Source organism: Pristis pectinata, chromosome 8, assembly GCF_009764475.1.
Source record: "Pristis pectinata isolate sPriPec2 chromosome 8, sPriPec2.1.pri, whole genome shotgun sequence".
Lineage (NCBI taxonomy): Eukaryota > Metazoa > Chordata > Chondrichthyes > Rhinopristiformes > Pristidae > Pristis > Pristis pectinata.
Window position 1 is genome coordinate 85,339,342 of NC_067412.1, and position 144,179 is coordinate 85,483,520.

The following is a 144,179-nucleotide window of genomic DNA, read 5'->3' on the forward strand; positions in this document are numbered from 1 at the left end:
CTCTTTAAACAATGCTGGTTCATGCTTTTTCACTCCATGTTCAATGGCATGAGGTAAGGACATGGCATAGGCTGGACCATAACGTTATTGGACTCAAAACAACTGCTGGCTAATATCATGACTGGAGACTGCCCTGTTCTTTGGATGTGCACATACAGTATGCTTTTCCGTTTAGAAGGTTAGATATCTTTATTAGTCACATGTACATCGAAACACACAGTGAAATGCATCTTTTGTGTAGATTGTTCTGGGGGCAGCCCGCAAGTGTTGCCACACTCCCAGCGCCAACATAGCATGCCCACAACTTCCTAACCTGTACGTCTTTGGAATGTGGGAGGAAACCGGAGCACCCGGAGGAAACCCACTCAGACACGGGGAGAACGTACAAACTCCTTACAGACAGCGGCCGGAATTGAACCGGGGTCGCTGACGCTGTAATAGTGTTACGCTAACTGCTACACCACTTTACAAATACAACAACAGTTTGGAAACTTCAGGGGCTTCATAATGCCCCAAAAAATGATGCTACTGAAATCTTAGCTCCATTATCCTTTTTTTCATTTGTCAATGTAATAGTCTTTAGCTTAAATGTAGCATTCTCATTTCTGAGAAGGTGGGTGCAGGGTTCAAACCCTACCATAAATATTAAAGCAGAGCAGTTACTGTACAGTATGTGTTGACATCAATGAATTTTGTATGCACGTAAAATCCATTAGATTGACCACCTAATCAACTGGTATAAAGATAATTAGAGCATTAAAGGAGTATTGATATTAGAACCTGGCAGAATGTTTATTTGTATGATAATCCTTTCAATAACTTACATTGCTCTAGAAGGAAAAGATGTGAACATTCAAAAAGCAACCAATCAATATGACATAATAGACCTTTAAGTATGATGTATAATCATCAAGATTTTAGCTGCACAATTTTGTTTATGTATATAAAAGGAGAGGTGGTGCATTTCAAATCAACTTGGCTCAGTAAGTATTTTGCCTCAGAGATTGAAGCCAACATTTTGACTCAGCTCAAAGCTCGACCTGACCTTGAAAATATCTGGCTCTTCCACCATTAGTGATGACATCATCAAAAAGTCAAAGGCATGTTCCTGGCAGTGGAGTCACAGCTTGCTTCTATGAAAACAAGTTAATGACTTGAGTGTTACCACTGAATGTCATGTTATTTCTTTATTTAATCTGCATGCATTAGTTTAAAGTTGGTAGTATAAGAATTCACTGGTTTATAGTGAATTGCTGAAAAACAAGTAGTCTTAATTTGATAACATTTAGTTTAATTTGAAACTATTTCTAGTATGAGACATTACAGTAGAATGTATGTTATCTCTATTAATTTTGTATATTTTAAAGTGATAATTCTAGAAATTAGTTTTAGACTTTTTCAAAATTTATATGAAAAGCTACATACTGGTAGAAAATGCAGAGATGTTCTAATAAATTGTGCCATAGAAAAACAGGACAACTTTGCTGCCTGCAGTTAATGCCTTGGCTTATTCCCAACTCTGGGCATTTTGTCAGGAAAATGACAGTCTATAAAAGCCATACATTTCCCTAAAAGGTGTGGCTTCGAATATCTCCTAACAAGCAGCTCAATAATAATAAAACAAAACACTCCAAGAAAGCTATTTTGACATCTACTTTAAAGACCATTGGATATAAAAGATTATGCAAGAAAAATCAACCCCTTATTGTTTCACTAGGTTAACATGCATTGAATATAGTTTCAGGGGACAAAGAGTCCTACTTTCTTGGATTTTTCTCGTTCTCTGCTGAATAGTGCATTCTACCCATAACAACAGTTGTGTGCTTCAGAGACTTAGATTATAGAGGAGCATAATCAATAAGGAATCCCTGCCTCTGATTGTTAATCTGTGTAATTGTGGTAAGGCGCATGTACATAGGTAATAGATGACAACAACAACAAATTTAGCTTAGATACCCTCAAATACCGAAAGACCGTTGAATTTATTGACTAACTTAGAATGGTTGGAGGTTGAGATTGGCCCCCATACCTTGTGAGGACAATCTACCTGTAATATGTGGTGCCAGTGTAATCTGATAGGCAAGATGCTGGTGGGTAACAGATCTCAGGACTGTACTATCTTCTCACATTCAACTTTTCAGTGAAGGCGTGCTTTTTGCTTGAGGTTCCTGATTACTGGTGGAACCTTTTATAATCTGCACCTGTTGAACCTTTACCTATTGCCCATATAAACATTTTTCCCTCATTGCTGCATCTTACCCCATACTTTAAGACTATGATCCCTGGTTCTGGATTCCCATTCCACCCCTGATAGAGGAACTATCCTCCCTGCATCCAGTCTGTTGACCCCTGTCAAAATGCTGTACTTTTGATGAGATCTCTTCTTCTTCTGAACTATAACGAATATAGGCCTAATCGCTCCAGTCTCTCCTCATATAATAATCCTGCTTCAAGGAATCAGTCAGGTGAACTTTTGTTGCATTACCTCTTTGATAAGCGACCAAGGTATAGAGACCAAAATGCACACAATGCTTCAAGTGTAGTCTCACCAATTCCCTGTATAACTGTAAGAAGAGATCCTTGGTCTTTTATCAAAACTTGCAAATGGCCAGCATATTATTTGCCTTTTTAATTATTAGCTACACTTGTATGCCTGCTTTTAGTCATTGGTATACAAGGGCACCCAGATCTTTTAGTACATCAACATTTCCCAATCTATTACCATTTGAATATTATTCTGCTTTTTTTCCCTACAAAAGTAGGTGACTTCACATTTATTCAAATTAACTTGCATTTGCTATCTGATTAATATTGAGATGCTACCATGCATTTTGTCTATTTGAACTGATTAATTTTCTTTTCTCAGTGAACCAAGAAACTTAATGATTCAACATTGCATTCTGCAAATATATTTGATTTGTATAATTAGCTCAAAGTGGTGAAAACATACTTGCACCCTTTATTGTGACAGGCAGGTGGCAATGATACCAAAATGATTGCCATTCACCATTATTGTTCTATGAAACTAACAGCACCCTTGAGATTCTTTTGCATAAAGCTTATGGTGGAAATTTCAATGATCCCAACACAGGTTGCAGTATTTGTAGTTTTCTCCACCAATAAAGTGAATTTAAATTAATCCTAGTTAAGTGAAACCTAAGTGACCATTTTTAATGGTGTATCAATCCATCATTATTCACTGACAAACTGGCCCTAAGAAGTCTAATTTTATGTATATGTATTTCAATTTGCTTGCATAAACAGTTTGAAATGTAAAGGATTATTTTAAAACTTAATTTATAATCCTCAGCTTCTCCATCATTACATTTGCATGTTTCAGTCTTTCTTTAGCCCTCTGTATGATGTTTAAAAAGTTAACAAAAGTTGCTTCTTGGTATGTTGTCTAAGATTTGTTTAATCCGATTACTGCTCAATTTGTTCACAAGTATAATGATTGCTGGGTGCCAAGCATCCTTTGGACCTAATATGGAACGAATTGGAAAAAGGTAAATTCACATGATTGGATCTCTGTGGGGAGCCTTTCTTAAGAGCAACCACAATCACCATCACTTTACAGCTGATCTTGACCACACAATAGCTCTTAAAGGATCTTGCAGAACAGAGTGGCCACTGTGAGTTGCACCTGGTATGTAGATGAGTGGTAGAATTTGGTGGAATGTAGAGAAAATAAAATAGGTTAGAGTAGGATTAGTGTAAAAATGTGTGTTTGATGGTCAGCGCGGACTTAGTTGACCAAAGACCCTGTTTCTGTGCTGTATCACTCCATGAATCTCAATGAATTCCTCTAAAGTCTGGCTTGTAATTTTTTTGAATATTTAATGCTCATTCTCCTGAGATTTGCTAAAGGATGTGATCTAAGAAAGCAGGGGTCTTCCACCTTCTCTCTCAATGTAAGGTACTGTCTAAAGAGTGCCATGTTCCTGATTCAGTCTGATATTGATTCTACCGTTGGCATGAAGTTGCAATGCAATTAGTATTCTTACTTCATGATAATTGACCCATCCACTTTAAGCATTGACAAATACTTTTCACTTTGGGAAAATATCTGGAAAAGCATAGAACTTTGACACAGAAGTATTGCAGAACAGTGTAAGTGCATTCATTGTATACCAGGACTGGAAGGTTCAAGTTGTAAAAAGAGGATAGATAGGCTGGAACTTGGAGGCTGAGGGGTGACATTACAGAAGTATATGACATCATGAGGGGCATAGGTAAAGTGAATGGTCACGGTCTTTTTCCCCAGGCTAAGGGAGTCTAAAACCAGAGATCATAGATTTCAGGTGAAAAAGGAAAGATTTAAAAGGGACCTGAGGGGAAATATTTTCACACAGAGAGTGGTGGGTGTATGGAACAAGCTGCCAGAGGAAGCTGTAGAGGCAAATACAATTACAATCTCGACAATGTCTGAAAGACATTTAGACACATGGATAGAAAAGGCTTAGAGGGATATGGGCCAAATGCAGGCAATAGGACTAGCTCAGATAGACATTTTGGTTGGCATGGACGAGTTGGGTTGAAGGCCCTCTTTCCACGCTGTGTAATTCTATGACTCCATGATCTTTACACCACTGAGAGGAAAAAAAAACCCTACATCACAGCATTGTTGAATACTGGGCAAATTAGAGGCTTCAGGTCTGGCCCACAGCAGTTTTGATTATATATCTTTAAGACCGGCCTGAATGAAAATCATTCCATTTTTACCCCTTTCTGTTTTTAACATTTCAGAAAGCTACAAAATACTGACTTGCTGCACTAAATTTACCATGTTAGGAAAGTGTTAGCAGATACTTTTAGATTGAACTTTTTATGGGTTCTCTTTACTACAAGGACAATATGTGCTGAAAAACCATTTTGGCCAGGGCTTTGGTGATATTACAAAAAAAACAGTTCATGAAAGAATGTTGCTTTTTGGAGATGATTCATAAGATATTATGAAAATTATTTTGTAAAAATACATTAAGTATTATAGTTGATAATTCCAGTATGGTAGGCCTGTGTTTCTTGAGACATACAATCTAGAGAACATGAGTTCAAATCCTACCATGTCACTTTGAGCATTTGAATTCAAATAATGGAAATAATTATTGGTTTTGTCCCAAAACCCAAATTCTCAGTAATATCCTTCATGGGAAGAAGCTTGTCATATTAAGGACACCTTCCACTTTGTCATGTTGCCATGCTACTTTGCTGGTTGAGAAAGAAAAAGAACAGGCAACCAAACTAACTGTCCAAGTGTGGTTCTACTAAAAGGGTAGCACCTGGCACATCCTATCTTAAATGGTGGTCAACTTTCAAGCAGCTAATAAGAAGAAATGGCTTAATGATTATCCCATTGTCAAAGGTGGTCATACATGACATATGAGGGCAAATGGCACACAGGAAGTGCTGATAAACTTAATTAGTTGTTTTAGTTTAGTTCAAGTATCATCCCAAGTTTATGCAATGTTTATAAGTTAACATTTTGAATCACTTTGTCTTTTTGATAAATCTACATTGTACTTAATAGCAATATGCCAATAGCAAATATGTATGATATGTATGACAAGTATGATAGAAAACCTTTGTTAATATGTCTCACCGGAAACTTGTTTCAAAAGTTCTAATGCATACAGTACAGAAATGTAGTGACATGAACAGAAAGTTGGCTGATGGACAGCAAACTCTTGTCTCCCATCTGGTCCTGCTGATAATCTCATTCAAATGGTGGTTCCTGGGTGCAGTGCAGTTTTGATTGAAGAAGGATTAAAACCTGTGAACTTTAACTGGATCTATTTTAGTTCTTGGTAGCTACAGATGATTTGCACTTGGACAAATGGAATATGATAAGATATCACATTTTGAACAAAAGTAGTGGATTGATAAACTATGAACTGAAAGAAGTTTCAGGAAAACATGGACAGTTTACCAAAAGGGAAGGTATAATGTAGAGCCATAGAGTCACAGTGTGACACAACATGGAAACAGGCCCTTCAGTCCAACTCATCTGTGCTGACCAAAATGCCCACCTGAGCTAGTCCCATTTGTCCACATTTGACCCATATCCCTCTAAACCTCCCCATCAATGTAGATGCAATTTAATACAGGGAAGTGTAATACAATTCACTTAATGAGGAAAATAAGAAAAAGAAAAATGCATTAAATAGAAGCTGGTGGAGCAAAATTGAGCAATGATTCAAGTAGACTCAATTCCCTAAAAATCTAACCATAGATTGATAAAACAAACAAAAAACACAGAAGCATGCAAGGATTGCAAGAAAACTGATGATAAAACTGCACTGCAATTGTTAAATCACAGTTAAATTTATCATTTTACAATCCCATCATAGAAAGAATATTCTACAGTGTAGATGTTTCAACATTTATACCAGGGATGCAAAACTATGCCTGTAAGATTAGCCTAGATTTGAAGCAGAGGAAACTAAGTGTTATTTATAGTCACAAATGTTTCTCAAGCTTAATTTCTCAGATTAAAGGATCAACAATTTAGTATTGCTACTGTAGAATTAGACTGGTTTGGATAGAACACATGACACAGAGAGGGACAATCTTCCCCAACTAGACCATACTGGTGTTTATGTTCCACCCATTCCACCTTTCCTCCTATTCCCCTATCAACATATTTCCTCCCCTTCGAAATGTTTACTCAGCCTTCCCTCCAAATATATCTAAACTATTCACCATAAACGTTCCTTGAGCAAGTGGGTTTCCCATTCTCACCATTGTTTGGATAAGGAACTTTCTTCTGAATTCCTTGTATGACTTTTTGGTGACTATCTGTAGTGTTTGCTCTCTCGCATAAGTGGCATCTACTCATGACTACTATCAAGACCTTTCATAATTCTGAGGGTCTTTAATGGATGTGTCCTCAATCTCAGCATCATGGCTTCAAACTTCTACATAAGGAAACTGAAAGGTGGTTACCAATAAATCAAATGTGAGGCACTGCAGCACAGTGGTTCGTTACTGGGCCAGGAGAGAGATACCAGGCTATGGATCTGGAGACACAAGTTCAAGTGTTCCCAAGGCAATTACGGAAATTAAATTCAAACAATTAAATAAAGTTTGGACTAAAAAAACTAATATCAGTAATGGTGAATATGAAAATACCAGATTGTCATAAACATTAATCTAGTTAACTAGTGACTTTCAGGGAGTGAAATTTGTCTCCTTACTCAGTCTGGCCTAAGTGTGACACCCAAACCCCAGGAATATGGTCCACTTTTAATTGCCTGAACTGGCACAGAAAACCTTTTCAGTGTTAGTTAGAAATGGGTGATAAATGGTGTACTAATTAATGATTCCCAGATCCAATTAGAAGCCGGAGTGAGCCATTTAGTTATTCATCCCTACTCCTTCATTCAAGAGGTGACGGTTAATCAGCTCAGGGCCATTTTCCTACACTAACCCAATATCTCTTGGTAGCTTTCTATTTTAAAATCTATCAATCTCTTCCTTGAATATGCTCAGTGACTGATCCTCCACACCCTCTTGGGTACAGAAGTTCAAAGATTCACAACCTAACAGGTGAAAAAATTTCTTCTCATGTCTGACCTGAATGGTCATCACCTTATTTTGAGACCGATTGAATGGGAATTTGAGTTGTGTTTACTGGTAGCACACTCAAATGTGTTGTTCATGATTAGCCTGAGCACAAAAGAGGCTCTCTAGCTTGCCTCCTCCATTTCTCAGCCTTTCCTTTCTCTCCCCTCTTATTGACGGTGAGAAGGGTTGCAGCCTTGGACAAGGAAAGCACTTTGTGTGTCAAGGTTCTGCAGCATGAGGCAGGTCAATTAGAGACCCACCCTCCTGAATAATGCAGTACTCCTTCAGGACGGTCCAAGCCATGAAAGCATGGCTTCAGCATGCCAATAATCTATGCTGTTGCCTCCTCTGTGACACAACGATTTTCATTGTGTTCTTGCCTTGGTCATTCAGCAGCCATACTTCAGTTAGCTGTGGTGAAGGCAACTGCTACAGAATGAAGACATTGTGACTGACACCTGTATACTGGGCAGGCACTTGCATGGTCAGTGCCATTGGCCACATGCCATCTGGACATTGTGAGAATGGAATTTCATTTGTTTCTATTTTTGGGACAAACAAACATTCAGTGCTTGCAAGGCCATGTTGTAGTGTGAAGGGTCATGGCTGTCACGTGACACCATTCAGCAGGGGTCGAAAGCGACACCACTGTCAATCAAGGTCTAGCTCCACCCACCCCTTAGTACACACTCTTGACCATTGGTTTCTGTACACACCTTTTGTACCTGGCCATAACCTATTGGACCTTTTGAATTACCTGGACTGGCTCCACCCAGCTCTCCAGCACCATAAAGAATGCCACATGTGCGTGGTTCTCTCTTTTGATTGCTACAGGAAAAAAACCACGCCGAAGGGACCATTGGTAAGAGTGTGCACTTCCATAGGGGTTAGGAGCATCCTGAGTAGATTATCGGTAGCGTAGAGCTGATGCTTGTCCAGAGTTAGGGTGTTTAGGCATCGTATTGTTTTTCCCCTGATCATTTGTAACCAGTTCACCGTGTGTGTGTGTGTGTGTGTGTGTGTGTGTGTGTGTGTGTGCACCTCACCCCCGTTGCGATTTCTCCCACGTTTCATGATCACCTGTGTGTATGTGTGCGAGTGTGCATCCATTCCCATTCATTCCGTTTCCGCATTTGTCTTTGTGATTAAATCATTTTTAAAACTCCAAAGACTGTGTCCAGAGTCCTCTACCTTTGAGACCTCAAAGAACTTTTTCTCACAACACATGTGGAGTAATGTTCACAAGAAAACCCATAATCCTACCAAAAACACGTGTTCACCCTGTTTACTAATTTCTGAGGTATACTTCAATCAGGATGTCTTCATAGATGCACCAGTGTCCAAACATTATTCCTCGCTGAGGATTACATAGGAAAAGTGTTCTAAGAACAATTTAGGCTCCTGCTGAAAGCTATGGTGGTCTCCTTCCTCCTTCTTCTAGCAGCTTAACTTGTTCTGCAAACCCTCTGCTCATTCTCCCAGACTTGGTGAATTTCAAGAGGATTGCCTTTTAAATCACTCTGGTCTAGCAGCAACTGGTTTTGTAGAGCCTTTGGAGTGAGGAAAGTCTATTTCCAGTTAGGCGTATTCATGCTAGACATCCATAGAAAGCGCCAAACACTTGTGGCATCAGACATACATCCAGGACTAGCAATTAACCATTAGTGTCGATGATCCCTTGGTCTCGACTGCAATAATGGGAAACGTGTATTGAGGTTAAGAGAGACCCCTTAATAATTGATACAATCTGTAAATTTGAACTTTCTTTATATACATTCGCATGGATGTCAGGTCTATCATTAGATATGGGCCATACATGGTAAGGAGGGAGAATTTTCTTCCCTAAAACACATCAGTGAATTAAATGGATCTTTGAGACAATCCAGTAGTGTCATGATCATGTTTATTGATATAAACTTTTTATTCTAGTTTTATATAACTTGAATTTGAATTACTCAACTGCCTTGGCGAGATTTGAACTTACAAGTTTGAACTTACCCAGGTGCCTGGATTTCTTGTCAAGTAAAGTGTAACGCTTTACAGTGCCAGCGACCTGGGTTCAAATCCGGCCACTGTCTGTAAGGAGTTTGTACGTTCTCCCTGTGTCTACGTGAGTTTCCTCTGGGTGCTCCGGTTTCCTCCCACATTCCAAAGATGTACAGGTTAGGAAGTTGTGGGCATGCTATGTTGGCACTGGAAGCATGGCAAGACTTGCAGGCTGACCCCAGAACACTACACAAAAAGATATAGTTCACTGTGTGTTTCAATGTACATGTGATTAATAAATATATCTTATCTTACATTTAACAGCTGTGCTTCCATACACCTGGTCCATTCAACATGGTGTCTGGCAGGATTCACCTGATATTTGTTCACATGCTCTTGGGTGTCATTTGGAGTTTTCAGGACACTCAAATGAACGAGCTTTAATGTTCCTAATTTCTCCCTGACATTCCCTTCCAAATTGATATTGCTAGAGCATACAGAAAAATGGGAATCTGCTATGAGGTGCTGCTTAAAATTGCATTTTAAAACATCTATAAATAATGCTGGAATCTATTTATCCAATTTCAGATGCTTAATTGAAGGATGCCGTGCTTGTGCATTACTGATTCAAGTGATCATTTGTGGTTTGTGTGATAATCATAATCTAGTCACCCCAAAGGTATACTGCTTGAAAAATCCAGTAATCTTTGTCATCTAAAATCAAGTTTCTACCATACATGAAGACCTTCCAAATGTTAATATTCTCAGAACACATATCTCAATCAGATCAGACAAACATATCAACCAACAAGTAGTAAAATCTAAGACTGCCCTGAAGCAAAAAGGGCCCCTTTACCATCACAGTAAACATTTACTCTTCAGATTTAATCTGATTCAAATAAAAATTATTTTGTTCTGTGGACTGACCTCTAATTCAAAAAGTTGCCAGAGAAAAGACACATTGTGGAAATAGTTTTAGTGTGCAGGTACAGTGCATTGAGTGGTCGAGTTCCAACACCTTGTTTACATTGCTTGGCTTTTGCCTATTGACCTACCCTGTATAGATATTCCCAATCAAAAAGTCTGTCCCCACAGATAACATTTTAATGACTAGAGTCTGAAAAAGACAGTTCTACTCTATTATATTTCAAATTAAGGCCAGGGAGGCTTAATGCATAATCATTGGGCACTACAACCTAAAATTATATGAGAGTGTCAAATCCAACCAGTCTCATTTTACTCTGCAAATTCAGCATTGTTGTTATTGGTTCTGTACCAATACTAAACTTGCAGGTTTAATCCACCCTCTGGCATTGCAGTATATTGTGTTGGTGGCTTTGCACATGGTGATTTAATAAAAAGATTAACCCGTAGCCCCAGGGAAAAAAAAGCTAAAACAAGTAGGTGGTACATTTAGACCACTATGTTAATTATCATTGAAGATAAAACTCCTTAATACACCATAAAGCAAATCATGTTTACATGTAATTAGCTGCAATACCATTGCAAAGTGGTAAAGTTGGATGTGCTTTGCCTGGAAAGATTTAAATTCAACAGAGCAATTTTCAACCAAACTGAAGAATTTATGGTAAATGGTTAGAGATAAAGCAGAAAATTGACTGAAAAGACGAGAAATGGTAACAAAAGGAGGAATAAAACTCCACTGTATGGGTCAACTCTCCAGTGACTAAATATGGCTACTATGCAAATATAAGTTAAATAACACAACACCCTGTGCAGACGTCTTGTTTGTTTATAGAAAATGTTATAAACTGAACACGATTTCCCAAAATACTTCTATGATTCATTGAATCTGAAATACAAGCTACCCAATGAGACTGTTTTATTATATCATTAAAAGACTCAGAGGGCATTATGTTACAATTACTGAATCTACAAATATTCTATAAATACAACTCAGACTTATTAATATGGAATGACTCTCGTCCCATTGGCATCAGGTAACTTAAAACTATTTGTAAAGCCGCTATGTTATCCAAGAATAAACACTAGCTTCGCAGAGCTCATATTCCATGTTGCTGGAATAGATGGGCAGGGCTAATTTGTAAAAAAAAGCTTGAATCCTTTGTCTTTGGGAAAATAGACGCATTCTGTGAACAGAAAAGTGTTTTTCAGTTTGGAAGGTCATGTCTAAGAAGCCTTGGCAAATCGTTGCAGTGCACTGTGTGGATGGCACACACTGGAGCCACGTTGCACCAGATGTAGAGGGAGAAAGTAGTTAACATGGTGATAGAACACCAATCAAATGGGTCACTCCAGGCAAGTGGAGAATAGTTCATCTTACGCCTGATGTGCCTTGTTAGACACAACTGACCTAATGCAAATACAAGAGACAAAGACATAGAACGTAGAACATTACAGCACAGTACAGGACCTTCGGTCCACAATGTTGTGCTGACATTTTATCCTGCTCTAAGATCTATCTAACCCTTCCCTCCCACATAGCCCTCCATGTCTCTATTATTCATGTGCCTATCTAAGGATCTCTTAAATGTCCCGAATGTATCTGCCTCCACAACCTCTGCCAGCAGTGCATTCCATGCACACCACCTTCTGTGTAAAAAACTTACCTCTGACATCCCCCTTATACCTTCCTCCAATCACCTTAAAATTATGTCCCCTTGTGTTAACCATCTTCACCCTGGGAAAAAATTCTCTGACTGTCCACTCGATCTATGCCTCTTATCATCTTGTACCCCTCTTTCAAGTCACCTCTCATCCTCCTTTGCTCCAAAGAGAAAAGCCCTAGCTCACTCAACCTATCCTCATAAGACATGCTCTCCAATCCAGGCAACATCCTGGTAAATCTCCTCTGCACGCTCTCTAAAGCTTCCACATCCTTCCTATAGTGAGGCCACCAGAACTGAACACAATACTCCAAGTGTGGCCTAATCATGGTTTTATAAAGTTGCAACATTACTTTGTGGCTATTGAACTCAATACCCCAACTAATGAAGGCCAACACACAATACGCCTTCATAGCAACCCTATCAACCTGCATGGCAACCTTGAGGGATCTATGAATGTGGACCCCAAGATCCCTCTGTTCCTCCACACTGCTAAGAGTCCTGCTAGTAACCTTGTATTTTGCCTTCAAATTCAGTTTTCCAAAGTGTATCATTTCACACTTTTCCAGGTTGAACTCCTCCTTGAACTGCCACTTCTCAGCCCAGCTCTGCATCCTATCAATGTCCTGCTGTAACCTACAGCAACTTTCTACATTATCCACATCACCACCAACCTTCTTGTCATCTGCAAACTTACTAACCCACCCTTCCACATCCTCATCCAAGTCATTTATAAAAATCACAAAGAGCATGGGTCCCAAAACAGATCCCGGCGGAACACCACTAGTCACCAACCTCCAGTCAGAATACGCTCCATCTACAACCACCCTCTGTCTTCTATGGGCGAGCCAATTCTGAATCCACGCAGCCAAGTTTCCCTGGATCCCATGCCTCCTGACTTTCTGAATAAGCCTTCCATAAGGAACCTTATCAAATGCCTTACTAAAATCCATGTACACCACATCCACTGCTCAACCTTCATCAATGTGCTTTGTCACATCCTCAAAGAATTCAATCAGGCCCGTGAGGCATGACATGCCCCTCACAAAGCCATGCTGACTGTCCCTAATCAGCCTATGCTTCTCCAAATGCCCATAAATCCTGTCTCTAAGAATCTTCTCCCATAATTTGCCCATCACTGAAGTAAGACTCACTGGCCTATAATTCCTAGGGTTGTCACTACTCCCTTTCTTGAACAAAGGAACAACATTTGCCACCCTCCAATCATCTGGCCCTACTCCTGTGGCCAGTGAGGACGCAAAGATCATTGCCAAAGGCACAGCAATCTCTTCGCTCCCTTCCCATAATAACTTTAGATATATCCCGTCTGGCCCCAATGACTTATCTATCCTAATGTTTTACAAAAGTTCCAGCACATCCTCCTTCCTCACGTTGACGTACCCTAGCTTGTTGTACACCATCCTCACAAACATCAAGATGACTCTCACTGGTGAATACTGAAGCAAAGTATTCATTAAGGACCTCCCCTACCTCTTCCGACTCCAGGCACATGTTTCCTCTTTTATCCCCGATTGGTCCTAACTTCACTCTAGTCATCCTCCTATTCTTCACGTACGTGTAGAATGCCTTGGGGTTTTCCTTAATCCTACTCACCAAGGCCTTCTCATGCCCCCTTCTAGCTCTCCTAAATCCATTCTTAAGCTCCCTCCTGGCTACCTTGTAATTCTCCAGAGCCCTGTCTGATCCTTGTTTTCTAAACTTTAGGTAAGCTTCTTTCTTCCTCTTGACAAGATATTCTACGTCTCTTGTCAACCACAGTTCCTTCACTCTACCATCCTTACCCTGCCTTAATTGGAGAAACCTATCCAGAACCCTATGCAAGTACTCCCTAAACAACCTCCACATTTCCATTGTGCACTTCCCCAAGAACATCTGTTCCCAATTTACACTCCCAAGTTCCTGCCTAATAGCATTATAATTCCCTCTCCCCCCAATTAAATACTTTCCCATATCGTCTGTGCCTATCTCTCTCTAAGGCTATGGTAAAGTTCAAGGAGTTATGGTCACTATCTCTAAAATGCTCTCCCACCAAGAAATCTGAAACCTGATCAGGCTCATTGCCTAGTGCCAGTTCCAGTATGGCCTCTCTTCCAGTTGAACTGTCCACATACTGTGTTAGGAATCCTTCCTGGACACACTGAACAAACTCTGCATCTTCTATCCCCTTTACACAAAGGAGATGCCAATCAATCTCCGACACCACCAAAACCAGCCTGCTAGTGGATAAGGTCAACACAGGCATTGCTGCAGATGGTTCAGAATAGGACTTGAATGGAGAAGTCTACAAAATAAGCAGATGGGAATCTAAAATGTTGGAAAGGTGTTGGGGAATCGAGAAGTGAGGCACTTACTGTAAAATACCCAGCCTCTGACCTATTATGTCTTGTTATGGGATCTGGACATTGCTCGCAAGCCTTGCATTTGTTATCCCTAATTTGTTTTGCAAAAATGGTAGCGAACAGTTTTCTTGAATCTATGATATGAAGGTACTCCCAGTATTTTTAGAAAGGTAGGGAGCTTCATGATTTAGTTCCAGCAATGTTGAAAGAACGGGTATATATTTGCAAGTCAGATTGCCCTTCTCCTTTAAATAATGAAGATTGCAAATATGAGAGGTGAGATAGAAGAGGCTTTGACATGTTGCTGCATAGCGTTTTGATATTACAGGTAGCATCCATGGTATACTACAGGTGAAGAGAGTAAATAGTAGACAGCATTGATAACCAAATACACTGCGTTGTCAGGGTTGGTGTCAAGCTTCTTGAGCGTTCTTGGAATTGAAATTAATTTGTCAAATGGAGAGTATTTCAACACACTTAATGCTTAGATAGTGGAAATGCTTTGAGAAATGAAGTGATTAGGCACTTACTGCAGTATATTCAGCCACCAATCTGCTCTTACAGCCTCAGAGTTTGTACGTTTCTCAGAATGTTAGCAACAAGGAGCAATCTTTGTTTTTCTCTTTTTTAAAAATGAATGCTACTTGTACGTATGTCTGTTACTTGTCACATAGCAGCCCATGCCTGAATCTTGTGCAACTCTTGACGTATTCATAAACAGCTGCTTCATTATATGAGCAGTTGCATATGATATTGAACATTGTGTCCCTCTTCTGACGTTTTGGAGGAAGGAAAATCGTTAATAAAGCAACTGAAGGAGGTTGGGCCTAGGACACAGCTTTAAAGAACATTTGCAGCAATATCCTGGGGTTGAGAAGATTGTCTTTCAGGAACCAGACTGATATGTGACTTGGAGAGAAACTTATAGGTGGTGTTTCTACCACAGGCTCTCATTTCTTTGTAAGAAATTTCCCGTCATTTCTGCACTAACTTCTAAAATATAAGTCATGGGATGATGGATAAACCTTTTTTGAAGATGTTGCTCAGCTTCAGAACATTTTCTAATTCAGCAAGTAGAAATGTTTTTGACAAAAGGTACATTGGAGACTATCTCCTACAAATTGGAATTTTTTTGGAGGTATTTTATTCTAAATATTTTTAACTTTTGAGTTTCAAACTGGTTTTTAGGAGCATTTTCTCCTAAGTTCTAAGTTCTCTTCCAATTTCAATTTCAATCACAAGTTCCAGCAACAAATCTATTTTGGTTACTGCTAGCGACACATGAACTCACATTATGCTTGCCTTGACAACTATTATTAAATTGTTATTAAACATTAACAGGCTAATAGAACAGTTACACAGATTTCAACAAGTTGTTAAGCTTTATTAATTCTTTGAGTTGTAAAAGATAATAATTAGGTTTTGTTCCCCAAACCTTTCCCCTTCTCTGCCTCCCTGATCTTCTCTACAATGTTCCTTAAAACATATCTCCTTCACCAAGTCTTTAGTCAGCTATTCTAATTTTTTTCTTTGTGTTTCATTGTCAATTTTTTTTTGATTGATAGTAGTTATTTTAAATGTGCTGGGATGTTTTATTATATTAGGGGCTCTGTAAATACAAATTGCTGTATTTGCTGCTGGACCCATTCTATGATATGCCTACCCCATTGCCTGTTATAACTTCAGTGGAACAGCTGCTATAATAAATGCCTTGATATTAATTGGGAGCCTGGTGAGAGTGGGGATGGGAATGAGGCCTTTCTGTACAGGTCCTACCCAGCTAACGAACGCCCAATTTATGTGCAGCCCGTACATTCGTTCGAGCTTGGGAGACCAACGGTATAGATTTGCCGGCTGCTGCGGGGCTGCAGGCATCTGCTGCCGTGTGAGGACTCAGCTTGCGGCCATATTTCTGACTTGTAAACTGTTTGGGTTATGAACAGTTCACAGGGATGGAACCCTGCTGTCATCTGGGGCGACCTGCAGTTGGAAAATCTGGAAGAGCAGGTTTCCATCTGGTTTTGTAGAATGTAATGATTGGACCTGATTTGGAATCCATTTCCTGGCCACAGCCAAGCAACCATATATAGTTGCTACCTGTAGCAGGAAAATAGAGGAGAGAGAGAAATAGGTCAGGAGTTAAACAGATGGAGGGAGTCCAAGGAGTGTCTAAAGTTTGAAGAACATTGATAATTTGCTTAGAGAAAGAAAGAGAAATCATGGAGGACAATATTGCACATGTTGTTGTGTAGAGGGGAGATGGAGAACCAGCCAGAAGATGTGGAACCAGCAGATAATATCAGGGGGGATCTGATCACTGGAGAGATTACTATGTCTCCATGGTAGGACGGAGGTGGTCAAGCAGTATTCATTCCACACAGCTGCCTGATTGCCCTTTAATTGCCACACTTCTAAAGAAACCTGGACAGACATTGTGAAAGATGGAATAAAATAGAGAATGCCAATAATACTCATTAGGTAAGGCAGCAACTGCGGAGAGAGAAACAAAGCTAACATTTCAGGTTGATGACCTTTCACCTGAACTCCTGAAAAGTCATTGACCTCAAACATTAACCCTGACTCTCTCTCTGCATTATTTTGTTAAATCTGGTACGAGGAAAGAATCAGAGTCGTATAGCCCCATCAAAATATTTAAAATGAGAAACACACCTCCTGTGAGTGGATTGATTGGCAGCAGCCCTCCACCCTCTTGTTAAGGTGGAAAGGTTGGACCAAGGCTCCACATTGGATGTGAGCTTCTTTTATACTTAAAGTGCCCACTCAGTTTTGGACATTAACTCACCCCCACAGTCCCCACCCACCACCCCCCCAACCCCCCCCCCAATGTTCCTAAGCAAGTTTCTACAGTCATTCCACAACATTTGTGATGGATGAGTGGAAGATCTTCCCAGAAATTTCCATGCACATACCCATTCGCCAAAATACCTATGAAGGAATAGTTTCCTTTTAATTTCCTCGAAGTCTAAGGAAGCCATTTAGTCCGAGCTTCTCTGAATAGTGGAAGCAGATGCAGCAATTTCAATGAAATAGACTGATATAAACTTTCAAAAATGTATCTGGAACCAAGCAATACGTCCATTAAACACATACCTGTTAAATGAGAACATAAAATATGACATCTACTAATACATTGCACTGTGTCAATTAAGTAAAGGAGATATTTTCTATTCATATGCTGTTGGCAGGATATAGTGTACTTGAAGCATAACGCAAAAACTTGTGGTTCCTGTTTATCATTCAAATATGTGGTCATAAAACAGAGAATTGAAGCAGTCTGAATTTCCAATAAATGCTCATGTGAATTGGCCTTTTTGCCAGAATGTGATATTGGGGAATTACCTCTAATAAATGTCTATATTTGATATTTGATTTCTCCCAGAACTGGATTGCCACTCCACAGCTTCTAACATTTTCCACTGTATAAATATCACGCACATTGTTTCTACACCCAAACTTGGGCCATTGTATTATAACTATATGCAAATAATGAGAATATGACTACTTAGATCTTAACAGTACAGGGTAATCAATTGCACAGACCCTGGCTCCTCATGAAAAGAATTTTAATCTACTTTGACTTTTTTGGCGTAAGTGTTTGTAAGCTTCAATGGCCTGTCACATCCAATCTCCAACCTCCACTCCAGATGCAGGACAAGCCCAACTAAGAACTTGGAAAAGACACCGACCCTGGAAAAGTGTCTGGGATCAGGAGTGTATAGTGACAGGTGGCACACCTGCCATACCAGAGATAGTGGGACACTTTGGCGTCAGTTATAAGATGTTGCTTTCAATTCCTATAGTCTCTTCTCTGGCAGCAGTTCTGATGAGGGCAGACAAATCAGTTGGAACTTCTGCTCTTAAAGATACTGGGATCCACAGAGGAGATGTCCCTCCTTCCAAGTCAAAAATCCCTCAGCAGTTGTATTCAATGCTCATGACTCCCCCATGAACAGGTTACAGGTTTTCCCACTGCTATCTTGATCATCAGTGTTCTTCATCAGTGAAGGAACTCTTGCAGCCAGTAGTAACCCTGCAATAAAATAACTTCCAAATATATATAAAGTGCAGAAAGTACTCCTTCAGGATCCATATCACAACTTCAACAGGACACAACCAAAATGCCACAACACTGGAAGCTGCAGCTATTTCATCAAAGTGATTGCACCTGAACCAGCTTGTTCTTTTAATTAAAAAATTGTAGAAGCATACTGTATTGAAGGAGATCATTTGGCCAATTATATACATGCCAGTCTTTTCACACAGTTCAGCTCTTAGTCCTTAACCTTACAGTTCACATGAGCCAGCTATTTCTAAAATGTAACAAACAAAATGCTGAAGGAGCTCAATGAGTCAGGCAGCATCTGTGGAGGGAAATGGACAGCTGACATTTCGGGTCGAGACCCTTCGTCTGGACCAGATGAAGGGTCTCGACCCAAAACATCGACTTTCCATTTCCCTCTACAGATGGTGCTTGACCCGTTGAGTTCCTCCAGCACTTTTGTTGCTCCAGATCCCAGCATCTGCAGTCTCTTGCGTCTCTACTTCTTAAAAGTGTTGAGGGGCTTCTGCCTTCACCATCCTCTCAGACAGAAGTTCAGATCCCACCATTCCTTGCTTAAGTAAACAAAATCCTCAAATCCCATTCAAAGCTTCTACTAATTAATTTAATCTACAGTGGTTTCATCTCTCTGCTACATGATATTTACAGCATGACTTAATATCTTGTCCATTTTTGCTTCAGCAATGTAGAGTCATATAGCATGGAAACAGGTTCTTCAGCCCACTGAATAAATGCTGATTATTGAGCAACCATTCATAATAATGTTACAGTAATTCCACTTTATTGTCCCCACATTCTCATCAGCTCCTCCCCGGATTCTAGCATTTACCTACACACTAGGAACAAGTTACAGTGGCTAATTAATCTACCAACCTACATGTCATTGGTATGTGGGAGGAAATCAGATCACCCAGAGGAAATCCATGCAGTCTCAGGGAGAACAGGCAAACTCCACACCGTCAGCACCAGAGGTTAGGATTGAATCTGGGTTACTGTATCTGTAAGGCAGCTGCTCTACTTTGTGCACCACTCTGCTGCCCTAATATGTAAGTTACCTGTTTAGAAATTCATACCACTAGGCATGTGCTTGGCTGATGATGTCTTAGGTTGCTCTGGTTCATGTTTGCAGTGAGTAACAGTAGCAATTTCTAGTGAAAAATGAAGCTTTGATGATGAAGTCTGTGTCCTTTGATTAGTCACAAAGAAGAACTGCAATTGTCTAATCACCTTTATTTCATTCTGTATACTTTCGAAGTGCTACACTTTAAACACAGAAACTCTCAACTGAAAACAGAAGTTTGAATGCTGACAGTTGAAACTAGGATTTTTTTAAGTAACTAACATTGAAGAGATAATTTTTAATAATAATTTTCAATTATTTTATTCTTTCCCATCTTCTCAAATGATTACATGACATTCCAAAAGTATGCTGTTCAAAAATCTTTACTGTAGTTGGTCTAGTAAAATTAATCATATCAAGTTATATGACATTTTTTATATAAAAGGCCTTAAGTCACAACTGGCAAAGAAGCCAGAATCTTTGAAGTTGACTCAAAATGATTTTATTGGCTTTAGCATCAAAATTCTGATCTAAGTTGTGAATTCCAAAGTTGCCAACAGCCAGCCACTAGTCAAATAATTTACCTTTGAATCCTGGTGTGAGTCAGGAACAAATATGTTGCGTATGGGAAATGGATTTCAGGAAAAACAATAGGCTTGAGTAATCACTCAGTTTTACTTTTCCATCAATTATTAAGGATAAAAGTATGATCCAGAAGGAAATGTAGTGGTATAATGGACCAAATAAATTCAACCTATTGTTGTAAGTCAGAGTGCAGTTGGAGAGGGTATCAGAGCAAAAGTCTTTTTTGCAGCTAATGATTTGTTTCATATCTCATCATACACATAGAAGGAAATTCAGCCCATTGAATCTATGCCAGCTCTCAGAGCAATCAATCCCATTTCCTCTTGTAACTTACCCTTCATCACATGCCCACAAACTGCCCCTATTCTCCAGATGCCACCTACATATAGGGTAATTAACAGTCACCATTTAGCCCACCGACCAATATATGCTTGGGATGGGAGAGGAAACAGAAACACTCAGGAGAAACCCACAGAGTCACAGGGAGAACATAAAAATACCACACATATAACTTCAGAGGTCAGGATCGAACCCAAGTCCCTGGATCTGTGATGAAGTGGCACTACTTGCTGTGACACTGCGCTGAGTACATGATGGAAGAAGGAATAGGAACTTGTGTTGCTGGCATTAAAAATTTTTAAATTTTATTTACAGCGTGGTAACAGGCCCTTCCAGCCCAACGAGTCCACGCCGCCCATTTTAAACCCAAATTAACCTACCCGTAAGTCTTTGCAATGTGGGAGGAAACCAGAGCACCCGGAGGAAACCCACGCAGACACGGGAGAACGTACAAACTCCTTGCAGACAGCGACGGGAATCGAACCCCAATCGCTGGCGCTGTAATAGCGTCGCGCTAATTGCTACGCTACTGTGAAAATGTGAGAGAGGAACATAAATAAATTGTCTGTTTGGGCTGAAAGGCTCGTTTCTGTTCTAATTTCCTTGTAATTCTGTGTAATTCCTGGAGCACTGAAGCTCGCTGTGACATGGGGGAGCCAAGAGAAACAAAGTCCTTGCTCATTCTTCACACTATTTAGTTCAGGAATTACCATGAAGATTTCATTGAGGTCACTTTACTTCTTTGCACAGAACTATTTTGGACGTAATCCTATAGGAAGTCCAGGAAAGAAGGATGACCCACAGATCTAAAATGATTCTTCCTTCCTTCCAAACAAAACATCTGTGGTCCACATGCAGATAAATGAATAGTAGTTTGGAGTATTTGGGCAAGCACTTCCCTTGACAGTCCTGTCCTGAACCCCATTTTCAGGCTTGGCTGCAAATGTTTTTATGACAGGCTCCTTGGGAATCATAAAATCAATCCTGTCTTGGAGCTGTTTCTGTGTTGTATCATTACCATCTGCAGCTGAAGCCCTGATTACATTCAGAAATAGGATTTTCACCGCATTTTTGAGCAAATTTGCACCAATAAGCAGCTAGCTTGGCTAAGTTCAAAAATGAGGTTGAGTGCAATTAATCAGCAGCCTTTGATTGGAATGAAGACACCATGTCAATTTCACACTTTCACTTCATTTCAATGATTTGAACAATCAGCTCTAAATATGCTGTTGACTGCCTGGCCACAATAGTAGGGGATCAACATTTTGCATTATTTTCCATTCCATTATAATAAGACTGTACTGCTCTTAACCAGCCTTAGAATTAGAGGAGAGACATAAAAATGAATCTGACTGGTGAAACATTGGAGAATGACACAATTTGGGAGAGATAATGGACTCCAAGGGTTTCAAGTGCTTGCACTAGAAGTTGTCATGGACAGGATGGAAAGTATGAGAGATGTTCAGTGAGAAACAAAGAACTGCAGATGCTGAAATCTAGATGAAAAACACGATGATGCTGGAGGAACTCAGCAGGCCAGGCAGCATCCGTGGAGAAAAGCAGGCGGTCAACGTTTCGGGTCAGGACCCTTCTTCAGTACCGAAGACAGGAAAAGGATGATCCCAATATATAGGAGGGAAAAGCAGAGCACTGATAGGTGGACAAAAGAGGGGGGGCGGAGTGGGCACAAGGTGGTAATAGGTAGATGCAGGTAAGAGATAGTGATAGGCAGGTGCGGGGGAGGAGGGCAGATCCACCGGGGGATGGGTCAAAGGTAAGAAGAGAGAGGAGAAGAAAGAGAGGCTAGGAAAGGGAAGAAGAGTAGAAGCGTGGTGGGGGGGGGGTGGAATTTGTGGGGAAGGGGGTGGGGATTACCTAAAGTGGGAGAATTCAATATTCATGCCATTAGGCTGCAAAGTTCCAAGACAGAAAATGAGGTGCTGTTCCTCCAGTTTGTGCTTGGAATTCTCCTGGCAGTGGAGGAGGCTGAGAACTGTCATATCAATGATAGTGTGGGAGGGGGAGTTGAAGTGACTGGCAATGAGGAGATGCAGGTTACGGTTATGGACAGAGTGCAGGTGTTCTGCGAAATGGTCACCTATTCTGCGTTTGGTCTCACCAATGTAGAGGAGGCCACACTTGGAGCACCGAATGCAGTAGATGATATTAAGAGAGGTGCAGGTGAATCTCTGTCTCACCTGAAAGGACTGTTTGGGTCCCTGGATGGAGGTGGTGTAGGGGCAGGTGTTGCACCTATGGTGGGGGAAGTGGAAAGTTCAGGGGTGTGAGCGGGAAGGGGGTGTGTGGGGAAGGAGTGAACGAGGGAGTCGTGGAGAGAGCGGTCCCTGCGAAAGGCAGAAAGGGGTGGGGAGGGGAAGATATGCTTGGTGGTAGAGTTCTGTTGCAGATGGCAGAAGTGATGGAGAACGATGTGTTGGATACGTAGGCTGGTGCGATGAAATGTGAGGACAAGGGAGACCCTATCCCTGTTGGGTCTGGGAGGGGTGGGGGTGAGAGCGGAGGTGCAGGAAATGGCAAAGATATGGGTATGAGTTCTCTTGACCACAGTCGGGGGGGGAAGCCCCTGTTAAAAAAGAAGCTGGACATCTCGGATGTCCTGGAGTGGAAAGCCTCATCATGGGAGCAGATGCGGCAGAGGCGGAGAAATTGAGAAAAAGGGATCGTGTCCTAACAAGAGACAGCTGTAATTGAGAGATGTTCAGTGTCTGCAATAGGTCATGAGGTCCTTCATACAGTTAAGGAGACACCAGAGACTATAGATGCTGGAATCTGGAGCAAAAAATAAACTACCGGAGGAACTCAATGGGTCAGACAGCATCTTTAGAGGGAAATGGACAGACGGCATTTCAGGGCAGTGCTTCTCACTTACTGGTTGCCAGTCATTCAACAATGATAGCCACATCATCCAGAAACATCATGCAACACCCACCCATACACTTTCTCTTCCAAAACAATGTGAAGCACAACTGAAGGCAATAAATTCATTTGTCCATCATCATTCACATTTTGTCTATTTGTTCTTAGCACTACTCAAGTTAACCAAAGGCCCTTAAAAAGGGTCATTTACTCCTCCTACAATTCTACGTTATTATACACTGATGCCTTTATCATCTCTTTCACCCAGCTCCTGCATCCCTTTTTCATTTAACCTCTTTCACCTTCCACCCTTCCACTCTTGTTTTCTGTGATCCCCTCCATCTCCCTTCCCAGCATCTATGAACTTGTTCTGTGACTAATTTTTTCCTAATTCTTAATGAAGGTCTTTTGACCTGAAATATTAGTTTTACTTCTTTGTCCATGAATGCTACCTTATTGGTGATTATTTACAGCATTTCTGCTTTATTTCAGATTTCTAACAGCCACAGCATTTTGTGTTTGGGTCCTTAGGAGGACCATTGGTTGCTGCTCCTAAAATAGTCCAAAGTACACGGAACTTTTTTTTGCTGGGGCAGGAAGAACCCGTGTGCCCCAACAAAAAAAACTATTGTTTACTTGTTTGTTGCTCCAAGTTCCAGCAGTCTCCCGTGTCTCCACTTTACAACACTGCAAATTCTCTTCAAGGTATTCTGACTTTGAAGAGTTTTTCCTTCTCTCTCCAATAGGAGTTCTCTTCTGCTCCCCTTCTGTGGTTTCTACTTGTCTCTGGCTCTTCGACCACATTCTTACCAAGACTTGTTTTAGGAGCCACATATCCTTCTCTCTCCACTCTCTATCCTGAATGCCAGGTTTCGACCCCAAATGTCAATTCTTTTCCCCCAACAGATGCTGCTCGACTCACTGAGTTCCTCCAGCAGATTGTTTGTTGCTCCAGATTCCAGCATCAGCAGTCTCTTGTGTCTACTGTTTACTCTGGCTGAGTCTGAGACCCCAATTTATGATTGTAACCCCTTCGCCAACCCTACCCTGCACCTCCAGCTGCTGGCTGAGACACCATGAGAAACTGGCCATCCTTCCACAACCAGAGAGCTGCAATAGGCACTCACCCACATATGGCATGCAATGTGGCTCAGGTCCCCTAGTGACTAGGTCCTCAGTAACAAGAGTGAATGGGTACCCTATTTTCACCACGCACCTGCCCATTGGACAACTGAAGTTAAAATCATCTGTATTCTAGCTTAAATTGAATAATTTAGCATATACAAGTTATATTAAAAGACATGTTATTGTTAGTGTTACTGGTGGTATCAAATGCCATCTTTGCATGCAGTTTTCCCCACCAGCTTTCTTGTTGGTCGAATTTAACTCATTTTACCTTTGAATGGTTTGAAAGAAGTGGTGATCCGGTTGAGAACACAAAGTTGTTTCATTGTTACCCTCCTATGGGCAAACTGAGTTGGTTTCCATGAAAAGCAGGCAACTGGGCTACTGTTAGTGGTGATCCCAAGTAGATCACTATAACAGACCCAAATCAGTAGCGCTCTCCCACTTCCCTGTTTCTTTCTCACATTCCTTCTGTGCCTCTCACTTTCTTTACCACCCTCATCCACACTCCACCTGTATCTGTCCACATTCCTTCTCATGTTCCACCTTTCTCTTATTTGTATCATTTCATATTTTTCTCTTCTGTTCTCTTATCCTCTCTTCCCTTTGTCCAGTTGTTTATCTGCTTCACTCTTTTTCATTCCCTTTTGCTATTCCTGTTTCTCTATCCCTCATTCTCCTTCTTTAGGTTTCTCTTTCATTACCTCACTTGCCATTCCTTCATCTGGTCCGAACTTTTTCCTTCCTCCCTCTCTTCCTCCGTCCCTTCCTTCCCCTCTTCCTTCCTCCCTCCCTTCCTTCCCCCCTTCCTTCCCCCCTTCCTCCCTCCCTTCCTTCCCCCCTTCCTTCCTCCCTCCCTTCCTTCCCCCCTTCCTCCCTCCCTTCCTTCCCCCCTTCCTCCCTCCCTTCCTTCCCCCCTTCCTTCCTCCCTTCCTTCCTTCTCCATTTAGGTAAGACAATTCCTCACTTTCTGATGTAAAGCCAAATGATTTCCTCTGGTTGTGTTGCATGCAGAATGAAGAGAAGCCTTTGCAATTAGTATATATTGTTGGATTGATTAGTGGTCTCTTGCAGCAATCCTCTATTGTTATTGTATTCATTTCCAATTATTAAAAACCAAATTGGGGAATGTGGCCTTTATTTTCTTTTGCATTTGTAGGATACAAAAGTTACTTCAGCTGACAAGCGCAGGTACCTACACTGCCCTCAAACTCACAATCAGAATGACCTTCATTCTCAGAAACCTTACCTCAGGATCCTTGCAGGCTGCTGAGCTAAGCCATATGTGATACTTAGCTATCTATTGATGCATTGGAGAAGTCAATCTAACTGGCAAGATGAGGAGCCTTTTTTTTTATAAAAATTACTTTTGTATTCACAAGTGGAAGGGGAATTTCACTGCCTTGCAGGGCTCTCAAAAGTGTAAGCATTCACAGAGAACACTTCTTGCCTTCTAGACATACACTTGACCTCTTGTGGCCATTGCACAAGGAGATTTCCTCCTGACACACTGTTCTTCAGAAGCAAATGTAAGGTTGTCTGCTCACTGCCACAGCCCAGGAAGATTCTGCCACTCCCTCACACCTTCTTAGATTGCACTTATTTCTTGCCAAAACACCTCAGTGACAGAAAGATTGCTGGCTGTATTGTGGTATGACCCTTCACAAGTAATTTACTGAAGTGAGAGCCATGGGGAAAGGTGCTACTAATGTGGAAAATTCAACCACCAATGCCTGCAACATGATGGTTACACAAGGGTGTTCATTGATGCTGTTTAAGAATGGGAGTTAATGAATTTCCCAATTTTTTTTAGCATTTTTATTCAAATGCTAGAAAAAGTGGAGACAAATTTCAAGGGCACTGGCACTTAGAGTTTAAACTTTGAACTTTCATAGCAAGATACTTATTCCAAAATCTAATGGGTGCTAACAGCTGGGCACCATTAAATATTTGATTGAAAAAAAATAGAAAACATTTTAAATTTAAATACTTAAAACCACAGCTATGTATTGTTAATAAAACAAAGAAAATGGCAATGGAGCAGCCAAAAAATAGTTACTTCAATAGTTGACTTTAAACTGTTGCCAGGGCTTAATTCAGCCTTAAATACAACAGTGAGTGAACTGGAAGCCAATTCATAGTGATGGTCAGTTTTCGTATTTGCACTTCAGAAATATGAAACATTATAATGCAGCACATCAAAGACTTGAATACACTCAAGCCTGATAATTTCTTTCTCAGATGTGGTAATGCAGAATAGTGGATGCATTCCTGGCATAATTATGTATCATACTTTTTCTTGTCCATATTAACTCTTCTCTATGATGGCATTTTCTCTCTGAAGAATAGGATTGTGCATATAATTTTGGTTGCATTAGGAGCTAACATTGAGTTAATATTTGAAGAGGGAGTAGTAAATATTCTGGTAGTTAACTTTATTCAGTTTTCCTCATTAACCTCTTTAGGGCTGTAATACATTCATCACAAATTGACTTTAATATTTAAAACCAATCCTTTAATAGCCCTAAAGATAACAGTATCATAAATTGACCTTATGATTTAAAACCAATCCTTTAATTGCCCTAAAGATAACAACATTATGTTCTAAACTACTCCAAAGAATGCAAATGCAATCTTCTCTTCAGTCTTGGCACTGACCATGGGCAAAGCTTACTTTAAATACTTAATTTTGTGTAAATAGCATTACAATAAATTTGCAAGTGAAATCTTATTGTTTGAACAGTGTATTCAGCCTGAGAATCTGAAATTGCTTCCTTAGAAACAAAAGAGGCAATATTAATCTAAATACAGGTGCAAAACTAAATGGATCAGATCAGTTGCCATTTTACAGTAAATGAAAAGCAAATACAGCACATTCTAGAAATCAAAAATAAAAAACAAAAATGCTGGAGATACTTAGCAGGTTAGGCAGCATCTGTGGAGATAGAAACAGGGTTAATATTCAAAGTCAATGACCATTCATCAGAACAGAAGTAGTAAGAAGACAAGCATATTTGCACTCTTCCTGACAAATCAGCCACAATAAACTAATTGGCACTAAAAGCAATTTTCTCCATCCTTTCATTTTGTTCTTTCCACCCCATCCCTTCTTTGCAATTTTAAACGAGCTTGCTTTCACTTTTTTTCTGGTTCTGATGAAGGGTTGTTGACCTGAAACATTAACTCTGTTTCTCTCTCTACAGATGCTGCCTGATCTGCCGAGTATCCCCACCACTTTATGTTTTTGTGCCTGTTTCAAAGTCTGCTCAATTTTATCTTCCATTTAAGAATCCTTCTAAGTTCAGACCAAACTAACCTTAGCTCTGGCATATCCAATTCACCAGCTGTTTTCTTGGAGATACACGTTTAAAATCTTTTGACTTTGATCAACAAGACAGCATGAAGATTAAATCTAGTGTTAGGATTAAACCCCATTAGGTCACAACTGGGACATTGATAGTATTTTTGCTTAGCAGATCCTCAGCCACAGAAAACAAGGACCCATCTGTTCTTAGTCGGCACCTTGCTGCCATAACTTTGGTGAGGTGGGGAGGTGCAGTGAGGAGGCAATTAAATTTCCTGGAATCAGCCTCATTAGCAATTTTCAGATTGGTTCCTAGTGGTAATACAGCAATGCCAGAAAACATTAACAAGTAACGATCTCACCCAGGCCTACTACAGAATTGGCAATGCTGCTGGGCACTCCCGAAGTTATTCTACTGTGTATCAGAACAGACCTAAGAGGAGAAATGAGCTGTGTGAATGTTGAATTCATCAACCAGAAATGAAACCTTTCAAGGATTGGAGCTCCAAGTCTCCAAGGCACCATTCCAAACAATTGAACTGGGCTAAAAGACCTATATTACCAGGAGTTCAGCTGCACATGTCCTCGTAGTCATCTCATGCTTAGGAAGGTAACAATTAGTCATTAGGTGAATGGATCCAGCCAGCTCAACATACTTATACTTTTGGAGTATTTTGATCACAAAAGATGACCGTGCTCAAAGCAATAGTTTTCATAAGCAAGAATTTGGGGACTGGCAGTGCATCAGAACACTTTTGCCAATAGATTACTGCAGTTCAAGACGTCTCACTGTGACATTCTCAGGGGTGATCAGAAATGGCCACTAAATGCTGGCCTTGCCCAAGCTGCCTACATAATAAAGAATGAATTATTTAAAAGTGGGAGTGTATTAATTGGTCCTTCATTGAAACTTAAATTAATTAGTTTCCAATGGGCGTAATCTAATTCATTAACTCCATAGGGTAGGTTAAATGGTAGACAGCATTCAATAATTTATTTTTACAAATGCCATATCCATTGAGTCTGGTGGACATTCTAATCTTCCCTTAACATTTTTATATGGATGGGTGGCCAGTGAGACACCAGGGACATTTTGGAAATATCTGGTGTTCACTCTGTTGCATATCATGTGTCATTTTAGATCCAGTAAGCATGAAAAGACGAGAGGACAGAAGTGCAGTGACCACAAGTTACCAAGCAGACATCCTTTCCTGCCTCAGATACTCATCAGCATTTAATGCCAGGTCCCTGGTACATCTGCTGGAGTAACATCACTGACAACTGGAAACACTTCTCAGCAGCTTTGAGCAGAGAGTAATGTCAACACCACTCCCCAGCACAAGTTTCATATCGGTATTGCCTGCCACCATACACCCTCCTTAAACTTGACGGCATCTAACTCCGTGGCCCTTGTCCTAACCTGCATCATCCTTGTGCTAGCTAACTCTTGGCTTGGCAGTGCCCTGATCTTAAAATGTTCATCTTGTTTTCACATACCTTCATTGTCCCCGCCCTTCATTTCTCTTTACCCTCCACTCCTGTCTCAAACAATGGTTTCCTTTGCCAAGGCCCTGAGCTCCAGAATTGCCTTGCTCCTTATGCCTATTGCTGTCTTCCAGAAACTCCTTAAAATTTGAAGTGTATGTAATGTAAGACGTATATCTATAATCACGTGTGCATGTACAGAATGATTGAAGGTCTGAATTAACCAATTCTAGCTTCTCTCTGTCCTTTCTCTGCATACTTACATTTTGGTTTTGGTATTGGTATTAGGTATTGGTTTATTATTGTCACTTGTACCGAGGTACAGTGAAAAGCTTGTCTTACAAACCAATCGTACAGGTCAATTTATTACACAATGCAGCTACATTGAGTCAGTACAGATTGCATTGATGTAGTACAGGTAAAAATAGTAACAGTACAGAGTAAAGTGTCACAGCTACGGAGAAAGTGCAGTGCAATAAGGTGCAAGCTCACAACAAGGCAGATCATGAGGTCATAGTCCATCTCATTATATAAGGGAACCGTTCAATAGTCTTATCACAGTGGGGTTGAAGCTGTCCTCAAGTCTGGTGGTACGTGCCCTCAGTCTCCTGTATCTTCTACCAGATGGAAGAGGAGAGAAGAGAGAATGTCCCGGGTGGGTGGGGTCTTTGATTATGCTGGCTGCTTCACCAAGACAATGAGAGGTAAAGACAGAGTCCAAGGAGGGGGGGCTGGTGTCTGTGATGCGCTGGGCTGTGTCCACAACTCTCGGCAGTTTCTTGCGGTCCTGGGCAGAGCAGTTGCCGTACCAAGCCATGATACATCCAGATAGGATGCTTTCTATGGTGCATCTGTAAAAGTTGGTGAGAGTCAAAGGGGACAAACCAAATTTCCTTAGCATCCTGAGGAAGTAGAGACGCTGGTGAGCTTTCCTGGCCGTGGCATCTACGTGATTTAACCAGGACAGGCTGTTAGTGATGTTGACTCCCAGGAACTTGAAGCTCTCAACCCTCTTGACCTCAGCACCATTGATGTAGACAGGTGCATGTACACCACCCCCTTTCCTGAAGTCAATGACCAGCTCTTTTGTTTTGTTGACATTGAGGGAAAGGTTGTTGTTATGACATCATTCCACTAAGCTCTCTATCTCCTTCCTCTACTCCGACTCAACGCTGTTTGAGATACGGCCTACAACTGTGGTATCATCTGCAAACTTGTAGATGGAGTTAGAGCAGAATCTGGCCACACAGTCATGAGTGTATAGGGAGAATAACCAGTGTTGAGAATAATCGTGCCGAATAGTCATTTGAAGTAAGGAGCGCATTCACATGCAATTACATCACAAAACCCAGCCTAATAAATTGACCTTTGTAAATGCTTGACACAATTCCATTAAAGAACTTTATAAATGCAAGTTTGCATTGTTGGTTTGAGGCCCTGTTGTCTAAAGAGTCTGATCAATACAGGTGATAAGAAGCTCTGGTTCTTTGGCCAGTTTCATTGTCCACTGCAACTTAACGTTGCAATTTGCATGGGAAGAAAGCTGATGTGCCCCACAGCACCACTGTCATTGTCTCCTTTCCAATTTCCACTTAGGCCTAAGAGGAATTATTAGTCAAAATTCTCTCAATAATGCCAGGTCAAAATCCTCATTGAAATCCCCAATAACATTGTTCTTTGATACTACCTGCTTCTTTAATCCAAAAGGAATCATGATCATTATTTCTCCTTGGGCATGAAACATTTAAAATAACTGCTGGGACGTGAGTGCAGCAACAATCTCTTGGAGTCAGGCTCCATTACTTTTTAATTCAGGATATGTGAGGCCTGGGGTGGGTAGGAAACTCTTGGGACTCTTCCCCTGCGATACATGGGCCACTTCAACACTCAGTCCTGATAACAAGATGGTCAAGCATCCAAATCCAGCAAGAATGACAGGGGAGAGCAGTGGAGTGGAAGGGTTGTGCACCCATCAGTCTGGCGATTCCCATGTGTTAAATCAGATTAAGTTTCAGAGCAGGAGGAGCTAACGGATGTCACCTCTTTCAGTAAATGCTGAGGGCAAACAAGGGTTGCCAGAGTCTGCAGCTTTACCAATTAACTCATAAATAATTGCCTGCTCCAAGTAATTACATGGCTCGTTTGCAAGATCATAAGTGCTACTGTTAAACCACAGCCTTGAAGGTATGCATCTGAAGTGGACTCACAGTTTAGGACCTGATATTATGAGCTTGGCAGATTAGTACTAGATGGGAAAGACCCCAATATTTCAATTACCTCTCACTCACCAAGCAGGGCAACACAACCACCTTAGGGCAGAGAAGCAAGGAAGTGTAGGAAGTTACCTACCTGCCATTCTATCATCTGATGCTACTTTATCCTGGTACAACTACTGTAAACATGCACCAACATTGTGCACCAACATTGTGGTCTTGCAGCATGCAAGACCACAATGTTACCTCTAAGGCAAGGTTCAGCATCACTGATTTAAAACCCTTCATTGTTGAAGATCATATCCACTATGAAGAAAAGTCCACTGTCTGCCTTCTTAACACCAACCAAAAACTCTCCACAGTAAAATCTGGCATCAGCCTGCGGTGAGAATGACAATTCTGAGCTCATTCATGCTGGCCTGCATTCAAATGCCTCTTTGGAGGTCATCTAGCCCAGATGTCCTGATCAGTTTATGGAGCCAGAGCCTCATGACCACACTGTCAAGCAGGAATATTGTGACATTAACCAGTCTTGCTTAATATTACCATTGCAATTTTGACCCATCAGAACAATTTAACAATATTCTACAGATAGCAACCAAGGAATTATCACTGCAGCATTGTTTCAGGAAAAAGTCCCTGTAGTAAAATGGCTTGGTTTCAAATTTGAATCAGATTTAGGTTGCCATACTTGGAATGACATGATTATGAATCAGGGTACAGACAGTACTTAGCTACAGTCTATCAGGAATTGCTCAGGAACACCACTCAGGCGGCAAATTGATAGAAGCAGATACTGTGAGTCCACTGTTAATCAAGAGCTTGTTCTCTTGCCAAATGTGTGCAACTGTCTACATCTTTTATTTAATTGCCACTCAACAGATTATGCAAAGGAGCCAAAATCTTAAACTGAAAGATAAAAATTAATGAATTGTCGACCACCAAAATTAAGTAACAGAAGGGCTCTAACAACTGTCCTCTGATTTCAGGCTGAAAACATAGTGCTTAAGCTCATATAAAGCCTGCTTCTGACTAAGCTGTTAACTTTAGCCATGAATCCTTCTTTTGTCCTTTCAGATCTGAGAGCTGCTAACCTTGATGCTGTGAGGTTGATGTCTCCTCTAATACCACTGATGCTTTTATGACTTGGCCAAGAGGAAACACATTTTAGTCCATGGCACAGAGTATGGTATTACTTTTCTTCTGGCTGCAAAAAACACCTGGCAACCTGGCTGGTAACTGGAGGGATTTATCACACACATGGCGCTTGGTAGATTCAGCCATTAGCAGCTTTCCAGCCACTCTGGGGATAGTCTCCTCTGTGCTGCAAAGGCTTGTCATTCACTCTGGCAATGAGGGAGAAATTACAGTTGTGCGGAGCAAACCTTTTATTCACTGTAGCAATATGATGGAGACCTCCCATACTGCAGTACTTTGGAGACTTCTTGTTTGCTACACCGACATACACATGCCAACCTGGAAAAGATTTCAAAGAGGTTGGCTTGGCTTCAAAGGGCTGTTGTTTGAATCAGCTCTGAATATAGTCCTTATGTTGTGGAAAGGCCATAGACACATAGAACAGTTAAAATAAAGGAGACCATTTGGCCCATCGTTTATATCTTCTACTAGAGCAAGCTCATCTGTCCTATTGCTCTACTCGTTTTCCATTTTCCTTCAAATGATCCTCTCAAGTACATATGTAGTTCCTTATCAAAGACATTAATTGATTCTATTTCCAGCATCCCTACAGGCAGTGAATTCCAGCTTGTAACTACTCTGAGTAAGAAAAGTTTTTCCACACATCCCTGTTTTGTCCAAAATTTTAAATCTGTGTTCATTTTTCGTTAATGGAATATCTTTCCTCTTTCTCCCCTATTTAAAGCAAATTTGATCTGCCAAATCTCCTCTAAACTTCCTCTGCACCTGGATCCAATGCTTGACCTGAAGTGTGAATTGGAATAGATGGAGTGACTTTCATGAACTCTCAAAGATGTATCATTAGGGCTCAACTCCTAGGAGAAGGCTATTAAACTGTGCTAGGTCCCAGTAACCAGCAAGCAGCCTAAGCTTCTAGTATGGTTCAGTAGGAATGGAGCCTCTGTTTACCTCCTACCTGGCCATTCACCAAAGGGTGTGGGCCACACACAGGACTTTACAAGGTTTCTGTGCCCGCAGTTGGGAGTCAATGTAGAGTCCTTGTGGGTAGGTCTGGCCTCACAACATCTAGACAACAGAAACAGATATAAAAACAGAAAATGCTGGAAAATCTCAGCAGGTCAGGCAGCATCCATGGAAAGAGAAACAGTTAGTGTTTCAGATCTGGGATGCTTCGTCAGATCTGAGAAAGAGAGAAACTACTCTCCCTGAGAGAAACAGCTGTTGGGCTTCCTGGGATTCTTCAAAGATGAAGCATCTTTTAAGCATATTTTCCAAGACATTAGATTGTATGGTGTTACTGGTCTCTGTGTCACGTGTGGAGTGAAGCATGATAACACTTGTATCAAAGTAATTTTGTTTCATTCCAGAAAGTTCACTGGGCATTACATGAGTCACACTTCCACATCTGGTAAAATTACCTCTTTAGACACGAACAACTGAAGTATACCTCTGTACTATTCCTTTTGGGACTTCTGGGGAAAATTGGTCCACATTGCCCTGGGAGATATTGTCACAGTGCACTTTGAGAACAACATGGCTTTTAACAGCAAAATGCCGGTCTGCAACCTAACTAAGGGAAGCCCTGCACTTACCTTTCATTCTTCAGTCCTGTTCCTACTCCCATGGTACCAATGACCCACCGACCACTTACCAATCTCCTCCCCAACCTCTTGATTAGCCTGGGCCCTGATAATAGCCACATGCATTGATCTCACTGCTGACCCTCCAAAATATCTCATGTTGATTCTCCAGTCCTTGAAAGGCCTTACCCCCACCCATAGATCTTTCTTAATACTCCAAACTCCATCTAATCTTCCAATCTGCCCACACACCCACAGCTTCCCTCCCGACACCGATCTCCTTCTAACCCTCTGATCTCTCATCACCACAGCTGATCCCCAACCACCTGACTCTCTGATCATTCCCCCGCTGAGGCTCCCAATATCAGCAGCCCCTGGCTACCTATCTAATCATTAACTCATCCACCTCCTCAACCCTCTCCCAAACCAGCTGCTTACCTGATCACTGACTTGACCTGACTCCCCTACACACACCTCATCCTGACTGAAAGATCTGCTCCCATTGGCCCCCTCTCTCCGCCCACCCAACCCCCTCAGACTCATCCCTAGGTTCAGATGCAATGACTCTGCAAGACCTGAGATCCAAGGTCCAAAGCAATCATGGGCACACCACTGCTATCATCATCCAGTGCATCAAAGAGGGCTCTGAACAAATTCTAGACCATTACAAACAATTCCAAAGTACTGAAGTTATTGACCAGGTCATCAAGGCCTGGAGTTTCTGATAATCCACAATAATTCACTAAGAGTTTTGTGAATTTATGTGGCAAACATTAAATAATGCACACTTTGCTGCTCAGATTAGAAGGAAATGAAAACTCCTAATACAGGAATTCTGAAAAAAAAACAGAAACTGCCAGAAGGAGAGCACTAGGAGAAGTGAGCCATGCATGGCAGTGTGTAGCACAGACCTCTGACAGGAGAGTGTGTTATGCAGGTCTCTCACAGCATTGTGTGTACTGTAGGTCTCACACTGCACTGTGTGAAATGCAGGTCTCCCAGAACACAGTGTGTTGTACAGGTCTCCCAAAGCATTCTGTCTAATGCAGGTCTTCCACAGCAGAGTGTGTATTGCAGTGAAGTGTTTAATGCAAGACATTCATGGCACAGTATGTCATGCAGGCTTTACACACTGTGATATAGGACACCTGCATTACATTGAGCAATGAGATGCCTGCATTACCCACTTCATTTTGAGATGTCTGCCCCACTGTGAGACTTGCATTACATTGTCTTGTGTAATGAAGTCCTCTCAGAATGCAATGTGAAATACAGGCACCCCACAGCACATTGTAGTGGAGGCCACTCATAGCATAGTGTGTACTGTAGGCCTGTTATAGCACAGTGTATGATGAAAAATTTGGTCTCTTTCAGCAGACCCTGATGCTTCCTCTCTATGTCTGTGGGTTTTGTGAGGTGGCTGATGAGGCTGATGTGGGATCCCTGGACTCCACGAGAGGTGGGCAGCGGGTGCGTGGTTGGCAGTGCCTGCAGGTGGATGGGATAGGTGATGGTGTGCTCCTTCATGATGAAGAACCTCGTGGTTCTCTGTGTCAGCCTGAATGCTCCTTCTTTCTGTTGAGCAGTCAGGGATTCAAACTTCACTTTTTTCATGGCAGCTTTGAGAACATTCCCAAAACACTGCATCTATCCTCTGAGTAATCTCTTGGTGCAATGAAGCTCAGAGATGAGTACCTGTTTTGGGACTCTGCTGTCAGGAATAGAGAAGACACAACCTGCCCATTGGAATTCTCCGAGTGTAATTAGAACCCTAATGCTGAGGATCTTGGCCTGGGAGAGGTTGACAACTTTAGTTTGCTTATCCTGCCAGTGGATTTGGAGAATTCTGCAGAGACAACACATTGTGAAGCAAAATCTTTATTTTCCACCACAAGTACTATATATAGCAGGGTCAGGAAAGCATTTGAGTTACTATAGCAGATTGAGGTTTCTCATTAACTATAGCAATTTGACATAGGCCTGTCATTCAGTGCAGCAGTATAAAACAAACGTCTTATTCACTATAGCAATGGAATACAAACCTCTCATTCACTACGGCACTGAATCATAGAATTTTACAGCACAGAAGCAGACCCTTTGGCTGAACAAGTCAGCCTTGGTTTTTTTTTCAAAACTGAGCCACCCAGCCCAATCTCAGTCTTCTGCCCACTTCTGTTCAATATTCCTCTTTTTAAAACATCTAATTCTCTTGTAAGAGAATTAATAGACTCTGATACAACAATTGTTTGTTGTACACTGATCTGCATTCCACTCACTTAGTAAGGAAATGTCTCCCACCTCTCCTTTAACACTTTAATGATTATTTTACTTCTGTTGCCCCTCATCACCCGGGCCGCTGAAAACGATCCATCAGCAATTATATCATCATTAATTCTTCCTAGTCGTGAAGAGCTCCATGACATCATTCTTTAACCTTCTCGGTCCTAGTGAAAATCACTAACTCCTGAGTTGCCAATTGCCCACATTAGGAAGGGAGAGCTCAGTGTTTTGATCTTCTCCTGCTCTGTTTACACTGCATGTCACAAGACAGCATTTCTGGCATAAGCTGCCTCCTGCTCCAATGAGTTCATTTTGTATCTCTTCTGTGATGGCAGAGGCACCACGCTGGGCAGAAGAGGCAAATCTACAAGATTTTTAGAGAGCATCTGTCACAACTACAGCAAAGGACTCTGCTTTGGGGGCAAGCATGGTGCAGAAAAATAAGCAACAGCTCTGGTGTCATATAGAGCTTTACAGCACAGAAACAGGCCCTTCAGCCCAACTCATCCATGCCAACCAAGTTACCTAACTGAGCTAGTCCCATTTGCCTGCACTGGGCTCATATCCCTCCAAACCTTTCCTATGCATGTAACTGTCCAAATGCCTTTTAAATGTTGTAATTGTACCCACTTCTACCACTTCCTCTGGCAGCTCGTTCCATATACTCACCACCCTCTGAGTGAAAAAGTTGCCCCTTAGGCACCTATTAAATATTTCCCTTTTCATTTTAAACCCATGTCATCTAGTTTTGGACTCTCCTACCCTGGAGAAAAGACTTTGGCTATTCACCTTATCTACGCCCCTCATGATTTTATAAACTTATATAAGGTCACCCCTCAGTCTCCGACACTCCAGGGAAAAAAGTCCTGGCCCATCCAGCCTCTCCTTATATCTCAAGCCCTCCAGTCCCAATAACATCCTCAGAAATCTTTTTCCACCCTCTCCAGTTTAATGACATCCTTCCTACAGCAGGGCGACCAGAATTGCATGCTGTAGTCCAAATGTGACCTCAGTGGTTAAACTTATTTGTAAATTTATTTGTAGTTAACCTTAGTGACACTGTATTTTCTGGATTTTGGGTTTAGAGTGAAGGCACTGAGGGAGTGTGGGAGTGGTTGGAAGCGGAGATTGTTAGTGGCGGTGCTGAGGGGATGGTGAATTTTAAATCATTCACAAAGTGGGTTTAGAAGTGAGAGATGGGTCAACTCAGTTAAAAGTAACAACACATTGAAAACCCAGGGCAAATGGCCAACTCCTGGATTTAACCTGAGTGGATCAGGCCATGAATGAAAATCCCATTGGCCAAGAAGGTCTGGGGGCTCCAGAAATAGAATCACAATTAGATTCATTATCACAGACATATGATGTGAAATTTTGTTGTTTTGCGGCAGCAGTACGATGCAAAGACATAAAAATCTATAAATTCCAATAATAAATAAATACTGCAAGAAAAAAAAGAATAATGCGGTTCATGGATCGTTCCGAAATCTGTGAAGGCGGAGAAGAAGAAGCTGTTCCTGAATTGTTGAGTGTGGGTCTTCAGGCTCCTGTACCTCCTCCCTGATGGTAGAAATGAGAAGAGGGCATGTCCTGGATGGTGAGGGTCCTTAATGGTGGATGCCACCCTCTTGCGTCACCACCTCTTGAAGACGTCCTCGATGGTGGGGAGGGTTGTAACCATGATGGAGCTGACTGAGGTTATAACCCTCTGCAGTCTCTTGAGATCCTGTGCATTGGAGGCTCCATAACAGACTGTGATGTAGCCAGTCAGGATGCTCTCCACTGTACATCAATAGAAATTTATAAGAGTCTTGATTTGTTTTCAGGAGGATGGTAGTCAATTGCTCAGAATTTTTTTTTTGGTAAGCTAACTGGGTCCTGTGTACTGGTTAGCACAACGTTATTTCATCATTAGTGACCTGGGTTCAATTCTGGCCGCTGTCTGTAAGGACTTTGTACGTTCTTCCCGTGACTGCATGGGTTTCCTCCTGGTGCTCCGGTTTCCTTCCACATTCCAAAAGCGTATGGGTTAGGAGTTGTGGGCATGCTATGTTGGCGCCAGAAGCGTGGCGACACTTATGGGCTGCCCCCAGAACATTCTACACAAAGATGCATTTCACTGTGTGTTTCAATGTACATGTGACTAATAAAGAAATCCTATCCATCTTATCATAATACCAATGCCCACTTAGATCTCCTGATCAAATTCATGAAAAATCCTTTTGTGATAAAGTCCTTATCCTTAGTCAAAAGTCAAAATCCTTAGTGACAAAGCATTCCGCACATAAAATCATGGCTAGATCAGGACCTGTGTGGTTTCTCTCAGGAGATATATGTGGAAGTCTGAGCTATCATGTCATTGCCACACTGATAGCTGGGATGTGAGCTAGACCTTCCATGGCAACCACTGTTGAGCTGCAGAAAAGGCAGCCTTATGCGTGAGGGAGATATGGGGTCTATGGTGATCTCCACATACTTGGGCACCACCTATACTGTATGATGATCTGTCCCGAGACACTATGATCAATGGCCAGTTATTGCAGCATGCAGCTCAGAAACAAATTTTATAAAGATCCTGCAACACTGATGAGAATTAAGTCATAGAGAAATGCAGCACAAAAACAGGCCCTTCAGCCCACCAATTCTGTACTGGCCATCAACCACCTGTTTAATCCTTTTTTTTGTTCTCCCCCACATTCTCATCGACTCCCCCTCTTGTGCCTACCACTCACCTACACTAGGGACAATATACACTGACCAATTAACCCACCAACCCACACGTCTTTGGGATGTGGGAGGAAGCCAGAGCACCTGGCAGAAGCCAACACGATCAGAGGGAGAATGTGCAAACCCCACACAGACTGAGGATGGGATTGAACCCAGGTCTCTTGCACTGTGAGGCAGTGGTTCTACAGCTGTGCCAGTGTGCTGTCCCAAATTTTGCATTTTCTATTTGGCTGACGTTTGAAGAAGGGGGGCTGGTAGATGCTTCGTGCAAGATCCTGACATGACGGTGCAGATCCTTCAATTGCTGCAAGACTCTCCTAGTTTTCCTGTGAATGATCAGCAAGGGTTGTCCCACAAAAGCTCCAACTTCTGCCGGCATCAGAGCGAACATGTACTTTTCTACCTGTGATAAGGTAAGATATCTTTATTAGTCACATGTACATTGAAACACACAGTGAAATGCGTCTTTCTGGAAACCCATGCAGACACGGGGAGAACATACAAACTGTCTGTAAGGAGTTTGTACGTTTTCCCTGTGTCTGTGTGGGTTTCCTCCATGTGCTACGGTTTCCTCCCACATTCCAAAGACATACAGTTTAGGAAGTTGTGGGCATGCTATGTTGGTGCCGGTAGCGTGGCAACACTTGCAGGCTGCCCACAGAACACTCTAGATGTCAATAGGTGCTTGACTGACTCTAGACAAGCGGCAGCTTTACTAAGGTGCATCCCACATGTAAGTGTCCAGTTTCCTGATGGGGACAACTTCAGCCAGAAATGGTCAGTAGTGTGATTTACCCCAATTAAAACTGCCTTCATGTACAATTCCCATGTAAAAATACATGCAGAAATGTGTCTAGTGTCTAGGCTAGTGTACACAGGTGTCTGATGCATCCTGAAACTCAGCAAAGAAAGCAAGGTAAGCACACAGTGGACAGTGGAACTGGGCAGATGAGAAAGAGGTGGCAGGACTGAATGATCTGGCCGCCAATCTGCTTCCTCAAGAGTCCTTTGGGAAAGGCTTTCTTCGCATTAATAGTATTGAAATTTGAGCTAACTTTGTAAACCCTGCTGTTCATTTTCCAAATTTTGGAAATGCTCACTTGCTCACTGCTTCCTCTGGCTCTCCACAGCTACATTGGCAGGGTGTTGCTAATGCATCAGCACTGTGGAACCAATGGACAATAAAGATAGACACATTAAGAGATTAAGGATTGGCAGCATGGACCTGTCAAGTTTCACTGTACTTGGTCTTCGTCGTCCATCTCTACCTGCACTTAGTCACAGTCAATGCAAGAAATAACCAATTATTACCAAAGATGGGGAAAGACGAAAGCTTAATGAGGGGGAAAAATTCATAGGGAAAGCAGCTGCAAATAGACAAAAAATAGGGGCAAGAAAATAATTATAGTGCACCAATATATTTTAAAACTAATCAAAAACATACTAAAAATTTTAATTTTTTGCTGGCATCTTATCTGTCCTTTCATTTATCACTTTCTTTTCTCGAAATAATTTTCTTTTTTGTATCTTTTCTGGAAGTCATTTGTATTTGCCTGGATTCATTGTTTAACATTTTCCTTGTAAGGCCCAAATGACTTTTAACTTCAAATTTAATCTACTTCTCTGTATTCATAGAACCTAAGTACTTGAAACATTACCTTCTTTTGTACGGGAATTGTATTTGATTGATACCCTTACGATCCCTGTAAATATTTCTGAAGACTGATCTACTATTGTATTTGGCAAGCTTTTTTTCCATTTAATCTGGAAAGATCTCAATATATTTTGCTGTCAGATTTTTTTTTCCATTTGATTACTACTGTGTTCAACTTTTCTTTTTCTTCTGCTATACAATTATGATTAAAGTTTTCCAGATGTTTCCCATCTTTCAGTCATTGGTTTTCTTCTTTGATTGCAACTAAGTCTTCCTGATTTGAGTTGCAATGTATCGACTAAAACGAATGCAAAAATATACCACTTCTTCACCACATTGCGTTTGTCCTAGCTATTTTGAATAATTAAAATCACTTACGTTTAATAATCTATTGTTAAAGCACATGTTTCCAAACTCTCTACAAATGTCATGCTTTTCAGTAAGCAAACTTTGATGCTTCAACCACATTCTAGTGAGTTCTTCTTCGAACTACTGAATCAGACAGAAATTTCTCATTTCCCTGTTGGATTTATTGGCAAATATTTTGTATTTATGGCTCCAGTTTTGGATTCAAGCACAGTTAGAAACGTTCTCTCTACATCTCTTTTAAACCCATCTATATTTTTGAGGACTTCTACATCTCATTGTCTCTAAATCTTCTCTTTGCTGAAGGAAATTAGTCCAAAATGCTCAATTTTTCTTGACAGTTCACATCTCTGATCGCATTCCTTTCAATTGTTTTGCACTTCGTGCCTGAGGATCCTGCATAAGTTTAACATAATTCTTGAATTGAATAACTTTGGAAGTAAATTTCAGTGCATTATTTGTATTTTTTTATTGCTTTGCTTACTTACTTTTAACGAAGCTTCAGTTGAGGTAAAATTTCATTTCTTTTCTTTCCAAAGTGTGCCACCTAACAATTAAATTAATTTGCGACTTACTTGTCTAGTTTTCACATTTCTCACATCTTCTTCTGTTGCATTACATTATTCCAGATCATGCTCGTAATGTGGTATTATCTTCAGTGCTATGTGACCCTTTGATCCTACATGTCCTATCTTCTCTCATGGCACAACCATATGGTGACTTATCAAAGTGGGAAAAGCAGAGCAGTGATAGGTGGACAGAAGAGGGGAGGTGGGGTGGGCACAATGTGGTGATAGGTAGATGCAGGTAAGAGATAGTGATAGGCAGATGTGGGGGAGGAGGGGAGAGCAGATCCATCGAGGGATGGATAAAAGGTAAGAAGAGAGAGAAAAAAAAGGGGAAGTAGAAAAAAGAGAGATAGGCTAAGAAAGGGAAGAAAAAAAGAGGTATGGTTGGGGGGGGGGTGTGGGGGGGAGGGCTGTGAGAATTACTTAAAGTGGGAGAATTTCATGTTCATGCCGTTAAGCTGCAAGGTTCCAAGATGGAAAATGAGGTGCTGTTCCTCCAGTTTGCATTTGGAATTTTCCTGGCAGTGGAGGAGGCCAAGGACTGACATATCTGTGCTTGTGTGGGAGGGGGAGTTGAAGTGACTGGCAACAGGGAGATGTAGATTGCGGTTATGAACAGAGCACAGGTGTTCTGTGAAATGGTCACCTAGTCTGCGTTTGGTCTCACCAACGTAGAGGAGAGCACTGAATGCAGTACAGAATGTGAGCACCCCTCCCACCCTGGGAATTTGCTACTGCCCCTGCCATAGGTGCAACACCTGCCCCTATACCACCTCCATCCAGGGACCCGAACAGTCCTTTCAGGTGAGACAGAGATTCACCTGCACCTCCCTTAATATCATCTACTCTCACCCCCACCTCTCCCAGACCCAACAGGGATAGGGTCCCCCTTGTCCTCACATTTCATCCCACCAGCCTACGTATCCAACACGTCATTCTCCGCCACTTCCACCATCTCCAATGGGACCCCACCACCAAGGATATCTTACTCTCCTCACCCTTTCTGCCTTTTTCAGGGACCTCTTCCTACGCAACTCCCTAGTTCACTCCTTCCCACTCACCCCACCCATCCTGCTCCCACCCCGGGAAATTTCCACTGCCCCCACCATAGGTACAACACCTGCCCCTACACCACCTCCATCACCTCCATCCAGGGTCCCAAACAGTCCTTTCAGGTGAGACAGAGATTCACCTGCACCTCCCTCAATATCACCTACCTAGGTAACCGTTTTGCAGAACACCTGCACTCTGTCAGTAACCATGATCTGCATCTCCCCACTGCCAGTCACTTCAACTCCCCCTCCCACACCATCACAGATATGTCAGTCCTCAGCATCCTCCACTGCCAGGAGAATTACAAGCGCAAACTGGAGAAACAGCATCTCATTTTCCATCTTGGAACCTTGCAGCTTAATGGCATGAACATTGAATTATAATCCCTACACCCCTTCTTCCCCACACACCCCCCACCCAACCATGCCTCTTCTTTTCTTCCCTTTCCTAGCCTATCTTTCTTTTTTCAACCACCCCTTTTTTCCTCTCTCTCCTTACCTTTAACCCATCCCCCGGTGGATCTGCTCTCCCCTCCTCCCCCGCACCTGCCTATCACTATCTCTTACCTGCATCTACCTATCACCACCCTGTGCCCACCCCGCCTCCCCTCTTTTGTCCACCTATCAGTGCTCTGCTTTTCCCTCCTATATATTGGGCTTCCCCCTTTTCCTATCTTCAGTCCTGAAGAAGGGTCCTGACCTGAAATGTTGACCGCCTGCTTTTCTCCATGGATGCTGCCTGGCCTGTTGAGTTCCTCCAGCATCATTGTGTTTCTCATTTGGATTCCAACACCTGCAGTCCTTTGTTTCTCAAGCGTAACTTTTTACTTGATTTAATTACGTTAGCTAAAATGTTTATAATTGTTTTTAAGTGGGTGTGCATGGTTTTCATCATCTTTTACTTTTTTAAATTTTTCATAGTTTTAATTTTTATAACACACTTTTATTTCTAAAAGATGCTAAGTGATTCCAAATTTCAATGACATTTACATTAGTGACAGCTTTGACATCCTAAATAGGGGTTGGGATATGTATCACAAGAAGAGGGATATTAGGCACAGCCTCAAAACACCAAAGGCACTGGGGCTGAGAGATGGGGAATAGTTATGATGGAAGAACTTCAGGAGAACCTGCTGGCCTTAAGATCAACACTTTTAATTCTAAGGCAGTGGACAAGATGAGGTCAGAAGACCTCAGCCTTCCAATTAAGCGCTGATTCAGTGTGAGTGACTGATATCACTTGTAGGCCTTGCTTATGCAAATAATTTTACATAGATAGATAGTCATAGAGCCGTACAACACAGAAACAGGCCCTTCAGCCCACAACATCCATATCAACCTTTATGTCCATAGATACTATCTCATTTGCCTGCATTAGGACTGTATCCTTCCATTCCTTGCCTATCTTAGTGTCTATCTAAATGCCTCTTAAATGCAATAATTGTATCTAATTCCACCACCTCCTCTGGCAACGTTCCAGATAGCAACCACAAGTGATATGAAACTTCGCATTGCTCACCACTTAATGTCACTATGGATGCCTGGCAACCTGCATATGTTAACAAGTCACATGCATGATGGATCAGAAGTAAATGTTTGGACAAAGGAAATGATCACACTAGGCATTTGGGCTTTAGACTAAATTCCTTTGCATAACACAGTAAAACATCACACTGCTTGAAAGAATTTCTAGCTTAATGTCATGCCAAAACTTTTGTAAAACCTTTTTGGGATTTTAACTACTGCAATTTTGACATTTTCCATTTTTGATTGGAGGATGGGAATTGCTTCATGATGGAAAGTTGCTACAAGCATGGGGAAGTAGTGCAACAATATGCAGGAAATGGACTGAAGGCATGAAATCCAATTTTTACTGACATCTCAAGCACGTTTCTCAGTATTATATACCGATAGCATTTCAGGCATGCAAGGTCACATTTGACCCTTCCCTCCTCGTAGGTGGAGTTCCACAAACTATATTATAAATTTCGCAAGATGCAGGATACAAGACAATAGAGAAAAATGGATTCTTGGCAGGAATACCATCAGGAGATTGCATCAAACCTTTTGCATCCTTCCAGAAAGTGCTACCTCATGGTATAATTTTCACCAATGTCTACTATAATAAGATAAATGGCGGCAAACTGCCCATGTAAACTGTATGGGGAACATTGCCTTTATTATAATACCTATGGAACCTTATCTCCAAATAGTTTTGCCAACTAGAGGGAATTTATACCTGAGTCATATCTAAAAATGCACTTCCATGTTAGTGTATGGATCCATTAGGATCAGCTGTGGTTCTGGGACATTGTCCAAGTGGTCATTTTTCTTCAGAGTTTCTAGATAATTTGGCTTCGTAGTTTATTGGGATTGTTCAACTCCTATCCTGTCCTTACCTGAGGTCTACTCATGGGATTCCAGAAGGTTTTCCTGAGTAATAAGCAGAAATATATTTTTTCTTTCTTGGCATAGAGTATAAAAGCCCTCTGTAACACTCTTGATGTTGCCCTAATGTAGATCTGCTCATTTAGCACAGATCATTTTTCTGGTTCATAATAGTAAATGGAACCAGACCACAAAACTCAGTTTGAATTCCTCCCATGAAAGTATTATTTATTCATTTGTATATAATATTGTCAAAGAGCCAATTTCATTGAGAGTATCATCTGTTTAATTTTGCTTGTGGTGAGGTGTCAAGTTGAATGCTGCTCTGCTAAACACATGACGGAGTGCATATATGGTAATATTCAGATTGAATGATTAATGTTTCTGGCTCAATCATAGCAAGCTGTCAAGTAACAATTTGTAGTTGGTTACCAGAAAGTAAAATATCTGCTGAAAATATCTCCACATAATTCATGCAAGTGAAAAATTTTCTATCCGCTGAGAGCAATATGTCTAATTTCACTCTTAGTTGGAAAACAGAAAATGCTTGAAATGGAAAGACCAGTCTGAATAAGTAAGACAGGAAAAAGACAAATGATTACTGTTAATAGAAGAAGCATGGTTACTTGTGTGGTGTCTTTTATATTCCCAAAATTCTCTTTATGGTCCACAGGCAATAAACTACTTTTGAAGTAACTCTCACTGATGTAGGTAAACAATTCACTCAATTTTCACACTGCAAATGTCTCACAATTTCCATTGAGATGAATGATCAGGTAATATGATATTGGTCAGATATGAATATTGAACAAGAATACTGAGAGATCTCCCTGTTTTTTGTTTGTGTTCTTTCTTCTGTTTCTGGCCAACTGTCCCATGGCCTGGATCTTTAAACATCTAAACTACTTCACCAGAGTTTGCAGTTAAAACATCAGCTTCAATTGAGCTGTTTTAACATGGTGCTGTGCAGGATTGACGTGCGGATGGGAGGTTAATGTTTTAGAAAACGTAATCACATCTGAAAGTTGGCTCTAACCCACCAACCTCCATATTTAACACAGGCACATTCGACTGTTTACTTGTAAGCCATTGGGAGAGATGTGTTAGCAATCCAACAATGCATCATTGTCTTCCTGAAAGCTACTGAGTCCAGTGAAGACCCAAGGCAAGAATGTGAGGCTCATTAAACATCTGGCAAGGCCATAAGACCTTATAATATAGGAGCAGAGTTAGGCCATTTGGCCCATTGAGTCTGCTCTGCCATTCAGTCATGGCTGACTTTTTTTCAAATCCATTCTCCTGCCTTCTCCCCATAACCCTTAACCTCCTTAGCAATCTAGAACCTATCAATCTCTGCCTTAAATACACCCAGTGACTTGGCCTCCACAGCCCTCTATGGAAACGAATTCCACAGATTCACCACCCTCGGCTGAAGAAATTCTTCCTCATCCCAGCTGTGTCTTCGGATCCTAGACTCTCCTGCTAATGGAAACATCCTCTCCATGCCCACTCTATCCAGGCCTTTCAGTATCCGGTAGGTTTCAATGAGATCCCCACCTCATCCTTCTGAACTCCATCGAGTCCAGGCCTGGGGACATAAATGTCCCTCATATGTTAAGCCTTTCTTTCCTGGGATCATTCTTGTGAACCTCCTCTGGATCCTCTCCAGGGCAGGCACACCTTTCCTTGGATACAGGGCCGAAAATTGCTCACAAGTAGTACAGTGATTACTTGGTGCCCCTTATTTAGAGTCTGTGACCTCATGGTATAGACACCCCAGTCCAGGGAAACATCAGCTTTGCATCTATATTGTCATGTCACTTAAGGCACTGTACTTTTTAATGAAGTCATCTCTTATTTTTCTAAACTCAAGAGACCCCAGGCCTAGACAGCTTAATCTCTCTTTTGTATAATAAATCTGTCATCCCAGTACCGATCTGATGAACATGGTCCTGAATGGGTTCATGGTTAAGGATGATTCCTGTCTTGGTTTTTCTTCATCTGATGTCCAGGATGCCCTCTGCTGTTACTATGCACATCATGACTCTGATGGAGAGAAAAAAAGAAATAAGTGCAAGACAAACAAGGGTCTTACGGAAGTGATCATATCCCATTTGCTTTTGAAATCAAGTCAACTTGGCTGAGTGCTCCTAACATGCGAATAGTTGGGAGATCTACAGTATATCCCCTCCAATTCCAATGGGCAGGTGACAAATCACCACTGAGTTCCAGTGCTTTTTTTCTCTGTAGTTGTTCAAGGTAAGATGTGTGGAAGGAGACCCTCTAGTTCTCCCTCTTTCCCTGGTTTTCTCCATGCTGTCTTCCTGCAATAGGGAGGAGATACTATGGCACATAATCAGCTAAATGATGCAGTACATTTGGTGAGGGTGACTGTCGGTGAGAGGCATGAAAATAGTTAAGAATCAGGATGGGGTGGCACAGAGGCACAGCCAGTAGCTCCAGCAACCTGGGTTTAATTCTGACCTCCATTGCTGTGTGTGTGGAGTTTACATGTTCTTCCTGTGACTGCATGGATTTCCTCCAGCTGCACTGGTTTCTTTCCGCTTCCCAAAGACATGAAGGGTGGTGGGTTAATTGGCCTCTGTAAATTGTTCCAAATGTATGGCTGAGTGGTAGGATCCAAGGATTGTGGGAAGAATAAAATGGGATTAGTATAGGATTAGAGTAAACAGGTTGCATGGACTCAGTGGGCTAAAGGGCCGATGTTTGTGCTGTATGACTTTCTGACTATGAGGTGCAGCAGGCAGTGTATTTGAGAAAATGTGTAGAAAAGCTAGAATCATTGTGGTGCAAAGTGAGAGCGTGTGACGGGTAATGTGATGCAGTGAGCTTGATGAGGCAGAATTCATGGTGTTGGGTGTTGCTTAAGGCAAGGTTTAGGTGTATGTGTGATTGTACTCACCTCTCCTGATCTCAGCAGTTGCATGGATAATGCTCCAGTTGCTGACCTCTTCAGACCATCTCTGGCCACCCCTTCTCTGTCGCAACAACAGGTTCCTTCCTCCCATTGCAGGAGAAGGGAATCTTTCAGCTACTCAATAGCTCCAGCAGTACATCAGAAACAGTCCTGACTTACTATGGCAGAGAAGGCGGCCATTCAGCCCATAACATCCAAGCCAGCTCCCACCTGAGCAATCCCATCATTCCCATTGGCCCTTCTTATTGTTCCTGTACTCGTGTAACTTATTCTCTCTTGCATGCCCATAAGTTCCCTTTTGGTTCCTTTGCCACTTATCTACAGTAAGGGGTAATTTGCAACAGCCATTTAATCTATCATAACCTCTTGGGCTATGGGAGGAAACTGGAGCATACAGCAGTAACCCACCCGAGTGAGGGGAGAACCTGCAAACTCCACACTGGCAGCACCCAAAATCAGGAACAGGCTCTGCCAATCTACCATCCTTGGTGGTGTCACTGAAGCAGGGTGCAACCTTCCAACTCCTGTGTATTGTCATCTCCAATAATGACCCGTTAAATAACGGAGGTGAGCTCCACTCATGCAGGTTCCCACTGAGGAGAAGGAGCAGGCCAGATGGCCCTTCAAACCTGTTCGACCATTCATCAAGATCAGGTTTGATCTTCTGCCTCAGCACCACTTTCCAACACTATCCCTGTATCTCTTGATTTCTTTAATGCCCAGAAATCTGTTGACCTTTGCTTTGAATGAACACAATGACTGAGCCACAACAGGTGTCTGTGGTAGACAATTCCAAAGGTTCACCAGCTTCTGAGTGAAGAAATCTCTTATCCTAGTCCTAAACAATCTACCTCTTATTCTCAAGTTATGCCCCCAGTCCTAGACTCATACTCAATATCAAATGAGTGATTGTATAAAAATGCCACAGAAAGATGGATTGAAATGATTTCCGAGATCCACCACCAGCCATCTCCACCAGCAGCTCACCCACCACTCCTCTCCTGACTCCCATTCCTCCCAACATATCTCAAAGCTAACATCCAGGCTATTGAAGTAATAATGGATGGAGACAAGCTCTTTGGCCATCACATCTGCACCATCAAGGACCCACCTACACTAAGTCAATTTCCCCTCTTGCTCCCCATCAACTTCCCCCCCCTCCCCACCAATTCTGCCACCATTTACATTCACTAGGAGCAAATCGCAGTAACCAGTGAGAGGAGTAGTAGTGAGCGGAAACTGGAGCACTCGGAGGAAACTCATGCAGGGAGGAGGTGTAAACTCCACAAAGACAGAACACAAGGTTGGGATCAAACCCAGGTCTTTATACCTGTGGGACAGCAGCTGTGCCATTCTTAGTATGCTGAAAGTTGCTGTTTAATTGACGGTTTCTGGTTCTAGATCCTGTTCCCACTATCTTCACCTCAAGGTGTTCAAGATTGGACCACAGTTAAAACTGCAGTTAGTTTCCATCCGTGCTTCGAATGAAGTACCCAGCCTATAATAAGGTCCATAACTATAACTTTGGCTAAAGAATTATTCACAACAGAAGCTGGCAGTTTAATGGCAGGCTGTTGGGTACGGCGCCTGGCTGATTTTAATTATCCACCAGCCCATTGGGCGATAGGAGTTACAATTCCTCTGTATGATTATCTGGGAAACATTGGTTATCAGGGATCACAATCTGTCAATGTTTAAAACTGCAGCAAAGGGGTTGCCACCTGCTGGGGTTTTGAAAGAATTACACGTATTACAAACGTACAAAAGCTTGTTTATAAGTACAAGAGCACAATCAAACTCAATAACTAATGACCACAAACTGCTTTTTTGTTCTTGCAACAAGATAAATGATGCAGAAAGAAATGGAGAAGTCAACCAACTTTTGTTGATGCCTTTCCAATGAAACATTCCTCTTCACTTTCCATAAAATCCTACTTTTTCCCTAAAAACGTCAGAGGATGTTATAATGTTACATAAATGCTCAGATTTAGGTGAAACTTTGAATCCAGAACAGCTGAATTCTGAATATAATGTAGCTGGAATATCAGAGTGCTCTGCTTCAAGAAGAATAATATGAATCTAAAGCTTTGGGCCCTTTACATTCACTGGGGAGCTCTGAACATTGAGATGAACCCAGAACCAACAAGCAGTGTCGGACGTTCCAACCTATCTCATGCTGTGCCTGGCCTTAGTGCCCTGCTTCTATTTGCCATTCCTTTGTAAAACTTTGCTGGGGTCTAGGGCGATCCTCTTGAGCTGCCAGATCCCAATAATTATACCAGGAGAAAAAAATTACTTGGCTCAATTATTTATGGAATTTCACAACATCACTCAAGATGAATGCGATTTCCTGAATAAAATGAACACATTGGGAATCCTGGATCTTAAGGGATTCATAAATGGAAATTCTTAGTGAAACTTCGTAAAATTTTTAAAACTTTAAAAAATTTTTAAGCATTTAGATTTGTAAACTGGAAACTCTTACGGAAACTTTGCAGAGCCACTCAAACTATACAAATTATGATCAAAATAACACCCATCTAAGTTTTTCCAAGACCTTGTGAATGGAAGGATTTGTGTTGCCTGTGATTTCTTCCATCTTTCAGAGGACGTCGGAACTGTGGCAAGTGGCAGGCACCGCAGTGTGCAACTTTTCATGTCATATGAAAGAAGAAATCAGAGGCCAAAGCTGCCCAGGATAACTTCCCTTCTTAAGAGGAATAATTTGCAGGGACAAGTTTGTATTCACTAAAACCCTACTCAAGCCATCTCAGCAAATTTCCTTAGGTTAGGCTAATTGTAAGTAATCAACAATTCCCAGCCCAGATAGGGGTCCCTGCAAGATATCAATAACTCGACCTGAATTCGCCCTAATAGTTGTGATTACATATACTGTTTGACTGCTGAACATAATATCAACAGAGCTGCTTTCTTTATTGCCATTCCCGAGATACTTGTCATGCTCAGAACTAATACGCAGTCTTAAAAGAGAAGATACATGCAGTGTTTTTAATGCAGCAACACTGCATAAAAATAACATAAAGACACTGCAATCTCCATTACAAAAACCACATACAACTGCACAGCTTGAAAACTGCAACTGCTTCTAAAAAGGCAGATTAACTGTGATCGGTGAGTGAAGCTAAATAGGCAGTAAAGAGAGAACTTTTCATCCCCAATCTCAGTTGAAACTCCAATTAGAATTACAGTTTTTTTTCTTTCTCCTCTCAAAAATTGCATCAAAGGTTTTCCTCTTTGGCACTGTTCTGTCACAAGTAGTGTAGTGGTTGCTTGGCCATCAAAAAAAATAAAATCCAAAATCAAAAGAAAGAATAGGAAAAATTTAATAGCCTTGAGTAATCTGATCAGCTGAGGCACATTATATCAATAAGATGAGCAAGGGGCAAATTCACAAACAGCTTGCTCTAATCGTGTTTTACAACGAATGAAGCCGCATACTAAACACTAAGTAAACAGTTGGCTCAAATTGTCTTTCAGCTGTTCTGGTAGAATCCTGCCATAACAAAAGAAAACATGAAGTACAAAATATTGCATGCACTAGAAGCCTGAAATTAAAACAGAAGATACTGGAAATTGTCAGCAGATCTGGCCACAATTGTAAGGAAAAGAACAAAGTTAACATCTCAGGTTAATTACCTTTCATTAGAACTGGGAAAGGTTTGAGGTAATAACAAATTTTAAGGAAGAGATGGAAGGAACAGAATGTAAGGAATGCAAGACAGGACAGCAGAAGGTATAAGCAATCAAATTAATGAAGGTGTAAGGCAAAGGGGATGCTTCTTTAATTCTCCCATCACTACATATTCTTGCCTACGCCATTGCCCATTTAGACCCCTAGAGTTGTACAGCATAGAAATAGGCCCTTTAGCCCAACCACATCTATGCCAGCTATCATGCCTATCTCTACTAATCTCGCTTACCTGTATTAATTCCATATCCCTCTATGCCCTGCTCATTCAAGTACCTGTCGAGATGCATCTGTTCCTTCCTCTATCACCTCCTCTGGAAGCTCATTCCAGGTACCATGTACTCTTTGTGTGAAACATTTACCCCTTAGATTCCCTTCAAATTTCCTCCCTCTCACTTTAAACTGATACAGCAAAATAAGTTTTTCACTGTACTTTGATACATGTAACAAATAAATCAATTTACCCTTACCATGGGAAACAGACACTGACTATCTACCCATAATTTTATATATCTCTATCACGCCACTTCTCAGCCTTCTTTCATCATTTATTATCTCTTGCTTCCCACACAATCACAGACCTTCCTTTCAATTCATTTGAAATAAAGGCACAATTTCCTCAAAAGACAATAGCTGCAATTATCAGAGCCACTGTTCCCTAGAACATAAAATTGTTCCATGAAAGGATGACTAACAGACATACATAACATAGTATAACATGTATTGGAGCATTACAACCCAATAAAAATACGGCTAACAGTGCTTCTTGCTTTGTGAGAGGGCCATCTCAAGCCAGAGTTGGTAGGTTTACTACTTACATAAAACTTCCTTTACTAAACAGTTTTAGGTGCAACAGAAGAACATAAAAATGATCATATCTGCCTAAGTTTAAATACAGCTGAAAGAATTAGAAATTAAGTTTTTATTGCCAGTTTTTTTATTGCTCTATGGTGTCTAGAAAAATCAAAGCTTAACATAAGTCAATGTTGATTAAAAGATTAATGCTTTGATGTTAATCTGGAAAGGAAACTAAATGACAAGCTTATCTCTACCTAGGTCAAATCACAGAAGGCAAAATTATAGAACACAGAACATAGAACAGTACAGCAAAGTACAGACCCTTCGGCCTACGATGTTGTGCCAAACAATATGAACATGTCCTCCATGATTAATCTAACCCTTCCCTCCTGCACAGCCCATAACACTCAATTTTTCTTTCTTCAATGTGCCTATCTAAGAGCCTTTTAAATGTCCTTATTGTATCAGCCTCTACAACCACCCCTAGCAGTGCATTCCAGGCACCCACCACTCTCAACCTCCAGTCGCTGACCTCCAGGCAGAATGTTCTCCATCTACTACCACCCTCTGCATTCTGTGGGCAAGCCAATTCAGAATCCACACAGCCAAGTCTCCATGGATCCCATACCTCATGACTTTCTGGATGAGCCTACCATGGGAAACCTTGTCAAACGCTTTACTAAAGTCCATATACACTACATCCACTACTCTACCTTCGTCTATTTGTTTTGTCACCTCCTCGAAAAATTCAATTAGCTTCATGAGGCATGATCTGCCCCTCACAAAGTCATGCTGACTATCCCAAATAAGACTATGCTTCTCCAAATGCTCATAAATCCTGTCCCTAACAATCCTCTCCAATAGCTTACCCACCACTGACGTAAAACTCACTGGTCTATAATTCCCAAGATTATCCCTATTACCATCCTTGAACAACGGAACAACATCCTCCAGTCCTCTGGTATCACTCCTGTGGCCAGGGAGGATGCAAATACCATCATCAACACCCAGAAATCTCTTCCCTTGTCCCCCATAGGAACCAAGGGTATATCCCATGTGGTTCCGGGGACTTATCTAGCCGAATGTTTTTCAGAAGCTCCAACACTACCTCTTTCTTAACATCGACATGCTCCAGCACATTAATCTGTTCTACGCTGACCTCACATTCATCAAAGTCTCTCTCCCTAGTGAACACTGAAACAAAGTTTTCATTAAGGAGCTCCCCTACCTCCTCTGCCTCCAGGCACACTTTTACCCCCTTTATCCCTGAGTGGTCCTACCCTCACTCTAGTCATCCTCCTGTTCTTCATGTACGTGCAGAACGTCTTGGGGTCTTCCTTAATTCTTCCCGCCAAAGCCCCTTCTATCTTTCCTAAGTCTCTTCTTAAGCTCCTTCCCAGCTACCTTATAATTCTCAAGAGCCCTGTCTGATTTTTGCTTCCTAAAGCTCATGCTTTTGCTTCCTTCTTCCTCCTGACTAAATATTTCACCTCTCTTGTCAACCATGGTTCCTTTACCCTGCCGTCCTTTCCCTGTCTCAGTGGGACAAACCTATCCAGAACTCCATGCAAGTGTTCCCTAATCAGCCTCCACATTTTTTCTGTGCATTTCCCTAAGAGCATCTGTTCCCAATTTACACTCCCAAGATCCTGCCTAATACCATCATAATTAGCCCTCCCCTAATTAAAAACTTTCACATATCGTCTGCTCCTAACCCTGTCCATGGCTCTGCGAAAGGTCAGGGAGTTGTGGTCACTATCTCTGAAATGCTTGTCCACCGAGAGGTCTGTCACCTGACCAGGTTCATTGCATAGTACTAGATCCAGTATGGCCTCTCCTCCAGTCAGCCTGTCCACATACTGTGTCAGGAATCCTTCCAGGACACACCTAACAAATTCTGCCCCATCTAAACCTTTTGCATGAAGGAGTTGCTAATCAATATTACGGAAGTTGAAGTTTCCCATGACAACAACCCTGCTATTTTTGCACCTTTATAAAATATGCCTACTTATCTGTTCCTCAGTATCCTGGTGGCTATTGGGGGACCTATAGAATACTCCCAGTAGAGTGATCGCTTCCTTCCTATTTCTAACTTTCATCCACACTGACTCAGCAGATGATCTCTCCACGACATCCTCCCTTTTTGCAGCTGTGATATGATCCCTGATTAGCAATGCCAGTCTTCCCTCCCCCTCTTTTACCCCCTTCCCTATTTCTTTTGAAACATCTAAACCCTGGAACATCAAGCAGCCAATCTGCCCTTGCGACAACCAAGTCTCTGTAATGGCCACAACATTGTAACTCCACATACTGATTCATGCTCTGAGTTCATCACCCCTATTCTTAATACTTCTTGCATTAAAGTCAAGACATTTCAACCCATCCAACTGATTGCATTTATGATCTATCCTCTGTCTGCCCTTCCTCACAGTCTCTCCGCACAATGCATCTACCTTTACACTGACCGCTCGATCATCTGACCTAACACTCTGGTTCCCATCCCCCTGCCAACCTTGTTATGGAAGATCCCAACTCCTAATTATGAAAGATCCCAACTCAAAACTCAACAAAAAATACAGAACTCCATTGCACTCTCTGATTAAATCCATGGGCTGATCTTGATCACTCAAACTAGAAACAAATCTTGGCTGTCTGAGCAGCAGATAATTAATGATTAAAGAAACAAAGAGAAACACACACCACAACACAAGGAGCCAGACATCCAGTATCAAACTTTTCAAGAAAAGTCTTCCACCTTCTAAGCCAGCAGGAATTTCTGGAATAAGCTTTTGGCAGTAATAGACATTTGGCCTTGTATATTACAATACTAATATTTAAAGTTGATCTAATCTAGCTAATTGGAACAATCTGCTATAAAAGGAAGTCATAGTTTTGGATACTCTTTGATTTGGACTTCAATAAAAATTATGATAACAGACTTCTTTCGACGTAAAGGGCTCTCTACTTGATAGATTGTGCTCTAATTATTCAGACATCTCCACAGTACATCTCATTGCAAATTCAGATACCCTAATTGTGTGTTATTGTCTGTACGATGTGCAGAAATTTTTATTTTAGGCATTACAGCTTCAATTTCTCAAGAACACTGCTTCATTTGTGTTCAGTGGGAGAGGAACCATTAATTGAGATTTCTGGCAACACTAATGGCAAGCCAATCCTTCTATCTCACATGACAGAGATGAAGGACAATGACCAAGGCCCTGGTTTTTGGCACAAAATCTTCTAATGATAATTAGAATTTTGTTAAGCATTAAAATGCTAGATCTCCACACATTTCCAATACCCAAACAGGCAAGCTCTCAAATAGAGGCATTTACAGCTTGCCAGAACAAAAATAGAGGGATTAGCGTTGATGTGGTTGGATGAGCAGAAATTATGTTCTGCCATGGTTCCAAAAGCAACCGCATCATCTTGTTATGACCTTCTTATTTAAGACCAGAGGTTGAATGTTGTTAAAAGAAATATCATAAAAGTTTGTTTTGAAATACTTTAGTGAATTTTTATCTCGTGTTGAGCAGACATTTCATCCAATGAAATATTGGGTACACTGAAGCCTTTATCTTCAGCCCTTCACTAAATTTGTTCCCTGATTACCAGTTCCAGTTCTTTGGCAATTGTATGAAGCTGAACCAGACAGTTCACAGCCTTGATGTCAGATTTGACTCCAAGGTGAATTTCACATATGTCTCTGCCTCCTCCAACATGGCCTATTTCCACCTCTGGAACATCGCCTGAATCTAGCCTTGCCTCAGCTCACTTGCTGCTGAAATCCTCAATTTTGTTTCCTCTAGACTTGATTATTCCAAAATACTGGAAACTCAGGGTTATCAAAAACTTTGCTGTCTGTCCTAACTTGGTCAATAACCTGTTAAACCATCAGTCTTGTGCTTGCTAGCATTATCCAAACAAAACCAGGATTGGCTAATCACCCGAGAATTTACTAGTCTATTTTGTTAAATAGTTCATGTGAAAGCACAATGCCATTTAAGCTGACTGTGAGTTAAGACAACTTTCACTCTTGTTTACAAATCCCTTCACAGTCACTTTCCTCCCTATCTCCATATCTCCTCAAACCCAAAAAAATCCCTTTCTGAGATATCTGCACTCCTCCAGTTCTGAAATCTTGCTGATCTCAGTGCCAGCTCTTTCACTGCCAGCTATGCCTTCATCTACGAAAATCCTAAACTCTGGAATTTCCTCCCAGGATTTCTATGCACTTTACCCCTTTTTCATTCTTTATGATGTTCCTTAAAACCCACCTCAATTACCAAACTTTTGGTAATCTTCCCCAAATATCTCCTTATGCAGCTTGGCACCGTTTTTGCTATTGGACAATGCTCTTGTGAAGCATCTTGTGGAGATTTTGCTTATTAAAAGTGCTATATAAAAGTATCTTTCTTTTTCAATCTTTTTATTAATTTTCAAATTAGTACAAAATAATATATATAACATTAATAATTATACATATGGTGCTAAAAGATCAGGATAGCAATCATAACAGTTAATGTATATAATCACAAGGAGTAAAAACAAAGTAATCTAGACCTCCTGTTCTCTTATTAAGTGAACAAATACAAAAGGAAAGATTGAAAAGAAATGAAATTTAATTATATGAAAGAAGAACCCCAAATCAAACAAAAATATTAATAATAAACCAAAAAAAAACTCAAAAAAACCCCAAAAACTTCAAAAAAACTGGACTGATATTTCTTCAACTAAAAAGAAAAAGAAACATTACTATATCGTCAACTCCGCTCCTCTGCATTCAAGGGTTATTGAGAGGAATCTGAAAAAGGTCAGCTTATATCATATGGAAATATTGAATAAATGGACTCCAAACTTTCTCAAATTTAAGCGAAGGATCAATCGTACCACTCCTAATTTTTTCTAAGTTTAAACATGCTATAGTTTGAGAAAACCACTGAAAAGTGGTGGGAGGCATTGGACCCTTCCACTTGAACAAAATGGATCGCTTGGCCATTAATGTGACAAATAGTGGGATTCCATCATTGGTAACCCAAAAATTGCATTAATAGGATGAGGTTGTAAATCAATATTCAATGCAGATGAAATAACGTTAAAAATATCTTTCCAATATTTTTCCAAAAGAGGACAGGACCAAAACATATGTGTCAGGGAAGCCACCTTCGAATTACATCTGTCACATATAGGATATATATGATGATAAAAATGGGCTAACTTGTCCTTGGATATATGGGTCCCGTGAACCACCTTAAACTGTATCAAAGAGTGTCTAGCACACATAGAAGATGTATTAACTAATTGAAGAATTTTCTTCCATGTCTCTGTAGGTAAAAGTATCTGGAGTTCTCTTTCCCATTCATTCTTAATTTTATCAAGTTCCTCTGAACGTATTTTCATAATCTGATCATAAATTATTGCTATCAGGCCCTTCTGATAAGGATTAAAAGGTATCTTATTGTTTTTGCAATTGATTTTGCTGCTTAAAGAACACAAACCATCCAGATAAGTACATGGATAGGAGAGGTTTAGAGGGCCATCGGCCAAATGCGGGCCGATGCGACTTGCTCTCTGGGCAACACAGTCAGCATAGATGAGTTGGGCCGAAGGCCTGTTTCCGTGCTGTAAGACTCTATGACTCTATGATAAGTAATTTTATCAACTCAATTTTCTCAATATTTTTCCATGTAATCATAAGATTAGAATATGAAATAAAATATCATACAGGTCTGTTGATTATCTTAAAATTGACTTAATATGACCATATCTTATATTTAAATAAAGAAAATATGAAACCATGCTAATCATAGTATTGCTAGCCCTTAATGGATGATTATTTCTCATAAAAATGAAATATTCCTATCCGTTCACCATCAGGATCGGAGGTTAAAGAGTTTACTTTCTAATTTTGCTTAATGGTTCATGTTCACTTGAATGCACAATGCCTTTTCACAGCAACATGAGAGTATAATAATTAATATTATTGGGCTCAAATCCTTTGGAGTCCAAATATAATAACTGTACTCAACTAAATGTAACCAAATCATCAATTCTTGTGGAGATGTTTATTTTTGATAAAACACAGAAAAAATCCCCCCTGTGGCTCTGGTTTGAACTTCACTTGAACCAGTCAATCATCTTTGATTTATTTCACTAGTGCTACAGTATGTCACAGGCACAGGAGCATGGTTATGCTACTGCAAAGCATATAACAAGGATAACTGACAGCTGGCCATGTTGTCCCCAGAGGCTGCTCCACGATTCCATAAAATCATGCTCCATCCTGTATTCAGTAAGATCATGCCTCATCCTATACTTCAAATAGGAATTTAAACAGAGTCGCAAGTAAGATCTCCGATCACATGAGTGGCAGCATAACTCTTAATCACTTGATAAACCAACATAGAGTTTACTTTCAGCTGTATGATCTATAATCTCAAACATTTAAACTCCAGTCTTAACCCAATTTCTACCCCACCCCCACAACCTGCACCAATGTTCATGAAAAAATGGCAGTGTGGGTTTAATATTTGCAGTAGCATAATATTTAGCTCTGTTCATGCTAATGTTGTGTCATTCACTATTTTAACCAATGCATTTTTTGTGGCATGTCAGGCACTTGCCATAAGCAGGTAAGGACATAACTAAATCCCAAAGTCATGATCTGATGATATTGTTCAGCTTCCAATACAAATATAGTGAGCTTCCATTGAGCTTGATACCTGATGCCAACCTCACGTGCAGCTGTGGATGTCAAGACTGAGATCATTTGGAAGAATAAAACACATTGGCTTTCACTGCATTCAGCTCTATCAAAGACACAAGCAAGGTTTACAAAGGAATCTTTAGGCCATTGATTCTGATTGCATTCTGGCAGAAGGGGAAAAGTAAAAGCATCCAACATAACACTTAATGCCCAAAGAATTTAGCGCTATAAAGTCTTATTTTTCAGTCACTAACTGGCCTCAACTCTCCAACATGAAGGGCAGGAAGCCCACATTCATTACACATTACACACCAGCAATGCCCTTCTTATTGTTATATGCAAAAACATTAGTGTCCAAGCCCCAATTATTAGATTCTTTGGATGGGTATATAGAAGATCCTCTTATACGTCTGTATACTGGTAGTCTGCATTGGAGTCCTCCCAGAAAAAGCACCTGTAAATCTCTAGGTCAACAACTGTTTGAATTAAGAGATATTGTTAATTTCCCTGTTAATGGCAAGTAATTGCCAGCAGCCATGAGCTGCCCACCTGCCGGTTAAGACTGCATGTACCTTCAACAGATCTTCATGAGGTAACTTCATCAATAAAGGCAACTCCAGCTTCAGCACAGAGGCTGTTAGATCTAAATAGTATCACCCAAGATCTAAGGAGGGCAGAATAGCCTCTCTCTGTTTTGTAAACTTTCTGTGATTCCATGATCACTTAATAGCAGTTGTTTTGATTGTAAAGAAATCTAAAAATTAAAGCACAGCAGTGCAGCTAGTAGAGCCTCACAGCCCCAGTGACCCAGGTTCGATTCTGATCTCTGGTGCTGTCTATATGAATTTTGTATGTTCTCCTTGTGACTGCCTGGGTTTTCCGCAGGTACTTTGGTTTCGTCCCCATCCCAAATATGTGCAGATTGATAGGTTAACTGAAAATTGCCGCTGTGTGGAGGTAGAATCTGGAGGAAACTGATGGGAATGTGAGGAGAATTTAAACAAAAGATAACAGAGGAAGTATTGTGGTTTTGAGATTAAAACAAAGCAATTTTTTTAAAATTTTGAAATATTCATAAAGAAGCAAACTTACCTGCTTTGTTACTAAAGGGTAACAGTTCATCTGAAGGATGGATGGAAGGTGATTTACATTCTCATGCAGATATTCTAAGGATGATCAAAAATTACTTGCTGCTTCTCTTTTCTTATATCTACAATTGAGTGTGTGGATCTTTAAGTAATCAGAATTTTGTTTTACTTGTCTGTCCAGCTTTGCATTTGGTTTATATCCATCTTTTTTCCAACTGAAGTTAGTCGAGGCTTTGTATTGGGATTAAAATCCTTTGTATGTTAAGTCAAAATGTTCATGTCGTCCGATGCAATCCCTGACAGTTACTGATAGGAATATGAAGCAACCATTTCTCAGAATCAAACCCTTAACTTTATTACTATTTGGCTGGAACAATCCATGCTAGTTAGGTCTTTGAGGTTTTTCTTTGTAGGGAAGAAATGCAGTAATGAAAGTTATCTTCTTCCACAGCAGACAGTGTTTATATCACAGGTCTTCGATACACTGAGATACAGGAACACCTCAGTGCTCCAACATCCTGATTCTCTGGAATTATTTCAAACTGCTGCTGCTTTCAAGTGAGTGATGAAGACCAAACCTCTGGCAATAACTGGATCTGCTGGGAACATGTGACTTTGATCAGTTTCTTGTTGCATGTTTATTAAAAGTGCCAAAAGGTCAACTTGAGGGAAAAGTTAACTAATGTGAAGTGTCTTTGCAGTGCAGTTTTACTTTGGATCCTAGGAAATCAGCGTCCATAAATATGGCATTTCAGCTATTAAATTTGATTTTATTTTTTAAATAAAAGTGTAGCACCGTGACACAGTTAGTAGAGCTGCAGCCTCATAGCTCGAGTAACCCGGCTTGAGTTCTGACCTCTGCAGTCTGTGTGAACACCCGGTGTTCTGGTTTCCTTCTACAGCCCAAAGACGTGCGGGTCAGTAGGTTACTCAGCCACTATAAATTGCCCCTGGTGTGTAGGTGAGTGGTAGAATGAGGCAGAAATTGATGGGAATGTGAGAGAATGGATTACAGGGAAGATTACTGAAAGAATGGGATTGTTCTAGGGGGTGCTGCAGACTCAATGGGCTGAATGGCCTCCTATGTCATAGAGAAATATATAAAAATGAATATTTACGCAATTCAGATTTTGGTAACTACTAATGTAAAAGCAGCAACAGAATCCCGTCAGGCTTGTGGTTGGAGGTGGTGGGGAAGGATGTGGAGGGTAAAAGAAAACAGTTCCTTAGCAAAAGCTTTTGAAAAAATTAAGATGGTGTAATGTTAATTTAAATCTTCGGCAAACAGGATTTTTTTATCCTTTTACTTTGTCCTTCCCCCCTGAAGTCCTTCTGTTCATCCCATCCCTGGTTGAGTGACTTCTAAGACTTCTACCGGGAGGAGTGTATAATTGGCTTCACAATTACACAGATCTCAGGACAAGCCTGCAAACTTTCTCTGTCATTTTTATGCTTCCTCATGTCAAATATGTCCCTTTATAGAAACCTCAGATCCCCCGCTGATGCTGTTGTAATATCAGTGTGTAGGAGGTGTGATTAGCTGCCCTTTTGATATTTATTCCATTTTTTCCTTTTCTTCTCACACTTGCATACGGTGGAAATGTCTGGTTTCTAGATCAAGAAAGCGGTGGGTGAAAAGCATAAACATGATACTTAATCCTGCTAATTTGAACAAATGTAAAGTACAAAACCACAATTTGACTTTACATTTTTATTGATATTATACCTTAGGTAAGAAAAAAATGCACACATTTACATCTGCTGTATATGTTGTTTCCTTAGCATCCAGAATGATTCATTGTACCATTCAAATGCAGTATATATAGAACTATGATATGCATGTTATATCAAAAATTACTTACTGCTTCTCTTTTCTTATATCTACAATTGAGTGTGTGGATCTATAAATAATTTGCTGGTATTTTTTTGCAGAAATGTACATTGAATAGGTTGATAGCCATTAAAGGGGCATGTGTAGAAGATGAGACTTGGTAAAGTTACTAACACCTGAGTTTAATCACCAAGTGAAGAAATGGGCCCCAGATCACAGGAGGGTCTCTAAGATTAGATCATCTTTTGAGAAGTTCAGTGGAAATTCAATGCTAAGTTGGCTGGTTTAAGAAAAATATAAAAACAAATAAAGAACTGGAGCTTCCTTTGTGGATTCCAGCTTGGTATAATGAAAGTCTTTAAAATTGTGATGGGGATATGATAGGTAGATGCTAAATACTGAATGGTCTGGAATACAAGGTTAACTTTTAAAACTTCAAGATGGAGTAAGAGGAAGTTCATTAGATGAAGAGTTGTGAGTCTGTGTATGTCACTTACTCAGTCCGTCACTGAGGCAGAAACAAATGGCATTAGATGGAAAACTGGATAAACTTATATAGCATATTTACTCAAATTTATGGTAAAAGTTGGAACAGTTAGGCACACCCGTCATATTCGGGTTATAATTTTATGTCCATTCTACAAGATTCTGTCACTGAAGTTTGAAACTTCTGATATTCAGTGACACTCTCAAAGAGCTCAAAGTTCACTTCATGAAACATGAGATTGTCATTAGTTGTTCAGTATGGTGTCCTGACAGCTCATTTGATAAGTTTGTGCTGAATTATTTGGTTTCATCTGGATGTATAATTGATCTCCATCTTTGACTGGAGAGGGAGGAAGCAGAGACTAAAATTACATTTCCTGTCAAGACCCTCACCCCTGCCTGCACCACTGGCAATGTGGCAAATCAGACCAGTTGCCCAGGTTTGTGACCCCTCCCTCCATCAATCTGTCCTCCAAGTCCAGCTGACCAGCCCACGAACTCCCCACTGCAATCCACAATTTGATTAAATCCACTACCATCTTCAACTCTACAATCATCGCCCACCCTGCCCTAACTAGTCCTCGCGCACCCTCCTCTCCTTACCTCGTGTAAGGCCACTTCAGTAGTGGCTGAACAGTGGGCATTGTCTGCTACTGAATTTTCCAACAGCTAGCCCGAATTCATTGACCCACCTCATGGCATCTGTTAATTTGCCTTCTGGGACCTGTCCTTGGTATTATTCCCGTAATCTTCCTTTTGAGTAGAGTGATCCAGTTTTAAACTGTGCACCGGACTGACGAAATCAAACTAAATAAAGGAAATCTACATCAGATGAAACAGCATAGACCCATCAACTTTGAAGCTGGTAGCTGAAGCCCCAAGGATAGTGCGTGGGGCAGTTTTGGACATTGTTTGCACATACAAAAATACTTATTTTCTTCAAGATGACATGAAACATCAGCCTAGAGACTGCTCTGTCTGTTTTATGAGATGAATTTCAGTGCTCAACTTTGCTGTCTGTTACTCATCTCAATATCAGAGTTTAATTGATATAAATATGAACCCAGCTCTCAAAAGAAACTGCCACCTTTAGAAAACCATTTTGGCATAACTTTCCAAAACTATTTTTCAGTAGACATTAGAATGATGTCATTCATTCCATCTTAGTACCAGTTGTATCTTCTGCTCACCTTCCCTTCCTTAAACATTGCTTGTTCTTCTTAAAGCTGTGTCCAAAAGTGCAGTACAGCTAATAGAACTGTTGCCTCACTGCGCCCGAGACCCAGGTTCAGTAATGATCTTGGGTGCTGCCTGTGTGAAGTTTGCACATTCTCCCTGTGACTGCATGCATTTCCTTTGGAAGCTCCAGTTTCTTCCCATATCCCAAAGATATGCGAGCTGGTAGGCTAATTGGCCACTGTAAATTGCCCCTGGTGTGTCAGTAAGTTGTAGAATCTGAGGAGAGTTAAAGGGAATGTGGGAAGTATTTAAAATAATGGATTAGTGTAAATGGATGGTTAATCATCAACACAGAATCGAAGGGCTGAAAGGATTGTTCCCAAGCAGTATGTTACCTGTCTGAGACCCAAAGCACCAAGACTTCATAATAAGGGTTGAGGTTTTTAGTTCAGTCACTGATTTAACTCGATTGTATTTGTCCTTTAATATCGATGATGTGGTAGGAAATATTCATGGGACTTTTGAGAAAAAAAATTCTATTTGCTGCTGCCTGTTTGAAGTAGTTTAATTTAAATACATTACTACCCTGAGACCAACAACTGCAAGAAGCTGATGGAGATGCTGAGGAAAATAACACTCAGATTTTAATAGTTGTTCCCAAACAGATTTTGTGAATCTTAATACATAGCAGCTGCTAATCTCCAGTCTGTCAACCCGTTTTAACAAGTCTTACTGTAAGTAGATTAAATTCTTCACATTTTCTTTTATTTCCAGATTTTGCAGTCATATGAGAATGGGCAGTTAGCTCTGTTTAATTATGGAGTAATATAAAATGCTTACCAAATGGAATGCAAAGGGCACAGTTTATGAAGGCACTCTCCTGGCATGGAGTCCTGGCCGCCAGGAGTGCATATCAAGAAATTGCGGGAATGCTCCCTAGGATTTTCTGTTCAGTCAATTAATGGACAGAAAACTGTGCGGTGCATATTGTGATTTCCTGATATTCATCTCCGGCAGGCAAAACTCCATGCTGGGAGTACAAATTTACCTCAGATGTCTGTCATTACATTGACAGAGGCCAGAAGCAATAACTTTTCCTCAAGAAAATTCTTGATTCTGCCTCTCTTAGTGACTGGGTTTGTTTGAACAAAACCCATCGATCTTTATCTCTCTAAAGTCTGTGCTTTTTTGATCAGCACATTCAATCCAATTTTTTGCCTTCTCACTCCAGTTCTTTCTTATTCCAGAGACAGAAAGTTTTCTGCTATCATTATTTTGTTAGCTTCACTAGCTTTCCAGGTAACTTATTGCACAAAAGTGTGTAGCAACAGAAAATTACATTTATCTACAGGCTGTCCTTGAGTTATGAATATCTGACTTACGAACACCCCAACATAAGAACATCATCCCTTTATATTATTAAATTCAAAAATTCGATGTACATAGATATGAACGACAGAACTAGTTTCCTCTCTCTGTCCACTTTTACTAATTACTCTTTCTTCTCAGTCTTATTGCTTTAAATGCCATTCATTACAATACTGTGGAGGTATGGTTACCATACCAAGTGACTTTTGTGTATTATCCAACTTATGGAAAAAATTGACTTATTGACGTCTGTAAAAACAGAACTGGTTCATTACCCAGGGATGGCCTGTGGTATCTTCCACATGACACAGCTTCCATAGATTTCTGACACAATTTGACTTCAAATACAAATTATGAGAGAACTTTGCTGATTGGTCCACAGGTCCAGCTGAAAAGATTTAAGAAGGCTGTTAAAGGTGAAAAGAGAGAATATTGCTGAGCAGATCATGAAGGATTTACCACACAGGTGGAATGGAAAATGGGATGCATGGTAGACCAGAATGGTAAGTGTGTGCTGAAGTCTGTGGGCTTTGAAGATGAAGTGCAGGATTTTGGAAAAGATATATAAGACTTTGTTAGCCTGTAGTTATTTGAAAGGTCAGGGAGAAGCAAAGTAAAATGGACATTGCCAGCTATTAGATGTAGTTGTTGTCCTAATTCAACCGAACATACTTAAAATAAAACTACAGCTAACTATTGGATATTCAATGAGATACTATTGCCAGCAGAATCACTGAGCCTCCCAGCCTTCATTCTGCATGGTTGCTCCTCTTTAGATTCTGATAGATGCAGAAATAGTTGTGGTTTGGGAAATATTTTGGAGCAGGATACCTCTGATCTGTCCAGGCTGCAGATTCTCTGCTTAAGTACATCTGAAGCATGTCAAGTGAAACAATCCTCCTGAGCTCAAGGGTGTATCCAAGACACCAAACCAGCTAATTGTCCAGTGCTCTTCTAGTTAATACATTGCCATTTGTATGGTTCAGTTGATTCAGCTGGGGACTGAGCTCACATGAAAGGATCTGATTGACTGAGTTTCCATTTGGAGGGGAAAAAAGCAACTAGTCTATCAATCTGATGTTGTTGCAAGAGGAATTTAAAAGAAAACAGTCTAATGAGAATATCAAACTCTACCTCAGGGAGTGATTCAGGCAAATAGTATAGATGCATTTAAGGGAGTTCTAGATAGAGATTAAGGAGAAGGAAATAGGGGTTAATCTGATAGATTTCTATAAGGAATACTGGAGAAGGAAGATTGTGGAGAATTAGAACAATAAAAATTGGTTGAGATGTCTGTGCAGCATATTCTACATAAGACGGCATAGGTCTAGCTTAGGTCCTGAATGGGAGGTTTTCTTATTCATATAGCCATGGGTTATTGTCAATAACTTGGATAACCACATGAGACCCATCAGTAGAATGTAGCATTTTCTGGAAAACCGGTGTTACAGTAACAGTATTGGGTTATTTTGTACTGTTGTAACACTTCTCCAGGGAATGTGAGATAGTATTGCCCATGAAAAGAAACTTCTTATTTGATATATCTGTGGAAACAAGGCCTGCTGATCTGACAAATTTCCATTGTGCTGACTTGAAAGGATATGATACAGAGAAAGTTAATGGTGTTGCAGCACTATGCATAACCTTTGGTGGAGGTAAGGTTCAAGGTGGGACCATAATTAGATTGCAGATGCTGACATGGCCAGGTACATGTGTGTCTGAATACAAGGTACAAGGGTTCTGAAAGAAGGGTGACTGACTACCAAATGTCACCGAAACTCTTCCTCCTTGAAAACACTGCAGCAATGGGAAAGGAATGCTGGAGCAATCTGCCAATTAAGGAAAACAACAGTGGGAAAAAGACGATAGGTAGGGTTGGGGAACGGGCAGTCATTTTGCAATTAAGTATAAAGCACTAAGATACTACAACAAATATAAAAATGATCAAAAACAAATTTTAGATTCTTTACTCAAGCATCATTAAGAAACTCCAGATCACGACATAGAACCATAGAACAATACAGCACAATACAGGCCCTTCAGCCCACCCTGTTGTGCAGACCTTCAAACCACACCTGAATATCTAACCCCTTCCTCCCACATATCCCTCTATCTTAAATTCCTCCATCTAACAATCTCTTGAACTTGACCTATGTATCAGCCTCCACCACCATATATATTCGATATAGATAAGCATCATTGTCAGATGAAAAACACAAAAAAGGAAGTACAAACAAAGGACTTTTGAAATGAAAATAGAAAACAAATTGGGAATTTTGGCAATCTGTATCAGGCCATTTCCGTCATCAGCTGTAAAGAGAAAAGACAGGCTACTGTTTCAAATGAAAAACTTTACAGATTTTGGCACAAAACCAAATTGGCTTGAATTTGAAAGTGTAATAAGGTACTTGGATATCCATCGAAAGACCACCCACCCTTCCCCCAAAACTTTCAAAAACTATCTTGTGACAAGTTGGCACCTTGTGAATCCAGCTCTTTGATCTGTTTATCCTGGTTCAGTGAACTGTGCTCCCTGAACTTGTGGCTGTGTTCGCGTAGGTATTTAATCACAGAACTCAACAACAAAATCATTCACAATCCAATTTCATTGTTCCTCATTATTTCTATTTTCTCATTTTTCTGGTTCTGTTGTTTCCGTCATTTCCTCTGCTTTCAGTTTGGTTTCCTTTGCAAACTTAAAGATTTTACTCACGGTGCCCTTCTTAATCACAAGAGCCACAAAGCTAGCTTTTAGAGCACTTGTAACCTCTTTCTGCCAGTAAAGTTTCCATTAGCACCATCCCCTGTCTTCTGTTTTCTAATCCAATTACTTAGTCAGCACCATACTTTACTCCTATTTGATGATTCTTCACCTTAGTCATTAATCAATAATGTGGAACCCCCATCAAAGGCATTCTGAAAATCCAAATATGTAACATCAACTACATTTCCCCATACACTATGTCAGTAATATTTTTGAAAAACTCTAGTAAGCTTGTTAAACATGACCTCCCTTTCCTGAGTTCATGCTGAGTGTCTTTTAACAAGCCTGCAGTTTCCTAACTGTTCATCCATCAGATCTCTCAAAATAATTTAAGATGAGAGATCTCTATTAGTCACATGTACATCGAAACACACAGTGAAATGCATCTTTTGTGTAGAATGTTCTGGGGGCAGCCCGCAAGTGTCGCCACGCTTCCGGCGCCAACATAGCACGCCCACAACTTCCTAACCCGTATGTCTTTGGAATGTGGGAGGAAACCGGACCACCCAGAGGAAACCCACACAGGCACGGGGAGAACGTATAAACTCCTTACAGACAGTGGCTGGAATTGAACCCGGGTCGCTGGCGCTGTAATAACGTTACGCTGACCGCTACAATACGGTGAGAACCTTCCTAACAATTACATTGGAATTTGCACTTGAACACTTTATTGTAAGAAGGAAAAAACAAAAAGAGTAATGCCACAAACACCAAACAAGGGGATAAGATAATTAGGAGGTGTATTTTGGTAAAAAATGCATGTTGCTAGGAGTTGCATAGAAATGATCACATGGGAAGAAGTGCTGTTCAGACAGCGAGTTAATTAGGTGATGAATTCTCCACATGAAAAGTAGCCATAAACATATAAGTCCACTCTGCTCCCTATCCCCTTTATTTCACTTCCTTTCAACAACCACTTGAATATACTCTTAAAAGTTTACACGGCCTCCACTTCAATCACAAACCCTGGAAGCACATAACATAGCCTCACAACCTCTGGCATAAAATGCTTTCCTTTATCTAAATTTCTTACACTTAGGTATACACAGAAAGCAGTCTGCGATCAATTCTCACTACCTTCACTCTTCATAAACAAGTTGATTGTGCCTCACAGTGATCTCACACACTGGTAGAACTCTTACGGCTGAAAGGAAAGGTTCAAATCTCAAGCAAGGTCAAAACCTAAGCTAATACTTCATTGCAATGTTGAGGGGGAGCTGTACTATCTATCACTGGTGAAACCTTTCATTTAATCACAGCCCTCTTTTGCCACATCAAATGGATATCAAAGATCCCATCGTGTTACTTTGGAGAAGAGCAGGTGAAATTATTCTTGGCCAATATTTATTCCTTAATGCTTCCTCACTCAAAACAAGTTACCTAGTGTTTTCACATCGTTCTTTATGGAGCCTTGCTGTGTGTAACTTAATTGTACTTCAGGTAATTCTCCAATGAAAGATGAGGTATTGTGGTTGGTAGTATCTGCAAGAGTGAACAAGTTACGAAAGGATAGGATATTTTTCACTCAACTTCAGATAACCCAGCAATAAAACAATATTCAGACATCAAGATTGCTAGTGGCAAGGGAAACAGCAGCGAACAGCAAGTGCTTGGTCCTAGTGCGCCAAATAATTTCAAGTTGTTGAATTCAAGGCTCAAACTTCTTTTGACTTAGAAAGTAAAGTGCTTCCCTAAGTAAGAAAATGTGGTCCTATGTTGTACAACCAAAAATTCACTATATGGAGTTTTCACTGACTTAAAGAATCTTTAGGCTAGTAATAGGTTTTTGCATTAATCAGCTGACAAAAAATAGTTTGGAAATTCTGTTAGGCAACCCTAAACAATTGAGTTGTGCTTTTATTTAAAATATTGCCAATTTCTCTATGATACTTACATTTAACCATCATCTGACATGGCTGAAATAGATGCTGCATATTTTACCCCTAAATTAACTCAGGTCCCAGTTAACATGAATCCACAAGACTAACTACATAATTGAAATCAACAAGGCCAAAAGGATAAGCTTAAAAACTAAACATGATTGACCCCTAGTTATCGTTAAGGTACCTTACTGGGCACTGTGGAGAGGTTATATATTGCATTAATACATTCAGGTTTTTTTAAACTTTAAAATCATTTATGCTTTACCTTAAACCATAAATGAATTACAAGTAAGGAGGTGATATATTTTAATTCTCAGTTAAGGAATTAAGGGGTTAAGGTTTTTTGCTTCAGTCTGGAGACAGAGAGATTGTAAACAGGGTCGGCGCAGACAGAATGACTGGGGCAGGTGCTGAAGACTACATATGACACAAGGTGTGAAAAACTCTGTGCTTAAACAGAACCCTCTAATTAGATAATAAAGTTCCTGCACCCTTCATAATAAAATGTTGCATGTGTTTGAGGCAAAGTATCTGTTTATTATTCATACAATTTTGAGAGTCGGGTCAGAACCTTGAATATTGAATGGCTGTTAAGTATGTCCATGTGTACAGTGCAACACCTTGGAGTCAATGGAGCAAGGCTCCAGAAGTACAATAAAAACACTTACAAGGGACAGAGAGTAACCAACATTAGACTGTATTAATAGTTTCATCTGCTTTATGCCTAATGGGCCAACTTTCTAAGTTTTGGTCAGTTTAGATTTGGAACAGAATCCTCAGACGAATATGCTGTTGAACTGACGTTTTGGTTGCTGGGAAAAGTTTGCATTGCAGAAGACAATTATGAAATGTTCAATACAAACTTTTACAATGCTCTTTATTTAAACTTGCTTCTCTGTGTAAAATGAACAATAATGGCAGTTATGTCACAAATCCCTTGTCTCTTTACCCCGTGACTATCTCACTAGACACTTCACTGTGCCAAAGCTGCCCTAATAGAAAGACTAATATTCTACATAGGCACTTTCCAGCAGATGGCTGTCTCCTACTATTACACTGTTTGTGCAACACAGTGGAGATATCATACTAGACAGCTTAATTTGTTTTCTCAACATAGAGCATATGTACATGCTGGACCATTATGTTTGTTACATAAAACAATGAGTGAACCAATGCAGTTTTTCTGAAAAATGTGTAAATATGCTTGTTTTTTGAGATAAAACATGATGTTTCTGCAGCTGCATGAGAGTTAAGACCCTTGGGTTTAATTAGCCCCCAATGTTCCTTGCTTTTCAAGCGTTAAGATCAAGTATCAAAACAACTTGCAACACATTTTATCAAGCTTTACTGAGCAGCCAGGATCTTGACCAGACATATCTTGTGTTAGCAGCTAGACCATTATCTTCTCCATCAATATAGTTGCAACTTTTATTATGTTATATTTATTGTTTTATATTTTCAATTCTTAACACAAACTATTATCCTTTATTGATCACAATTCGCAATTTGTACAGTTTCTGTGTTCACCTTTCAAGTAGCAACAATAAGGATTTTATTCTTGAAATTGCAATACTGCATCTTCATGAAACTTAAATAGACAAATTGCAGAAATACTGTGGCTGCTGCAGAGTGGAAGCTGCACAGTCTGTAGCAACCAATTCATCTTCTTGCTCCCTAAAATTTTCCAAACTTTCACAAAACTCAACTCAGAAGTACAGCATAATACTCTAGATCCTGAATGAATACAGGTTCAAATATACTCCATCCAGAACAAAGCAGACTGCTTGGTCAGCATTCCGTCTACTATCTTAAACATTCACTCCCAACTCCATGTGCCCAGTGGCTGCAGTGTATACTGTCTACCAATTGCAGTGCAGAATTCAACTAAACTTCCTTCAGCAACACCTCCCAAACTTTCTATCTATAAAGGGAAGAGCAGCTGGTGAATGGGAATGACACCACACGCACCATCCTGACTTTGAAGTATATCTCTCGCTTCATCAAAATCCTCAAACTTTATAATCAACAATAGTACAGAAGCAGCTTCACCAACAAGAACTCCAGAAGAGAATGATATAAAGTTTCAAAATGTTCCCACACTACTCAGGTATTTTACTAGCCCCATAATGAAATGTTTGGTGGATATGAATAAATTTTATGTGATTTCTGAAACAAATTAATAACTGCACAATGTTTTTGCTTCCTTTGGTAACAATTAATTTAAAATCTGATCATATCATTTGTCTTAAAATGGTCAAAATGGTTGTAATATCCTCATAATGTAAGATGCTTAGGGCAGGATTTTTAACAATGTTTCACATAGGAATTTATAATCACACAATTAATTCCAAATGCTGAATGAATCTGACACACAGGATTCAATTTCAGTTAGTCATATTGTGAGGAATCATTAAAGGAGCCACACAATGTTTCAAGAATTCCCAAACTACTGGAGTAACTCAAGGCAATGAGTTTGAAACTAAGGGGTTAGTGATATAATAAAGTGAACTTCTGGCGTGGCTACATATTGAAAGTGGAGACATGTGTTCCAACAGCAAGTTTGGCATAGGTACATGTTGTAAATGGTACTTTGTAGTTGGAGAATTCAGTCAGGGAGACAATGAAATTCTAGAAAAAGTCACAATTAAAAGGGCTGATTGAAGTCTTTGACCTGAAATGTTGTTCATTTTTCTTTCCACAGATGCTGCCTGACCTGATCAGTATTTCCAGCATTTTTCCATTTTTATTTCAGATTTCCAGCATCTGCATTTTTGTTTATCATAGTGAAAAAGAGGAAGGTATTCAACTTTATGCTGGGCATAAAGGTTGATAAACTCCCAGGGCTTGATGAGATCTATCCCAGGCTGCTGAGGGAGGCAATGAGAGGAGATTGCTAGGGTTCTGATGAAAATTTTTAAATATTCCTTGGCCACAAGTGAGCTGCCAGATGACTGGAGAACAACAAATGTGGTACCTTTATTCAAGAAGGATAGGAAGGATAAGCCAGGTAATTACAAGCCTGTAAGCCTAACATCAGTGAAGTGATGTCATTGAAAAGAATCTGAAGGGCAAGATTAATGTACACTTGAAAGACAGGAATTAATCAAAGATAGTCAGCATAGCTTTGCAAGAAGGAGATCCTGAGACTAATTTGATTGAATTTTCCAAAGAGGTAACAAAATGTATTAATGAAGGCAGTGCAACTGATGTGGTCTACATGGACTTCAATAGGCCTTTGACAAGGACCCTAGGGAGTTTGGTCCAAAGTGGGATCCAGGGCAAGTTAGTAAATTGGATTCAAAATTGAGATGATAATAGGGGGCAGAAGGTGAAGGTGGGGAGTTTTTTTTTGTGATAGGAAGCTTTTGATCACTGGTTTACCCAAGTGATTGGTGCTGGGAACTTTATTGTTTCTTAGATATATTAATAATTTGGATGTGAATGCAAAAGTTACAGTAAATTCCTTAATGACATGAAAATAAGTGGTGTTGTTGATAGTGAAGGGATTAGTCTTAGGCTACAGGATGTTATTGATCAATTGGTTAAATAAGCAGAACAATGGCAGATGCAATTTAAATCTGATAAGTGTGAGGTAATGCAGTTTGGGAGGATTAATAACCCGAACAGTTTGCAAGTCAGAAATGTGGCCACGAACCCAGTTCCCACACGGCAGAAGATACCTGCAGCCCTGCAGCAGCTAGCAAATCCATCCTGCCAGTCTCCCAAATGCTCGTTCACATGTACGGGCTGTACACATCAGGCAGTTGTAAGCTGGGGAGGACCTGTACTGAGGAACAGAGAGATTTCAGTGTACAAGTCCAAGGAGTCCTGAAAGTGGCAGCACAGGTAGATAAGGTGGTAAAGAAGGCATATAGGATACTTGCCTTCATTAGTCAGGGCATAGAACATAAGAGAAAGGAGGTTATAGTTCAATTTTATATAACATTGGTTAGGCTGCAGCTGGTTTGCTGTGTACAGTTCTGGTTGCTGGACTACAGGAAGGATGTGATTGCACAGGGGAAGATGTAGAGGAGGTTCATTGGGATATTACCTGGGATGGAGCATTTCAGTTAGGAGATACTGGATAGGCTGAGGGGGTAAATGATAGATGTTTATAAAATTCTGAGTGGCACTGATAGGGTGGCTGGTAGGAAACTATTCTCCATAGCCATGGTGTATAAATCCAGAGGGCATGGGCTTAAGATAAGGGATAGAAAGTTTAGAGGGGATCTGAGGAAGAATGGATTTCATCAGGAGGGTGATTGGAATCTGGAATGCATTGCCTGAGGGTCTATGACAGTTTGTGCATATGATATGAGAAAAAAAATCTGTGTGTGTAAAACCATTCTGTTTTAAAAGGTGAAACACAAAAGGACTGCAATCCCATTTGTAAAATAGCATTATTTATTAATCTAAAACTTGGAGACAGATGGAGTAGGGTGAGTGAAATTTGGGTAGAATCGCCAAGTATAATTGGTTAATTAGCATAGCTAATATTATGTATGTCTCTGGAGTCAGGAATGTTGATGTGAACATGCCAACTCATAAAAATACTACCCATTTAGGTTAATCCAAAAGTAAAATACTGCTGAAAATCTGAAATGGAGCAGTAAATGCTTGTTATACTCAACAGTTCAGTCAAGGTCTTTATAAAGAGAAACAGAGTTAACGTTTCACATCAATGGCCTTTCAGAGGTTAATGTTTTAGGTGGGACTCATACTATTAACTCATCTTTCAGATTTGGCGAATGATTGACTCGTTATGCACTTTCAACCTCGTCTGCATTTATTTCAGTGAAATTGTGATTCAGAATTGCAAATAGAACTAACCTTGAAAACAGTTGTGATAAGTGACAAATTTGGCTTTTGTCTCTTCTAATTTGATTAACGACAGAAGACTGTCCTACCCCTCCCATTAAGACTACTTCCCAGATTGGCAGTTTCCAATGAGGAGTGAAGTTTATTGGCTGCAGATTGCTGAGAATCTGGGTCACATTCCATCCCTTACCCAACACCTTTATTATTTGACTTCAAACTATAATGCAGCAGCAAAGTTCTCTCCAGATTCCCCCACTTGTTTGTTCCTTTTCCCTCCTGGATTTGGTGTTTCAAACTGGAGAACTGATCCTTAGGCAATAACAACCTTTTCGTACCTCAACCAAGTGTCAATGCTTCACATGCACAGTTGGACAGTCAGTATGGGAGGAGTTTTTTAAATGTAGGTGCATTACTATTAACCTCCAAACTTTCCACACACCTACAAGTTTTAGCAGGAGTCATGATACAGCTACAGAAACAGATTGACTTTTCTGCTTCTATGTCCAGAGACACCAATGGTAATTGTAACATTCTCATTGCTACCCCAGTTTAGATTAGCCAATTCAGAATGGGCAAGGGATCAGCAAAGATTCCGAAATGACTTTTCCTGTGCACCAGCTGTAGAAATTTGCTTTCACTTCCAGCTGTACCACTCTCCCAGGCCTCAGAACACCTAACCCCCTCCTAACTTTAAGAAGTCAGGGACTAAGGCATATTTGCCTGTATCAGGATACAGGTCCTGATGAAGGGTCTCGGCCCGAAATGTAGACTGTTTATTTCCCTCCATGGATGCTGCCTGATCTGCTGAGTTCCTCTAGCACTTTTTGTGTATTGCTCCAGATTCCAGCATTTTTAGCGTCAAGATACATGATATGCATTCCCATAGAGCCATTAAAAGTATGTTCAAACATAATTTTCTTTTAGAATAAATTAAGCATTTTAATGAATAGTGAAGGGTTTTCTCATTGTCAGTGAGGATCTGTTGGTAACACTCTGGCTTCAGGGTCAGAAGCTTCACAGGATTCAAATGCCTCACTTGAAGGCTTTAGCACAAAGTTTTAGGCTGAAAGATTGCTGCACTGTTGGAGGAGTTACCTTTAAGGTAAGACATTAAATGGAAGCCCTGCCTGCCCCTCTCCGGTAAACATAGACAGACATAGCATTCATCCATTTACCTATTTACTTATTTAACTATCAATCTTCCTTTCCTTCTCTCCTTCTTCTGTATCAGCCCCACCACCCCTTGTTCTTCCTCTCTTACATACTGTTTTCCCATAATTTTTCCCTCTCTCCTTTCTACAGTCCCTGCTTCCTTCCCTCTTCCCTCCCCTTCCCTTCTTTCCTCCTCCCCGTCTCCCTTTTTCCTTCCCTCCATTATTCCTTTCCTTCTTCCTTCCTTCCCTCCTTTCCTCCTTCCCTCATTCCCATTCTCCATGCCTTTCTTCCACCACTCCGTTCCTTCCTCTGATTCTTTATCCCTTCCTTCCCACGTTTTCTTCCCATTTCCTCCCCACCTGCTCCCCCGCCCAACCCTCTCACCCAACCCCTTTCCTTTTTCCTCCAGGGGTTGCCTTGTCCCAACTAGCCTCAGGTGAGCCAATGGGTACACAGAAGATTTATATTCTTGTCTCAATGTTTTTCCATAATTATCTAAAATGCAGGCTGACCTTCTGATTTCTCTGTCCTTCTCTATAGAAATATTCCAATTTTCTCCATGTTCTCAATACAAAATCATCTCTTGATGAACTAAAAGACAAACAATCAGCCTTGATCTCTAGCACTGTGGTAACTATGTTGAGATACTGAAGAGAAATCTGGAATTTTTCCCAATAGAAGGCAGGGAAATCAAAAGGTCAGCCTGTCCAGTCCATCTCTGTATACATTCCTGCCTTTTAGATAGTTATGGACAGACAATGACAGAAGGGTGAAAATCAGTTGCCTACCCACTATCTCATCTGATTGGAAATAAGGAATCTAACTTTGTAATCTGAAGAGAAGATTTTTGGAGGTTAATCTAGTTGATTAAAACTGGGTAAAATCAAAAAATAGAGTGGCAGTTGCTAAAGCTGTAATTATTTTTGTATAGACCAGCAAGTTAAGATGTAAAGCCCTAATAATGATACCATGAAGAGGATGGTGCGTATATGGAACGAGCTGCCAGAGAAAGTAGTTGAGGCAGGTACATATGGATAAGTACATGGACAGGAAAAGTTTCGAAGGATATGGGCCAAACATGGGCAAATGGGCCTGGCTTAGGTGGGCACCTTGGTCGGCATGGAGGAGTTGTGCCGAAGGGCCTATTTCTGTGCTGCACTACTCTATGATTATATGACTACCTTAAGAGCTTAGAGGAGTCTTTCTACACACATCCACTGAGTCGAGGAAATTCTGCTGGCTAGCCATGGCTTCCTTCCTGTTCTACAAAGGTGATGGTACATGTTAACAATAGCTACCCCAACACAATGACTGAAAGCAGATCAGACCAGATCAGATACCTTTATTAGTCACATGTACATCAAAACACACAGTGAAATAACCTTTTGCATAGAGCGTTCTGGGGGCAGCCCGCAAGTGTCACCATGCTTCCGGCGCTAAACATAGCATGCCCACAACTTCCTAACCTGTACATCTTTGGAATGTGGGAGGAAACCGGAGCACCCGGAGGAAACCCACACAGACACGAGGAGAACGTACAAGCTCCTTACAGACAGCAGCCGGAATTGAACCCAGGTCGATGGCGCTGTAAAGCATTACACTAACTGCTACTATAAGAAACAGTACAGTTGTCACCATTATTGTACCATTGAAGCAATGATGCAAGGAATACTGGCTCATAACAGGGGTGAATACTGGAATGATAGGAAAATTCAAATTTAAATTGCCTATAATTGATGACAGGGAGATCATATGCAACCCAAGGCCCACAGGAATTGTCTTCTACTCATTTTCTGGAGCTAATTTCTTGGCATCAAAGGGATAAATTCCATTAGAAAGTTCAGAAGAAGCTGAGCCAGGCAAGTTGATTAGGGTAGGCCAGGGGTTGAACTGACAGATACAAAGCTGGCCTACTGAACCCTGCATGCAAGGCTGGATCCCACCAACACTGATGTCCATAGTGACCAGTTCCTAGCAATTTCAAATTTCTTCCATCAGACTCCAAAGAGAGATAAAAATAACACTTCAAGAGTTTGGGGAATTTTAAGACACATCATGCATGGAAGAGCTTTAGAAGTCAAAGGAAGTCCATAACAAAATTAACCATTACTCTTCTTTGGATTCTGCTTTATTCCCATGGGTAACATGAAGACTGTATCCATAAATGGCCTTTTTATAGAAGTTGTTGAGTGCATTCTCCAGTTTATAGATCTTCACTCTGATCCCATCTCAAATACTGAGCCAGGTGTCATATGCATTGGTGTAGGGGTGGCTGAATTTTCATAGTATGTACGTACATCTACAGGCATCCATCTCATGAAGGGCCAGAACCTTCAGAGGGCATTTTTCATTTCCAGCGTTGTCAATGTGGTGATTGGCACTTCCAGCCAAAGTCAGATCAGCAATTCAAATTGTCCTACCATAAAGAGATATTGCCTTTGTTCAATTGATCTTTCCCCATCCTCTCTACAACTTGAAGCTCACTTTTCAATCTCTGATAAACTGTCTTCATCTTGAAACATTAACTCTGCTTCACATTTCACAGATGCTCCCTAACTTGCTAAACATTTCCAGCATTTTCTGTAATATTTACAGATATTACTGAGATACATATTTTGAACATCAATTTATCTGGTAGTATTCACATCGCAAACACGTAACAACCAATGAATTATCACTATTCTGTGTAGGAAAATATGGCAGATAAATAGCACATTGCAAGTCTGATTTTCACACTGCTAGTTCAGAACTGCCCTGTGCATATTTGAAGAGAGTAGTAAGATCTTTTGCATCAGAATAGAGGAAAATAGAGCCACAGTTGTTCAAATGATGGCAATTTACATGACGGTAAGGTTTGTGCTCTCATTTCTATGTAGTCTGTCTTTTCTTCACTGTGTTGTCTCACACAACATGGAACTAAGTCTGACACCCTACCTATAATAATTCAGCACAATCTTTAACAGATCCATATGCAAATTTTGATAGGAACAATAGGAAGAGGCAATATAAACCAGAGGAAGCAATTCTAAAAGGGGTACACGACAGAGAGATCTGGGGTTACAAGTGCATAGTTCATTAAATGAAATCGAGCAGGTTCAGAAAATGGTTAAAAATGCATATTGAATTCTGGGCTTTAAAAAGATTCAAATGGCACAAGAGCAAGGAACTTAACGATAAACCTTCATAAAACACTGGTTTGGCCACAGATGGTGTATTATGTTAAGTTCTAAGTGCCAAGGTTTAGGAAAGAAGTAAAGGCTTTAGAAAGGGTGCAGAAGAGATTTACCAAACTGATTCCAGGGATGAGGGACTTTATTTATTTAGATAGTTTGAGAATCTGTGCTTGTTCTATTTGGCACAGAGGAGATTGCAAAAGGATCAGAATCAGAATCAAGTTTATTATCACTGACTTTTATGACACGAAATTTGTTGTTTTGCAGCAGCAGTTGTAGTGCAAAGATATAAAAATTACTCTAAGTTACAAAATAAATAAATACTGCAAAAAAAGAGGAATAATGAGGTAGTGTTAATGGGTTCATGGACTATTCAGAAATCTGATAGTGGAGGTGAAGAAGCTGTTCCTAAATTATTGAGTGTGGGTCTTCAGCCCGATGGTAGTAACAGGTAGAGGGCATGTCCCAGATGGTGAGGGTCCTTAATGATGGATCCTGCCTTCTTGAGGCACCACCTCCCAAAGATGTCCTTGATGGTGGGGAGGGTTGAACCTGTGATGGAGCTGGCTGAGTCTACAACCCTCTGCAGCCTCTTGTGATCCTGTGTATTGGAGCCTCCATACCAGGTGGTGATGCAACCAATCAGGATGCTCTCCACCAAGCATTTATAGAAATTTGTAAGATTCTTTGGTGACATACCAAATCTCCTCAAACTCCTAATGAAACAGAGTTACTGGCGTGCCTTCTTTGTGATTGCATCAATGTTTTGGGCCCAGGACAGATTCTCCGAAATGTTCACGCCCAGGAACTTGAAAGCTGCTTACCCTCACTGACCTCTCAATGAGGACTGGTGTGTGTTCTCCTGTCCTCCCCTTCCTGAAGTCCACAATCAATTCATTGGTCTTGCTGACATTGAGTGTGAGGTTGTTGTGGTGACACCACTCAGCCAGCCAATCTGTCTCACTCCTGTACACCACCTCATCGCCATCTGAGATTTTTACCAACAATAGTGGTGTCATCTGCAAACTTATAGATGATGTTTGTAGATGGACATGATGAAGATGTTTATAATCCCAATGAGTAAGAGGCACAGTACATGGAGAGAAACTATTCCAGTTTGCAGATTGGTCAAGAAGTAGGGGACACAAAATGATTGGTAAAAGAACCAAAACTAATATGAGGGAAAAGATTTTTATGCAGCAAATTATTAATATCTGTGATGCACCATCAGGGGAAGTAGAGGAAGTAAATTAAATTGTAGTTCTCAAAAGGAAGCTAGATGACCACTTGAAAGGAACGTGCAGAGTTATGGGGGGAGGTGGGGAGGATAGGGCAGTGGTCTAGTTGGATTGCTCTGGTATTGAACCAGTACACACTCGAAGGGTCGAATGACTTCCTTCCATGCTGCAACCATTCTGTGCTTCCATGATGAACTCTCAGTCACAGACTTGTTACTGTAGAGAGGTAGTTAATGTACTTAGGGGAGAAGGAAAGCAAAAAAGAGGACAACTTTTAAATTTTACTTTTACATTTAAGCTTTTATAAGAGCCACTTTTAAGTGTTTTTACCAAAATCAAATTAAAAACAGATGTCAAGTCAAATCAAGAATTGCTTTGAAGATCTTCAGCTTTATAGACCATATAATCTTAGGCTTGGTCTGATAAAAATTAAGGTGGTATTTACCATACAGTGGATTCAATTTATTGTCATCTCTTTTGCTTGCACTCCCTGCTGGCTGATTGATTTATTTCGTTCATATAGAAGGAAAAGCCATCAATGCCAATGTATTCCCTGGGGCTCTCTCTACATAAAAACAAAATTAAATGACACAGATGTAGAAATAAATGCCAAAAGTGCAAAAAGTATAAAGGAAATTGACAGAACCCAGAGCTGTTATATTGCAACATGTCAGATAGTGTTAAATGTGAAGTAAATAAAATTGGTTTATTTGGCTTTAAGAGATATCATTATTGCTGATTATATTGACATGCTTAGAAAGTATATCCAGCCAACAATTAGACATCTACCCAAAGGGTGGTTTCATTGTTGGCAGACAATTATTAGTATAAGCATATAAACTTTTATATATTCATGACATTACAACATATCTTCTGATACAATGCCAAGGTGTGGGACATGCTTGGTGATACCAACATATTCATGAGTAAACTCCAGAGATCAGAACAAGCTCTGTAGCTCCCTGTCAGGTAAAAGCTGGTATGATAGGGGAGCCACATCTCAGTCCCATCATTAACAGAATATAAATAGCTGAACACCTTTTGTCATACCCACCCCCAGATTGCACCTGGAAGGACCCCTAACAAAGGTGAAAGGAAGATGTATCAAGCTAGACAGTGGGTTTCTCTGACCCAGAAATATTCTGTCCATGACATTTTCTTTCTTTGAGACAGATCCAATGGGAAATTGCAGCATATCCTGAGTTTAATCCTAATTCGGCTTTGCTTCTACAGTCCCATCGGAAATATGGCAAGAGCTTCATCATAGCTCCTTGGAATTTTGTCAAATGTTATTTAATATGAGATTCTTACAGAAGAACATTTTCTTCATCCAATAGCCTATGTTTTAAAGCCAAAGATATTTCTCTCATCTTTGTTCCAGTTTTCCACAACTGGCCATAGTAATGTAGGCAAAAAGCTTGTTTTGGACTTGAAAACAAAACGCAAATCCATTAGATTTCAGATTTTAGCCTTGGCTAATTTCTTTTATTCATAAACTTTGGGGAGAAGGATTTCATTTCATTGTATTACACATTCATTAACCATTAAGCCTATGGTAAAATACTTAAATCCCTCTCTTTCTAATTTTAGCATAAAACACTTTCATGTTTTGTACTTGCAACAACATTTCACTAAAATTCAGACAGATATTTTATCCCCATGATTCAGGAGTGAGGTAGACTTTCAAAATGAGAGCCACGCTGATGCCATTTCTAAATTAGCTGTCAGAATTTTAAAACCTACTTTAAAAAGAGACGAGTTGGTTCATTGAGGATGGTTACCATTTTTGCATTTGTTTAAAGAGACAAAATATTCCCTTTTCCTTTACTGATAAATACACAACTCACAGAAATTCAATGTGCTCAAAGGAGAATTAAGAGAATTTGCGTGAGATGTCCCAATATGAAAAGGAATTTGTTTATCATTTTAAACTTACAGTGGTCCAGTGATACTAGATAGCGATGGCTCTGGTTCGAAAACAAATGCGTGCCTTCCAGTCTGATCGGCACAATAACATACAAGAAATTTAATTATGTGTTTGCTCGGATCCAGAATATGGTTTAATTATTATGCCTGATAATGTGAACAAAGAGGCTCTGTTTAAGTAATCAGCAAAGTTTTAGGCTGGCTGGGTTTCCTGAAATGTTCTAAGACTGAGGAAAGATCCAATCATTAAGGATTTTCAATCTGTGAGATTTACTTTAAAGCTGTGCCTCTCAAATGAAGCCTAAGAACAGCTGTTGCATTAACAAGCTGAAATTTCTTCATTTCACAAGGTAAAAGGATGCTGAATAAATCACTTTTACTTATTTGGGCAGAACTAGTTGTAATCTGTGTGTGATGGCCATTGGACACTGAATAATATGTTAATGGTCTGCTATATCGCAGCGGGACTCTGACTTCAATACTGCCTCAGAAATCCCGCTGTGTGGTTCATTGAATGTGTTAGACTTGTAAATGAGTCTTAAGCTTGTCAGGCTGAATAAAATCAATGTATTATGGCAGCCGTCAACTTGGGCACTCAGAGACAAGCTCAAGAATATTGGCAAAACTTGCTGCTTGATAGTTAATGATCTTTACCCTTGAGTAATTGGCTGACATATGAACCTAGTTTACAGAGCAAATCTCAGTACAGTGTGAAACACTGTGGGTGCCAAACTATTATAATCATCCATGGCAAGAATTGTCACATAGATCAGTCATTCAGATGAATTGTAATGTAGGACATTGATTGAATATGGTCTGCTGTACATTTACAGGTGGCTTATAAATTATTGACAAGTAAAGATCTTAATATATGTGAATTAGAAATTTGTAAATTATTTGAAATTATTAAGAATTTGTCCAAAAGAGGTTCGCTCAAATTGAAATAGACTGCTTTATCAAACTATATATTCTCCTTTGCAACCTGAGTCTGAATCTACCACAGAATGAAGGGATGGAAACATTTTTCTCTCAATTTCCTAAGAAGGTTCATGTTAAATGGATTGGGAAAATCATTTCCTTAATGACTTTGGTCTGGGAGTAAAATTGCCCAAAGTTCAGGAATTTCACTCAGTGTGGATTTAGGATGGATGATACTGGAACTACCATTTCAATGTAATGAAAGGGACCTAACCAGAGCTCATGGTTGTGTTATGGTACTGAAGCAGAGAGAGAACTGCAGTCTGTGCCGTCTTTGTCCTCAGGGTGCAGTGACCACTGGATGAGACATTATTTGAAAAAAAACTCCATGGTGTGGGGACATAATGGATAAATTTCTGCCAAAGTACAGGTAACCAATTGACTTCCAGTATCTTGATGGGGAAATACCAGGCAGTGGTCAAGCCTCCCTTACAAGAAGAAAATTTTAATAACTAGGAAAGATTTGTCTTCTCCCTGGACAGGAGCTCATAGGTAGTTTATGTAAAGATCTAGGGCAGGCCATATTTCCACTGTGATGATCCATAAAGTCTATGCATGGTGCACCTGTTGTGATTTCCTCAAGAGCATATGAATGGGAAATTAGGCCAAGTCATCCTAGGAGCTACCATCAATGGGACCTCCCAGGACAATGTGGTCTTCATAAAACAGAGCTAGATTGGCTCGACACCAAGACTAGTCCATACTTTTCTTTAATATTCCATGACTATGACCCACAGGCCATTGGGCAGCGCCAGTCCCCATTGATCTCCCACCTAATCCTCCAATCTACCTCCTGACCTTTCAATGCCGCACCCCATCCCACAAATCGGGTGAGGTTGATAACATTTTGATGCTCAGTGGAGGGTCTGATCTCCAAACCTGACCCCTTATTTGAGATCCAAACTTCCACCTCACCCCAATATACAGCTATCCCAGTCATCACTGGTCTGTGTCTACAGGGTTTGGAGGATATTATTTCCCGCAGTAGAAGATTGCCCATGGTTTACGCAAGCAGGGAAGTTGACACACATACACAGACCATGTAACCTTGACACATAGGAGTGTGAGAACTCAGTTACAGGGAAAATCTGAGCCAATTGGAGAGCTCTCTTGCTTCAGCCTTCATCCACCATCACACGGTTAGGATCAAAAGACCTTCTTCTGCCTCATGCACCTTTGTCTTTGAGAGATCCTTGTTGGTCAACTCACTCTGAGGCTCATAACTTTCTCAGTCAGGCTTTCCTATTTACCAAAGTGGCTGGGGTACACTCATTGTACTTCAGTGGGCTAATCTTAGGGCACCAGGACCCTGGTCTTAACCTGCGTTGTGATCCTATTGTTAGCCATGTCCTTAAGTGGTTGTTCCAAATGGCCAGCACATGGTTGTTGATCTGCAAAATGATGAGTTAGTATTCAATGTTATTTCAACTCATTATTCAGAACATTAGAGTATGTATTATGATATTTACCCTGTGAGGACAATGACTGCCCCATTCTCCCACCCTTCTCCCTCCTGAATAATGTAGATGGGAGGCTGTAGTTGTATGTCCAGAATCATTAGAGTGGCAGAGGACTGCATGCTCCAACATGCTGTCTGTCAAGCTTTTTCTCCTATCATCTCCCTTCATTATGTTATTAATCAGTTTGAGATTGAAAATCCCTTGGTACCAACTCCCAACCAGAGACAGTAAAGTTACCAAATCATTCATGATAGCTCAATTCACTCATCCCAAACCCTTCAATGTTTCAAGCACTTTATTAAATTGCTGAGCATTCTCTGCTTCAGCGGAAATAATCCATATATCTCATGAGGTGTTGAGGAAGATTAATAATCCCATGGTGCAACCAAGTAATCAAACAAATCATGAAAGCATAGCCAGTTCCCTTGGATCATAAAATCCTTGCAAGTTTACAGGGACTAATTGGCTCAAGTCAATGGTCAGAAACTTAAAATTTATACTAAAGCTTTATTTATAATCTAGATGTAAGTAGCAGGGAATATAAATCCCATAAAGCTTTGTGTTCTTTACAGTGTTGATATTTTGCCACGCAATTGGCTTCAGGTTGTGTACAAACTACTACTGATACTGCAGAAATAATTGAACCCTTAAAATGAAATATAATTGAATTTCCACAAGAGAAATTCTCCATTGTGATCCTATCAGGGAATCGGAGAGAAAACAAAAGACAATGATGCAAATGCCTGAGGATTACTCACATATTTTCTGAAGATACTTGTTAAAGAGGTAGAGACATTGACTCTTAGATAGACACATGAATGACAGAGAAATGGGGGGCTATGCAGGAGGGAAGGGTTAGATAGATCTTAGAGCAGGATAAAGTGTCGGCACAACATTGTGGGCCGAAGGGCCTGTACTGTGCTGTAATGTTCTATGTTCTATGTAAAGGACCTCAAGGAAGTGCATTTGGCTTGCTGAAGGATCTCTGTGGAAGGAAAAGAATGTAACTCTGGCCTCCTCACCCTCAGTGTTAGCTCAGTTATGTATCTACTGAAGCCCGAACCTTGCTCAGCACATTCAGTGGGACAACTTATCTAATGTCCAGTCTGTTTCTACCTCATTACGATCTCTAGTTGTCTGCTTTGGTGCTGCAATGGCAAGTCCTCTCTTTATGACCTAGATACCACTGGCAATCTGTCATGCACATCTTGAGAGATCATCAATGGCCCTCACCCCACCATGCCAAAGGAAATGAATCAAGGCTATGGAAGTTCTGGAATAGAAAAGCCTGCTCTTTAAAGGAAAATCCTGACAAGTATCCTCAACCATAAAGTTGAATACTTTTTAGAGAAACTTGTGCTTGCATTGGAGGCAGAGCAGGGTTGGCGATGAGAGTGATTCCTGGGATAAGGGTGGATTTTGTATCTGGTGAGATCAATAGACTGGGTCTATACTCATGAAGTTTAAAGAATGAGGTGATCTCATTGAAACATATAAGGAGCAATACACAAAGGGGCTAGAGGAACTCAGCGGGTCTATCATCATCTATGGAGGGAAATGGACAGTTGACGTTTCAGGCTGAGACCCTTCATCTGGACTGGAAAGAAAGAGGGGATATCTCGTATAAAAAGGTGGAGGGAAGGGGTGGAGCAAAAGCTGGCAGGTGACAGGTGGATCCAGGTGAGGGGGGGGTGGGGTTGACAGCAATGATGGAATGTTACTTTCACTAATTCACAGAATGAGGGCCAGAACATATTATCTATCCTTAAATGATCTCATTAGGTGGTAATGGACATGGACATGGACATTGCCTGACAATTATGTGGAACTAATTTTACTTGTCACTTAATGATCTAGGCACGTTAATGTGTTGGATTCATGCAAGGGCTGCTTCATTATCTGAGCAATTTGGGAAAGAAAAACAATTACAATGTAAAACAGGCAGCAAATTCCAGGTGAGCACATTTTGTGGTTCTAATGGAGACCCACAACGTCACCAAGTGTTTAAAGAAGTCTCTCTTTTGAAATTGTCACAATTTGTTCATTTAAGTGCCATCATGTAAATTAGCAATTTTGTTTAAACAATATAAGGGACACACAAATTCATGAAAGTTAACTTTGCCATTAAACTGACTTGAAATAAAATTCTACCCACTGGTTATTTGGATTTATCTTTTAATTGTTCACAAAATGATCAATAAGTACTTTGAGATGCAATTTTAATTTCCTTGATTTGGACACTATAGTGAATATATTATCAGATGACTACAAGGTATAAATTATTGAACTGTTCCATCTGTGCAATCAGAGTAAGGAAGCAATACTGGATTTTGTTTTTGTCACTTCGTAACTGAATGTGAGCAGACTCATGGGAGGAAAGCTCATGGACCAATTTGGTTTCCTGTCGACCTGACCACGTAAAGTTTCATTTAGCCTTTAGCGTGCTAAAGACATTGTACGGAGCTGTAATGGGTACCAAGGGAAAGCTTCAAATTTTAAGTGACATTTTATGACCCGAACAGTGTGAAATACACAACAGCTGACTAGAAGAAAACATTAAGGCATTTCATTTCTTTTTACCCAAAAGTTAATCAAAAATTGACAAGGAGACATTTATGTGCTTTGGTTTCAGATTGGATATTGAATTACATAATTCCCTGCGGTAGAAACAGAGGCCATTTTATTAGTATCCTGTAACACCAGTTCTTCACAATTAACCTACCTTATGTAAAATCTTGCTTCAGTTGATGCATGGAAACTTGTCCTACAGAGCCTTATAAAGTCAAATCTATCAGCAAACCGTTGTTTTACAAGTGACATGCTTTCTCCTTCGGTATTTCATTCTGATGTAATGCCTGGATTCATTTAACATCTGTTATTTGTAAAAAGAACTAGAGGTCATCCCACCAGTGAAGTTTTGTGTTTGACCATATTGAGGTACATTAAAGCCATGTGGGAAGGATATATCATTGGTCAATTTGCCACCAATGCTAAATACCTGGGTAGTGACTATTACAATTATTGTTGTTTGATCTGAATATATGTGAAAAATTAATCCTTCAAAGATCTGAATCTAAAATTCATGTCTATGAGTAGGAGTTAGTACCAAAATAATTAATGCACTTGATTTGTTATTACAATGTGTTGTGTTCATGTGAGATGAGGGAAATCCAAATTGGAGAGCTGTACTTTATAAAGTTGATAAGAAATAGGAAACATGAAAAGTTTGCTTTGAAAACCTGAGTGAAGCTCCAAGACTGTCATATGTTGTCCTAACACTGCTTTCCAATCCCTGAGCTGGGTCCAGTAGTGCTACAGTGTCCCCATTTTTTTCCAGTTTTAAGGTGAGGTCCATGCCTTTTACATGCTTGAGGAGCCCTGGGAGAAGGAAGGAGATAGCACTTGGAGATGCTATCAATAAAGAGATACGATTTTCAAACTGGACCTATGAATTATTTATTAAGTATATCTGCATTCTAGAGAAAGTGAATGATGTGGAGTCTAAAATCAGAAGTAAAATCTTCATATAAGTGAAAATATTTTTAACCATAGAATCCATATCTGACATAATTGAAATTGAACAGTCATAAATTTAACACCCACCATTAATAATGTTTCATCTTCCAAATAACCAGAGGACAAATGAAGATAAAAGTATTCAATGCTGCATACTGTTAGCATCCAGAAGGATCCAAAGGGTATTGAAAGCAGATTCAATAGCAGCTTTTATTGATTGAATATATATTTGCAAAGGATAAATTTGTAAGTCCATAGGGAAAGGGAAAGGAGTGGGATTAATTAGATGGCTCTTTCGAACAGATGGCATGGGTATTGTGAGCTTTATGGCCTCTTTCTGTGCTGTCATTATGAATTGCCAGCCTGTGTGTGAACCCCCTAATACTCCTACAATGTGCAACCTCAAAACTAATGAAGAGGCTTTGCAGACCCCAGCAGATCTGTTATTAACCGAGGCTTGAACCTATAAAGTATTGCTGCACTCATCTGATTTGCCAATATAAATTGAGGGTGTATCAGAAGAGCAGATAGGCTGACATCTGACATTCAGGGTACAACTACATTGTGGAAGTGTACTGTAGCATACTAGCATCACACATAGAAAAGACTTCAATGCATCCCATCTAATGAGCAGGAATCCAACAATGCTAAGATTAAAACTGTGAATTTGCCAATTTCTTGCCTTGGAAATGTATTATCCTCATTAAATTTTTATACCTTTCCTCTGAATTCCAGACAATGAAGCAAAGGATTAATTAATCATGCCAAAGAAAGGAATCTATTCATTATTTGCATATTTTTAAGTTTCGACTCTACTTGGCCAGAATGAAATTAGTTCTTCTGTTAAATTTATTGAACTCACTAAATCTTATCATGGCAGCTGGAAATTTAAATTCAAGTTAAATCATATTTTAAAAAAACAGATCGTACCAAGAATGGTTACCATGAATCTTTTGTATTGCCCTAAATGTCCATCAGCAAATCCAACCTATGTGAACCTCTGGAAACACGGCAACATGATTAACTTTAGTGCTGTAGAATTAGCCCAGCAAGTTCAGGGCCAATTAAGCATTGGCAAGAAATGCAGGCTGAGCTGGTGATGACCATGTCATGTGAATATGTAAATAAAATTATTGAAAGAAACTAATAATGCCTGGTGGTGGAATGGAGGGACAACAAGCAACATGGATTCTAAAATGATGATGCAACAATTAAGTCAAAAATCTGAGATTTAAAGAAGTATTCTCTCCCTGTGGAGTACTAACCTCACATAGGGCTGGTGTATAGTTTTGTCGCTGGGTCCGAAGATAAAAAGGGAACTTTGGCTATGTTGCATTGTAAGTTATTTATTTTGATTCTTAAATTTTGGGTGAACATCAATCTGTTTCATTCTGGAGCTGAATCTGTTTATCATTCCACTTTTAAATACAATAGCCTTTTTCCTTTCCAAAAAATCTCAATTAACCAAGATTTTCCCATTTTCTTTCCTAAAACAGTTACATTTAAAATTAATTAATGGGAACAGTTTGCTCAAAACAGATAACAATGTTTATTATTTTGTTCTTTTAAAAATTCTTATTTCCAAATTTTAAGACATGCAAATACGAAGATCATATGACATGGGGTCTCAATGCCAGGAAGTTCTTAATTAGTTTTCATTGTCTCTCATTGAACATAGAGAGGTCATTTGTTCTATCGTGCCCGATTTCAGCTGAAAAAGATTTCATAATCAACCTAATTCTCTCTGTCACCACAGACCTAGAAGTGTTTCTTTAACCAATTCTGTGTTGGAAGTTATTGCTGAATCCACTTCCATCACTTCTTCGGGCAGTAAACTCTAGATCATAATAACTCACTGAATAAAAATATTTCTCTGACTTCTTGTTTTTCTGGCAAATTATTCCTGATCACCTGCCAGTTGAAACCGTTTTTTTCTTAGTTATTCTCATGCTTTCTCACAACATAGAAGGAGGCCATTTGGCCCATTGAGGGTCAGCTGGTTCTCAGATCAGTCCCATTGCCCCACTCACTTTTCTATAACCTATTCTGTCTCAAATGTTCAGCAACTGCACCCCCACCCCCCCCCCCCCCACAACCCCAGTTTTCCTGTCACCCACCTACAATAGGAGCAAAAAGATAATTAATCTACCAGGGACATGGGAGGAAACCAGAGCACCTAGGGGAAAACTCACACAGTCACAGAGAGCCCACATAGACAGCACCTGAAGTCAGGATTGAACTCAAGCTACAGGAACAGCAGCAGCAACTGCTGCACCTCATTGCTGCCCTCAATTCCATTAAAACCCCTTATAATCTTGAACATTAAAAATAAGTCTTCCCTTAACTTTTTCTGTTTGAGGGAGAAAGATCCAAGGTTATTTAATTTCATCCATTGTAACTTTCTGGTAAATCCCCTCCATGTATTCTCTGAGGCATTCCCTAACCTAACCCTAAACCTAACCCTGATGTCTGATGGTCAGAACTAGACGCAACACTCCAAGTAAGATGTAAGAAACAAAGGACTGCAGATGCTGGGATATCTGGATGAAAAACACTATGATGCTGGAGGAACTCAGCAGGCCAGGCAGCATCTGAAGAAGGGCCCTGTCCCGAAATGTAGACCGCCTGCTTTTCTCCACGGATGCTGCCTGTCCTGCTGAGTTCCTCTAGCATCATAGTGTTTTCATCCAAATAAGATGTCTAAAATTTCAAGATAGTCTTCTTGCTGTTGTTCTCTGTGCCAATACTTATAAAGTTAATGATCTTATTTGATTATTTTATCAACTTGTCTTGGTCCTTTAAAAATTGAACATATAAATACATCCTTGTGCCTGCAAATTCTTAAAAATGTTATCAGCGAATTCATACTGCCTCTCTTCAATCTTCCTCCAAAATGAATCACTTCGCATTTCACTGTGTTAAAGCCCCGTATCTGCAAAGAAAGTTATCTGTCCTAAAGTCTGTTATCCTCCAAACTATTTCTTACATTTCCAAGTTCTGCATTATCTGCAAACTTTGAAATTGGTTCCCCTATATTGAAGAATAGGTCATTCGTAGATATCAGAGAGAGCAGAGAGACAAATACTTCAAGATATCACTTCTCTCCACAACTCTCTGCTTTCTGTGTCATAGTTTTGTATCTATGCACAGACTGTTCCTTTAACTCCATAGACTAACTTTGCAGGCAAATTTACTATGAGGTACAATAAAATTAATTTTGAAAGTCTGTATATACATAATAACTGTACTTCCTACATAAGACCTCTGAATTATTTCATTGTAGAACTCTGTAGTGTTTCAATGTGTGTAAACATTCTATGATCCTATTGAACACAGAATAATGTGTGTACCAGCATTGGAATAATACTTGCCTGGCAACAATGCTGAACTTCACTCTAACAATGCCTATGCTGGAACAGAGCTATTCTCTGAATTAATGGGAATCTGTTCAAGCTGTAGTGCATACACTGCAGAACCAATGTCACCCAATCTCTCTAATTCTCTTGGATGCCTGCAGAGGACCACGGTGTTTGTGCACATTCAGAGGGCAAGTTCTGAAACATAACCACCTCTTTCATGAGCATGAGAGAGGTTGGGAATTCAAAATCTGCAAGATAAAGGTCCTCTGTCAATCTGTCCTCGTTGGACAACTTGACCCCCAACAATAAAGCTTCGGAGTGAGACCCTGAATAACATTTCCCATATCTTGAGAGTCACCGCTCAGGAAAGGCAACTTTCTATGGTAAAATTTACTACCAACTTCAATGCGCCTTTTGCTCCTGGAGGAGAAAGTATGTGACAATCTAGACATCAAACCAAATACAAAATGCATAGTCCGCTAGGTAACAGTGATTCCCCCTAATATGCTTCTGAGACTTGGACTACCTACATCAGGCATCTCAAGGCACGGGAAAGATACCAGCAATGCTATCACTGTGGTTTCATAGTTTGGAAGTTCTTTCGGAGAATGAGGAACTAGGATTGTCGTGTCTATACCATGAAGAGCAAAAAGTTAGATTTCTGTGTAGAAGTGTTGATTAACAACCAATGCATTGACATGTAAATTGATAATGTCACGGACTGCTCAATAATGCATAAAGGTAATTACTCTAGCAAGTTCAGTGAAATACTCTGAATGAGGCTTTCCAGACATGCAACAATGGGTGCAGCTACCCATCATTATAAAAAGAGACTAGTTTTAATGGCAAAGGATCGCCTGAGACAACACAAGCTGAGAGGAAGAACATTTCAAGTCCTATGTTCAAAGACATTACTACTTGCATAACAAAGTACTATGTGAGGATTTAGATCAGGCTAAATGAAACCCAACTATTGCAAGCCCTGACCAGATCCCTGCGATCTAAATAGTCAAGGTGGGAAGAAACTGAATAGACTAGAACAAAGTGGAGAACTTGTGAATCCTGATCATGTAAGTGGTCCAAGTGATTGTGCCAAAAGCAAACAAAATGGTGCTGCTGTGCGGAGACTACAAACCCGCAGTAAATCAAGCTGTAAATGATGACTGTGAAATAATTGCAGTCAGTAATGATAATCAGCAGTGCCTGACCATCAACACACACAATGGCTATACTCTTACATGGTGACCCTATATGGCTATGTCATCATAAAAAATCTTTAAATCTGTAATGGATAAAATTTTGCAAAGATTGGATCATTGCTTGGCTAACCAAGATGATCTGTTGGTCATCAGGAGTACAAGAGGAAACCTTCTGATTTTGGAGGAAGTGTTCAGGAGAAGTTGGCAGCTTTGAACCTTATTCAACCAAATTTGGCTTCTACATTTAATCAAAAGAGATTAAGACTGAAAACTAGGTAATTGACTAGATTTCAATTTGTTGTCATTTAGAAGGGAAAAACAGCTATAATTATGTGAGATATGCATATTGTAAATTACTTGCACTTCACTGTTGAGAGTGCAAAAGGTGTACAAACAGAAATATCCTCCTTCAACAGGTGAGCATTAGCGACATCTGTGTGGTCACATTGTGATCCTGTTGGACGGGAGTCATGAGGTGTGCCTGTTGTGTAATAATGTACACTGAATGGAAAACAGTCTGTAGCAAGAGCCTGAAGACTCCACATGTATATAAGCTAAGTGTTGTGTCTTGCAAATAAACCACTAACTCTTTTGGTGTAAAGACTTTGTGTGTTGATATTAGATATCTCATGACTCAGGCTCCATATCTCATCTTAGTATTCAGTGGCTGGCCCCCTAAACCTGAGACAATACCCTTGAGTTACAATTTTCTTTATGGGGAAATATTCTCACAGCTTTCCTGTTTACTTTTATCTTGTCAATTTGTTCTAACTTTTGCTGCTACCTAGGCATTATCCACTTCTCTTGTGAAGACAATTACAGTCCTCAGCCTGATGCTCGTCCTCCACATGAGATTCTCTTTTTAAGCCTTTAATCAGTCCCACCCTTGCCTTTTCCATCTCTTCATCTTTTTCCATTGGTTTGTGTTATCCATGTCTCTTCACTCAGACCTCTCTTTGGCTCATTACTGACTTTTCCTGCCATCCACCGTGCTTCGTCTATTCTGTATCTTGATGAACAGTACTAAATGTACAACTGGCAAAACTATTAATCAATCCACTGTATCACCCTCTGAATCACTGAATGACTTCCTGCAACATGACTAGGCAAACAATTGTTAATGAAAATAAATTCAGGCAATTTATGAATGGTTGTTGCAGTTCTGAACTTAGATGTCACTGAAACAGAATGTCTAACTTATCATTCAAGGATTTTTTCAATAGTTCAAAATTGGCATATGAGAATCTGCAATACTTACTATTCATAAGTACCAGCCACTTCTAATCACATTTATACAAGCCTTGCTTATTAAATAACATGAAATCTGCAGTTGGTCAGAGCATATATCAGTATAACTACTAGGATGTGTCCAGTTCTAACTCTTCCAGTTGGCAGAAGGTCAGTCCTATAAAACTCTGGTTGGTAAGAAGTGCCTCACTGATGGGTTTGCAGGCATCTGCAACCATTTCTAAGCAATGAGAACAAGGTTGAAGATTATGACGAGATGCACAGCACCCTCAATTTTCCTGGGTCAAAGATCACTTAGCAATACATTTCAACTCATTCTCATCAGTGCATGCCTTCATACATTTCACAGGGCTTAAAAAAAGCAAAAGAACAAGCTGCTGGAGGGATTCAGTGAATCGAGCAGCATTTGTGGGGGAAATGAATTGTTGACGTTTTGGGTCAAGACTCTGCATCAGGATTTCACAAAGCTTGCTCCTTATAATGTAAAAATGTCCATCTACTTCTGGGAAAGCACATCTAATCATGATACAGCAAGAAAAATATTCTGTTTCTTTATTTAAGACTCTCCACAACTTTTGAACACGTCTGAGGAGTCTTCACCACACAAGAAACATTTATTTTTGTTATTGATCCCTGAGGTGGTTTGGTAATTGATAAATGAATTGGCAAATTGATGTATGAATAAACTGGTGTGGCTTTACTGGGAGAGCTTTTCTAATGTTCCTAATACGAATGCATTGTCTTACATGCATGATAGACAAGAGGTGATTGGGCCTGTTAGAATTTTTTTTAAGATTGGGATCCAGAGAAATTTCTTTACTTGGAGGATCATTAATCTTTGGAATTGTTTGCTTCAGGGGGCTGTGGTTGCTCAGTTGTTGATGATTGTCAAAATGAATCAATTTTTTGATTCCAAGTGAATAAGAGGCTATCAAACTGATCCTAATGAATATTTGGAATATTCCCACTGTAAGAGGAGGATTTAGTTGGTATATGTAGGTACCAACAAATAGAGAGGTTGGTGAAATAGGTCCCAGTACAATGTGCTGGACATCAAATTAAGAAGCAGAAGCTCAAATATGATAACTGTATGGCCTTAAAAGAAGCACCTGGCACTTATGAACAATAATGGTTAGATAGTGGATGAGATGGTTTTAATTTTCCAAATTTCCCTCGATTCAGGAAAAGTTGGATTAGATTAGAAAATTGCAAATGTAACTCTTTATTTGAAAAGGGAGGGAGACAGAAATCAAGAAACTACATGCCAGTTAGCTTAATATTTGTCAAAGAGAAAAATTTGGAAACTATTATAGATGTTGCAGCAGGACATTTAGAAAAACTCATGATAATGAGGCAAAGTCAACATAGTCTTGTGGAAGAGAAAATACATTTGGCCAATTTATTAGAGTTCTTTGAAGAAGTAACATGTTGTGAATTAAGGAGAATGGGTGAGTGTATTATACCAAGATTTCCAGAAGGTATTCGATAAGATGCCACATCAAAGGTTATTGCAAAAAGTAAAGACTTATGATTAGAGGATTGGCTGGTGAGGAATAAATGGAGAAGGATTAAATGGATCATTTTCTGGTTGTCACGATAAAACAAGTAATGTGCCACAGCATTCAGCACTGGGGTCTCACCTTCTTACAATTTAAGTAAGTGACTTGGAAGAAGGCACAACAGGAACTTTGCTAAAGTTGCTGATGACATGAAGATAGGTAGGAAAGTAAACTGAGAATATGATACTAGGAGACTACAAATGATATAGATAGCTTAAGTGAATGGAAAAAGATCTGGCAAATGAAGTATGATGTGGTAGAATCTGATATCATTCATTTTGGAAGAAAAAAGTATACTGTCTAAATATTGAGTGATCGAAGAACTCTGAGATCCAGAGGGTCTGAGTATCCAAGTACACGATTCACAAAAGACTAGTATGCAGATGCAACAAATATTTAAGAAAGCTGACATAATATCATTGTTTATTGATAGGGGAGCTGAAATCAAAATTAAGGAGGTTAAGCTTCTTTTATATAGGGCATTGATGATATCATATATGGATATTGTGTACAGTATTGGTCTACTTATTCAAGGAAGAATGTCAATGTGTCAGAAGCACTTCAGAGGTGTATACGACTAACATCTGGAAAGAGCAGATGAATTATGAGGAAAGGCTGGACAGGCTAGACTTGTACCCCATGGTACTTAAGAAGAGTGAGAGGGGACAAGAGGGGACAAATAAGATCCTGAGAGGGATCTAGATAGAGTGAATGTGGAGAGGAAATTTGCTCTTGTGTGAATATCTAGTATAAAGAGGAATAAGTGGTCATCCATTTAACACAGAGATGAGGTGATACTTCTTCTCTCAGCGTTTTATGAGTCTTAGGAAATTTCTTCCCAAAAGGTTGGTGGAAGTAGTGCCTTTAAATATTTTTAAGACAGAGGTAAATGAATACTTAATAAGTAAGGGGGTGAAAGGTTATTATGGCTAGACAGAAATGTGGAGTTGAGGTTATAATCTGATCAGCCATGATCTTATTAAATGCCAGATCAAACTTGAGGGGCTGAGTGGCCTTCTCCTGCTCCTATTTCATTTATTTGTATGCTTCACATATAGCAACTCTTAAAATAGGTTTTCTTTAATTAAACTGACTTGACTTTGCCCCAATTTGCCAAGCCAAAGGAGTCCAAAGATGCTAAGTAATCCCACTACGTACAATAATATCCTTCGCCTGTACATTCTTATAGTGAAAATAATGAACTTTAAAACTGGAGACACGAGAGACTGCAGATGCTGGAAATCTGGAGCAACACACAAAGGAGCTGGAGGAACTCGGCAGGTCAGGCAGCATCTATGGAGGGAAATGGACAATTTTAAAAATGGGTCTGCTTCTTGGATAATGCCAAGTTCAAGCATTCAAATGATCTCTTCAGTTAATCAGGTCACATTAAGAGTGCACAGTTTTTTTTAAATGGTGAATTTGCCTTCAGATTCAATGCTTCTGGTCAATGGTGACTTCAAGGATGCTGATGTTAGTGATGGTAATACTACAATGGTTGGAATCTCTCTTGTTATTGTCCAGCACTACTGAGGCACAACTCTTAATGGCCACTTGTCAGCTCATGCCTGAGTGTTGTCTAGACGCAGCTGCACACAGACATGTTCTGTTTCATTTGCTGAGGATTTGTGAATGGAATTTGTGATAGGTTGAGTGAACTAGGGCTTCTCTTTGGAGGGAAGGAGGATGAGAGGTGCCTTGATAGAGGTCTACAAGATGATAAGAGGCATAGATCAAGTGGACAATCAGAGACTTTTTCCCAGGTCGACAATGACTAACATGAGGGGGCATAATTTTAAAGTGATTGGAGGAAGATATAAGGGGGATGTCGGGGTAAGTTTTTTACACAGAGGGTGGTGGGTGTGTGGAACGCACTGCTGGCAGAGGTTGTGGGGGCAGATACATTAGGAACATTTAAGGGACTCTTAGATAGACACATGAATGACAGAGAAATAGAGGGCTATGTGGGAGGGAAGGGTTAGATAGATCTTAGAGCAGGATAAAATGTCAGCACAACATTGTGGGCCGAAGGGCCTGTACCGTGCTGTAATGTTCTATGTTCTAATTGAGCATTGTGCAATCATTAGTAAACATCCTTATTGCTGATCTTACAGTGGAATAAAGTTCACTGATGAAGCAACTGGTTGGGCTTGGGACACTGTCTTTAGCAATATCTGCAGTACAGTCATGGAGCTGGGGTGCTATATCATCTTCCTTTGTTTCAGGTACGACTCAAGCCATTGGAATATTTTCTCTTTGATGCCCATTGACTTCTGTTTTACTAGGGCACCTTAGTACCACACATGATCAACTCCTGACTTGATAACATTGCAGTTATTCTCACTCCATCTCTAGAATTCAGCTCATTGGTCCATGTTTGGATCAAGATTGTGGAGACAAGAGGTGCTGAGTATGGGTGAGTAGGTTTTTGCAGAGTAAGTGTTACTTGATTGCAATGTTGATGACATTTTCGATCACTCTGCTGATGATTGAGAGTATTCCATTTGTGTGGTAAACAGCCAGATTGGATTTGTCCTGCTTCTTGTGAACAAGAAACCTTGATCAATTTTCCATGTTGTCGAGTAAGTGCCAGTGTTGAAATCGTACTGGAACAACTTGGCTAGAGATGATCATAGCTCACGAGCACAGGACTTCAGTACTACAGCCACAAGCTTGCCTGGTCCCATGAGTGTGGTGATAAGCCACAAAATGAATGATGGGCAAGAGAAGTCTCAGAAGGAGAAAATGTAATTCAGCACAAATTGAAAATGAAGCACTTGGAGTAGTGATTGGACTCAAGATATTCCATCAGTTTTTACTAGACTGATCCTCTATCCTAGTAACCAATTATATTAGTAATATTAGGTTCCTAATGTTTGCAATCTACTATGCAACCTCAAAAATGCAAAAATGGACAATGCTTCTATTACAGTACCACTATACAATCAATTACAGGGGTTCCAAGCTGAAAGCTATTCTGGATACCTTGCTGTGGCTATTGCATGAGATCTCAGAGGTTGGAAGTTAAAATATGATCCACACATTAAGGATGGTCAATGAGGAATTTCCAACAACTGCATCTGAAATCACTGACAAGAAGCCCAGAAAGGCTCAGTGTTTCCAGTGTCACTGAACAGACACTGTAAAAATGGACAGAATTTGATCAGTGTATTGACGAGGAGCTGAATCCTTTTCACACACAGAGTGACTTATCATTTGATCAGGGGTGCATTAAGTGGAATCATAGAGCAGTAATATCGATTACCCTGCCAAATGTCATACTGAATGCAGGGGAAGAGTCATAATGAAAGCAATTGCAAGCAGTGTTATTTACTGCTCTGTTTGGATAGTAACCTTGAACTTCTGGTAAACTAACACAACATTTGTCAAAATGGCAGGAACCAAACTCCACTGCAGTTATGATCATAGTTAACCAGACGATTCCAGTGAATACACGTAGACCTGGAGACACATGGGATACATGGTGACTTGGTAGATTGGATTCAAAATTGGCTTGGCCATTGAAGACAGAGGGTAGTGGTGGAGAGGTGCTATTCTGACTGGAGGTCTATGACCAGTGGTGTTCCACAAGGATCATTGCTGGGAACTGTTGTTTCTGATGATTTGGACAAAAATGTAGGTGGGGCTGATTCATAAATTTCCAGATTATATGAAAATTGGTGGAGTTGTAGGTAGTGAGGAAGGTTGTCAAAGGATTCAGCAGGATATAAACCAGTTGGAAATATGGCCAGAGAAATGGCAGATGGAGTTTTTCTGGACAAGTGTGAGATGTTGCTCTTTGGGAGGTCAAATGTAAGAGGAAGGTATACAGTAAATGGCAGGGCCCTTAGGAACATTGATGTACAGAGAGATCTTGAGTGCAAGTCCAGAGCTCCCTGAAAGTGGCAATACAAGTAAATAGGGTAGTAAAGAAAGTGTATGACATACTTGCCTTCATCGGTCAGGGTGTTGAGTATAAAAGTAGGGAAGTCATGTTGCAGTTATATAAAACTTTGGTCAGGCCACACTTGGAGTATTGCGTGCATTTCTGGTTGCCGCATTATAAGAAAGATGTGGAGACTTTGGAGGGGGTGCAGAAAGGTTCACCACGACACTACGTGGAATAGAGAGTTTTAGATATAAGGAGAGGTTGGACAAAATTGGATTATTTTCTCTGGGGCATCGGCGACTAAGGGGCAACCTGATAGAATATATAAAATTATGAGAGGCATAAATAGTCAAAGTCTTTGTCCCAGGGTGGAAATATCAAATAATTTTAAAGTGAGAGGGGGAAAGTTTAAAGGAGGTTTTACATAGAGGGTGGTAGATGCCTGGAATGCACTGCCAAGGGAGGTAGGGGAAGCAGATACAATATTAATGTGTAAGAGGCATTTGGATCTGCACATGAACAGGCATAGAGAGATATAGACCTTGTGCAGGCAGATGGGATTAGTTAGATTGGCATGGTCAGGATAGACATCATGGGCCAAAGGGCTTGCTCCTGTGCTGTACTGTCGTACGTTCTATGTTCTTATATTAAGCCTTGAATAGATGAACATTATTTATACTTCCCATTTGGTTTTGAATAATAGACCCATAAAATAACATTGGGACATGCTTCTGGGTATTTTGCTTTCTCTCAGCTATTCCTTTATGTGTTTATAAATTTCAAAACTATTGTAAAGGTTTTGAATTTCTGCATCACATTACATTGAAACGTAGGAACTGGATTAGCTAGTCAGCTATTGACAAAATCCTGCTATTCAACTAGATCATCGCTGATATCGATCAGCTCCATCTACCTGCACACTTTGTTTTACTAATCTAATCTAAACTAAGATTGTGGCGAGAATAGAAAGTAGTCAAACCACCCACTGAGGGTCAGAGTTAAGGGTAGGTCCCGCATCTGCCAGAATTCTACCAAGTTTACCAAGTTTACCCTGGCCACCTGACTGCTGCCAATGGATGATCTGAGATTTGCTTAGACAAAGCACCAGATCCTGAATACTTGAATTTATAATAAGATTGATTCTGTGCTCCCATGCTTTTTGTGAAGAGCGGCAACTGGAGGAAACCCATGGATGGCAAAGTCCATAACTTTCTGAAAGTGCTTGCCTTGGACATTATTCTGCAGTAGGAATTCAACAACTCAAAATTGTCCCTATAATCTCACTGCAAATCAGAGTATCTGAAGCCCTTTCACAGAACCGCTTACTGTTTGGAGTAGTGCTCATCCAATGTGATCAAAGGTGTTAGTAGCTCTCAATTTACATTTATTGGTTAATGAAGCACTTATTCACTAGTAATCAGGGAGATTTCCTTGTTCTTTTACAAATAATTCAATGGGATCTTTTTAACATGTATTTGAAAAGGCAGACAGGGCCTCAGTCTAAGAGGGACAGTACCCCTACCTACCTAAAGTTCCCTTAGCTCAACCTATGTTCATATGCTAATTGTTATCATGTATGCTAATCATATGCATATTGTTAATTTCTGTGTGAACTCTGATAACAATCTAACAGCCCAGATTAAAATAATTTTCAAATAAATGCTATGTGCAGAACACTACAGAGGTAATTAATTTCCCTGCTGCTTTTTTGGACTCCTGCTTCTCCTGGGCCCACAGCGAAAAATGAAACAAACAGCTGTTAGGAACATAGTTTTGGGGCCCTCATTTCACCTAGTCCTGTCTTCACCTAGCTGGAGATCCACTATACCTTCCAGAGTTAAAATCGCAATGGAGTCTTGCATACAGTACCGAGACCTGGCATGTGATATAAGACCCCAGCAACTTCAGGCACATGTTCATGTTAACTGCACAACTGGTTAGATTGAATTTGGGATCCATCAGTCTCTAGCATGGGCAGGTAACGTGGATGAGTTAAATCCACTGTCGTCAAGTTTCTGCCAAGTACTTAAGAAAAAAGTCTTATGGTTGAAATTCATTTGATATCAACATAAAGTGCAAATGAATTCTTTCACTGTTTCAGCATCAGTTGGTGCCTTTGTAATTTCAATTTCTGATCTTGCGATATCCCATTTGCAGCCAGCTGTACAGAATAGATACTTCCCACTGTAAAGGACTTCACAACATGGCATGTATTGAATGAGTTAGAACAGGACCATGACTGATGTTATTAATTAGTGCAAACTGTCTGAGCATAAAATGAGTTAGAGATAAAACATGTGGTTATTTTACTTGGTCTTTGAACTCTCAAATTAATAAGGACAACCTCATAATCCTTGACAGCAAGACAGGAGAAAAAGATCATTAAAAAACAAATATCTTGTATAAGTGATATATAAAGTGCTGGACCCCATAAAACTAATTGCTATCTATAAAAACAAACTCAAATTAATTTCAGCTGTGTTACTCATACCAATCAATAAAGGCCATCACTTCATGCACCTTGAAAATTGAAAACTAAAATCCAAACAGTCACGAAGCTTAACCCTTTCACGACATCACCACAACTTCCAGTTACGTCGCTCACAATGCAAGTAAAAGTCCAAAAACTTTTAACAAGAGCAACATCAATAAAGGGGCAGAAAACTTGGTAAAAGAGGGATATTATAAAGTATATCTGAATCAAGTATAAAGGCGCAGGGGATTAGAGAGGAAATTACAGATCCTGAGAGCAAGGCAGCTGAAACATACCTCCCAATGATGGATCATTTACATTGGGAATTTGCAAGATGTCAGAAATGGAGGACAGCAGAGATGCAGCAGGTTTGTAGGATTTGTTGAAAAGGTAGAAAAGGGCAAGTCCATGGAGGAATTTGAAAAAAGAATATTAAAACTGAAGTTTTCTTGAATCAGGAGGCTAAGTAGATCAATGAGTATGGGTCTAATGAGTGAATAAGATTTAGAATAAGTTGAGGTATGTAAGGACAAGAGTAGAAACCTAATTTGCTGTCTTTTGGAAGATCAAGCACATGGGTCCTCAGGGTTATGGGACAAATGTGAGACTGTATGTTCAGTAACTCATTTTATACATCGATGAATAATTTTTGAGTAGATAGGGCTTGGGCACATATTTACTCCCTTTTGCACAATACCTTTAAGCTTAGGCAGCAGAACTGTAGATGAGTGCAAGATTGTGCAGGATAAAATGGGAAACCAAAGGAGACTCCAGGAATAAGCAAGTCTTGAGGTAACAGCTGCAGATGCGGTGAGGAAGGGTGGGGTTGAATGATACTGTGGAGATGAAAGTAGGAACTCCTGGAGTACGGAACAAATAATCAAAAGGTCAACCTAGGATGAAACACAAACCAATGTCAGTAACAGTCCAGCTCAGCTTCAGTGATAGCTACAGAATTGAATTTTTGGAGAGCACTGAAGACAATGGCTTCAATGTTTCCAGTAACTGGAGAAAATTTCAGCTCATCCAATGCTGGAAGTCAATCAAACAGTTGTAATAAATCAGAGCCAGTTGAGGGGTCCAATGAGATGAGATGAGATAGATCTGAGTGAGATTCAGATTCAGATTAGTTTATTATCATATATGCCAGGGTTGAATGAAATTCTTTGCTCGTGTGAAGCTCACAGAGTAAACAGTGTATATGGTAATGGTAATAACAAATACAAAAATAAATACAGCGATGAGCGCAAAACAACAGAATGGTGCAAAGATTGTAGTGCAATCTGAAAAGTAGTGCTAAAAGAAATGCTGAAGTGACAATAACAGAATTAATATCGGAGGTGGAATTTAAGTCTGAGAACATGGCTGCACTGCCAGGAAGTGGGGTGTGAAAGAGGTGATCAGCTTTTATGTGGAGCCTGATATAATTTTGAATGATAACCATCAAGTAGTAGCCAGTGCATGAGAAATAGAGACACAAGAAATTCTACAGATGCTGGAATCTGGAGCAATACACAAAATGTGCTGGAGGAACTCAGCAGGTCAGGCAGCATCCATGGAGGGAAATAAACAGTCAACGTTTCGGGCCAAGACCCTTCATCAGGACTGTAAAGGAAGAGGGCAGAACCCAGAATAAGAAGGTGGGGGGAGGGGGAGGAGCACACGCAGGCAAGTGATAGGTGAGTTCAGGTGATAGGCAAGTCCGGGCGAGAGGGGGAAGGTGGGTGGTTGGGGGAGGGGGGAAGATGTAATAAACTGAGAGGTGATAGGTAGAAGAGGCAAAGGGCTGAAGAAGAAGGAATCCGGTAGGAGAGGGCAGTGGACCATGGAATAAAGGATGGGGGAGGGGAGGAGAGGAGATAGGCAAGTCATCAAGGCAAGGGAAGGGAAGGGAGCCACAGGAATAAGAGAAGTCAAAGGGAGTGGGGGGGGGGGGAGGAAGGGGTGGGGTTAGCGAAAGATAGAGAAATCTATGTTGATGCCATCAGAAATAAAAGAGGCTGGGGTTAAAAGCAACAGTGTGAGCATGGAAAAAGAAGCACATTGTAGGTGATTCTCTGGCTGCAGTGCAATTGAAAAGAATTGAAGCAAGCAAGAGCAGCTCAACCCTGCTGGGTGATTGAGGAGCAGTGTACGTTTAATATTGTTTAAGTTTATTTTCTCTACGATACTATTAACCTCTTCCGAAGTCAGGGATACAGTGCTCCATTTTGTCTGATTAGTAATATATCTTGTAAGTTTATCCCATTCTAACATACATATGAAATATATATAGTCAAACATTTTCATGAGACTTCTATTTTCCAGTAATTATTGGTACATGTGATATTCATCCACCAAATTTATGTTAGGAAGTGGTAGAAAGCAAACTAGAGAATCTGCTGAAGAGGTTTGGGACTAAGTTAGCAACGGCAGTGTATTAATAAAGTTATGGCTTATTTATGCCACCAATGTTTATATCAAAAAGATTCAATTTAATATTTTTGAAATTTATCACAAAATTAGGACCATTGAAATAACGTACAAGCTCATGAGTTAACTACATAACTGGTGTTGTGTTGTCCATTTTAGTAAATGAATAACACAGATATTTGTTATTCTTGTTTAACAATAAATTACTGACACGTTCATTAGCTCCAACCATGACTCTGCCTTTTGCAATATTTGTGATATTTGATCAAACTGGAATAAGAACAAAGTAAACCAAAAATAAAAGCAGTTTGTGAAATGATATTAGAGAAACACAGTGTTTGTGAAATGATATTAGAGAAACACAGAGAAACACATATCTTATCTTATGTTTCCAGTCATTTGGTTTGATAGAACTACCTACCATCTGTCCAGGTGCATCATGGAAGTCCAATGTCCCAATGTCCATTCTTAAGTTTGTGACTCTCAAGGTTGCTGAGATGGATGAAGTGAACTCCAATCATCTTCTGAATTATATGTTTTAAATCTTTCTTCTCTTCCAGATCGATAGTTTGGAGATTATCCCAGGAACACAATGAATTCAAAAAATTAATACAAGCAAAATGAATAGATGTTTATTGTCAGAAGTGCCTCACCAGACATCTCCACCATATAACCAGCAGTCCTTCAAATGTCGAGAAGTAGAAATGGTTAAAGGACTGAGTATAAAAATTGTGAGGTTTTGATTATTGCTGCTAAGTATGTGCTGGAGGATGAAGTGCTAGTTAAACTCACCTCGGATATTTGTTTCCATCGAAATCAATGGTCTTTGTTGTGCAGCCAACTATAATATGCCATAGATCCTGCCTGGAACAAGCCTGGCAGCTAGAAGTTGATGGCCATTCTGATATTAACAGCAACAGCTCAAGCTGTTCTTATCCTGTCCTGAGGTTGGACGTGGCAGTAAAATATCTTATTGAGGACATTCTTAATGAATCATGGCTGCTCCTTACATTGTTACTTGCTGGTGTCCATGCAGAATTGCTCTCTGAAGATCCTTGGTGAATATGGACTTCTGATAAATGCTCTTCTCCCTTCCTCCTTCCTGTTTCAGGAAGTAATTCTGCTCTCTGTATCCTCTACTTATTCTTACAGGCATGAGGCACTCCAAGAACAATGAACATCAAAGCAGCCATGACAGGGGACTCTGGCTTTTGCAAAGGAAAGCTCCTTGAGCTCCTAGCATACCATTCCATGTACACTTAACTAACTCCAAAACCTGGAAGGACAAAACACTAACTAACTCAAGCAAACACCCAATAAAAATCAGTCAACAATTAAACTGGAAATACTTGATGATTCCTTTGAGTAGACTGGGTGAGGAGATGTTCCTGTATTGAATGCTTGATCCTCAACTTGTGTTACACATACTTTGTTATTCATTTAAGATAAGAATTTCTTGTCAAATTGTAATTACTATTGAGAGGATGGGTATGCTGCCTTCTGAAAGCAATGCATTCTTCCTGATGTAGATACCACCTAGTACTGTTGGGTAGGGACTTTGGAAGATTTAGATCCAATGGTGATGAAGGATCAGTGATACAATCCTATAAATTAGAACTTAGAGGGGAACCTGCAGCTAGTGATGTGTTGACATTCTCCAAGCTAGTGAAGTCACAGGTTTGGGAGTAGTGTTAAACCAGTTTCGATGAGTAAGTGCAGCATATTTTGGCATTTGTTTTATTGTTGAGCTTCATTTTGGCAATGATAATGACGAAAATGCCGGAGATTAAAAAATGGCAAATGTGACACTCTTGTTCAAGATAGGGTATAAAGATATTTCAAGTAACTATGTGCTAGTTAGTGCAAAATCAATAGTGTATAAGGTTTCAGAAAAAATAAGCAGGAAAAAAATAACAAGCACTTGGATAGGTACAAATTTATTAGGAAGAGTCAGCAATGATTTGCTTAAGGCAGGAATCCAAAAAGCTACTGAAACTGGAAACTGAAAACTGGAAAAGGAAAATGAAAAGTTTGGAAACACTCAGCAAGTCAGGCAGCATCGAGGAAGAATGAAACAGAGTTAATGCTTCAGATCAGTGGACCTTTATCAGAACTTCTGACAGTTAATTCTGTTTCTCTCTCCACAGTTGTTGTCTGAGCCACAGATTATTTCAAGCATTTTCTTCTATTTGTAAAAGGCAAATTGCAATTAATTAGCGTAATCACATTTTTTGAAGTTACAGAGAAGCTAGACAAAGGGAATGCAGTGGATGTTTTCTAAATGGATTTTAAGAAAGTGTTTACAGAGTACCACATGAATGTCTAGTTAGCAAAAACAAGGCTTATGGAATAGGAGGGTCAGCATCAATTTGAAAAAAATATTAGTCTAAAGAAAGAAAACAGCAAGTCATGGTGAATAGTTGTTTATCAGATTGTGGGTAGTCAGTGGTGTTTGCAAAGGCTCACTATGAGGACCACTGCTTACTTTGACAAATATTGGATATTGGAATACAGAACAGAATTGCAAAAATTATGATTGATACCAAACTGAGCAAGCAGTGAGATGGCATTAGTCAACTGCAACAAGACATGGATGCACAAACAGAATGGGAAGCCTATTGGTGGATGGAATTTGGTACAGGTAAAAGTGAGATGATGCATTTTGGAAGAATGGATGGGGAGAGACTATATGGAGTTAATGACACAGTTCTAAAGTGTGTGCAGAAACAAAGAGACCTGGGGTTTTAATGACATATGTCTCTGTAGATGGCAACACTTTTTGACAGAGTGGTCAGCAATGTATATGGGATCTTGGGCTTCATAAATGCAGGTACACAAGTGGGGAATTTCATTTACATGACTGAATCATTTTTCACAATAGAAACAGACATAATGACGTGATGCTTCACAGCATTACCAGTAAAAATAAGGTCCCCATTGCTCTGAACTGCAGTTACCATTGGGTATTCATAACCCAATCAGGTTTTCATTGCATTCTTGTTCTACAGTGCATGAGATTTAAAGGATTCATCCCTGACCAGGTCCCAATTTGGAGCTGAGAACCCAACTCATTTAAGTCCTGCATAACTTATTTAATTACTGGCTCTTCTTCAAATGGCCCACTCTCTTCCACACCACTGACCCTCTCATACCCATATCATTGTGTCTCACCTCCCTCCAGGCTCATAGCCCTCAGCCACTGATCACCTGACCCAACTCCTGCACCCAACCCCAATACCCCAATCACACAATCATCCCCAGAAGCCCTGATCTCTTGGCCTGATTCCCTTATTCCTCATTCCCCAACCTGACGCTCCCCTTACCCAAGACCAAGACTCACAAATGGAGTCTGTTATGGCTAAGAAATTACCTTAATTTTGGGGAACATTAATTTTGATGTTCAGGCAGGGAAGTGGGACCAGTCCCAGTTCTTTTTCCACGTCATGGTCTTTTATTCCCTACTAAAGGGTGCCTGTTTGTAAACACACTTAAAGTTGGCTGCAATTCAGTTTGGAGAGAAATGGACTTGCAACAACTGCTTATCAGACTTGGAGTTAAGGATGGCACGAGTAAGGTAGCAGGAATTCAACTGCAGCAAGAACTCGAGATCTTATAATAGCAATAAAAAATTGGGTGATAATGAAAGAACATGTTTCAAACCGATTCCAGTCATATCAAGGCTCCTTCAAGAAGGAAGAACACTCAATTTGATCAATAGAACATAAAAAATTAGGAGCAGGAGTAGGCCACTCATCACTTCAAATCTGTTCTGCTTTATAATAAGATCGGAATTGATCTGACTGTGATCTCAATGACATATTCAGTCTCTACTTTCACTCCTCTTAAGGAAGAGAGTTTAAAAGACCCACAGTTCTCTGAGAGGAAAAGAAATTCTTCTTCCTGATCTTAAATGGATGACTCCTTCCTTTTAAATGGTGACTCCCAGTTCTAGATTCTCCCACAAGAGGAAGCACTGCCTCCACATCTAAACTATCAAACCCTTCAGGATCTCACATGTTGCAATCAAGTTCTCATTCACTTTCCTAAACTCCATGGAAACAAACTTAGCCAGATTTCCTCATTCCAGGTATTAATCTAGTAAAGATTCTCTTAAATGCTTCTAATACAATTAACATCCTTCCTTAAGTAAAGACACCATCATTGTACACAATACTCCAGATGTGATCTCACCAATGCCCTATATATGTCAACCTCTCTACTTTAGGATACAATTCCTCCAGCAATAAACAATCAGATTCTGTTAACTTTCCTAATTATTTGCTGTATCAGCAAACCAGCCTTTTGTGAATCACACACCAGGACACCCAGATCACTCTGCGTGTCAGAGCTCTGCAATCTCTCACTATTTAGATAATATGTTTCTTCTATATTTTTCTTGGGGTGATGAACAATTTCACATTTCCCACATTATACTCCATTTGTCAGATCTTTACCCACTCACTTCATCTTTTCATAGCCTTCTTACATACTCTTCATAATTTATTTTCCTACTATGTGTCTTTTAAATGTGTAATTCCAGGAAAGTAACTTGACATTGGAAAAAGGAACTGTGGTTGAGTTAATGTTTACTTGATTCTTCCTCTCAGAACTGACCAAGTTTAATTTCTGGACAGAAAAGGAAAATGGGCACATTTTACAAGATTATATTGGGAGTCTTCCTTGAGATTGCAGAATCTAAAGCTCAGACCATGAGTACTGATTTCCCCACCACCTTTTGTATTTTCTGCTGATTCAACCTTACTTACCAGGAGATTGGGAGCACTGTGAATTGAGGGCACTAGGTTTCAGCAAGAATCATACACTAAACTAGAGCCAGGACAATAAATGATCTTCACTTTGCAATTAATTCATCACCTCAAGAAGGAAATCTCTCCACTTACAGGATTGTTTTCTCTGGAGCATCAGAAGCTGAGGGGCAATCTGATAGAAGTATATAAAATTATGAGAGGTGTAGATAGCCTGGGTCTTTTTCCCAGGGTGGAAAAGTCAAACACCGGAGGGCATAGCTGTAAGATGATAGGAGGAAGGTTTAAAGGGGATTTATGAGGCAGGATTTTTACACAGGGAGTGGTGGGTGCCTAGAACACACTTCTGGGGGAAGTGGTGGAAGTAGATACAACAGCAACGTTTAGAGGCATTCAGACAGACACATGAACAGGCAGGGAACGGGGGGATATGCACCATGTGCAGGCAGATGGGATTAGTTTGGATTGGCATCATGGTCAGCACAGATATTGTGGGCTGAAGGGCCTGTTCCCGTGCCGTACTGTTCTTTGTTCTATATTTAGTTCTATGGGAAGGAATGGTTGGTATGCTTTCAGCCAAACAGAACTAGCTTGGCATTTATTCCAACAAAAGGTCGTGGTTTTTCTTTATTGGAATGCATCATTAAACTGAGGCCCTGTCTATCCTCTAAGGTGAATGCATAAGTTCCCATGCTCTGTTTGAAGATGGTTTATGCCTCAACCATACTGTTAACGTTGTCTGGTCATTTATCTCACTGGTGTCCCTGCAGCATCCTGTGTGCTGAATGGCTGCCACATTTATGTAACTTTCCCAGAGCTCTCCATTGGCTGTGAACCTCTTCGGGATGGCCAGTGATCGTCAGACATGTTATATAAGTGGAAGTTCTTTAGTTTTCTTCTTTGTTTCATTTACTGAACCAATGCTACGTTATTCTGTTTTCATCAATATTTTTTTTAGAAATATACAACCCTTCAGACACCATACAATCCACCATGCCTATGTTGACTCTTTCACTTTCCCCACAACTCTTTAAATTTCCCCCTTTGAATACTTATCCAGTTCTTTGTTTGAAAAGAATCAGCTTCTACCACCCTTCAGGTAGTGGATAGCAGACCAAAACAATTCACTGCCTCATAGTTTTTCCTCATGTTATCTCCAGTTATGTTCCCCAATTATCTTAAATTTAACACCAATTTTGCAGGGATGGACCTCCCAACATAAAACCAGCTGAGTGCGTCCAACATTCAGTTCGCGAGAAACAATTGATCCCTTTTACTTTGTCAAAACCTTTCATGGTTTTGAATACCTCTATTAAATCTACCCTTATTCTTCTCAGCTCTGTGGAGAACAACTCCAGAACAATTTTTCTCAACAATTTATGACTATTTTCAAACAAGAGAAATATTGCATTTATCCCAATCCAAATTGACTAATTTGAACCACATTAACAGAGGTATTTCAGAAAATGGTAACTTTGGAATTCAGCTCTTTGAATTACATGGAAGCAGAACTCATTCCAGAACCCCATTTCAGAGCAAAAATTTGTAGGAAGTTTCTTCAATAAAGCGATCAAGAATGTGTTTCTTTTAGCCAACAGTTTGAATCCATTAGTAAAATTCGACAATTTGGTAACAACAGCCTATAAAAACAAGTTAAAAGAATATCCAGTACTATGAAGCCCTTAGAAAAATATTTGCATGGACGATGGTTTTGGATACCAACCTTCATTCCAATCCAGTGTATAACAAGAATTACGCAACAATTGGAATTTCACCCCCCAAAAAACAGAACATCGATTTATTGCCTCTTTTATAGATTCAGACAAAGTCAATATCTACCTCCATATCTCTGATCTTCATTGTTCCATTCTTCTACCAGCATAAACTATCTGCAGAAAGATGCTGCTTTTGAAGAAGAACTGCCAATCCGCAAAGTTCCAACAGAATGCACCAAACAAAGAGTAGGATCCTGAGTGGAACAGAGCAGATGATAGTCATAACACAAGTGAGCAGAGCTGGGGTGGAAAGGATGGCCAAAGGGTGAGACTGGGACAAAGAATTCTGGAAGAATGAATGAAAACAAAGACTTCAAGGTCTCAATTCGTAACAGGGGATTCAAGAAGTGCACCAGCGAACGCTGGAAACAATAGATAATCTGTCAAGGAGCTACCAAGTTATGGCTGAGAGCAGGGAAAGTATATTTAGTGGTTTGGCTCAAGACATGACTTATTTGCAGTCCACCATAAACTGTTCAATTTCCTTTGTGGAAACAGCAGAAGAATCTGTAATACAGCATCTCTTATTGCTAGTGATGACAGCCTTTTGCTCTCATTGGAATTCTGGTCTCCAAAATTTCTTCCAGCCTAGACGGGTGCCCAGCAACATGGAAAGACTAGCTGATGGGGCTTTGATCTAATCACAATTTCTTGCTGTCTGCTCTCATTCAGAGAGCAGTTCTGCACTCCTAATGGAACTGTCTGTGTGGGAGCTAAACCTGCTGTGTATTCTCAGGAAAACGGTGGGTCTGCATCTTCAGCAGAACTTAATCCCAAGCTCTGCCCCTGCAACAGCTGAGACTATCGGTTCAGCATCAACAGCCCAAGGCCAGCACAGCACTAGACAATTAGAATAAGGAATACCACATACAAAGAATACCACAACTGAGTAGAACCTAGTGGTCTGGCATAAACTTACACATTTGAGCGTAAACTGGTTCATTTAGCTGTAAACTTGGCACTATCAGGTAATAGTTGAATGACTGAAAAATCAGCAATTTGCATTGTCTCTGTAAATGAAAGGAGGAAGATCGACATTAGAGATGAGAAGTCTTGGTGGGCTGGAAGGAAAGAGTTTCAAGTTGTTTATCACTTGGTCTCTGATAGCTCAAAGTGCACCATGCTGATGGCCTGCACCAGCTCACACCCTTCTTCAAGAATCCTAACTTTCTATTGGAGAATGCAGTGTGCCATCACTGTAAGCAGTAACAAGTGCTAGCTGTGATTCAGAACATTGCTTTATAATTCTAAAGAACTACTTGACAATGACATGTGTACTTCCATAGCTATTGAAGTTCTGCAGAAGATTACTGGTTTTGTCCTTTGTAGGTTAATATGTAATCCCTGTGTACATCCAGCCATCAGCACACTAATTTATCCTATTGGAACAGTGGGCAACACCATGGTATCTCCCCGGAAAGCTTCACAGATCTACATGATTCTCTTGTAAATTCAGTTTGTAACCCAGACATTCAGAGAATGGAATGCCTTCCTATGTGTACCTCCAGCTCTTGAACTCCTCCATTGACTGACAGAATGACATTATGATTGCAAAACCAATCGTTCACTCATGTTGGCTCCTGTTGTTTATGAGGCACTTGATATATTCATTGGCCTTTCTGAAGATAGAACATGTTACCCATTTGATATAGAAAACATACAGAAAATCTACCAGCCAACTTTCTGCATCTTGGAATGGCCTAGAATCAAAAAGATTTGGAGTTATTATTAAATTGGTGGCGATGAGTAATATTTGTTCATATTGGATTATAGCTTCAAGGTCCATTTCCCCTGTTGGTTCTGCTGCTTTTAATTTTGTTCTTTCTTCCATTAACAGCCAAAAATATGCTGCAAGAGAACTTCAAGGAGGGCTCAGAAGTTGTAAGAGGCTCCAAATAATCCCAAAAAGTCACAAACTCTGACCCAGTACTTTGGAATAAGCCAGACTTGCTTGCAGCTAGATCCGATGATCTAGAGAAATTAATGCCCCAGTGAATGTCAGCTTCCCATACCATCCAGTTTACTGACAGAGTCTACTATGTAGCTAAGTGCTGCAATATTTGGAGCAGAGGTCCCTCCTGCACGATGAGATTCCCATTCAAACATTTAACTAACACTGCTTGATGCAGGGTTTCAACCCAAAACATTGACAATTCCTTTCTCCCCACAAATGCTGCGCAATCTGTTGAGTTCCTCTAGCAGATTGCCCCAGATTCCAACATCTGCAGTCCCTTGTGCCTCTAACTAACACTGCTGCCTGACAGAGATGGCACCCAGTTTGTAACCAGAGCCAAAATGGCAACAGGTACCATTTAGGTGCAAATAGTACAGCACAGTTGCTTTAATAAACCAACAAAGTATCAAAATGGGTATCAAGATGTATTAAATTAACATTAATAAATATTAGATCATAAAAATGAGATTTTAGTCAGAACCAGTATATCAAGGAGAATGGAATATCTCCTCATGAAAGATAAATTGCAAGTTCAACCTTCTAAACAATCTCTAGTTGTATTATAGATGGTTAAAAAAAATGACCTATTCATATTTGGAGAAACCTACCATAGATGTTATTAAAAGGAGAATGAGATCTTTCTGAACTGCAAGGCTAGAACCATCTGTGACTGATTTATGCAGGGCAGAGACTTTGGCTGGAGGAACTTGAAGAAAAACTCTGCAGAAAGCTGCCTTAGGTAACAGGCACTTACCTCTCAATATTTTTCTGGTTTTACCATGTTTATTTGTTCTATGCACATATCCAAAGCAAACACTAATTGCAAAGATTAGTAAATCCAGCGAAATAAGAGCCAATCCTTCTCTCCCAGCACTGACTGGGAACATTGTGAGCACAGTGCACCGGAAGCTTGCTGCGCAGAGTTTGGACAGAGAGCCCGACTTTATGTCAGCCGTAAATAAAATTGAGGCTGTTGCTTATCTTTATCCATGAGTTGTGTATGTTACTAAAAATGTAGGTGGTCATTTTGATAATGTATCTCCCTCAGTGGGATGATTCACTCTCTATTCGATCTTGCTCCATCATTCTTCGGTGGCCCAGTAGGGTCAAGGATGAATTGCTTCCACACCAACTCCACATATTAATTATTTGGATTACAATGTAGGTGGCATGATTAGTAAATTTGGAAATGACACCAAAATTGGTGGTATAGTGGACAGTGAAGAAGGTTGTCTAAGGTTACAATGGGACATAATTCAACTGGGAAGGTGGGCAAGGGAATGGCAGATGGAATTTAGCTGAAACAAGTGCGAAGGGGTGCACTTCTGGAAGTTAAACCAAAGCAGGAGATACACAGTGAATGGCAGGGCCCAGGGGAGTGTTGTAGAACACAGAGACCTTGGGGTGCAAGTACATAGTTCCCTGAAAACTGGAACACAGATAGACAGGGTGGCGAGGAAGTCATATGGTATGATTGCCTTCATTGGCCAAGGGACTGAGTACAGAAGTTGGGATGTCACATTACAGCTGTACAAGATGTTGGTTAGACTGCATTGGAGTATTGTGTGCAGTTCTGGTTGCCACACTATGAGAAGGATGTGATTGAGATTGAGAAGGTGCAGAAAAGATTCACAAGGATATTGCCTGGATTAGGGGGCTTGAGTTATCAGGAGAGATTGGATGGGTTAGGTCTGTTTTCCCTAGAGCGGAGAAGGCTGAGAAGTGACATGACAGAAGTATATAAAATTATGAAGCATAGAAAGGTTAAATAGCCAGCGTCTGTTTCCCATGGTAGGGGTAACTGAAACTAGTGGGAGTATGGTTACAATGAGGAAAGGGGATCTGAGGGGTAAATGTTTTACACAAAGGGTAGCTGGTATCTGGAATGAGCTGCCAGAGGTGGTGTTGGAGGCAGGAACATTAACAACATTTAAGAAGTATCTGGGCAGGTACTTGAATGAGCAAGGCATAGAGAGACATGGAATTAAAGCAGGCAAGTGGGATTAGTGTAGATAGGCATGATGGTCGGCATGTGGATGTGTGGAGCAAAGGGCCTGTTTCTATGCCATACATCTCTATGGGTCTGATGTGACTGATGAGCTCAATATGGGACCCATAGACTCTCCCACTTTTAGACAGGAGGCACCTAACAAGGTGAGGTGATGTGCTCCTTCTGCCAGATGTGCCAGGCTTCTGTACATCCTGAAATAAGGAGTAAAGGTTCTCAGTGCCATCCTAAATGCTCCTTCTCCATTTTGAACAGTCAGAGACCAGAAAATTCCAGGAGTCAGAAGGAATGTTCTGCTTTTTTGGGTAGACTTTTAGCACATCCTTGAATCTTTTCCTCTGGCTGCTTGCTGATCTCTTCCTCTGAGAAAGCTGGAGTAGAGTTCCTGTTTCAGGGGTCTGGTGAAGATGTGCAAACATCATGGCCTGCCCAGTGGAGTCGACTGAGCGTAATTAGGGTTGCATGCATTGGGGATGTTGGTCTGGAAGAGGATGCTGATGTCAGCTCGCTTGTCCTGCCAGTGAATTTGGAGGAATTTGTCATGTTTTGCCTGCTGTAGGTTGTTCAAGTCTCAGAGTCATATGGAAGGGTAGGGATCATTGCTTCCCAGTAGACCATTTTTGTTGGATTTGAGGCCTTGATCTTCAAATACCCTTTTCCTTGGATGGCCAAAAGACACGAAGGCAGAAGGCAACCCTTTGCTGGGCTTCTGACGTGTAAGTGTTTCACATTTTCCAGGGCTTTGTTGTGGACATTTATTGTGAGGATGGTATTGTACAATGGGGGCAGGTTGGTAGAGTCATTTGTCTTATAGAAATTTAGTGTAAAAATCTATGCTTCACTGAACCAGTCTTTGATGTATCCCTCTCTCTCAATTGAATAAAATGAAGGTGAAATTTTGGGGCTGAATTTTCCTCTAGATTTGTCACAATCAGTGGCTCTGAGGGAGCCCAGGACAAGCTAAGTAAACTGGATCTTCTGCCAAATTTCCAATAAAGGTATTCGACCTATCAAAAGAACACCCACCAAAGAAATTCACAGTCGTGTGAAGTGTGGGCAGTAGTGTTGTCTATTCACCCCATCTCCATAAAGTTCTTAACTTCAGATATTCATTCCTTTGGTTTCCGTCCTCCACGGTAGACAAGTTCCAAGGACTGGCTGGATTGCTGGAAGCAACTAAATCATTTGATACTAATTGTGTCTATTAGCAATAATGGTTTCCCACCAAACATACACCTTTTCAATATTGTGGCATTGGTTGAAAAACTGCATCAAATGCACATCAAATTATATCATTCCTGTATTCCTGTGCATTGTGAGAGAAATTAGATCAAATTGCCCTTTAGTCTGGCATTCACAGGATGACTAGGCATAGCACTGGATAGGGACCCTGATAAAATAAATCCCATGCTGACCTCTTGCTTCAGTTAATTTTCAATGTTTTTTTTAATTTAAGCAAACAATAGATTGTATAGTAGTCAAGCACATATTGAGCCATTCTCCAATATTTCTTCCAATGTGGAAAATTCTTCCCTATTTGGATGACCAAGATTGCAAATTGAATGCATGAGGACACAAGACTAATCCACACATTGCCACTTTGCAACACAGCTCATTTGAGTATCTATGCAGTCAGCTTCCCAAGAGGATCAACAGACCTGTCACAATTCTGAGAACTTTTGTACACAGTGAATAATATTCAACTTGGAAGGTGAATAACCGTAAGAGATCAGCTGTCCTCTATATGTCCTGCTCATCATCTGTACAGTGGCAGAGAACATTCAAAACTTCAGAGCTGAACTTAGACATACCATTTCCTGGATATTGGATCATATAACTTTGTTATTTCACTTGACAGAAAATCTACTTATCACTTTAGAAATTTAACTGGATACTTCCTGACACAATTATTGCATCAAATACACATCAAATTATACCATCCCTACACGTTTTGGGAGAAATTAGATCAAGTTGCCCTATAGTCTGGCATTCACAGGATGACTAGGCATAGCACTGGATAGGGACCATACAAAATAAATTCCATACTTACCTTTCGTTCTTTGCACTCTCCTCCACCCCAACCCCTACCCGTCCCCCCTCCACCCCACCTCTCCCCCCTCCCCACTCAATTACTAGAAGTGTGGGTTAGGGAAATTTGTCTCTCCCACATAAATGGCTGCTAAATAGTTGCCCAGCAATGGCAGTGGGTTGAACTATCATTCAATTTTGGCTGCTTTCCAGCCAGACAATCTGAAATTAGGGCCTCAATGTGTCTTAAAATAAAGTTGGGGGTGAAGGAGTATGTTTTGCCCCTCTATTGTGGACTTTATTAAAGCACCAGGCACCAGGCTTTTTAATTAAAGTTGCCTTCTCTAAAGACTTCTTTTCATGCGCTAGAGCAAGTTTCAATTAGGTCCATTTCCTGCAGACTTTTAAGACTTGGATTCTGCTCAGGTGCATCCTTAGCTCTTAGCTCAAACCACTCACAAAATTATTCCCCAGTGCAAAGAATGAACAAACATCTTCCAGAGATCACATTTCACTGTTTAATAACTATACCACACAACAACTTGAAACATTGGACACAGGAAACTAGAGCCTGAACCAGACTAATAATTTGCTGACAGGAAGCCTGGTGTTTCTCTAATACAGGTAGGCTGAGTGCACTGAAAGGTTACAAAATTTAAAGACGTTTAATATGTTGGAAAATGACACAAAATAAATTATTGAAACAATTTAAACTTATTTGGTTAATCATGCTCACAGTTATTTCCAAATAAATGAATAAAATTCCCATCCAATAACTTGGAATGGTGTGTCAGTCTTTCACATTATTTCTTAGTGGTGAACATTTTTCATACTTTATGCCCCTGTTTGCTTAGTCAGACTCATTGCCAAGTCCCTCTGAATTAACTTTTGTACTCATTTGCAAACTTATCAACCCAGGAGGTTTCAGAGGAACTCACAAGGCATAACACTGAAGAGCTTGATGGACAGAGGGCACTTGTTGAGAGTATTAAAGCTATTTCATTCTGGAAAGATGCAGCAATGAAAAAATACCTCAGTCATGCAGCATAAAATTTTTCACAGCCTGCTACTGCCTCCTTTCTCACTTTGGGCAGAGCTTATGAAACTAAAAGAAGGTTCGCTACTCGCCAAACTCACAACATTTCAAGTGCTTCATCTCAGAGGATTAATTAATTCTGTAAATTTGTTAGCCAAAAAAAGGCAGTAGTGACCATTGATCACTTTTTATAGGAATCTGTCTCCCAGCAGTTTTCTAAGCACACATTAAAACTATCCACTGTGCTCTGCACTCAGCTAAAGCAAATCGTAAATGAAAGGTATTTTTGTGCCTCTATGATTCATTTGAAACAGCTCAACCATATAAAAACCATTTTAGCATTTATTGTTCCCCTGGTCCCATTTCCCAGACTCGTGTACCATTCCCACCCTCTGAAACCCAGCTTTTCCCTTATTAAAACTTGCACAAAATTTTTACATGCCCATGCATTTGCTGTTTTCACAGATGAATTCTATTAATTTTGTCACATTGGAGAAATGTTACTTCAGAGCTGACAGCCCAGGTTGCACACGCGTTGATGTGTTCTGCTGAGAAATAAATGACATCTTATTTTCAAATGTAAGGGGTAATGTAGCTACGATTTGTTGAGTTTTTAATAGAGCTGCACTCTGTTTATAAAGGTCCACCTTAAACTTTTGAAAACTTAATACAGTTCAAAATCTTGTAAGAATATTATGAGAACTCTACAGCAAGATGTTAAAGCCTAATATGTTGGCAAAAGACCAAAAGGGTTTCTAACTTTGCAATTCTGAGTAAATTCTGGCACTCAATAGTTCCTAGCTTGGGCAGTTATTTTTTTCCTTTGTTATTTGCCCTTTAGTTTGGTTTTGATTGTTCTTTGAATCCAATTTCTACTTGACAGAAAGTACTTCTCTCTTCCTTTGACTTTACTTGAAGTAATAGTTTACAGATGGAAACTATTGTCTGCTCTGTTACTGGAACTGCTTATTTAACTTTATCTCTTTTTGGTTCTTTTTCATACTCCAGTCCATTAACGCTGAACAATTTCAGTCAAAACAGCAACAAAGGCTTGCTTAAATTATAGTGCATCAGAATAGCATGATCATCAAATAAAGGAAGAAATAAGAAAAAGAAAGGCACTTCTCTTAAAAGTTTATACTTTAACTTAATATATTGTGTAATTATAATAAAAGTTTTATTGCAAGCTGGTAGTTCTGTGTTAAAATGATACACTGCTATACTGGGGACCTACTAATGACTTTCTGTCCAGCTTTTCTTCCTCTTTAAGTATGTACCTGGCCTCCATAGTATGTCCTCCACAGGTACCACTAGGAACTAACTACAAGGAAAACCGCAGTTTTAGTTTTTCTCTCCTGATATTCCTTTAAAGAGTGTTCAGTCTCCATCCTGTCCACCGCTCACTGCTGTATTTTATTGTGTTAATAATGAAGAAATATTGATTTCTTTTTACAACCACTTTTTTTAAAATTTTACTTCATCTTGCAACAAAACTACTGCAAGTGTGTGTCACTGGAGCGCGTGGCCCAGTACTGTCCTCACTGAAGCACCCCTAATGTGAAACCACATCATAATCCTATCAGTCAAACCCTTTCATGAGTTACCAGCCAGATTAATGCCGGATGGAAACGTTTGAACACAGCACTTGCAGAGCTATTGATACCAATTTGAATCATTTGTCAATTAAAATCACAGCCTCGGAAATCCCGAAATGCAATTGATAAATTTAATTTAAAAAGCAACAATTTATTTGTATTATTATGGTGGCTTCCTTTTCCTTTGAATTTGTTACTCCTTCACAGGCTGTAATAACATTTAATTGAAAAAATCTGCAAGGTTTCAAATGTACAAGGACAGGCACGGTAGTGTAGTGGTTAGCGTAACGCTATTACAGCGCCAGCGACCCCGGTTCAATTCCGGCAGCTGTCTGTAAGGAGTTTGTACGTTCTCCCCGTGTCTGCGTGGGTTTCCTCCGGGTGCTCCGGTTTCCTCCCACATGCCAAAGATGTACGGGTTAGGAAGTTGTGGGCATGCTATGTTGGCACCGGAAGCGTGGTGACACTTGTGGGCTGCCCCCAGAACACTCTACGCAAAAAGATGCATTTCACTGTGTGTTTTGATGTACATGTGACTAATAAAGATATCTTATCTTCTCTTCCAAATCATGCCCAATGTACATTGTTTTGAAGCATTGTTTTTTGTCTTTTTCTAATTCTGACTTATAACATTCAATAGCGGAATTTTACTTAACCTTTTTTAATCACGGGGATATATAAGCTATCCTGGACCACAAAATATCTATTTCCCAAGAAGTTTTAGGAAAAGCTGTCAGGTAAGATAATGGAATACAAAGGATAAAGAATGAAAATCCCTGAACAGTTCCTATGTACATTCAAGAATTCCAATAACCCATAGCATATATTTAATGGAAGGAAGGGCAAATCCACCAGCGGTTTTAAGTTAAAAAAACATTTCCTACTTTGTCTAAAATTCAATTTCTTTTAGTTAATGGGAACATGTCATCCTGTATCATCTTCCTGCCTCAGTTGCTTTGTTGAGAGTCTGGGTGAACTGGATGCTTCTGAGTTCAATATCATTTAGTTCAAAGTATGTATGTTTGCTCAAGAGGGCAGTTTGAGAACTGATCTGGAACATATACAACTTAGGAAAACAGAATAATGCTTTCTGAAAGAACTTTAGCTAAAAATCATTATTAATGATAGATACTTGAATTTAAACTGATTAATTCTCTCATTTTTTTTATAATATGTTTTCACCTCTTTTAATCACATTAGTATAGGAGCACATTTGTAACATTAGTTAAGTATAGAAAGTTCCCTGACAGATCTCTCTGATTTGGAAATATCTGTATGATTGGCAGCTGCATGGACTATAGTATAATGAATGCAAACAGGGACCCAAATCCCTGCAATCTTAGCCTACAATGGTAACATTAACAGGGTGGGACTTCTGATATGCTGGTAATCCACACATCTGGCACTGTCAGAATTCTCATTACCTGAAAATTTACATTATATTTACATGAGCCCACAATAGTATTGACTTTGTTATTAGAAAGCCAGGAATGTGATGAAAAATTCACGATCTTCCATTAACTAACGCTTTGAGATCAGCCAGATTTGGACATCAGAGATCTCATTAAAAAATTACATCAGAGGCCTCTTTCAAAACTTACTGCAGAAAATTTACCTATTTCACATTAAAATTCCTGATTATAGTCACACTGCTATTTTCCGTCAGTACTTACCAGTTACTTCAACTGAAGATTTCATTACATTATAAAAATTATCATTTGTGTAGCAAGGTTATTATTCTTTGAATGTAGGTTAAAGGTTTCAAACTGACCCAAAACATTTCTATGGATCCTCTGATAAATTTTTACTTCTTTGAGTAGGGTCACTGGATCAATGGACATGCTGATTGGTAAATTAATTGACTACTTTCAGTTAGTCCTAGTCTTAGTGTGTAGTGGAAGGTTTGAATCTGGGGGTGGGGGTGGGGGGTGGCATTGATGGGACTGTGGGGAGAATAAAAATGGGATTAGTGTGGAGATAGTACTGATGATTGGCATGGGTTTGGTGAACCAAAGGGCCTGCTTCTATGGTGCATGACCATGAGATACAACCAATGTACCTGGGAGTTTCCACATTTCTACCATCCTGAATCCATTAACCATCTTGTACTTCTGCAATCCATATGCTCTGCAGAATCCATCTTTCATACAATTTAACATTTTTAAAGGGCTTTCATTGAAATACAGAAATATAACGATGGTACATTTTTTTATGGTTCCTGCTTTTGGGAAATTGCATTTCAGGTAACTCAACTGATTAGAGGAATGCTACAAAACAGGATCCCTAACTCTGCTTCTCAACAGGAAATATCCTCAAATTATTTTTAGGGAATGCAAATAGTCTCTCCATCTATGATCTAGATATGAACATTTGTTGTATTATACCTCTCTTCAAGTCCTGTTACAGGGTCTCATCCAGAAACATCACCTATCCCTCCGCCTCTACAGATGCTGATTGACACACTGAGTTCCCCCAGATGTTGATTTTTGCTCCAGATTCCAGCATCTGCAGTCTCTTGTATCTCTCTTCAAGTGTTGTCCTTTGGCTATGCAGTGCATGTGCTTAGCTTTTCAGCGAATATATCTGCAAGCTTGGATTCCCTGGCAGGGTCAATTGGGAGAATATACATTAATTGATCCTGACCAGAATAGCTGAAGGAGCCTCAGCACAGCTGGTACCTTGTGGCTGCATGGTGCATGGAATATGCAGCATTATCTGAGGCATTCTATTTAGACAATGCTGCTGTGCCTCCTTTCCCTGAGTACCATAAGTAATAACTAAGGATCTGAACAACACTTGCAATAAAACACCCTTGCAACGTAACTCTGCTGGGCAAGAACTTAGTGTGCTGAGCAGAAATGTTGCAACCAATACTTGCGTGTGAGGGAATGTATGAGTAGAAGCAAGAATTTATTGGATGAGCTCTCCAAATTCTTCATTCCATACTCCACCAATTATTACAAAAACTGGAATCCTTCTGGTTTTCGCATTTTATTTTCCACAGACCACAAATGATCAATGACAGATAGAAACGTCCTAAACTCTAGAATTTTCTCCCTAAATCTCTCCACCTCGCTTTGCTCCATTAAACCACTCCTTAAAAAACTATCTATTTGAATCATCTGCTCTAATATATCCTTATCTCTTACATGGGAAATAGGCGGTGGAGGGGGGGCAGACAGTTTCTGCCCCCCCCCCCAGAAAACAGCAACGTAGCTCCCTTGAATGATGTCTGATTCCAAATGGGCAGGACAGAACTGGACTGCAACTAGCAGGCATTCTTATGGTCTCAGTTGGCTGAAAGTCACTTTGTAATCGATGGTGCAGATCTAAATCTGTCTCCATGCTAATGTGGAACTGCAAAGAATGCTGTCCTCAGTCACAAGCAGAGCAGAGACAGGAGCATAATAGAGCATACAGGAAGTCAGGCTCTAATAATCTTGCAGCATGCTGCCTTTCATCCTTATTGCTTGAACCTCTGATACTGGAGTATTTTAAAGCCAATCTCCATCATTAAAGGAACAACATCCAAGTGTCTTCCCTTGGATGTTTTAAAATCCATACTAAATAATCTCCTTTGCATGTCCCTTTTTTATTCAGCAGTTTCTGTTCTGGTAAAGCTTTGCAAATGCTAAATTTATAGTTGGATTTTATGAGGAATTAGTATTCAGTCATTTTAGGTGTGATACAAGTATACTGCAAGGAGAAAGAAAATAAATTCTCCAAATATGGAAGATTGTTAAACCCGTTGAAGGTTATATTTTTAAGCATGCCAAAATATGCTAACAAATCACAGTTGTCTATATTAAAAACTGCAAAAAACGAAAAAACAAACGAAATGCCTTGTTCCATCCAGCTGGATCAAGTGAACAGATGGAAAGTTGAGCTGTGCTCCCTTTCAGAACACAATAAGGTTGAAATGAAGCTGCAGCTAATTTTTGCCAAGAGTACTTTAGATAGGACTAAAGCGAATGCTGGTAATCTGGGTTTGGTGCAGAAGCTACAAGGATGTGGCTGCTTAGCTCTTCACCAGATGTGCAGCCACCATCCCACATCTCTGTATCTGTTTTGTTGTTGCTTCTTCCATCGTAGGAACCAGGAAATCTTGTCAACAGCTGTCTTCCTTCATGTGTTGTAGATCTTGTTGGTAAACTGAGGAATATACAATGGGAGGTGGGAGGGCAAGCAGCAGCAATCCCCCCACGCCACATTCCATCACCAGGGTAACTACCTCAGCCAAAACATGATGCACACAGACATCATATGAAGGACACATATGCGTGTGTCTCCAAAAACAGGCAGATTTGAATTCTTGTTTCTGGTAAGGTGAACATTTATTGCCTATGCTTAATTACCCTTGAACTGAGTAGCTTTCCAGGTCACTTCACACACAGCAGTTATGAGTCAACCAGATTGCTGAGGACCTGGTGTCCACATATAAAACCGACAGGGAAAAGAAGGCAGATTTCCTGGAATAAAGGACATTACTGAATCAAATAGGGTTTCAGTACAATCCAATAGCTTCTTAGTCACAACTCCTAATGCTAGTTTTTTTATTTCAGACTTAATAAACTGAAATTAAATTTTTAGTTGTCATGGTAGGTTTTAAACCTGTCTCTGATTATCAGTGCAGGTTTCTGGATTACTAGTTTAGTAACATAAACACTCTGCTATTATACCCTTCAAACTAAGCTTTTGTTTTGTTTATCTTAAGTATTTAGCTATATGATATTGTAAATTTTTCACCTTAAATGATTTCCAATGTACGACAAAATTGAACTTGCAAAAGAAATTCTGCTCTGTTGTAACTAACTATCAATAAGAATGATATTTTCAGCACATAGTAATTGAAATTACTGCATTCAAATCAATCTAGGTGCTGAAAATCTGGTGTCATCTTCACCAGTCTTTTATGACTGACCCACTCCTCTGAGTAATGAAATTTGTCCTAACCTTCCACTCTATTCAAAATAATGTCACAAAAAGTCAAATTGTTTTCTTTTATAACTTCAATGTAAATTCATTCTAGAAAAAGAATAATACTTGAGCACCTCTGTGGATTTCATTAAACATCTGTGCCATAATTTCTTCTATGTTACCAGATAATATTTTTTAAGTAAGTTAATTTTGTTTCTAACCCATTACATGTAATAGGCATTAGGACAACTCAGATTCTGGAAATTCCTGAGTTATTTTTAATATTACTCCTTTAAAGTTTTGATGTTGCATGTATTTGTCATGCTACGTGGCAAAGTGTAATACTATATGGTGTTGCAGGTGCTACAAAACTGATCAACAGGTGATCAATTCTGTATTATCCATTCATGCCTTGTGTATTATTGAGTGTACTGCTCGAATAAATGCACTTCTAGACTCTGAGTAATGTGTCAAACATCGAGCATCTACCACACATTCATGCCACACCATATATTATGAAATTATATTGTTACCAGGAGTTTATTGCTGATATCATTTTAATGACAGCTCAGATGGTGTTGATGGCAGGGATAGCTTTATTCCCTGTCAAGATGGTGCTTAGGGAACAGTGCTTGCTTTGGCAGTCAGCTGTCGGACATGCAGATAATGTGATATACCTTTCAGAGTTGGTTGAGTGCAATCAGAGCCTGGGACAGGCCATTGACATTGAATCCCCTGTCCTGCCAGTGGATTTGGAGGATCTTGCAAAGACTATGTGGGTGATACATTTCCTTTAACACAACAGCCCTCCAAGAATCTGCTCTCCTCCTTTAGACCATTCCAGTTTTTATCTCTTGGCCATTAGCTGGAGTGCCTCCAACCCTGTGCTCTGGAATTCCCTTCCTCATCTTTTGTGTTCTTCTACCTTTCTCTCCTATTTTATGCCACTACTTAAAATCTACAAATTTGACCAAGTTCTTGTTTACCAACCCTATTATCACTTGATGTAGCTCTGCACGAAATTTTGCCTGATTACATTCCTGTGAAGCACCTAATAGAGTAAAGGAGTTACACAAAACACAGACCTTCTCTTTGCAGACTCTCATTTGCCAGGACTAAAAGAGAATAGAACTGCTCTTCGTGTAACGCACCCTTCTACCACTGAGGCTCACCTCAGGGCACACAAGCAGAACAGTTATTCTAATGTACAAAGCTCCATCAACATTTTGTTTTGTAAAATAATCAGGAAGTCCTTGCAGGAAATTCCATTGTGCAATACTGGTATATAAATTCTTGTATGTTCGCTTGGAATTCCTCCCTTCCAGTATAAGAGACAGTAACATGTTGCATTTTATCATGTTAATTGGCTCTAGTAAAATAGTAGGCAAAGAAATATGAAGCAAATATATCAAGAGCAGCACAATTTCATCACTCCACAGTCTAAGCTGAGTTTATTTATAAAGGAATTTGCATCCATTAGTTAATTAATGTCTGTATACCACTTCAATCTTCGTATGCGTTTCTCTCTGCTAAACTGTCCCTTTGTCTCAAACATATAGCTTACATTAAGAAATTGTTCCTTTTCTAATTTCTTTATAAATACAATTTTGAAATTTTAAACATGGGAGCTTAAAAACTCCAGAGTCCTGCCCCTTGTTCCTTGATTGCATTACAAGTAAGTGAAAGTACAAATCCAGGTTCAGGCAGCTTCCAATTGCAGAACTCTCAGTCAAAATTGGAGCAAAGATGGTGGCATCTTGTATGCAAGCAGTAATACTTAGCACAATCAATACCTTAATGGATATAGATAAAAATCACAAAAGAATGTGTAATTTAGCAAATGTGGACTTTACTTTGTGCTAAGGGTGCTGAATAAAAAACTGGATATTAGTAGCAAGAACATAAGAAACCGGAACATTACCAGGTTATTTGGATCCCTGGGTTTGCTCCGCCGTTTAATAATAGTAAATCTTGGCCTTAACATTCCTTCCCCCATACTTCTGGACTCTTGTCATTTAAATGTCTGTCAATGTCCACCTTGAACATATTCAATGACTCTGTCTTCACAGCTCTCTGACAGAGAATTTCAAGGATCCACAATCCTCAGAGCACAATTCCTCCTCATTTCTGTCTAAAATGGGTGACCCCATATTCTCACACTTTGTCCCCTTTTTCTAGATACCCTCTCTAGGGAAAACAATCCTCTCAGCATATACCCTATTAATCTTCTTCGGATATATTTCAGTAAGATAACCTTCCATTCTTGTATATTCCATTATCAGGGGCAGGGGCAGCATGTTCCTGTTAGGGTGACAGGTAAACCTGGAAAGTTTGGGGAACCCTGGCTGACAAGAGGTAGTGAAGCTCTGGTGAAGAAAAAGAAGGAAGCACATATTGGGTTTAGGAGGTCGGGACAAGCAAATCCCTTGATGACTATAAAATGATTAAGAATACACTTAAGAAGGAAATCAGGAGGGCAAAGAGAGGGTATGAGGTGGATCTGGCAGGTAAGGTTAAGGAAAACCCCAGGAGATTCTATAAGAATATATATTATGAAAGGGTGTCTAGGGAGAGAGTAGGTCCCCATAGAGATCAGTAGGGCTGCCTATGTCTTGGGCCACGGGAGATGGGTGGGATTTTTAACAAATGTTTCTCCTCATTGTTTATTGAGGAGAAAATCATGGTTGCACAAGAGATAAGGAAAACAAGATGTTTTGGAGAACATTCATATTACCAGGGAAGAGGTATTTGCAGCCTTACAGTGCACTAAGGTGGATAAATCCCCAGGGCCTGACCGAGTTCATCCTTGGACTCTGTGGGAGGTTAGAGAAGAAATTGCAGAGGCTGTAATGGAGATATTTACTTCATCGTTAGCCACTGGTGAAGTTCCCGAAGACCAGAAGGTGGCTAATGTTGTTCCGTTGTTTAAGAAGGGTAGCAAGATCAAGCCAGGGAACTACAGGCCGGTCAGCCTGACATCAGTGGTGGGGAAGTTACTGGAGGGAATTCTGAGAGACAGGATCTACCATATTTGGATAGACAAAGTCTGATTAGAGGGGGTCAGCACGGCTTTGTGCATGGAAAGTCGTGTTTGATAAATCTTTTAGAGTTTTTTGAAGAGGTAACCAAAAAGGTAGATGAGGGTAGGGCAGTGGGTGTTGTCTATTTGGACTTTAGCAAGGCCTTTGACAAGGTCCCACATGGTAGGCCAATCTGAAGGTTGGGCCTCACGGAATCCAGGTGGATTCAAAATTGGCTCGGAGTTAGGAAGCGGAGGTGGTGGTTCAAGGTTGTTTCTAGGAATGGCCAGTGACCAGTGGTGTGCCGCAGGGGTTGGGGTTGGGACCCTTGTTATTTGTTATTTATATAAATGATTTGGATGCAAACGCACAAGTCTTGATCAGCAAGTTTGCAGATGACATGAAATTAGGAGGTGTTGTTCATAGTGAAGAAGGTTATTGTAGATTACAGGGGATCTCAATCAGTTAGGGAAGTGGGACGAGGAGTGGCAAATGGATTTCAATATAGATAAGTGTGAAATGATGCTTTTTGGAAAGTCAAACCAGTGTAGGACTTATGCTATGAATGGTAGGGAGTGTAATGGAACAGAAGGACCTAGGAGTACAAGTGCGTAGTTCATTGAAAGCAGCGTTACAGGTAGACAAGGTGGTGAGGCCACACTTGGAGTCCTGTGTACAGTTTCGGTCATCCTGTTATAGGAAAGACGTGGTTGAACTGGAAAGAGTGTAGAGAAGGTTTATGAGGATGTTGCTAGGACCAGAGGGCCTGAGTTATAGGGAGAGGTTGGCCAGGCTAGGTCTTTACTCCTTGGAACATAGGAGAATGAGGGGCGACCTTATAGAAGTGTTTAAAATTATGAGAGGCATAGATAAGGTGGACGGTAACAGTCTTTTCCCCAGAGTAGGGGAATCCAAAACTGGAGGGCATAGGTTTAGGGTGAGAAGGGCAAGATTTAAAAGGGACCTGAGGGGCAACTTTTTCATGCAGAGGGTGGTGAGTATATGAAGTGAGCTGCCGGCGTAAGTGGTTGAGGCAGGTACAATATTATCAATTAAGAAGCACTTGGATAGGTATATGGAGGGGTGGGTCTTGTAGGGATATGGGCTAAATGCAGGAAATTGAGACTAGCTAGGTTGGCACAATGGTCAGCATGGACTCGTTGGGCCGGAGAGCTTGTATCCGTGCTGTATTGCTCTATGACTCCAATGAATATAAAGCCAATCTGCTCAACATTTCTTCACTTGTCAACCTCTTCATCCCAGGAATTAATCTAGTGAATTTTCTCTGTACTATTCTCCAATGGAACCACACCCTTCCTTAAATGTGGACACCTAAACCCTACATAGTACCGCAGGTGCAGTCTCACAAATGACTTGTAAAGTCGCATCAAAACTTTTCTACTTTTATACTTCATACCTCTTGCAACAAAAGCCATTGTATTTGCTTTCCCAATCACTTGCTGTACCTGCATGCTAACATTTGGTATTCCATGTTCTGGGACCCACAGATCCTTTTGTACAGCAACATTTTCCAATCTCACCCCATTCAAATAATAATCAGCTTTTTTTCATTCTACCTTCCTAAGTGGATAATCTCACATTTTTCCACAGTATAATACATCTGCCAACTTCTTGACCACTCATTCATACTGCCTCTTGGCAGGCTCTTTGTGTCCTTTGTGTCAAGTAATTGAAAGGATTGTTATCAGAAACCTTAGTTTATATTCCCCGTTGAGAGTCTGATTAACCTTCTCTATACATCTGCAATGTCTATTTCTAGTCAAAAACTTTTCTAATAGATTTATGTTGCTGTTATCTTGACATTTCCCATTTCAAAATGTGTTCAACACCCACAGAGGCACAAGTGAAACTAAACATTCTCAGAATTGCAGTTCATCACTTGTTGGGTACTGCTGTTTAATACATTGGAATGACAGAGCTAAAGATCTGAAACATAAAATAACTCTTTTAGTCTGTGCTGCAGGACAGAAACCAGGCTGTTGTGTATCAAGAGTGATGAATGATTGCAAATGATCAAAATTTCTTCCCAGAACTCTGCTGAGCTATTTGGTGATAGTTGGTCACTGGCTGCCATTCAGCCTGCAGTTGGTGCCATTTTTTTTTGCAGAACACACATGTATTGACTGGAAATAAAATGATAGGATTATACTTTAAGTGTCTACTTTGTAAGTATTGGAATAGCCAAGAATATGTTAGCATACAATGAATCATCTGGAAAAATGTTATTAAAAGTGACAACAATGCATTTCAATAGCTAGCATAAGTGAACCAAAAACTGTTTTAGAGCTCCCATTTCATGGTGGAGCAGTTGCCAGTTGTAAGAATAATTTCCATTTAAACCATCTGCATCCATGTTTCTCATGGCAGTTGCTGCCACATGAAGGTACACCTAATCCAAGAACAGTTCTGATTTAAGCATGCAATTCCAAAATACCAAATCATTTTCCTTTCATTTCTTACACCGCATTCCTTTTTAAACATGAAATTTAAATAAGGTAAGTTGATCAAGCATAAAATGTCTCCCTTAATACCAGTTTTAATACTGGGAATACTGACTATATTCGAGATACTGGTTAAAGAAAACTTTATTAGTTTACTGATTATCAGTCATTTTCAGATTTGTGTGAATAACATGATATTCTGTCAAAAATGTATTGCATTGAAAGACGGGTGCTGTTGGGGAGGGATGGAGTAAATTCCTAGAGACATGGTAAGTTGCTTAATTGGAGAGAGAATCTGCACCAGTGACAATGCTGCTCAAGTGCCCACTGCCCGGAATTTCAGAAGGAGGTTGCTACTGCTCTATGGGGAGTTTTCAAGTAAGAAGCGTCCCATCTGTTGCTGCTCCCTTGCTGGTGAGCCCACTTTCTCACCTGGAAATTATTCTTACAACTGGCAGCGAGTACGCTCAGTTTGGTCTCCCGGGATCATTCATTTCAGCTTCAATCCAGACATAGACAATAGCGTTGAATTTCAGGTGAGATGAGAGTGGCTGCACTTGGCATCAAAGCATCAAGTGACTGACGATAACAAAAATAGAGCTGTAAGAGTATTGAAGTCAATGGGAATAGGGAAGAAAGTTATTAGAACAGACAATAATGCATTTCAATAGCTAACGTGTCTGAAACAAAAAATGTTGAGCTCTCATTTCATGATGGAGCAGTTGCAAGCACCTTCCTTTATGCTAGAGTCACTACCAAGCATTGACTTTCCCATTATCGACATCTTGGGATCCACTGTCACAAAATGCATGAGGAACTCAGCAGGTCAGGTAGCATCTATGGAGAGAAATAAACAGTTGACATTTTGGGTTGAGACCCTTTCCTCTCTCCATAGATGCTGCCTGACCCGCTGAGTTCCTCCAGCATTTTGTGACAGTGTTGCCCAAGATTCCAGCACCTGCAGAATCTCTTATGTCTTGGGAGCCACTGTATAATTAAAATTTAACTCCACTAATCATATCGTTTTATGGCACAAGAACAGGTCAAAGGCTGGGTATCCTTCAGTGAGTGATTCATCTACTGACTCTCTGAAGCCTTTTTACTACCCACAAGCTACAAGTCAAGAGAATGACAGAATACCCTTTGTTTCCCTGCTTCTGTTCAGTTTCAATAACATTCAAACAGTTTGATCCAATCCAAATCAAAGCAACCCGCTTGCCTGCATCCCATTCACCATCTGAAACCTTCATTCCCTCCTGCATCAACATACAATGTCTGTGATATGAACATGATGCACTGCGGCACGTGGTCAAGGCTTCTTTGACAGCACCTCCTAAATCTGCAATCATTATTAACTTAAAAGATAAAGTCAACAGATGCATGGGGGCCATCATTTTCATGTTCCTCCTCAACCCACATATCATTCTTACTTAGATATCTTTTGTCATTCCTTCGTAGTTGCTGAGTCAGTCATGAAACTCTCCTCTTACTAACATGGCAGGTGTTCTGATCACATAGCTCTAAAGAGATTCAACAACATCTTATCAAGGGTATGGGAAATCAGCAATAGATACTGACCTTGTGAATAATGGCAACCATCCATAAATGATGAACATTTTCTTTTAGGATGAGGCTTCTGCTCCTGCAGTCTCCAATCTCAGAATCATTTACATTGAATCTTAAACTCAATGACTGAACAGAAAATCCCATTCAGGAATTGTAGGTCTGATTTCCCAGAGCATGGTTAAAACTTACACCATCCATCTTAGAGCAAACCAGTACTCTAGTGGGCTCCAACTGATATTAGGCTGCCTACTTTAATGTCCAATGCATGCCTAATGTTTGGCTTTCACTAATACTATATGTGGCAAACTTCAGACTTCTAATGAAAATGGGCTTCCTAGCCATGATGTTGAAAGAGTTAAGCCAACCACTCTTTTTAGACTATTCAAGCTTTAGGGAACATGGAACATAGGACATAGAACGTCACAGAACATACAGGCCCTTTGGCCCACGATGTTGTGCCAACCTTTTAGCCTACTCTAAGATCAATCTAACTATTCCCTCCTGCATACACCTGCAGTTTTCTATCATCCATGTACCTATCTAAGAGTTTCCTAAATGTTCCTAATGTATCTGCCTCTACAGCACCCCTGGTAGGACGTTCCATGAACTCACCACTCTCTGTGTAAAAAAAACTTACCTCTGATATCCCCACTGTACTTTCCTCCAATCAACTTAAAATTATGCCCCTCTCATGTTAGTCATTGTTGCCCTGGGAAAAAGTCTTTGGCTGTCCATTCAATCTATGCCTCTTATCATCTTGTACACCTCTATCAGGTAACATCTCATCCTCCTTCGCTCCAAAGAGAAAAGCCCTAGCTCACTCAACCTATCCTCATAAGACATGCTCTCCAATCCAGGTAGCATCCTGGTATATCTCCTCTGCACCCTTTCTAAAGCTTCCACATCCTTCCTATAGTGAGGCGACCAGAACTGAACACAACATTATAAGTGTGGTTGAAATAGGGTTTTATAGAGCTGCAACATTACCCTGCAGCCCTTGAACTCAATCCCCCAACTAATGAAGGTCAACGCACCATACGCCTTCTTAGCAACCCTATCAACTTGCACAGCAACTTTGAGGGATCTATGGACTTGGACCCCACTCTTGTACACCTCTTATCCCCACTCTGTCTCTCCACTCTGCTAAGAATCCTTCCATTAACCCTGTATTCTGCCTTCAAATTCAACCTGAATCACTTCACACTTTTCTGGGTTGAACTCCATCTGCCACTTCTCAGCCCAGTTTGCATCCTATCAATGTCCCGTTGTAACCCTCAACAACCTTCTACACTATCCACAACACCACCCACCTTTGTGTCATCTGCAAACTTACTAACCCACCCTTCCACTTCCTCATCTAAGTTATTTATAAAAATCACAAAGACCAGGGGTCCCAGAACAGATCCCTGCAGAACAATACTGGTCACCGACCTCCAGGCAGAATTTGCTCCATCTACAACCACCCTCTGCCTTCTATGGGCAAGCCAATTCCGAATCCACACGGCCAAGTTTCCTTTGATTCCATGCCTCCCAACCTTCTGAATGAGTCTATCATGGGGAAACTTATCAAACACCTTAATGAAGTACATATACACCACATCTGCTGGTCTACCCTCATCAATGTGTTTTGTCACATCCTCAAAGAATTCAGTCAGGCTCTTGAGGCATGACCTGCCCCTTATAAAGCCATGCTGACTATCCCTAATCAGACTATGGTTCTCCAAATGCCCATAAATCCTGTCCCTAAGAATCTTTTCCAATAATTTGCCCACCACTGAAGTAAGACTCACTGGTCTATAATTCCCAGTGTTATCTCTACTCCCTTTCTTGAACAAAGGAATAATATTTGCCACCCTCCAATCATCTGGTACTCCTCCTGTGGCCAGTGAGTATGCAAAGGTCATTGCCAAGGGCTCAGAAATCTCTTCCCTCGCTTCCTGTAGTATCCTGGGATATATCCCGTCCAGCCCTGGGAACTTATCTATCCTAATGTTTTTCAAAAGTTCCAGCATATCCTCCTTCTTGACATTGACATGTTCTAGCTTATCAGCCTGTTTTACGCTGTCCTCAGAAATGTCAAGTTCTCTCTCACAGGTGAATACTGAAGCAAAGTATTCATTAAGGACCTCTCCTACCTCCTCAAACTCGAGGCACATGTTTCCTCCTCTATCCCTAATCAGTCCTACCTTCACTCTAGCCATCCTTTTCTTCTTCACATACAAGTAGAACACCTTGGGGTTTTCCTTAATCCTACTTGCCAAGGCCTTCTCAAGACCCCTTCTAGCTCTCCTAAGTCCATTCTTAAGCTCCTTCCTAGCTACCTTGTAATTCTCTAGAGCCCTGTCTAATCCTTGCTTCTTGAACCCTAAGTAAGCTTCTTTCTTCTTTTTCACTAGATATTCCACATCTCTTGTCAACCATGGTTCCTTCACTCTACCATCCTTTTCCTGCCTCAATGGGACAAACCTATCCAGAACTGGAAGTTTTGGGAAGCTTCAAAAATAGATATAATTAAACTAGAAGTCAAAAATAAAGGCTAGCAACTAGGCTCTAAGTAGTTCATGACCCTTTTAAAAGCACTGGCAGAGGGTCCTTCATTTCACTTAACACATTTCAGATGTGCAAGGCTGAGACATAGTGCAGGCTGGAACATGGCTTTGAAAATGGTAGCACTGGCTTCAAATCATTGTTACACACTGACTGTCACATAATCTCCCTGCACTGGCTGCTGCTGGCAGTCACTAGATATGTGTGTGCAAACTCTTTTACCAAAATTGCATCCAGTTCTCTTATTTTCAAAAGAGTGAATGCTCATCTTGGATGCCATTTTCCACCATTAGGATGATGCATTGGTCTTAATAAAGAGCATACATAGTCCAGTTTCTCCCAAACTAACTTCTGTAATTCAGAGAATGATTGATGACTATAAGTATGTTACAGCGATGTTACACACTTGATAAATCACAAAGCTTGCCTTTAACAATCATGCCAAACCCTTTTAAGTTTTACATATAGTGGTGTTGTTTTATAGTGCATGGGTAAGCTCCTCTGTCTGGATTTTCCCACTGCATTCACATCTTTTGTGACTGCTGTCAAGTTTATCTTAACTATATTCACTTTGAGTGCTGTACTTGAATTATCTGATAAAAACACTGTCTTCCTTTGTTCCCCTACAAGAATATATAGCATTACACCAGAATTGCAATCATGCCACCTGGGAGGAAGAGAACATTTTGTTAAAAAATAATATATTGTTTTACAAGTTTCCAGTATTGCACTACATATTTTACATATGGGACACATTTTCCTCTGTTCTCCATTCTAGCAATATGTAAAATGTGTTGCTTTGCACATTATACATGCTTGTCTTTCTGCTAAAATTAGTGATTAGGGGAATATAACCCGACATAAGACTTCAATGGATTTCTGTTTATACTGCAAGCAACTTTGAAACAACTTGTAAAATATTCTCATTTGCAAATTTATAAAGTCCTGGAACTTTCATTCTTTGTAAGTGTTACGGACTCAGTGAAAGTCCCTTTAAGATAGAGAGTATGTGTGTTTGTGTGTGTGGGGCGTGCTTACGTCGATAGAAGATAAAGGACGTAATGACGTTGTTGAAGAGGTCAGAAGAAGAAGAAGAGAGAGAGAAGGGAGAGAGACACCAGCCTGCTTGTTTTCTCTATCGATGGATGAGAAACAATAACTGTGTTTGCTACTGAAATCCATGTATGGAAGTTGGAAGTAATCCGGTGGAGTTCACTTTGTTGCTGACCTGTAGAAGGAAACAGGTATTTGTGTGTGTGGACGACCACGATTCGGATGTTTTTCGGGGTGAGGAAGTCACTACCGAGTAAACACTGAAGTGTCGCTGGGGTTCCATCGTGGAACATTTGGATTTCGTATTTACTCTCTCTATGTTGCTCTACGTCTACGTCTTATCTTCAGACAACGGTGGTTGTTGAAGAAGCCCTTGCTCATGTTTCACCTTATGGCTTGCGGAACTGAACTTTAAGAACCATTCCGGAACTGGGAGTTTTGGACTTTGCCACACACACACACGAAGAGTTTAGTTTTGGGGTTAACGTTCGAGGTTTAACATTTTTGAATTCTAACATACTAACATTTTTACTTTTATTTTACGTATTATCATAAGTAGTGATTAATAAAATAGTTTTTAACACTAAATCATGCTCAGTGTGGTTCTTTTGTTGCTGGTTCGTGACATAAGATATAAATAGCCATTTAATTCTGGGAGGCTAATTAATAAAACTTCTTCACAATGATATGAATTCTTGAAATCAATGTTCAACACAACAACATTTATATTCATGAGAAAGTGACACATTTTAATAAAGGTGACAAATGGCAGAATCACAGATGAATTTAATCTTTTTTCAATCTGAGCCATATTATACTTGAGAATGTATATTAGCAACTACAACAAAATTCTCTGGAAAAGTTCATTTAAAAATTGAATTGACAAAAATGTTAAGAAAGGTACAATTAAAGAAAATTTTACTGAGGCATCTTGAAGTTGTTTAACTTTCCAAATGTGTTAATTATAATCCAAAAGAATCACAGGCACATTCTAATAGAGGTTCGAGCTTTTCAGTCTGGGTTAGTGCTAAAGCAGCTAACTTATTAATGTATATAGTTAATTAAATTTGCCCTCTACTTTCAATGAAGGGGCCCACTAGAATCATCTGGGAAAACCTAGCAGGAATTCATCTGAGACCAATGACATTTAATGTGAAAATCATAATAGAGTCAATCAGGAAGAATTTCAAAGCTTTTGAACTCTTGAAGTTGAACATAAGTTTCCCCGGGGTGCATATATTCATGCATGAAGGTCTCTTTGTGGGCCAGACCTTTGTGACTATAATTAAAACATGGTATATAACAGAAGCCCTCCAATGTGTCATCACACTGATAGAAGACCACACCACACTCTGGGCAGCTGTGTATTTCCAGACTAGTTTATGATGAGTGAAAATGTAGATTTATAATATGTTTTTAAAGCAATTTGACAAAAGCAAAACGAGTGATTAAAAGAGGATGGCTGAGAGAGTATGACACCCTCCCCCAGTCCTTCCATAAAAATATTACTGCTTTTATCAAGGTTTTTGGAAAACTTTGTTATAATACCTTGAAAACCTTCATTTGTTGCCATCTTATGGATTGTAATTCCATTCTGAGGAGTGCTTTGGCACGGTTCCTTCTTGTAACAGGCATGCTTTGAAATAGAGTCAGCACATTGCACCCTACGAGGTAAGATGTTTTACAGCACAATTTTCTCAATATGGTTTTAATACTCCTTTCTCAGTTATTGTTATAAATAATGCATCAGTAGCACCACATGTGAAATGCTAAAGTCACTGGAGTCTTTCAATGTTTCTGCATCCATTGTACAGGCATAAAACAGCCATAATGATGACAGCACAATGGTCTGTGGCTGATTTGTTTGAATTCATTGGAGCTTGCATTGTGCAAATTCTGACTAATTTCAGCCTAATTATCACCCCTTAAAAGGAGACTGCAGAAGAAGCCTCAAGATAAGTTTTTGTTTAAAGTTATATACTCATTTAAACCAGGCCTATTACTGATCCACTTTTGCTTCCTCACCTTCAGATTCAACTGTGGGATTCTTCTGACAACCAACCCAACTGAAATTGGTCAGGCCTCTACTGGTAAGGTACACTAGGGTGAAGTGGCTCCCACAATTATAATGATGAGTCTTATTTCCAACCGGCTGCCCAAAACTCAAAATCAACATCAGAAACACTTATAGTGGTATCTGGTATCTTAGATTTCGATGAAACTTACACCCCAGGTACTAAATTTAGAACATAAGAGATAAAGAGGCAGAAATTTGTCCTTGGTCATTCATATAAAATGCAGCTATTGCAGTGTGTACATTGTTCTCCATTTCTGAAATTTAGTTCTATTGATGTCATAGAATCACATTTTGGAAGCAGAGAGTAACACATGTATACTGCTATACTTTGTGTCAACGTGTGCAATCTTGGACATATTTCAACCCAAGGGAATTTAAATGAATGAGAAGGTATTACAATTCTGAAATGCAAAAGTATTCTTTATATTAGTGATGACTAATGCATGTTTCACAAATAGTCTCTACAGTTAACTGGGAGGTGCCAAATGAAGAGCTCTAGCCTCCATGTACATTATGATGTTTAGAATTCTATGAAACAAAGAAAATTTGCAGAGGTTTATTGGGAAAATGTTGACAAACATTGAAAAAAAATCAACTTTGTGCTGGTTTGATTTGATTTCATTCTGTGCTGTGAATTCATTGAGGAATCAGTAACCTTATTTGCAGTAAGGCCAGTGATTTACCACAAACAGCAAGGAGTTAACTTTAACCTAACCTCAGCTATAATGCCCAATGTTAGTTTAATCACACTAAATTAATTTTAATAACTGAATTTCAATTACATAAGTTTCCAAATTGCTATAAAGAGTCACTTCTGGTGTCTGGAAGTACTCTTTTCCTGAGTTACATTGATGAAGAATCAAAACAAAGAGCATAAACCTCAGGATGATAGTTCTTGGGCCTTTTTTGATGAGATGAAGGGAAGCATCCACTAGAAGGGTGGGCTTATCAGAAATGGGTCAGCTAGTGTGAGAGGAGATAGTCGTCACTGATTTCACACTCAGATTATCAGGATCAGAGAAAGTACAATGAATAGGCCTGTCAAGGTAAGTATGCGCTGGTTTTCAAAGCTTTCAGAATTCAGCAAATTATTAACAATAATAGAGCAAAGCAAGAGAACTTTGTCTGTTAATGCAATAGTTTTACTTTGGAAAACAAGGAGCTCATAAGTGATTAGACTTTTCCTGAAGTGTCTGCAGAGGAAGGCACAGGTGGGTGCTTTCAAGCTGAAATGTGCTTGTTTACACTGGGTAGAACCCAAAGAATATTTAAAGTCATAAAATTCTGTTGCCAGGAAGGAATGGCCTTTCAAAGTGATCTATTGATAAACTAGGCAGCTACATGGCTATGTTGCAAGGAACATTATATTGTCTGCAAAATCCTAATGCTATTCCTAAGCTGTCACTTTGATACCCCACATCTCTAGGATGCCTGTCCAAAATTCTGTGCGTCTAACCAATCTTAGATGGTCATATTGTAGGGATAATTAATACACAACAAGCAAGAACATACTGTGCGTATGGAGAAGGGAGTGCAGTTGCAGGGACTATAAGGCACTGTGTCTATGGAGCAAGTTAAGGTTGATGCTGTATACATGGTACCATGTAATTATCAAAGTCCTTCCCTTTGCTACCTGAGCATCAATTTGCCCTGGTGGAGACTAAGAAGCTGAGAGTATCTGAAATTATGAAGCATAAAGAAACTTGTGAATGCAGGATCAGAAGAGGCTCACCTAATCTGTGGATTCCATTTGAGTCAGGAGGTCTTTTCAGGACAGTCCTTGATTGAATATAATCTAAGGAACGAATGCACCACACCACTGCAACAATTTACATTTACACCCACAAGCACAAACTAGCTGGAAGATACCTGAGGAGGGAACTGCTGCAGAGTAAAATTGTACACTGCACGCAACGCTTAGAGAATCTTCCTCAATGTATCTAGGTAATACCAGAAAACATCCAAAGAGTGTTTTAAATGCACCAATGATGTTCTGTATCACTTGTCGATTTTGAGTGCCAAAGCAGCCCTCCTTTGTGCTGTTGTTATTGATTAAGAGCAGTGTCATCTGCCATGACATCAACAGTAGGGATTGACCTCAGGATCAATCAAACTCCCTGAACCTTCCTACTGAATAAGTGATAGATGAGGAATGGTGAAAGATAAAGGCAATATGAGGACATCTCCACCATGCAGGGTCCTCAGTCAATGACAATTAACACATTCAATAAATGATACCTATTCTTGTTCAGGAAAGTAACAATTTCCTCAAATGGAGCCTTCAAAGGTATGAGTTCCAATAACAACTGAGTGCACCTTGGAGACTGTGATATCAGACCTGCAGTTAAAATGATTATGTGTATTGCACAGTCATGTAGATGTTTCCTCTTATATCCCCAGCCATTCTGTAACTTGTCACTTAATATTAAAGCTCTACATCTGCTTACAAAGTTAAATCCTTTTTTAACAAGTTTATCAAGTTTCTTCACCTTTCAAACCCAGCCCTATTGTAAATGTGAAAACATTCAGAAACAAAGTTAAAATTGTATTTGCTACCTCCATTTTCTCTCTTCTTTTACATTGCATTCCTTGTGTTTCTTTTTATTTTCCCTTCCTCACCTATTTCTTTCTGTTTCTTCCTACCTCCTGAAGTCCTTTGTTTCTTATCTTGATATTTTCTGTTTCTCTGCTCTGGTTAACAGACTTTGGTTTGGGTGAAACCACTGAGAGTTACTTTACATATGTTCAAGTGCTTCAATAAAGGGATTGACAAAACTGGCTTGTCATAGTCTCACAGGACTGATCATTAAGGGGAGCCAGAAGAAAGGGACATCACTCAGCCTTGAGTTCGATAAGGTGAAACTCTCACCCTGCCTGAAGCTGGAAAGGTTAGCGTACCTGACAGAGTATGCTGCCAGTACACATCCATGTCAACCTCCCCTGCCTGACTGAAACATCTCTTATAAAGTAGAGCAATGTCATGTTTTCAGTGTCATCATGTCTTACTGCCTGCAGTCAACAGTATCAACTACCATTTTCCAGGAAAGATCTGAAGCCTTCAAATGGACTCCTGTTGATTCTCAACTAGTGTGAGTTCCACGCAGGATAAAGTTTGGTTTCAAAAGGTTATCTTCCTAAGATATTAAATCTATTTCTCTCTCCACAAGTGCTTTCTGACTGGGTGAATATTTCCAACAGTTTGTGTTTCTTCCCAATGTTGGACCTGGTCGAGAAAGCAGGAAGATCCAACAAGGTACCTCACTTCCAACTGGCAACAAGCTGAAATTCAACTGGACCTGCATTTGTCTATATACATTATTTTTTCACCAGAAAGAAGTCAGACCACTGATCTCTATAGTACCATCATTTCTGAGTTTAGCCCATGAACATCTCTGGTGCAGGTCACTTTAAAACCATTAAAATATCTTAAACAAATTCAGTGCACTGAAAAATATGAATTATAATGGCTGCTGGCTACAGACTGAAACTATTTACAATGTGTTACATGCACATAGTTCTAGATACCGTCTCAATTGTTTTGTAAACAGATTGATCTGTGGGAACAGTCCAAGCTTTGAAAGCTAAAATGTTTATGAACAAACATCAGTGTTGATTTCCTAGTGCTATCTCTATTTCAGAAATACTACTGCATTAATTATAAAGGTTCCTTTGATCTCATTGCGCAAAGTGCCTCAATTGTAAAATCAAAGAGAATAGATGGCAGTCAACCAGAAGGGGAGTTTCAGCTAACAGCACGTTGAAGCAAGAACAGCAAGTCAATTTTACGCCTTCACTAGTTCCCATATTCCATGGACAATACAGAAATTAAACACAGTCAAATAAACTACAAGTTAAATCTTTAATGGCATGGATCTGCAGTAACAAAAGGCAATTAAAAAACCATAACAGGAGTATACAATACTCACTAAGTGTTTTATGGTTTACTGGAGAGATGTAAACATTTGAGGCCTCTTGGGTTCAATAGCTTTAGTTGTTGTCTTAATCAATCTGAGATCTTTTTTTGTCTTATTGTGCATCTATTTGCACAACAATATAATTTTGTGACATGACACCTCCTGTGTCATAGGATACTCATTTCTTTTACGTGTGCATCTTTTCAACCTCCGAACCCAGACCAAGTTAACACTTAGTGAGATGAAGTGTGACAAGAAATGTTAATTGGCTAAATCCCATAAAAGGATGAAGTACAGAACAATGAACTTGACCACCTAGGACAAGAGCCGAAGCATGTGGAGTCACCACCACCTGCTAATCCCTCACCAAAGCACACATAAACTGATGTGAAAGTACATTGCCAATGCTTCATTGTTACTGGATCAAAATCATGCCACTCCCTACTTATAGTATTGTGAGAGTATCTTTACCACAGGCTTCAAGAAGGTAACTATTCATCACCCTCTTAAAGGAAATTAGGAATGGCCATCAAATGCTGGCCTTGCCAGTGATACCCATCCCAGGAAAGAATATTTAAGAATATTTTAACAATGTAACATCTGTAGGTTTCTTTACATTGATCTTTGCATAGGTAAATGAACAGAGCTATAAACACAACATATTTTATTGATGTCTGTAACTCTCAACTAGAAGCAATACCTGGGTACCACAATATATTGAGAGTTATATCATGTGATATGAACTAATTCTTAAGGTACCTTACACTGTTTTTCCTATAAAATAATAAGTAAACTCATAAAATGAATTAAACTATTTATCTGTATGAAATTAAGGCGAGGAAGTCACCTTCTTGGCTTTCTCTTTCTAGATTGTGTTTCAAGTCTGTCATGGCTGTTTTAAGTATGTTCTGTCACACTCTGTCTATTCTGCACTGGGTTGCCTCAACGCACTTCAGGGGATCTTCAGAGCTTTAAAGTTCTTCACATTGCAGTGCAGTCGTCTCTCAAAGCATTCAGCTGAATTTGTGTTTGATTCAGGCCGTTCAGCAGTTCTGTAAGCTGCTAAGATTTTCATCAGAACTTGAGTAGACCCAATTTCCCTGCCTATATTAAGTTTGCTAAACCCAATCACTATCACCTTATTGCACCCCTCATGTTGACCCTGTTGCTTCTCACTGTATGTGAACTCTGGTAGTGCTTTAATAAAATAGCTACTTTAATAAAATCTGATGGACTCTTGGCCTCACAATCTACCTTGTTTGACGTCGCACCTTATTCTCTACCTGCAATGCACTTCCCTGTAGCTGTGACACTTTACTCTGTATTCTGTTATTGTTTTTACCCTGTACTACCTCAATGCACTGTGTAATGAATTGATCTGTATGAACGGTATGCAAGACAAGTTTTTCACTGTACCTCGGTTCAAGTGACAAAAATAAACCAATACCATTATTTAAACAGATTAAAGACCTTTTGTCTGAACTGCCTGCTTTAGAAGTTTGTGAATAAGCCCATAGTTCTAAAAGTTATTATCAAAGCAACACACTTGACTAAAGATATCCATATATGGACTGTCTTCTGCTGGCCCTGGTTGGAAGATCTTTTCCTCTGGGACACTTCACCCTAGTCCAGTCCTCTGACCAACCTTTAGCTTGTTTTCCAATTTCATTGATGCCTTTGCTGACATTTCTGTAATAGACACCTTCTGTCCTGGTATTTCACTGTCATCACAACTCAATGTCTGCTTCACTTCTTAACCAGAAGTGAAATATACATATGGCTAGCCCTTGCTGTGAGCAGTCAGATCTATGAATCTCAATAAATGGTTTCTGTATGCGCTTTATATCTCTGAAGGTCAATCCTGTATTGTACTTTCTCTCACTGTCCCTGGCAGCCATTGAACTACTGTTTTCTAGAGTTACCTCGTTTGAACTACCGTCTGTAATCCTCATATTGACCCTGTTGCTTCTATGCCAGTGCTTCCTCTGTGGGTTTCCTCCAGGTGCTCCGGTTTCCTGCCACATTCCAAAGACATACGGGTTAGGAAGCTGTGGGCATGCTATGTTGGCGCCGGAAGAGTGGTGACACTTGCGGGCTGCCCCCGGAACACTTTATGCAAAAGATGCATTACACTGTGTGTTTTGATGTACATGTGACTAATAAAGATGTCTTGTATCTTGTCAGCTAGCTAAAGATTCCTTGGCACCTAGCCATTATTATCTATCTTCAGGAATATTTCCACTTGTTTCATACACAGGGCAAATGACTGAGTCTGCTCAAATCTCTGAGCTCCCCAACACATCTGATGTGACCATTACCATTGTCATGGGTCTACTTAAAAAACCTATTTTCATCACACTAAATCACTGTCCTGCTACTCCCTCAACCAATGACATCCCAAACTCAATGCCATTTTAGGTTCGTTTTGTTGCTGCTTGTATAAGCAAGTAAACAGAGAGCTATAAATAGAATATCATCTGTTGAAGGCAGTATAGGTCAAGTAAATGAGGTGTCCAAATGCAACAATGAATCAAGTCATTCTACAAAATTCAAAACAGTTCTTAAAAGTAATCCACATACTTATATACAGTACAAACATTACTACATGTCTTTGTATGAACCATCCTATATAATAAAGCTAACTTCCTAATTCAATTCTGATGTGTTCTTTCCTTCTTGTACCAGTCATAGTTTTAGGATTGTTTCAAACAACAATATTATCCTCACCCAATAATCTCTGTTTATAAAAGCGTAACTCCTGTACTAACATTTATAAACCAATTTTAACCTTATGCAGCTTGCAGGAAAGGGGCTGGCAGCTGGTTAAAAGGGGGATTGTGGCTTTCCACTGAATTCCTGACACATTGTCACCCACCAGCAGTTCAACCACACAGTTTTCATTTTAAGATAGATGCACCTACTGGAAACTTAAGGCCACATAAACTTCATCAAAGCCGTTGTCTTT